Source organism: Xenopus laevis, chromosome 9_10S, assembly GCF_017654675.1.
Source record: "Xenopus laevis strain J_2021 chromosome 9_10S, Xenopus_laevis_v10.1, whole genome shotgun sequence".
In the NCBI taxonomy this organism is placed as follows: Eukaryota; Metazoa; Chordata; class Amphibia; order Anura; family Pipidae; genus Xenopus; species Xenopus laevis.
In genome coordinates, this window is record NC_054388.1 from 98,803,934 (window position 1) to 98,948,112 (window position 144,179).

At 41.9% G+C, this 144,179-nt stretch overlaps 3 protein-coding genes across 4 annotated transcripts; 2 read left to right on the plus strand and 1 right to left on the minus strand.

Annotated features, from left to right (window-relative positions):
- Positions 1 to 2,237: 2,237 nt before the first annotated feature.
- Positions 2,238 to 22,645, plus strand: hs3st2.S (heparan sulfate-glucosamine 3-sulfotransferase 2 S homeolog). Its single transcript, XM_018239199.2, has 2 exons — positions 2,238 to 3,066; positions 21,386 to 22,645. The coding sequence occupies exons 1-2, from the start codon at positions 2,474 to 2,476 to the stop codon at positions 22,002 to 22,004; spliced, it is 1,212 nt and encodes a 403-aa protein (XP_018094688.1). The 5' UTR covers positions 2,238 to 2,473; the 3' UTR covers positions 22,005 to 22,645.
- Positions 22,646 to 52,501: 29,856 nt separating this feature from the next.
- On the minus strand, positions 52,502 to 93,452 carry usp31.S (ubiquitin specific peptidase 31 S homeolog). 2 transcript variants are annotated; one of them, XM_018239200.2, is made up of 16 exons: positions 92,752 to 93,452; positions 78,835 to 78,960; positions 75,882 to 75,970; positions 74,318 to 74,410; positions 72,502 to 72,637; positions 72,211 to 72,340; positions 71,109 to 71,271; positions 70,758 to 70,869; positions 70,559 to 70,653; positions 68,752 to 68,829; positions 67,675 to 67,804; positions 63,879 to 63,998; positions 62,328 to 62,553; positions 61,004 to 61,162; positions 58,732 to 58,884; positions 52,502 to 55,422 (listed from the first exon to the last, which is right to left on the minus strand). In XM_018239200.2, the coding sequence occupies exons 1-16, from the start codon at positions 93,271 to 93,273 to the stop codon at positions 54,032 to 54,034; spliced, it is 3,723 nt and encodes a 1,240-aa protein (XP_018094689.1). In that variant the 5' UTR covers positions 93,274 to 93,452; the 3' UTR covers positions 52,502 to 54,031. The 2 variants fall into 2 exon arrangements, with proteins under 2 accessions (XP_018094689.1, XP_041435194.1); XM_041579260.1 differs by lacking the exon at positions 63,879 to 63,998.
- Positions 93,453 to 102,437: 8,985 nt separating this feature from the next.
- On the plus strand, positions 102,438 to 117,572 carry scnn1g.S (sodium channel, non voltage gated 1 gamma subunit S homeolog; the record flags this gene model as incomplete). Its single annotated transcript, NM_001085662.1, is given in 13 exon segments — positions 102,438 to 102,491; positions 105,357 to 105,683; positions 107,501 to 107,804; positions 108,799 to 108,992; positions 109,129 to 109,232; positions 109,322 to 109,485; positions 110,285 to 110,383; positions 110,639 to 110,756; positions 111,745 to 111,823; positions 112,180 to 112,237; positions 112,341 to 112,402; positions 114,689 to 114,764; positions 115,747 to 117,572. Coding segments are annotated over 12 exon segments (1,992 nt in total).
- Positions 117,573 to 144,179: the final 26,607 nt, after the last annotated feature.

Consider the following 144,179-nt stretch of genomic DNA (forward strand, 5'->3'; position numbering starts at 1 on the left):
TGATCTTTTCAATTGCAGGACTCTGAAGAGTAGTGATGGGCCAATCTGTGGCGAAAAATTTGTGAAACGCATTGAAGCCAATGGGCATCAAAATAATTTTGATGCGTGACAATTTTGACACAAACAACAATTTTTATACACGCGACTCTTTTGTCCAAATGCATTAAAGTCAATGGGCGTCCGAATAATTTTGACGCAAGACAATTTTTAAGCGTGCGACAATCTTGACGTGCAACAATTTTTTTTCTTTCGTTGCAGTGAATTTTCCACAGTGAATTTTCACCTCCGTTTATCGAAAACATTCGCGGGCGGCGAAATGCGGACATTCGCCGTGAATCCATACGTGGCGAATAAATTCGTCCATCAATACTGAAGAGGAATCCTGCAATGGGTTAGTACTGATGGAATACCCACAAAGCAGTTGGCCAACCATGTGACCACCTTCTTGGGGAGGGGAGTTGATTGGGTTATGGGGTCCAATGTTCTCTTCTCCACCACCTTCACATCATTTTTTTTTTGGTTTGCTGGTGTTGGTGGCAGAATCTTATACTTTTCAGGTTTAAGTCTGACATAAGTCTTCCTTACTAAGCCCACAGGAACCAAATCTTGTTGCCATACACCTGGGATAAGGGGTAGAGAGGTAGGAAAAACTAATGATCATTAGGAGACGCAGTCATAGGTAGGATATAAGGGAGGTTCCCATGGGATTAATGTAGCTACACCATTAGTATGAAAACTGTGCACCAGTCAGTACTCAACTGATACCTCTAGACTCCTGGGTCCCCCTGTAGTAGCTGCTGCCCATATTGTTACACCCTGATGAATTACCCTACACACCTGGGAAGGGGAAGGGATACCTGTGCATAAAATATATTGTCAAAGCTTAGTTTGACTTTCTTGCTAGTATGACACTAGCACATTGTATGTGGTTTCTCAGCTGCTGAAGAACTTCTTTTATCTCTGAGACAGTTCAGCAGAGACACAGAGACACAGAGAATTAGTACTGGGTTCTGGGAGTGTAGACTCTGTGTAGATTCGCTCCCACATTCCAAAAATAAACAGGAAGATTAAATGGCTCTTGATAAAAATGAATCTGTTAACTGTTAACTTACTATACACTCTATATTATAGTTGCCAGAAAGAGATACAGTAAATCCCCTGGGTGTAATGATCTTCTTTACTTTCCCTCTGGATAGGGCTCCAGCAGCTTTGTGTGGTCCCTTGCACCCTCGGAGACTTGACAGAGGCAGGTGGCCTGGACTGGTAATATGTGAGTTCTGGCAAATGCCAGAGGGGCTGCTGTAACCTGAGAGGCAGTTGCAAGTGCCTGGCTCAAGGGCTGACATGATAATGCCAATGTGCTGCTCCATTTGCTGCACTCCATACACCAGTTCTTTGTAGACCTCAGATTAAAACAGAATGAGTAGACAGAGCAAGGAAGTGAAGCCTCCAGCCATCCAGCTGTTATGGTAAAGCAGTAGCCCAGGAGAAATTTTGGACAGGCGTAAGGAAAATTGCTTGAGTCAAAACCGTCATGTGTCAACATTATTTTACGCCCATTTACGACTTTAACGCTGGCGTCAAAATTGACGCGAGTGTCAGAATTGACACGGGTGTCAAAATTTGCCTTTCGCGATTTTTCGCCATTTCGCAAATTTTGCAGGAAATTCGTGATTTTTTTGGGGAAGCGACACAGGACTATTTTTTGGATAGGGCTCCATCAGCTTTGTCTGGACCTTGCACCCTTGGAGACTTGACAGATGCACTGCAGGCCCAGACTGGCAATCTGTGAGCTCTGGCAAATTCCAGAGGGGCTACTATAAGGTCCCATAAAAAGTCAGTATTTAGTTGGTTGGTGGGGGCTGTTTGGGCCTCTGTGTACCTGAAATGCCAAGGACTATTCTGACTCCCAGTCCAGACCTAAGCGGCAGTTGCAAGTGCCTGACTCAAGGGCTGACATGATAATGCCAATGTGCTGCTCCATTTGCTGCACTCCATACACCAGTTCTTTGTAGACCTCAGGTTAAAACAGAATGAGTGAAGCCTAGAGCCATCCAGCTGTTGTGGTAAAACAGTAGCGCAGGGGGGCTGCAAAACTCCCAGATCCCGGTGTGGGGTCGCCTAGGACTGAAAGATAATGATAAGGTTCCTGGAGGAGCCCTGGGAGACTGCTGCATTTGCCACATAGCAGTGTGTGTATGAGCAGAGCAGGGGTTGGGCAGTACAGCAGAGGGCAGGGGGTCGGGGAAGGTGATGCCACAGACCCCGACCCTTATAGTTTGTCAGTGCAGCGGCCGCATGTCGGCACTGGGAGGTGGTGGATAAGGTAAGAGGGTGGAGGGAAGCACAAAGCCCTCCTTCTCCAGCTGATCTCAGACTAGGGGGTGTGCCAGGCAACTGTCAGCTAGTGAGTGCCGCTCCAGCCGGGACAGTCGCACATGCAGGAGCCCGAGGAGGGCACGATGTGGCCCCAATGTATAAGAGCAGCATGGCACCCAGACTGAGCCCCCGCAGGGCACGGAGATACCTCTTCATCTGCACCTTGTGCCTGTCCTGCTCCCTGCTCTGCTACAACCTCATCCTCCGCAGTCATTCCAGTATGAACAGCCCAGGGGAGCAGTCCAGTATGAACAGCCCAGCGGAGCAGTCTATTATGCACAGCCCAGGGGAGCAACAGCTCAGCTGCCCTCTGCCCCCGTTAGTAGGGAGCAAGAAACTGCTGCAGAACATCCCCCCGTGCCCCCTCTCTGCCAGCAAAGCCCCTCCAAGCAGCAGCCCCGTTACCTACACAACATCGGACCTACAGGGCAGGAACCACACGGAACCGACCCCAGGAACAAGGGCCCCAGCAAAACCCACAGAGCAACTCACGTCTCCCCCCTGGAACTGCACTGCTACCCCCAGATACGGACACAAGAGGCTCCCCCAGGCTATTATTGTTGGGGTTAAAAAGGGGGGAACCAGGGCTGTGCTGGAATTCATCAGGGTGCACCCCCAAGTGCGAGCCATGGGAACTGAACCCCATTTTTTCGACAGAAACTACGAGAGGGGTCTGGACTGGTACAGGTAAGTGCTCAGTGCTCCTCTTTCAAGGGCAACTCACCTCTCATCCATTGTGAGACCCAATGACCCCAGTTTGTAATGAGTAGATGAGCGACAAAATTCACCAGGCGCGAATTTCCACATTTCGACACCGGCGAATAAATTCGGTAAACTGACGCAAAAATTCCCCCGCGTCAAAAAAAATGTAGACGCATGTCGGAAAATTTGCTTGCGTCAACATTATTCGGGCGCCCATTGACTTTAACGCGGACGTCAAAATTGACGCAGGCATCAAAATTTTAGTTTCGAATTTTCCATGGGGGACAAATTCGCCCATCACTAGTAATGAGTTGTTAGAGAGCTTCTCTTAGTGTTTTTTATGGGGTTCACTTAAAAGCTTCACAGTTATAAACGGTGAGTTCTGATGTCATCAGTTATAAACGGTGAGTTCTGATGTCATCGGTTATAAACGGTGAGTTCTGATGTCATTTCTGTCACATGACTCACTGAAACTTGTGTATTATAATAAATAAAGTGCCCCCAGTTGCAAAATATGAGGATATTAGAAGTTACCTCCGAGTTCCATGAGCTGTATAAAATCCCTTTTTTTATATGGTCATGAAACTCCTCGGTAACTTATAATATCCTTATATTTAACAAGAGGGGGTACTTTATTCACTATGTATATATATATGTTTGGCATTTTATAGAAGGTAAGACTAAAACTGAAAAAGGGTTATTCAGTCAACTGTAAATACAGGGACAAAGGGGACAGAAATGTCAACTGAACAAACCTTATTTTTATTTTTTCAGCATTTATAAAGTCACATAGTTGCACCATATATAAATATCTTTAACATTTAGGGGCATCTTCGCCCTTCACCATCGCAGGTTACTAATATAATGTAGCAGCACCCTACCTCCTACTTCTCTGTCTCATCCTACAAGGATTCCTACATCATCTGCAAAAATATCGGGGTGCTCGTTGGAAAGGGAAAGTCAAGCATCGGTTGCCACTAATGGGTTAACTATTACGGGCTGTGGCTGTGGGAGAGTTCCACTTATAAACCCTGCCATTGGCACTTTTTCCTCTGCTCCACTTCAAGCAGCTGGAGGCAGGAGTCGGGGAGTTGCTAATCTGACACATCTTTAAATGAAAAACGAGGAATGAAATCCCATTTGGGAACGCTAATGGCTGAGCCTAATGGGACCCGGTTCCTTAGAAGCTTTGCAACGGTGGCAGAATCGGTGCCAAGGCTGCGACTTTGACAGATGTGCTCCCAGCATTAGGAATGCACCCAAGAGTTGTATAAGCCAGAATTCCACTACAATCCTGTATTTCTGGTCTAGAGAGGAGTGTGTAAGGGGGCAAAGACACACAATTACACTACCAGCAAATGTTAAGGGGTTAAGACAGGGCTCATTGACTAAGGAAAAGGTGCGCCAACCTATCAGCAGTTCTTGGAGTCCAAGCCCACATGATTATCCATATGGCAATTGATAAATATATAAGCACAGAACCTTGGACATACTCGATGCTTTCCATTGGCAGAATTGCTCGACTGAGATTAGCGGCTTTGTCTGCTGAAGGCAGATGCCAGTGTGGCCGCAATACCTACAATTCAGTTTAGTGGTGCTTGTTATCTCTCTTGAATTAACTGATAGCAGCCATTTAAAGGGATACTGCCATGGGGGGGAAAAATTAAAAAATGAATCAGTTAATAGTGCTGCTCCAGCAGAATTCTGCACTGAAATCCATTTCTCAAAAGAGCAAACAGATTTTTTTATATTCAATTTTGAAATCTGACATGGGGCTAAACATATTGTCAATTTCCCAGCTGCCCCCAGTCGTGTGACTTGTGCTCTGATAAACTTCAGTCACTCTTTACTGCTGTACTGCAAGTTGGAGTGATATCATCCCCTCCCTTTCCCCCCCAGCAGCCAAACAAAAGAACAATGGGAAGGTAACCAGATAGCAGCTCCCTAACACAAGATAACAGCTGCCTGGTAGATCTAAGAACAACACTCAATAGTAGTGATGGGCGAATTTATTTGCCAGGCGCAAATTTATGGTATATTTCTGCGTTTCGCCGCGATAATTCGAAGGTGAAAATTCCCCGGTGTCAAAGTATTTTTGACGCCAGCGCCGTCAACAATTTAGACACCGGTGGCAATTAACAGATGCTCATTGACTTTAAAGGCCGTCAAATGTCGCCAGCGTCGAAGTTGGTGCCGGCGTCAAGATTCACGCTTCGTGAAATCTTCGCCCGTTTCGCCGATTTTTTGCCTGTTTTGCGAATTTTCCATCCGCTTTGCAAATTTTCTGCCCGTTTCACAGATTTTCTGCCCGTTTCGCCCATCACTACTCAATAGTAAAATCCAGGTCCCACTGAGACACATTCAGTTACATTGAGTAGGAGAAATAACAGCCTGCCAGAAAGCAGTTCCATCCTAAAGTGCTGGCTCTTTCTGAAAGCACATGACCAGCCCAGATGACCTGAGATGGCTGACTAGACACCAATTTTACAACTAAAATATATATTTTATATATATATATATATATATATATATATATATATATATATATATATATATATATATATATATATACACACACACACGTGGTTTAGGAATTAAATGTTATATTGTAGAGTGAATTATTTGCAGTGTTAAGAGTGTAATTTAGAAATAAAAACGACATCATAAAAGCATGACAGAATCCATGAATGAATAAGCTTCCATCAGTCTGATGCAGGTATAATAATGTTGGTAACTGAACAGTTGCTATGGGTTACTGCACTAATGCACCTTGGTAGCAAATGCGCTCCTTTTATCTCTCACAGACAGCATAAATAGGTACAATCTCAACTGTTCCTGCTGGGATCCATTAAGAAGAGAGCTCATGAGCCAAGGTTTTATAGCTGTTGTTAAACTACAGCTCCCAACAGAAAAAGCTTGAGATCTAACAAATGTATGGATTCAGGTTTCTCCAGGCTTAGAACATGGACTGGACTATCTCTCACCGTACTGATATGGTAGCTCATGGTTCTCAATTATCTGAAATGAATTGTTAAAAGGGTATTTTAGTTTTAGGCTGAAGTACAAGAATGGGACGTGTTATCCAGAATAGTCCGGACCTGGGGTTTTCCAAATAAGGGATCTTTCTATAATCTGGATCTCCATACCATAAAGGGAAAGTAAAGTCTAAAGGCTAGAAATGCTGTATTTTGTACACTAAACATAAACATGAACTTACTGCACCACAAGCCGAATCAAACAAATGATTTATGCTTTCAAAGTTGGCCTCAGGGGGTCACCAGCTAAAGATGACAGCTTTTTCTAACGAAATCCCTTAGGAATGATGTTTTTCAGCGTAATTAAAATGGACATTTTAGGAATAAAATACAGAATAAGGTCTTTAGAGACCATCCCTCAATACTTTGGCTTGGAGACACATCTTAGCTAATGGAATCGCAGGAAAGAAATCCTAGTGTTGCTTCTACAATTTGCACAAACTACCCTATAGGCTGAAGCTCATCCACTGGGATTTGAAGCACAGTCCTGGTTATCAGATCCCAACAACAGACCGGTTTCATCTAAATTGGGTCTCAATAATAGCTGATGGTAGAGCCAAGGAAAATGGATCTACACGAAAAGCATTTTTAGTGAGACATCCCTCATTTCATTTACATGCAAGGAAGAAGGAATCCTGGGAAAGATACACAGTTTTTTTCCTTAAGTTTCTATGTTCATGAAATAGCCTGAAGTTCACCTGCTGTGGTTTAGAGGGTGAGACTTAGCCTATAGCGTATTCAATGAAAACTGAAGTGTTACAAGTGTAACTGCGTTTCATATTCCTTCTGATTAGGGATGTCGCGGACTGTTCTGCGGCGAACTTGTTCGCGCGAACATCGGCTGTTCGCGTCCGCCGCAAGTTCGCGAACGTCGCGTGACGTTCGCCAATAGGCGTTCGCATCAAAATCGTTCGACCATTCGACCATTCGATCGCTAAAATCGAACGAAAATCGTTCGATCGAACGATTAAAATCCTTCGATCGTTCGAATCGAACGATTTTCGGATGTTCGAAGTTCGCGAACTGTTCTCATTTTTTGCCGGTGTTCGCGAACGGCGTTCGCGAACACATTATCGGCGGTTCGCTACATCCCTACTTCTGATTTGCATAGTATTGAAGAGAGGGTCTGCTCATTGGAATGCTAGACTTATATAAAATATTTCTTCTGATTTGTGGACATCTTTGCCAACAGTCAAGTTGGGCATTAAGATTCAGCACTCAATACCCTCAATGTCACCTCTGATGCTGTCATACTTCTCTTTGCACCAGAAGAACCATAATTCCCATTCATAAATAGGAGTTTTGACTATTAAAGTTACCAGGAGCAGGTTTTTGCCAACTCTGGTAACTTTCTGAGCGTTGCCCCCGAGACTAGTTCCTCATGGCAGCATTGACTCTGGATTTAAGTTGACAATTTGGCCCATTCAGACCAAGTTAGCAGCTTATCTGCCCATGTATGGGGCCCTCAATCAGGCATGCCCAACTGATATCTAATCCTAAATTGGGCAGGTTTAAACATTTCAATAGAGCAAGGACCACATTAGTCCTTGCCCTGATGGCCTGCATACCCATTGTTATGACATGATCTTTTGACCCTAGGGCCAAATAATCTCATCAGGCTGATGTTACCCATTTCATATCAGGGAAATATCGTAGAAAGATCCATTCATTTGGCAAACTCTTTCCATGTATGGCCATCTTGCAACAGGGATCAGAAGGATCTTCTGAAAATCTCCAGATGTAGAGACTTTCCTTTTATCTCTCTGTTCTGCTCCTTTCTGATTGCCCTCTGTTTGCTTGGGCCAATAAGATAAGTCACCAGTGTGTTTATACAAAAATATATTTCTTGTTGAATTTTCTCTTCCAGGGCCTAATAAATTGACTTGCATTTGTTTGTCTGCCACAAGACACAAGGGATTTATTTCATCAATTCCAATGAGGCATTCTACATGGGTCATTTGTTACATGACAGTATTTCTTCAGGTATAGCTCTTCTGGACTTCCAGTGAAATGAAAGTGTTGTAGATATCATATTAAATATCTCAATAAGGTGTTGACGTAAAGGAACATTATAGACATTATACAGTACATTTCTCGCAGGCTTGGATTTGCAAGAAGGACCCTGAGACCACAACAAAGAACTCAATTAATTTGAAGGCATTAAGTCCTACATTTTTTAAAAACCCAATTTCTCTGTAATCTGAATCTCAAAAATGCACAGAGTGGATCATTACCACCCTAAAGACATGGCTGAAATCTCTTGGAACTTGACCAATGAATGCAGCCTGAAACTGTGATTTCATCTGACCAAATAGGCTCATTTCACCAAGTATGGGTTCAATGATGGGTTCAAACTCATATGGCTGAGGCAGTGGTTCCCAAACTGTGAGGCTGAAACATGGAAGAAGGGGGCTCAGATTGAAGGCCAGTAAGGGTGAGATCTGAGAGAAAAGTCCATTGGTTTTCCTTATTATACCTTAAAAGGTCAACTAGCTTGAGGGTTACCTGATGTTCTAGATATTCTTGGAACTATGGCTGAATAACTTATATGTCAATGATTTCCTATTTCTCTCACTGTGTGATGAGCTAAGGTGGACCAATACCAAAAGTTGAACCTACAAGGTTTTCTTTGACCTAGGGCAGGATCAAAGCTAAAGGTGGCCATACACGGGCAGATTTATGGGGTGTTCCGACGGGCCTCCCCGATCGATATCTGCCCAAAAATCAGTTTGATTTTCCTTTGTGATTTGGACTGCAATTGGTTATTTGATGTGGTCCTCATCAGGTTGATGCCCATTGCCATCGCTGTTATCCGATCGTTTGGCCCTAGGGTTGAATGATCAGATTAGCCTATCACCCTGCCTTTGTGGGCATATCAGGGAAAGATCCACTCATTTGGCTACCTCACCAAACGAATAGATCTTATAGTGTTTTCCCACCTTAAATCTGACCCTGATCTCATGCACATAATTAGACAAAGGGGGGCTGCTGAGAATAGAAATCCCAGTCCCCCAAGAGCACTCAGCAATTTATTCAGCTGCACAGACATCACCTCCTTTTTACATTTTATACACAACTATATTTAAAATGCCAAGACCAGAGTGGATAAGAGTCATAATATGAAGGCTTAAGAAATAGATCCACTTGGATGGTAATTAATAGACCGTCCTCTTAAAAGAGATCAATAATCGTGATCAGACCCATAATGAGAAAATCTATGGAGAGTTGTGATGAGATTCTGGCGGTGTCTTGTGCTTCTCGCACGCTCACGTTTGCTCTTTGATTTATTTAATCTCTGTAGTGGCTAGGTGCAATGAATACCTCCAAGCTCTTTGTGACATGTCAGCTGGGAGCTTTGTCAGGCTGACTTAATAGAGCTTCAAATGCATCAGCCAGAGCATGGACGTCTGAAAGCCATGCACAGCAACTTAATGTGGCCCAATACATCTCCAAATGAGTCAGAGAGAGCAGTGCTTCTGGAAAGAAATGCTAGGCATTTTAATTCGAGATCTGAATGAGTTTGCCGGGGCAGCAATGCCAAAATGCCACTCATATCATGTGCAATTTAAGATATGGATAGTGAAGCTCTATAGATGGACCATCTCAAAAGCTATATATTAGGGATGGACAGAATTCATAACTTTTGTATTCAGCATCCTCCACAAAAGATTTATTTGAAAACCAAATGACTGGGATTCAGACGAATCCAAAACCAAACCCTGGATTCTGTACCCTCCCTATGCTAAATGCACGTAGTAGGGGTATTGCAATGTAATGCTTGGCGGCTCAATGTGACCTAGGCACCAAAGCTCCAAATGTTTCAGTCATTGTAGATATATCAACCAACAATTCCTAGCAGTTAAGCAAAGAGCATAGGTAAAGCTATAAATGTACCAGCCGGCATAGGGAACAGACACCTAACACGGCACGTTGTTATTTGATAGAAACACACTGTACCTTAATGGGAACTAGATATTAATAGCATTGAAATTATTAGGCAGTTTTGTGGTTTCCATAGAGGTGTCTTTAAGGAATCCAAATAAGGGCAGCTGCCCAGCACCCCACATATAGTGACCCTGCAGATCAATGGCTGTAACCATTATTATCTGCACTTTACAGTGATTATTCATCATTCACATCAGTCCCTCCCCAGTGGAGCTTACAGTCTATGGTCACATTCACACAAAGTAGGCTCAATATTATCAGGAGTCAAAACTTGTTGTATAAATATGGAGTATGGGAGGAAACCGAAGTACACAGAGGAAACCCAACCAGCATTCCTTGCAGATAGTGTCCTGACTGGAACCCAGCACCCAAGCTTTGCAGTAGGAAAAACCAGATAAAAGATCAGGTTAAGATGGCACCAATCTTATCATCATTATATGTGCTGTCCAATCTATGGCCTTTTGTTAATGAGTCAGGGGATGCAACCTACCAGACAGCAGAAGTCATTACATACAAACTAGTGATGTGCAGGTCGGGTTTTCCCCGACCCTAACCTGCCCTCCCTCCACACGCGCCCACCCGCCTGTGACTTCGGGGTTTGTTTTATAAACCCATGCTGCCCCACCCCAACGATGATGTCACAAAAAAGGGGCGGGCGATAAGGCAGCATCTATAAAAAAAAGGAAGCCGGAAGTCGGAACCTGGCAGACCGGCAGTGCAAGGTGGCGGGCGGGGGAGAGCAGGCAGAAGAGCTCAACCCAGACCCACACGCCACCCGCAACCGGAGGTGCGAGGTTGGTGCAAACCCGCCGGACCCACAAACCTGGTCCTGGTATCTCAGAGAAATGTGTTGAGGTTGAACATACACCAAAAATGTTAAAGGGAAAATAAAATTTCCATAGCTGTTCTGCTCCATCTAAGTGTTGCTTAGTGTTGCTAAGTGTTGCCACTTCTCAGCATCTAATCGAGGGGTAAAGAATGATAAGCAATTACAACCATAGAGATGTATCCTCAAGCCTATATTGCACAATGTTCTAAGTCCTCCAATGTGTCACTTCGGCATCCTATATCCAGAACCCAAGCTAAGCTCCCTGGTCTCGGCTCTCACTTCTGCCTTTAACCGCCGCCCTCGGCTAATCAGATGCTGCTAGGTCTTAATAGAGAGAGGAGCAAAGCTAACGGTTCTGGACGAGCAAAGGGGCACAATCGTCTCACCAGGATACTGGAAGGAAGAACACCACCAGGAACAGGCAGGCCAGGCCAGCACAAGCAGAGAATCGTCAGACAGGCCAGAATCAGGATTGGAGAATGTAGAATAGTCAGTGGACAGGCAAAGGATCAGGATCGGAGAGGTCAGAATAGTTACAGACAGGCAGGATCAAGATTGGAGAGATCAGAAAAGTCACAGACAGGCAGGATCAAGATTGAAGAGGTCAGAGTAGTTAATCAGGCAGACAAGGGTCAATACACTAAAGCTCAATAGGATTCACAAGGAATATAACACCCAGGAACAAGCTAATTGAACCTAACAACGGGCAATCATTTCCACACTGAATTCCCCTTTTATACTTTTTGAATGTCGCGCCATAGCGCGTGACGTCATCACAGAGCCACCGACCCATCTGATGCTAGAAAATCATCCAGTGCTCTGCCTACTTCAGCTTGGTTTTATTGGATTGGAGTTTCTTTAATGGAGTTACCGTTGTTTCTCTCAAAGGCTTATTCAGTCAATGCTTATAATTTTGTAACTTGTAGTATTAAATATTAGAACCACAGCCAAGCGCTGTAGAATTCCAGAGCCCACCATAACAATCTTAATTCAGTTCTGCCATAATATCTGCCAGAACCCACCTTAGCTCTTGACCTCATACTATCCATAATTAATTCAATAGCTGTGACTTTTTTTTTTTTTTTAACATATGTGTATTTAACATTAGGGGGGGGGGATATCAACAAAGCAATCCCAGGCTGCACTGACAAGCTTTCAACCATGGGAAAAACTAGCCACAGGGCAGTAAAAACTGCAACTAGAGAGCTGATCCATTATTAAACCAAAAACTCTAATGGGGAGTCATAAATATCTAAAAAGCAACAGTTGTCATGCCACCATCCCATGCCCAAAAGCTGAAGCAGAGTTAAGCTCCCCATAGACACAACGATTCTTCTTGCCGAACGACTGATTTTAGGGAAGTCCGACCAATCTTTCGAAAACATTGTGCGGTTAGTGGGATTCGAACGATCGTACATCTTATGATTTTTCGGCGGACATCTGTCAGGAAATTGATCGCCAGGTCAAAAAATCTTTGTCGGTCCCAGTGCAATGTATCTATGTTTGCAGGGCCAAGCAGGCAGCTCCCCTTTGTTTTCCTGGCAAATTGGTCTTTTTAGTTGATGGTCAATTCGTACGATCGTTCCGAGAAAATCGTGGTCTCACGATGAGGACCGGATCTTTTAAAAATCTCAACATCTATGGCCAGCTTAAGCAAAATGATTGAGCCTTTAAGGTATACAGAACATATGGATGAATATTACTAGACTATTTTGAATTCTTTTAATAATGTACTGGGGTAATTATAGATAGAGCCAACTGTATCTTGACATTTGGTTCAGATGGTTGACTATGTCCTTCATTTACATAGATCATTATAAGAACCTCTTCCATTGAAGTGATGGCTGTGATGTGTTGTATCTGTCAAAACACAGTCTGTTTCAATTGGCTATATCGCTTTAAAATTATACCCTATGTATAGCTAGCATTTATCTGCCATGAAGAGACCATCCATAGAAGTAGAAGCTACCATATGACTTGCCTCAGCAGAGACCATCTCCAGCGACGTCAGAGGGAAAAGCACAATCTATCTAGGGATGTCTCTCTCATCAACTCTCATGAATTTGTTGACGTTCAAATATAAGGAGAATAAACATTGTTTCAAAGAGTCAGATTCATAGAACAGACTGATTTTAGATTAGATTTACAAATAATTTTAAAAACATAGTACAAAGACAAGTATTACCTCTTCAGCAGTTACATCATTGCCTACTAAATGGTTTTCCAGCTATGCACATTTAACCCCCAAGCTCTGCGTGGTAATCTCTAAAGCTGCAAAGATCTTGTTTCTACAAGAGATAGAAAAGGCAGAGTAAGGCTATACTGTCACTTGGGTGAGGAGCTTGCACTCTTTTAATCTGATACAAGGGGTGAAAGGGAACCCTAGGAACACTACTCACTACAGTTTTTTGCTTGAATTCAATTAATAATAACATGTATCCAATTAGCTGAGGTTGAAGAAAGTCTTCAGGTTCAACCTTTTCCTCAAATACTCCATCTTCAGCTCCTAGCTGGTCCACAGGGATGCAAAAACAAAGACCAAAAAAAAAAATCCTGCCTTCAGAATGGGAAATTCCCAAGTTAGTATGGTATTATATGTCTTGTTTCCGGCAACCTCATATTTTCTAAAAGGTTTTTTTTAAAATTATTGATGTTGTCAGCATGAAAGCTTCAAAAACAGACTTTTACAGCTTCTCCCTATAAGAAATCATCTGCACGCCTGAATATAAATCCTCATTTCTTCTGATCTTAGGTGCGCTGTTGCCCTCGTGCCCTTTGGAGAGATCTTCTGTTCAGATAGAAAAAGAATGTCTTATATGTTATATAAAAAAAAATCCATCAATCTCCTTCTCTGTAATAGATTGCCTTTGTAAATCTATCTAGCGAGTCAAGCTAGGGAGACCTGGCTTGGTAAATATCAAAGACATGCACAGTTTCTCGCTTAAAAACATTTATTGGTGCATATATACCACAAAAATTGACATATCAATGTTCAAATCAAACACACCACAAAGCAGTGTCTCCCCCCCAGTCTGCCTACCTGTTGTTAGCCACACCCTCCTGACGCGTTTCGCGCTATTGGGCGCTTCATCAGAGGAGGTGTGGCTAGTGCTGGTCATATCCCTTAAGTACCCGCTGGATTACTTAATGCAGGTTCTAGGGTTGGATACATGCACAATGATTACCAGCAGAATTAATTTCTACAGGTTCGGGGGTGACATATGTGTTACATACAAATCCAAAAAGTCTATTCAATTTGCCACTGTGTACCCATTAACCCCAGTTTTTTACTTATATTATATTTCATTTCGATCCACATTGTAACATTATCTTTATCCAAATCACTTGCCAGTTCACTAATATCGGAGACATGACCATATAATTACAGTGACTAAGTGAATAAAGTGCAATTGTGCAAAAATTAATTAATAATAAATCACTAATACAGTAAAAACATTTTTATATATAAAAATTCATTCACTTTAATCCCATACTGATGTAAGAAACGGTTTTAATTCAAAATGACTATTCATTCCCTCAGGTATAATTGTCCCTAACTTAAAAATCCAGTTAGATTCTAATCTTAGTAATTTTGTAGTTAAATTGCCCCCACTATTTTCATATATTTTATCAATACCAAACATACTTATTTTCTGGGGTATGCCATCATGGGCCATTATAAAATGTTTCAGAATGGGATTGTCAACATCTTTATTATCAATACCTCTTAGATGTTCTCCCAGTCTGACCCGTAACTGTCTGATTGTACGACCAATGTATAAAGCACCACATTCACACTGCACTGCATATACTACATATCTAGTACCACAAGTGATCATTTTGCCTATTTTTAACTCCTGGCTTTTATTTTTAACACTGAATTCTATTACTTTTTTACTTTTATTATTTTTACAGACCACACATTTTTTACATGGAAAAAAAACCTTTCAAATCAAGCCATGTCCTTTTCTCTACTTTTTTATTATTTAGTCGGTTGGGAGCTACTTGATTTGCTATGGACTTGGCTTTCCTACTGATTACCATTGGGGTTAAATTTAATGCTAGAGACCTGGCTTGGTAAATGTTTATGAACTAGCATGGTAGGTTCCTGAGAACATTGTGCAGCTGGCATTCTTCCTTGCTTGAAGATGGCCTCCAGGCATTTCCCATAGTGGTTGGTGAGGATGGGACACCTGTGATGTCATACCTAGTGTAGCTACAACATATTTAATTTGGTAATCCTGGATCTCATGGCAGATAGCAGAACATTTAACTTGCCATTGGCTGACATCTGCAGACTGGTATGTTCCTGAGCAACTTGATGGATATTGTCTGATCCTTCAGTTGTTGGCATGGCTTGCACCAGCTTCTGGCAATGCAATTAATTTATAATGTTCAGTGACACCCGCAGGATTCAGGTCTGTGCCCCGTCGAAGATGACCTTAGCATGCATATAAAAAACACCACTGGGTTCCCAGCAGCTAGTGTGTCTTCCCTTTTTTGTTATGCCCGAGATGTTCACCATCTTAAACAATCTGTCTGTTTTGATAAGTTGAGCTGGCATGCTGTTTTGAACGCGTCAGCCAGTAACCTTTGCTACACCTGTACTTTCTCTAGTGCCGTGTCTGGGAGCAAAGAGATCCATCTAGCAGCCTAGAACAAGCTGTTAGCTTACAGAAATCTCTGAGCTCATTCTGACAGCCCTCATATTGTGCTGAAGCTGTGCCTGGCAGCCTAAATAGATTTGCAATCCAAGGATCAAAGAACCTTGTTGAGTGCCATTCATATATGCAGAAAAAAAAGGTGTAGGGTGTGCATAGTAATATGATCAAATGTTATTCAGCGGCTTCAGACTGAAGGAGAATGCATAAAAGTAAAGGAAAACTAATACCATATTTATACATTTTACGTTGAATTTAGTTTCCTGTTGGTAAAGCACAGCTGCCAAATCCTAGGATTTATAGATTTTCAACGAATCTGTGTTTGCCTTATGTGCCACATCTGAGCCACGGCCTCCTCTTCTGATTGATTGGCAGCTGCTCAGCCTTATGGGCTAGTTCTACATTGAATGTTTGCAAATTAGTGTTGCACAACACAGAGAAGATGAAGTGTCATTAAACAACAACTTAGGAGCTACTGAGTTCCTGTTGGAGTTTGGTGCTATCGAAAAAATAATTATTGTGCACTTAACAGAACCTGTCCATGCTATCGCAATTCATGCAATCCATGCAATTGGTGTAATTTCATGTGAAAGAAATGTATTTTGTCTTGATACAGCTTTTTCACATGCCAATGATATATATTTTTGCATATGCAATATAATGTGAGAGGGTAGGCATTTACCCCCCCCCCCAAATGTAATAAAACATGAAACCAACCAAAAAGATTTTTGCTTTTGACCAGTAAATGCTACCTGCTCATTGGTTGCTATGGGTCACTGCACCTGGGCATACTTTGTCTCTTTTATCACATTACCCCATTAGTCATTACCTTAATAAGAATTAATTCTAGACAAGGTCTAAGCCATCAGTGGGGGACAGGGGGGAGAGCTGCTGACTTCGGGAAGTCATGGACGTTTAAGGGGCCCTGGCCACCAATTTTCTTATAATGTGGGGGGGGAACCTGGCCACCAATATTTTTTAATGGGGGGGGCTGACCACCAATATCTTTTTATTTTTTATTAACATGTGGGAACCCTAGCCACCAACATTTTTTTAGTTTTTTTACTGTGTGGTAGGGGGCGGACCTGTAGGTGGGGCTTGCGGTGGACGCAGCCCAGGGGGCCCAGGAAATTTTGTCGTATGGGGCCCTGTGATTTCTGATGGCGGTCCTGCCTGTGAAGGTTGGGCATGGCCTGGAAGGTCCATCAGTGTCAGGTGGGTTACCTGCTCTTTAAAAGAAAGTCTAGACTACAGATAATTTAAAGTGGCCATAGAAGAATTTTTGTACAATATTCAGTGTGTGTATGGTGGGAGACGAGGTGACCGATATCAGCAGAAGACATGGATATCATTTGGCTCATCGATCAGGCTGGCTGGAAAATTTTGATCAGGCACCTTTGAAGACACCTGAATGTCGCCCATTATTAGTGCTGAATGGTCAGATACAGGTAGAATTCTATTGATTCTACCTGTATATCTGACGATTAAGCTCTACACATCTGTATTGAAACTAACAATTGTAATTGTAATGTCTATGGCCACCTTTAGACTCTACTTGCTGTAGGGGGTGCTGGGAGCTTGAGCCAAAGCCTTAGTAAACAAGAAGTGAGCAGATCACATTAGTGAATATGTGCAAATGGACACCACGAGTGAGTGAGATTAATCCTTGTAGTAACTTATTTGAGTCAGGCTTTGGCTAGCTAGTAGAGGAACCAGAAGCTCCAACATTGAGAGCAGAAGGGTGTACACTGGGCAACTCCTGCAAGGATATGGACTAAAGAGTCTCAAGGACAGACAGACCACTAGCGGAACCACCTTGAATTATGAAGCTGGACACCGGTTGAGTGCTGCTTCTGGCTGTAACTTCTACCTTGATGAAAGTTTAATTTGAGATAAAGTTCCAGCAATAAGAAGCGCTGGTATACTTCCCAGACTGTAGCATTTTGATGATGTTTTTGTGATGATCACATGCTACCTGCTAATGGCCATCCCAGATACTCACTGTATATATTCATACAAAAAGAATTTAAAAACATTAATGGAGGACTAAATGAGGATTAAAGGAGGACCAAGAGTTAGTAAAAAAGCTGGAGAACATACTCCAATAGGGATATAGAAATAGAATAATGAATTCAACTCTTATTATTTCCAGTAGGCAGAGAATCATTTCCAAAAATACATTTTTCTATACCTTTAAACACTGAAAATGTAGTTTGATTAAGGGGAACCATCCTAAATGTTCCAACCACGTAAGCAGTCGCTCGGCTTTCTGGCAGTTACTCGCTCAGTGCGGCTGCACAATACACAGATAAATCTTCCCCCGACAGACTTTTGATTAGGAAATAATTGTAGCAGCTGTAGCTTATTAGGAGATTTTTAATGAATGCAACTTTCTGTATCTAGTTTGGAATTTCACCTTAGACCAATTACTTCAAAACAAATTAACTGAAGCTAAATTCCTGCATAAATGAGACAGGGTCGGAATGTATGCGCTGTGAAAGGCACCTACGTATAACGGCCACTGGAGCTTTTAATGGCTATTACTTAGAGGCGAGTTCCAACTTAAATAGCTGCTTCATCCTTTAAAGGGAAAATATATCCTGCTAATAAGTAAGGTTTACTCTACATTTTATATATTTAAAGATAGAGATGCACAGAACCCTCCTATTTTGTATTTGGCCAAATCCTTGTATTGAACTTAATGGATTCTTCTAAATACCAAACCAAATATGAACCCTCATTGATGGCAGAAATTGCCGGCATGTGGGTGGCAATAGACGTGCGCAATTTTTTCTTCCTTTATATGGGGTTATGTGGGATTTGGTTTGGCCAGACTTAAATCTGGGATTCATTTCATCTCTTATTATTAAACCAGCACAGTGTATGTTAGGTTTATGCCAATATTGCTCTGAATTTGAGAAATCTTGTCTTACTGGTTTAGCCAAGGCCAATGGTCCCTTCCCAGGTCCAATGTGATCCCTGACTGAAGGGATTTTCTGCCCAGTCCAATCAATACATCACCTAGCCCAATCAAATATAATTCAATCATTTTGAGCCCATTCGATTGGCCTTTATTTCCGATGGGAGGATAAGCAATCTTCAGAATTTTTTACAGGTATGGACAGACATGAGCTGAAAGCATATTTGCTCTTCTAGATACTAGTAACATGTTAGCATGAAGGTCAAATAGAGTGAGATAGGGGTGAGCACTTATTTGCTGCTTGTATGTATTCCAGGATCTATGGCTGATGCTGCAGTGTATTAATGAATCAGTAACATTGTTATATACCAAAAAGGTCCATCACCATAGGTTCAGCCTCGAAGGGGATGGAAATGGTTGAACAGCCAACCAAGTGGTTGGTCTACAGCAGTGATCCCCAACCAGTAGCTCGCAAGCAACATGTTGCTCACCAACCCCTTGGATGTTGCTCCTAGTGGTCTCAAAGCAGGTGCTTATTTTTGAATTCCAGGCTTGGGAGCAAGTTTCAATTACATACAAACTGGGTATACTACCAAACAGAACCTCCTTTAGTTTTCCAGACCACATATGGACTGCCAAATAGCCAATCACAGCACTTATTTGACACCCCCAGGGACTTTTTTCATGCTTGTGCTGCTCTCCAACCCTATTTACATTGGAATGTGGCTCACCAAAGGTTGGGGATCATTGGTCTACACTACAGTATGAAATCCAGGGTGCTATAATCTTAAAAAAAAACAAAATATAAACCAGCCAATAGGAGAAAGCCTCTATAGGTTTGATTTGGTCAAGGGAAGTCTAAAACAAGCACTATTTAATAGAGGCATCAAGCTACAGTGCTCATATAGCATTGGCACCCATTTTTTAACACATCATGATTACTAAACAACCTTGATGTAGGCAGAGAAAAACTCAGTATAAAAAAAAGCACAGTATAAATTATCCTTCTCACCTGCTTTATAATTTTTTTGGCGTGCAAAAATTGGCATGTTGAACCTTTGTTGAATCCCAATGCTATGCCCTTCCTATTAAATAACGTGCATTGGCACAGGAGAAGTGCGCCTTAAATGCAGCATTTAATAGACGTGAATCAGCTTAACATATTTATTATTTTAATTATTGTTTTGTTTTGTGTAACGCAATAACTCTGCCTGTCACTTACCAGTGGTTGACACTATTGAGTTGCTTCCAGGGAGGACGTCTGCTGAGGTCAACAACCCTAGCAACTAGGGAACACGTCAGCACATCAACATGAGCTGGGAACTGACAGCAGCCAGGGACGTGTTGTTATGGAAAAAAACCTTTAGACAAGTTGCAAAAAATACGTCTTTTCTACGGATGCCTGCTAAATACAGGTGTGGGATCCCTTACCCACAATCCCATTATCCAGAAAGCTCTGAATTAGAGGAAGGCCATCTCCCATCGACTCCATTATAAGCAAAAAAATTCTGATTTTTAAAAACTATTTCCTCTTTCTCTGTAATAATACAACATTGCCTTCACCTTGTATTTCGTTGTTAGTAAGCTGCATAAATCCATATTGGTGGCAAACAATCTTATTGGTTTTATTTAATGTTTAAATGTTTTTCCAGTAGCCTAAAGTTATGAAGATCTAAATTAATGATAGCGCCATATTCCAGAAAAGCCCAGGTCCAAAGCATTTCAGATTATAGATCCCATACCTGTACTGTGATTTGTAGGAAGGTGAAAATCCAATTAAGCTCATTATCATATTAATACCAATGGCTGGTGTACTCAGTTACAACCTGTTGCAGCAATACTGCTAAGTCCTTTCATGTTCCTTAGGAAATATGCCTCTAAACACCAATTTTCTTCTTATCAAAATGGGCAGGTATCATTATCATTATTATGGAGTCTGAACTGCTCATGGAAGGAATAGCTTCCAATAAATATCACAAGATTACATAGATACGTTTCTAAGGCCACGTTTAACCAACTATCAGCATACATGTAGCAAGGAAACCAAACAAAACAATGCAATTGTCCTACTTGTTGTTTTCTCTTTACTTTTTAAAGTACATGCAATCGGGGGCGAGTGCAATAGGAAGGGTAGTGATTGAAGATTGAGGCAGAGACTAGAGAGTGGCAGGGGTGAGTGATGGACCTGGTGGTGGTGGTGGCGGTGGAGGGGGAAGGTGTGAGTCATTCCTATTGGCCTGGCTGAGAACCAAAGAGCTTCTTAGATGTAGAGGAATTTGGCTGTGTTTGTTTATCGTTAATATGTAATCCTATCTTAAATTGGTCATCTGTTTGACTAACACCTTCGACTGCATCCCTGGTCCAATGCAATCCTTGACTGTTGAGATTTTGCTTCTGGTTCAGTCGATATATGAACAAGCACAAATCAGATAGTCTTAATGGTGGACATAGATTTCAGCATTCATTGGTCAATGGACTGGTGTGTTGATACACATAGTAACATAGTAACATAGTAAGTTAGGTTGAAAAAAGACACATGTCCATCAAGTACAACCTTTTAACTTTATTTTAAACTGCTTAACTGGTGGTTGATCCAAAAGAAGGCAAAAAAAAACAAACATTTGAAGCCTCCTCGATTTGCATCAGAGGGGGAATAAATCCTTCCTGACTCCAAAAATGGCAATCAGACTAGTCCCTGGATCAACTTGTACTATGAGCTATCTCCCATAACCCTGTATTCCCTCGCTAGAGGCCAAGTTGAAAACCAGTGTCTGCCCAGGTATAACCATATTAGCTCAACCCATGCATTCGAGCATTGGTCCCACACCACTCAAGCCTTTTCCTAAGTGTGTTAGTGGCATTAAATATTTTCTGCATTCTTCATTAATATGTTATTTATTGACTTCTCACCTAGAAACCTGATGCCTCGATCTCTGGACCAACAAATAACGGTGGAAAAAACTCCCAGCTACTTTGTGACTCGGGATGCCCCTAGAAGAATCGCACACATGTCACCACGTGTCAAGTTGATTGTGGTTGTCCGGAATCCAGTTACCCGTGCCATTTCAGACTACACCCAAACTTTGTCCAAAAAACCTGACATTCCCAGCTTCAATGAACTGGCCTTCCGCAACAGGACCAGCGGGGAGGTAGACACTGCCTGGAATGCCATTCGGATTGGGCTTTATGCTTTGCACTTACAGCCCTGGCTCAGCCATTTCCCCATATCCCAGATGCACTTTGTCAGTGGAGAGCGCCTCATCATTGACCCTGCTGGTGAAATGGCAAGAGTCCAGGACTTCCTCGGCCTCAAACGTCTGGTCACTGATAAACACTTTTACTTCAACAAAACCAAGGGGTTTCCCTGTCTCAAAAAGCCTGGAGGTGGTGGAGCACCTCGTTGTCTGGGCAAATCTAAAGGTCGAACTCATGTGCAGATTAACCCAGAGGATATAGAACAACTGCAAGACTTTTACAGACCCCATAATATAAAGTTCTATGAGACTGTTGGGCAGGACTTTCACTGGGAATAGGGAAACGAGTGCACTGTATGTGATGTGTATACACATGGTTCCGAAGCACTGGGATTAATGGCACGGAATAGGGGAGATCTAGAAAATGTTGAGTGATCAAGAGGATCAATAAGCTAAATACAAAAAGGCATTTCTTCTGATGACTGAGTTCTCAGAAGGAATGCCATGTAGCCAGGATAAAGAATGGACCAGTAAGCAGGAAGAGAGAAAAAGGAATAGGGAATTAGACTGTATCCAATCACTCCTGATGTTTGGACTGAATGGAGATGATAAAATAGGGCTGAAACACTGAAAATATATGAGGGGCTCAAAGGTTTATAATTCTACCGATATCAAGAAATCAGCAATTAGCCATGATTACTCTGGTGGTATCTCCACCAGTTCCTAAAATACCTCTCCAGAGACAGTTGTGGCAACCTTAGCTTGGCAACAGATGTAGAGCAACTGATTGCCAATATCTGGTCTTGACACCAGGCCAATCAAGCTAATTGGTTACTACATGTTATTAAACCAATGCAGTGTTGCACTAGATGGGCCCTACAATGTGCTCATAAATCATTTTTAATGTATTCTACATTTAAATTATAAAAGACTGTATGCAGTACACAAAGTGGTACTTTTATTTATTATTTACAAGGAAAAACGGGTAGAGATCCAAGGCCTACATTTTAAATGGGGCATTAACCTTCGATAGCGGTGTTTCTCTACCCCAGTGTTGCTGAGTTAAAGATTCCAGCATTCTCCATCATATTACCAAGGCTTAAAGTAACAATTACCAAAGTGTCTAGCTGGTCTCTGGCCTTGATCAGTGCTTGGGGTGCCTCAGCCTTAAGGACAGTTAGGGTGAGATATGAGGTGAATGCCTACCATCTATTTTCAATACTCATGAAAGCTTAGCTTGAAGGTCAAATAGGGTGGGATTTGGGGGTGCTCACTTATTGCTGCTCTATGTACTATGGCCAAATGGCTGATTCAGCAATGTTTTCAAATTTTGTAACCTTGTAATGAGTTTAAGGAGAATTCAACCATAAAGTAAAAAAACCCTATCCCCCTAACCTACATAGACCCTAGTCCCCCCAGCCTAGCTGCTACCCCAGGCAAATGCCCTTAAGTCTTTACTTAGTCCTCGGTGCAGATTCTGTCCAGCGGAGTTCATGGCAGCCACTTTCCGTCTCTTCTGTAATCTATGTAATCTATTCGGCAATTTCCGACTTTCCGCGCATGTGCAGTTGTTGCGTAATTGACTGCGCATGCGCTGATATGGCACATACTTCCAAAAGATGACTGAAGAGAAGTAGATGGATGCCGTGAACTCTGCTGGACAGAATCTGCACCGAGGAGTAAGTAAAGCGTTAGGGGCTTTTGGGGGCATTTGCCCAGGGTAGCAGCTAGGCTGGGGGAGGAGGGAGGGGGGTCTATGTAGGATAGGCTGGTAGGGTTTTTTTTTACTTTACGGTTGAATTTCCCTTTGAGGGAGCAATTACCAACCAAGGAGGACTTGAACAAACAAGTCTAACAAGCTATAGACATGCAGCCATAGAGGTAGATCCTTAAAGCTGCCATGGTCAATAGCCCAACAAATGCAAGCGTATTCTTTAATGAGAGTCTTGGCTGCTCTTTTGCCAGTTCTCTCTCTCTCTTTTTTTTCATACAATCATTCCCATAGACATTAAACAATGTTTTTCTAGGACTGAACACCTAAATATCACTATATTTGCCTCTCTGTCGGGTGAAAACAGTGCTAAGCTAAGCTAAAGCTAAGTTTGTTTGTTAAGTGCGACATGTTAGATAGCAAAGTGATGACTGACAGTGCTAGAAAAGATGAAGATGGTTCTACCTGAAATTAGGTCTGAGATGCCTACTTTGGAGACTCTAAATCAAGTTTTAGGTAACGTTTACATCCCCCTTTAATATATTGATTGGAGCAAGGAAGTATTAATGGGAATAATTTCCCACCAGTTGATATACACAGGTATTTTTCCAGCTCCTTGTCTTTGAAGGCAACTGCCCAGACAGAATGAGCTGAAGGGAATGATGCTGTGAGCCCACCATGGGAGCCCAGCCTGCACTTTCTGATTGCACTTTCATTACGAGACAGCTGACACATACTGTATTGCGGAGCTGTAGAGTCAGTAATAAACAGCCCATCAGGGGGCACGTTAATGCCCATCATGCAGCAACAGGCTAGCAGCAAGAATACAGCAATTTCCTTCCAGAACAATGGCAAAGGATTAGCAGAATAATATTTTCCCAACATGGGAGGATCCATAACAAAACATTTCTTAGCCAGGAAGGCGTTCTTAAAAGCGGAGAGGATGTGACCCCGGGGGAAAGACATCACTCACAGGTGTCATTCAGCTGCATTTGGAAGGCAAAATCTTCTCTCCAAATGTTTCATTACGGTAAATAGACGATAAAGCATCAAGGCATAGCTTACTTTGTGCACAAAAGATCCATCCTCCTGGGTGTTTGCGTTATGCATATGTTACACACATAGTTTGCAATAGAACGGCACCCCTAGTGGCCTTAAACATGTGATGCAGTTCTACTGAAGAATATGGGGAAGGAATCAGCCACTCAATAAACTATGCCCTTGAAGTCTATTTATGGGAAATACATAGGAAGATAAAGCCCCTCATAGAGATATATGCTATATTTCACCCTAGGGCAGAGACACACACTCAGATTCGGGGAGATTAGTCGCCCAGCAACAAATCTCCTCTTCCTTTGGGGCGACTTATCTCCCCTAATGACAATCAATGAGCTTCATTTTCCGAAGTTGACCCAAGAGGAAACTTTGGGCGACTTTGGAAACGAAGTGCTCCGATTTCGATTTACATTCTAGCCGGCGGGAGGCAGTTCCGGGAGATTAGTCGCCCCAAAGAAGAGGAGACTGGGCGACTAATCTACCCGAATCTGAGCGTGTGCCTCTGCCCTTAAAGGGAGCCGATAGATAGATTATAAGATTATATTTCCTCTGTGGGAGCAGCAGACTGGAATGATAACAATTCTATTTGTGTAATAAAATTCCATACCAGAATATTAACGTGATCTTGTGAGTTGTGTTTCCGCAATCGATAAAAAATGCTGCCGGAAGCCTTGCTGGAGGCGATAGAAATATAATTTCAGCTTGATTGACGATAAAGACCACTGCAAATATATAGCTAATTGTACCAGGGAGGAGTGAAATGTTTGGCAATCGGGCAATGAATAGGCATGTCAAAATCAGCCATTGATATATTGATTCGAATTGAGTTGGACCTTGATTTTCATTGATTCAGGAAAATTAATTTTTAAAATGTTTGATTCCCAGATTCATGCTGTGTCGGACTGGCCCACAGGGAGACCAGGAAAGCTCCAAGTGGGCTCAAGTGTCAGTCCTCTTGCTTCTAACCTTCTGGTCTATTTCATGGTCATTCCCTATTTCTTTATGGGAACAAAGAGGCTTAAAGGGCATGTAAAGGCACAAAAATATCTTCAATATAAAAATATGTACTGTTTTTATAAGAAACCTGACTGTATGCAGTGAAATTCTCCCTTAATTTTTTGCTGTGGATAGGAATTGTCAGACGGTCCCTAACTGCTCTGCAGGGAAACAATCATACTTATGAACAGCAGGGGGAGCCCCCGCCTTACTTCCCAGCCATGCAGAACTCAAGCAGCTTTGTTTGTTTCCCTGTAGAGCAGTCGGCGACTGTGTAGAGATTTGTATTGGATTTTATTTTAGCCTTTACATCCCCTTTACTGTTTCCAACTCCAGCTGCAGGGACAAAGATCATAGAGAGATAGAGATTTAAACAGATAAACTGGGATTCTCATTGAAGGATATATTTGCTACAGCCACTGGTTCTGCAGAGTTGGAGAAAGTTTGTATTTAACAATACAAAAACTATAAAATCCACATTAGATTACATGACAACACAGGACCCAGTGCAGTCTGTATATTCTGATTATTAATCAGTCTTGCTGTATTGGCTTCTGGCAGATATTATTTGACTGGTGCCGTTTTGATCATTTATGACGATCCCTAAGCAGCCCAGACCACACTGAGCATGTGCACAGTCTTGGTCTTGCAAAGATGTATAACAAAGTTACAAGATGGTGACCCCCTGTGGCCAACTTTGAAAGCATAAATCATTTGTTTGATTAGGCTTGTGGTGCAGTAAGTTCATGTTTATGTTTAGTATACAAAATACTGCATTTCTAGCCTTATTCTATTTTAGACTTTACTTTCCCTTTAATAATAATAGAATAGAGTAAAGTATGTACAGAAAAGAGAATGGGAGAATAAAGAGATTGAGTGGGTAGAGGAGTAATAATAGTTTGGAAAGTGGGCCCAAGGTCTAAGGTGCTCTGGTGTGCCTATGGCATCTCAGTCCGACACTGGATTCATCTCAGCAGATTCACCCATCTCTTTTTTGGGGACTGTTTAAAAAGAATCTGACAGATTTGACCTTGTTGCTTTCCTTATGGCAACATTTCAGCTGTCACTGCTCTAGAGGAGTTGGAATAATGAAAGAAAACTATAAATTATAATACAGGTATAGGATCCCTTATCCGGAAACCTGATATCCAGAAAGCTCCGAATTATGGAATGGCTGTCTCCCATAGACTCCATTTTATCCAAATAATCCAAATTTTAAAAAATTATTTCCTTTTTCTCTGTAATAATAAAACAGTAGCTTGTACTTGATCCCAACTAAGATATAATTAATCCTTATTGGAAGCAAAACCAGCCTATTGGGTTTATTTAATGTTTAAATTAATTTCTAGTAGACTTAAGACCCAAATTACGGAAAGATCTGTTATCCGGAAAACCCCAGGTCTCGAGCATTCTGGATAGCAGGTCCCATACCTGTATATTATTGCTCATGCCTCCAGTGGCGCTTACAGTCTACACTTTGGTCAATTGTGGTGTGGTAAGAAATGATACCAAAAGTATCGGGACACCTGCCTGTTCATTCCCAAACAATGAGAATTATTGTAGACTTGTAGACAGCTTCTGCTCTTCTAGGAAGGAATTCCATTAGATATTGGTGAGATTTGCTTCCATTAATCACAAGAGCATTTGTAAAGTAGGGCGTTGATGTTGTGGATCAGGCCTGAATCACAGTTGGAAGTCCAGTTTAACCCATAGGTGTTCCGTTGGGTTGAGGCCAGAGGTCTGTGCAGGCCTGTCAGGTTCTTCCATTCCCATCTCAGCAAACTCAATATAAATGGACCTGGCTTTGTGCTTGAGGGTATAACAGTACGGGTAAAAAAAGAGTCTTCCCATAAGTTTTGACACAAAGTAGTCACTACAGAATTGTCAAGAATGTCACTAAACTTCTATATTCCTCCAGCAGAGCTCTCCTTCTCTACCTCCCACGCTACTATGATGTACCCTGCAGAGATGCTGGAGAGAGGTACCCTGGAGAGATGTCCTGGGCTGGGCCATACTAGAAGAACATAAATTTAATCCCTGAATAAAAGAAATTTGCTAGTATTAGGACATGAAGACACCACCAGAGGGTTAAAACCTATTTATGTTCTATCTACTCAACCTTCCATGTAAGTTAGGGTGAAACAAAATTGGCATTAGCCTATTGGCTATACCCCCATGCCCTAATACTAACAAAAACAGCCCACTTTGTTTTCAATAAGAATTTTATTTTTTTTAAAAAATAATATGTATTGCTTTTTTTTGACAAAACATGAAACAATAAACAATAATGAAAAGAAAACTAAAAAAATAATAAAATCAAATTGATGGGTATTCATAAAGTATCATCTTTACCCATTAATTGCAAATTTTGTGTTAGTATAGTTCATGTTATGGTTAACACCCCAAGGTGTGTACACGATGAACAGTGTTGTAAGTTATCAGAATTATTAGGAACATTCCTTAGGGTAGAGACATACGGGGCGACTAATCTCCCCAAACCGCCTTACCCCGCCTTCCCGCTGGCTAGAATATAAATCGCGGGCTGGATGATACTCGAAACGCTTCGTTTTCTGAAGTCACCCTAAGTTACCATGTGAGGCAACTTCGGAATACAAAGCGAACTGATTCTGCAATTTCCATTCTAGCCGGTGGGAGGCAGTTCGGGGAGATTAGTCGCCCGAAGAAGAGGAGATTTGTCGCCGGGCGACTAATCTCCCCGAATTTGAGCATGTATCTCTGCCCTTAGAGTCTGGTGAATCCAGCCAGGGGTTCAAGAAGAATTTTAACAGTTGTGCTAAAGAGAACCAACAGTAGAACCTACTGAATCCTGAATATATCCGAGTTCTCTCTCCTTCACCATGAATACAAATCCCTTTCATTTCTGGGCATTTAGTATTGGTCTCCATCCTCTCCTAGAGCCTTCTGTGAATGGAGGGGATTTAGGGAAATGTCTGCTGGAGTTTTCTCAGTTCAAGGGATTAGTATTACGGTTATGCTAAGCCTGAAATCCACTTGAAACACTTCCAGATTATTTACAGCAATGCCTGTGTTTGTGCAATATTTCTGCAGGCCAAGCAGAGACAAGCCTGAATGGGGCTATTTGTTTACCCAAGGAGACAGTGGGAGATAAGATAATAAAAGCAGACAAAAGTATTCAGAACTTTTCAAAATAAATATGTATATGTGTATGGAGCCTTTTATCCATTTCGGGACCTGGGAATAACAGATCTTTCTGGAATTTGGAACTTCATACCATGCCACGAAAAGAGCAGAAGTTAAAGTCCTGAGGCCGTGAAAAGACTCGAAATCACGAAAGAAGCCTAAGGTAAGTTCCACTGAACACCAATGCGTTTTGGTTTTTTTAATTTAAACCCCTGGCTACCAATGTAATATTTTAATATTATATAGGCCCCTGGTCACCAATGTTTTTTTTTAAATATTTTATGGGTCCTCTGGAACGAATGTTTTTTTTTTATAATTTAAACCCCTGGCTACCAATTTAATATGTATTTAATATGTTTTTTTTAACTTATAATGGGGTCCTGAACACAAATGGCTTTTAACTTGTGTGTGTGGGGGGGGTTGCCGTTTTTAGAGCTGTCATTGTGGCCTTTTTACTGTGGGGTGGTGCGGGATCTGGGGTGAGGCATGGGGGCTAGGCGGGGACCAGGGGCCCAGAAAATGTTGTTGTACGGGACCCCATGATTTTTGATTGCGGCCCTGGGTACAACTGTAGAAAACTCAGTCTTTGCAGGGGCCCTGAAAACCAGTTAAGAACTATATAGTATGGCACAGACGTCCCCAGTGGTAAAAATCAGTTTGTGACTATGATCTATGGACCCTGCTCCCAAGAGCTTACAATGTCTACCAATGATGTAGGGTCTTAGCATGACTATGAATTCCTGACCTATATTCTCTTCCCACTAACCTTCGGGTTTATCCTTCCATCCCTACTGCCTAGTTCTTCTAGTTTTACATAAGCAATTTAGAAAAATCGCGCACCCTTAGAGAGATCAGCCCGGTGCACAATATTAGAGGGTCAGCAAGCTCACAATTGGTCTGAGAAAAAGGGAGCACCCTGCTCGTTTATTGCGCAGAAAAGGGTGCTCTCTGCAACGCTAATGCCTCGTGTGCCGATATCCTTTTTCTCAGACTTGTTCTTCTAGTTGCCAGAGGTAGGTCAGATCTCCATAAGCATCAGGGCCCCATAATTGCTTTGTTGGCATCTCCTGGCTGAATTAGCCTCTTCACTGGGCGTCAGATGTTCCAGCGCCTAACAAAAGCATTGTTCTGTAATGTGCCGGGATCAATTTTAGCTACAATACTGAAAATGGAAAACCAACAATGCTCCTTAATAGGTTATACTTTCTTTTTACAAATGAATATTATACCTGTCAGAACTTTTTGTTGTCTTTTTATTTTATTTTATTTTTAAAAGCCTCTCCATTTTGAGCTGAGTGAATAAAATAAGACTGTGTCTCTCCTGAATGTTACGGCAGATATGAAGCAGGTAGAGACTGAATCAGGTCATCTTGCTGATCCAACCTCCTTTTGTTTGTCTGCAGCGGCTTGTGTGCATTGTCCTCAGACGCCTCGCTGAAAGCTTTTGTGGTCAGATGCTGGGCCTGTTCTCTGTGTGGAACCAGACGGCGGCAACTTCACATCAAATGCCAGATTGTGTTATTTAAAGCTACACTGTCATCACCTAACAAGCCCATTTGTGTAATCTCAGTTCATTTGTACAAGCTTTTATAGTAATGAGCTACTTTCTATAGCAACCGTGTGGCTGCTCCTCCAATCCACTGAATGAGATGGAGTCCAGGCTGAAATGAGAAATGGAGTGATTACATATTTCTGAATTGGTTAAACCCATTGATCTGAAGTGTTACTTTACCTACTATGGTCATTATCTTAATCTACCAGCATTTTCTTCCCAACTCACTATCTTTGCCTGCTGTTACCATCCTGCCCTGCAATCATCACCTTGCACTATCTTTGCCATCTTGCCCTACTGTTGACATCTTGCCCTCTTGCTGCCATCCTACCAGGGCATTCCTGACTCCACTGTCGCAGGGTTAGTTCACACGAGGAGATTCGGGGAGATTTTGTCGCCTGGCGACTAATCGCCTCTTCTTTCGGAGCAACAATCTCCCCGAACTGCCTCCGCGTGTCTTCCGATCTGCTATTATGAAAAGTCGCCTGCGCTAAAGCACACGTGGCACTGCGTTTTCCGAAGTCACCCGAAGTGAAACAAAATCTCCCAGAATCTCCTTGTGTGAACTAAGCCTTAAGCAGCTTTAGCTCTGCCTCCTCCCTGCGATCACCTTTTTTTTTTTTGTCTTCATCTTGCCCTGCTCTTATCATCTTGCATTAATGTCACCATCCTTCCCTAAGACCATCATCTTGCTCTACCTACTGTTGTCATCTTGCCCTACAGCTATCATTTTGCCTTACTGTTTGCCATCTTGCTCTTTTATTTGCAAAATTTTAGCTGTTGTGCCCTACTGTCACCTTGTCTCATTGTTTATGTTTTGCCCTACTGTTGGTATCTTGCCCTACTGTCTCCATTTGACACTACTGTTGCCATCTTACCCAGCTACCACTATCCTTGCCCCACTGTTTACTGTCTCCATCTTTTTCTACTGACTCCAATGCACTACTGTAACTATTTTACCCTACTGTTGCCATCTTGCCCTGCTGGAATCATTCCATCCCTCATTCTTACTTACATCTGCTATTCTATGGGTATCCAGGTACATTGGGATTCAGGGTAGTTATTCCTATTTGGATCCCCCAAAAGGTATTTCAGTATGTTCTCTGGAAGTATGACACTAAGTCACTGTCAATGTCACATTGTCTCATTCCATCTCTGCTCATCCTGTGTCTTGGCCAGCAGAGATTTTGAGTAACTGCATTTGATATATAATAATGCTAATCTGTCTGCCTTCTGAAGGGGTCCTGCTACACTATTACTGAGCAGACAAAGACCAACTTATTTTGCTGAGGAGCAACATGGAGCTGTCATTGATAATTTGTTTGCAAACAGTGAGGTTGTGGAAGGCACTGCCGGGTGATGTTGTGATGCTGATTCAGTTAATGACTATAAGAATGGCTTGGATGATTTCTTGGACAGACATAATATCAAAGCTCTATAGTTAGTATAGATATGGGTATATAGAATTTATATGAGAGTATGGAGGGGTGTGTGTATGGATGCTGGGTTTTCATTTGGAGGGGTTGAACTTGATGGACTTTGTCTTTTATCAACCCGATTTAACTATGTAACTATGTAACATGATTGCTCCAGATTTTTCTACTGCCTACCGCTGGTTCTGGCCCTGCCTTTTACTGACCCATCTTATAAACCACATTTTCCATGCAGAATGTCCCATGTCTCCTAAGCATATTCATTATGTTCCTTTTACATTCCATTGGGCGCCTGGCATCATGTGTCACACCATGTGTGTCACGGCCCAAGGGACATGCAAAACAACTGCACAAAACCCGCTTGCATGTCTGACCCAAATTCCATAAAGACAGGGTCTAGCATCATTGTATCCCCATATGAGAACATTAGTTGCCTCTTCATATGCACTACAGAAATACACACAGGACTACATGTGGGGAAAATAAATATCTCATGGGCAGTAAAATCTCTTGGGTTCAGAATTGTCATCCAATAAAAATCCTCTCTGTCTCTGAGATTTATAAGCATGTCTACTGGGGCAGCCATTGTTCATGGAAAGGCAATAAATATAATCTAATAAATACAGCAGGGCTGTGAAGAAATGCAGTCAGCAATAGCAACAGCGCCATCTATGTAAGACAACTAGAATTGCGGCTGCAACAGTCAACAGAACAGAGGTGTCACCATTAAACATATAAGTTGGGTTTCGAAGGATTCTGAGAGATGGAGGACTAGTTGTGCTGGATGAATGGATCTGTTCCTCTGATGATGCTTATCCCTGCTCAGAAAATGTTCTTCACACCTGGCAAACAGCGAAGGGAACAAATAATAATTGTCAGGAAAGATAATCTACGTTCTTTGCTGCCTATACGTTCATATGTCAGGCTTAATTAAATATGGCATGAGGGGAATCAAGAATCGAGCAGCATCTGATTACAACTCGAGATTTATCTCTCCTCCCACCCAGCCCAGAAAAGACCCTTGTTTAACCAAGGAGAATGAGATTGAATTATGATTTTATATGAAAATCCCATTAATACCCATGGATGATATGGGTAAATCTTTCATTCATCCAGCTACTAAATAAATGGAGACTGCAAATTTGAATGGTATCGTTCTTTTCCCAGAATTCCAGGAAAATTGCACCGGATTCCAGAATAAATAGCATGCTGTGTCCGTCAAAAGCAGGAAAAGTGCATCCTCCTGCATTCCTTTAACAGTGCTCAATAAAGAGTACAAATATAGGGCTCCCCTGTGCTCCAGCATGCTGTACTTTGCACCTGATGTATCAAGGCAGGTGCAACAAGTCCCATGTACAGAATGCTGCAATACAGAATATTTAATCATATAAGTGCCAGGACAAGGTACACAGCATATGCATATTTTGTGCCCATTTCCGTGCCTACCACTGAAAATGATTAATTCTTCCAATATTTGGCATGTCTTGTCCCTGACCCCCATCGCACAGTCCCCAACTAACTTTCTCCAATTGATCTCACATGGTTGTCTGTTATGGTTTTGCTTCCCCAGGCAAACAATTATTTTTTGCCTGGTAAAATGCACCGGAACTTGAAAAGGTAGTAAAGAGTTAAAGGAGAACTCAACTGCCCCACTAATAAAAACCACTACCCAGTACCCTACATAGTCTCCCCTCCCTACTCCCCCCCCACCATAGGTGATAATACCTATAAGTGCTCCTAATCCCTTACTCGCCTATAAGCGTAAGAGTAAGCGCAATAGAGATCATGGGCGCTATCTTCAGGCTCTTCGATAATCTTCGGGTCCTCTTCCTTCCCTTTGGAAATTTGTCACTTTTGGTGCAAGCGCAGTTGCTACGATCCTGAAGACTGCTCCAACTGCGCATGCACCAATACGCCACTCACTTCCCGAAGAAATTCGAAGAGCCAGAAGATGGCGCCCAAGTGCTCCGCTGCGTTTACTCTGAACCTATAGGCAGTGGCATAACTACTCGCCGGCGAGCCCTGGCAAAGTTTGGGCACTCGGGCCCCCCTGACGGGCCCTCCCCCACATGAATTGTTCGCCTGAGTTATTCTGGCATGCGAACTGTAAAATTACCTCTTGCCCAGCCCCCCGCGATAGCCATTATCGTGACTCCAGTGGGACCCAAGGGGGTGCGGGCCCGGCTGCATCCCTCACCCCCAGGAGTTACGCCACTGCCTATAGGCGAGTAAGGGATTAGGGGCACTTATAGGTGTTATCACCTATGTGTAGGGTTGCAACCTCTTCCTCCGGTGGAAACTGGGTGGGGGAATGGCCTTGACATTAAGGAGGTGGAGCCGTGACATTGAGGGGCGGGTCTATAACACAGTGATGGACGAATGGGCGATCGCCGTGTTAATCATGGGGAATCCTGCCCTGTTTTAGTATTTGGAAAACTGGGAAGGAAGTTTTGACTCGGGAAGCCCTTCAAAATAAAGAGCTGTTCGGGTCAAAACCGGACTATGCGGGGGGTAGGGGGGGCTATGTAGGGTACTGGGTAGGTGTCTCTATTAGTGGGGGGGTTGAGTTCTCCTTTAACATAGCTCCCAACATTCTAGAAATGGAAAGCGGGACAAAAAAAATTGACCACGCCTCTTTTTGCGGTCACACCCCCTAATTACCATGCCCATTTTACAATATTTGCCAGGTTATAAAAGTTTGAACACATTTCTGTAGTTTTTGTGTTTTATTACAGTTTTACTATTGAAGGAGAATTGCCCTTTAAGCTAACGCTCTTTAAGTCTAACTTCTCACAAGGGACAAAACTATTACAAATGTATCTTAAGTATATATTCTGGACTCTCTGCTAAGAGCCAATTAAGTTAGAAATATTGTAACTTTTTTGGCTGTTCAGTGCAGAGAAATAGGGACTCTCCAATACAAACGCAGGACTGCGGGTTGAGCTGTCAAAAGAGGGACTGTCCCGCTCAAAATGGGATAGTTGGGAGGTATGCTTAATGCTTAGTGCTCCAGGTAGGGTTGCCACCTGGCAGGTATTTTACTGGCCTGGCTGGTAAAAATGATGATTGATCCCAATGTTATTAATAGGGAAAAAACATAAATATATAGATAGGCCAGTCTTTTTTTCAAGAAAAGGTGGCAACCCTAGCTCCAGGGAACATGTCAGGGCCGACCGGAAACTTTCACCTTGTTCTGACAGGCCAGACCCACCCTGAGAGCAGGGACTACATTTCCCTTGTGCTGTCAGGGGATGCTGGGAGTTAACGTAACTGAAAAACCACAGGCTGTTTATGTCTGATACACATATTCAAATTATTGCTTCCAAAACTCATCACATGGTATTTGCATTAGCTGCTTATTTCTGTAGTGAAACGCAGACCCCTAGTGGTCCTCAGGGATAACTGCACTTCTTCTCTTGAGACTTTTTTTCTGAGCCTTTATATTAGTGAAAGGCCATTCTTTTTTACCCACAAGTCAGTGTATTTCCTCAGAATTCCCTGTCTCCAGATCAGCATAGGATTGGAGTTCCGGGAGGCTCACCGAGGTTGCTGCCTACGGTGTCTGGGTGTCCTGCAGGCCCAGTCCGACCCTGATTTTAATGTATTTTTTACTTGCTAACATACTCGCTAACATTCTGGCTAACACACTGGCTAACACTCTGGCTGACACTCTGGCTGACACTCTGGCTGACATTCTGGCTAACATTCTGGCTAACATTCTGGCTAACATACTGGCTAACATTCTGGCTAACATACTGGCTAACATTCTGGCTAACAAAGGTCAAAATGGTAGCATTTGTTTGTAGAGGGGAAAGAGAAGAAACTCCATTGCACCCACCAGATTAATCATCTCGCTGTAGTGATATTGGGGGGCTTTCTAACATTATTATGCATTTATAGCATGGCATCAGTCTCTGCTCCAGTGGAGCTTACAGTCTATTACATATGTACACACTGTGGTCAGTTTTATTAGGAGCCAATGAACCTGCCAGTATATTGTTGATGTGTGGGAGGGAACCAGAATACACAGAGAGAACCCACTCAAAAATACAAACTCTTCCAAACCTACGACCCCACTGCTGCAACTGTGCAGCCTCCACCTGCTACTGAACTAATGACGAGTCCTATAAAGGAATTTGCTCCCAGTCTCAACCAAGGTGAGCTCAGAGCTTGTACATACATACAGTACCTGCCCCACTTTCCACCCTCTGAGGGGGTTACAAAAGAAACTGTAGAAACAAAAATCTGTGCTCAGGAATGGTGTGGGCCCACCCAGCTTTGTGTGCAACCTGTCTATCCCCCACCCTAGTACAGCAATAAGTGATGCATTCATGTAGCACAGACACAGGGGGGTCTTTCATCCCACACCTTGTCCTATTGCCACTGCAGTGAGAAGCAGGTCCCAAAGGACTGATATTCCAAAATCAGCAGCAGGGTTTGTAGTTGTGCAACAGCATGGCTGAGCATAAAGGGAGATGAAGAGGGAGAATATGGCAAAGGAAGATGAGAGTTGGAGCTAAGGAATATGGCAAAGGATAATGTTAGATGGTGTTGGGAAATGTGGGAAAGGATCGTCAGAATGTGGCAAAGATTATGGGAGATGACGATGGGATATATAGCCAAGGATAATGGAATTAGAGAATATGGCAAGGATTATGAGAACTAGAGTTGGAGAGTATAGGCAAGTATAAAAGAATTAGAGAATATGGCAAGGATAATGAATTAGAGAATATGGCAAGGATTATGGAAATAGAGAATATGGTAAGGGTAATGGAATTAGAGAAAATGGGCAATGATAATGGGAATTGGAGTTCGAGAATAAAGAAAAGGATAATGGAATTAGAGAATATGGCAAGGATAATGGAATTAAATAATATCAGCAAGGATAATGAGAACTAGAGTTGGAGAAAATAGGCAAGTATAATAGAATTAGAGAATATGGCAAGGACAATGTAATTAGAGAATATGGCAAGGGTAATGGAATTAGAGAAAATGGGCAATGATGATGGGAGTTAGAGAATAAAGACAAGGATAATGGAATTAGAGAATATGGTAAGGGTAATGGAATTAGAGAAAATGAGCAATGATGATGGGAATTGGAGTTAGAGAATAAAGACAAGGATAATGGAATTAGGGATGCACCGAATCCAGGAATTGGTTCGGGATTCGGCCAGGATTCGGCCTTTTTCAGCAGGATTCGGCCGAATCCTTCTACCCGGCCGAACCGAATTTGCATATGCAAATTAGGAGCGGGAAGGGAAATTGCGTGACTTTTTGTCAGAGAACAAGGAAGTAAAAAAAGTTTTTCCCTTCCCACCCCTAATTTGAATATGCAAATTAGGGTTCGGATTCGGATCGGTATTCGGCCAAATCTTTCACGAAGGATTCGGGGGTTCGGCCGAATCCAAAAAAGTGGATTCGGTGCATCCCTAAATGGAATTACAGTGCTACGCAATATGTTGGCGCTATATAAATACATGATAATAAAATTAGAGAATATGGTAAGAGTAATGGAATTAGAGAATATGTGCAAGGATAATGAGAACTAGAGTTGGAGAATATAGGCAAGTATAATGAAATTAGAGAATATAGGCAAGAATAATGGAAGTTGAAGTTGGAAAATGTAAGCAAAGATTCAGGGATTTGTGGTTGGAGAATATGCCTATACAAATATGATGAGAGTTGTAGTTTGAATAGGCTGCTGAGGAGAAGATTATGAAGAAGAGAAGTTCAATAGCAGGTGGAGATGCCCGGGTCAGGCAATCGCTTTCTGACTAGTAGGAATTCCACTGGGGCTCTTAATGATGTTGTATTAATACTTTTTATTGAGTACGGAGTGTAAAGAGCTTTCTGCTGACATTTTATTCAAGGTATGATATATAAATTGATTGTGCATATGTCGTTTCCTTGTATTTGCAATACCATAATGAGCGCTTTCTCTACGTGTTTGCCTTCATTCATACACTATATATCATATATATATATATATATAAAGCAAAGAGGTAGCGTAAGCCACTCAGTGTGCAAAGCTAAGATTTATCATGGCTCTCACATAACCAAGCTATAGTATTTATATGTATTATATGTATTAGTTCTCTCAGTTCTGCACATGGGTGTGATCTGTCTCTTGTTAAAGCATTGCTAAATATCTGATATAACTCAATAACAGAGACATGTGAGTAGTAAGCATACAGCTTCAGATTGAGACACATTCCTGCTCGCTGGCTATTTCCATTACACTGCAGTAGGGGACGGGGATTGAGGCCATTTGATTGGTTTATGGCTTTTAAAGGGAAACTAAAGCTCCTCCATATTTCATGTTAGGGCTGATGAATAGTGATGGGCAAATAAATTCGCCAGGTGCGTTTCACCACAGGCAAATAAATTTGTGAAACTCCTGCCAAAATTCGCCGGTGTCAAAAAAATTTGTATGTGCATCGGAAAAGTCACTTGTGTCAAAACCGTTGCACTTCATGCTATTCGGATGCCGGCATCAAATTTGACGCGAGTGTCAGAATTTATGCGGGCGTCAAGATTCAAGTATCTACAATTTTCCGGCATTTTGCAAATTTTGTGGGAAATTCGCAAATTATTCTATAGTAATATAGTTTATATAAACAAGCTGCTGTGTAGCCATGGGGGCAGCCATTCAAGCACAGGATACACAGTAGATAACAGATAAGTACTACTATAGTTTATATAAACAAGCTGCTGTGTAGCCATGGGGGCAGCCATTCAAGCACAGGATACACAGTAGATAACAGATAAGTACTACTATAGTTTATATAAACAAGCTGCTGTGTACCCATGGGGGCAGCCATTCAAGCACAGGATACACAGTAGATAACAGATAAGTACTACTATAGTTTATATAAACAAGCTGCTGTGTAGCCATGGGGCAGCCATTCAAGCACAGGATACACAGAAGATAACAGATAAGTTCTGAAGAATCCCATTGTATACTACAGAGCTTATCTGTTATCTGCTGTGTATCCTGTGCCTTTTCTCCTTTCTCAGCTTTGAATGGCTGCCCCCATGGCTACACAGCAGCTTGTTTATATAAACTATAGTAGTACTGATCTGTTATCTACTGTGTATCCTGTGCTTGAATGGCTGCCCCCATGGCTACACAGCAGCTTGTTTATATAAACTATAGTAGTAATCTGTTATCTACTGTGTATCCTGTGCTTGAATGGCTGCCCCCATGGCTACACAGCAGCTTGTTTATATAAACTATAGTAGTACTTATCTGTTATCTACTGTGTATCCTGTGCTTGAATGACTGCCCCCATGGCTACACAGCAGCTTGTTTATATAAACTATGTTAGATTTTCTGAAGCAAACAAAAAGGTTTCCTCTTAAAGGATAAGCAAACCTTTAAAATAAGGGAATGTAAAATTGATGAGGGGGCTATTCTAAGCATTTTTGTAATTTACCTTCATTATTTATTTTGTTTTCTTAAAGGGATACTGTCATGGGAAAATTTTTTTTATTCAAAATGCATCAGTTAATAGTGCTACTCCAGCAGAATTATGCACTGAAATCCATTTCTCAAAAGAGCCCCATGACTTGGGGCAGCTGGGAAATTGACAAAATGTCTAGCCCCATGTCAGATTTCAAAATTGAATCTAAAAAAATCTGTTTGCTCTTTTGAGAAATGGATTTCAGTGCAGAATTCTGCTGGAGCAGCACTATTAACTGATTTATTTTGAAAAATGTTTTTTCCCATGACAGTATCCCTTTAAGGGACACATGTACTGTTAATATGAATGAATTTTGTCCCATCAGCCTGACCACCAAGTAGTCAAGGAAGTTGTCAGGAGAAAGAAAGAGGCTGCTCTGATGTTCTTCTGCTTAGGAAAAAAATTTAGAAACCTTTCTCACATCTTTCCTAAGCAGAAGAACATCTGAGCAAATTAACAGTACATGTATCCTTTAATATCTTGGAATAAAAACAAAATAAATGAATGTACATTACAACATTTCTTAGAATAGCCCCCTCATCAGTTTTACATTCACTTATTTTAAAGGTTTACTTATCCTTTAAGAAAACTGACTTTTCCTCGTATTCTTCTGAAAATTATCTTGAAACAAAAACTAATGTAAGAATTGTTAAAGTGCTCAGAAGATGATTTGTACTTTCATTTATTTTTAAGGTTTGCATTTACTTTACCTCTGATCGGATGGAAGACATATTAGAACAATGGGCTTAAAATCCTTAAAGAAATAAGCCCATATTTTAAGGATAGGGCACCTCCAGAGGCAGTGTTGGACTGGGGTTCTGTGGCCCACAACATAAAGGAACCCGTTTCTAACATACACCCCCCTCTTTCTCCCTCGCTGCACCTTTTACCTTGTCAAGAGGGAGAGTGGTAAGTCCATAGTTCCATGAGAACAGGCCTGGGTTGGTTGGTGGGTCCATGAAGACCGGGACCCCCCGGGTTTTTTTCCAGTGTCCCACTGGCCCAGTCCAACACTGTCCACATTCTTGATTGGGGAGACTATCAACTGAAGGCTTTGCATTTGAGGACTTATAGAGGAACATATAGTGATTAATTTCCTTTTGGAAGAGCTAAGTCTGCCTAAATCTTCATTATGTTCCACCTACGACCAGACCTTCGGCAAACTTTGTTTTTTTTATTGCCTCTTTCATCTCTCTAAGCCCCCCGGGGAAGACTGGCGTGGGCACTTGCGTCAGGCTCAGGTTCCCACTCACAGTATAATTCAAACCTATTAAATATTTCACAGCCAGCACAACATATTTTCTGATTTTCCATCCGAGCTTCCTTTCAAGGTCCAGACTCTTTGAACGTTAGGTTCTCCCCCCCCCCCCCATCCTCGTCTCTTCTGGCCTTTAAATCAAATATTTTTTTACAAGCTCTAAACGAGATTATTAAATGCGCTCCCCAGGTTCTGCTGGAAATCAATCCTTATTGATCACTTGCTTGGGTTTCCAGATGCTTTGGAAGAGCAGCGGCTTCGTGAATCAGCCAATCCTTAGCAATGCAGTCTGTCCTATGAGAGGCAGGGAATACTCCAACATGGCCGGGGTAGTCGACTGACAAGCAAGTGGCAAATCCGAAGCACCCTGTAAATCGTGCCCTCTGATGTATTGTACACAGATTGGCAGCCAGTGGACATGTAGAATGCTACAAGGTAAAAACCTTAACGTTAACAGGGCAGGATTTACATAGCGGGTGCCCCTAGGCCCATTGCCTTTTGTCATCCCCCGTCCCCTCCACTTCATTTGTGCACATGCACAAATTTTCATCATCAGGTCAGGAGCACTGGGGATTGGCAAATGGGAAATTAAAAAAACTATCCAATCAGCCCCAGAGCTTCCGATCCAATGTGGTTGTGGTTGAGCTTCATGCCGCCCCCTAAAACCCTGCAGCTCTAGGCCCGGGCCTTGGTGGCCTTTCCACAAATCCAGTCCTGTTCTTTGAATTATAGAAAAATTTAATTCTTAACTTTTCAATAATTCTTAATAACAAATGATTTTTTCCTCCAGCCAAAACTTCAGTTCCCACAATGCCTTGTATACTTCTGGTATTCTCCTTCTTCTTACGCCTATTTATCTAGAGTTTCCACCGCCTGGTTTTTAGATCCACACCCAACTCACTCCCTCTGGAGGGCACCTAATGTATAAATCACTAGTAGGGGCAGGAAATGGGCAATGATGTCATCAGTGGGGTGGGGATGTGCAGGAAGTATGACCCACAACCTGACTGTGATCTACTTCTAGATATTGTTTGTCATTGGGTCCCGTGGATTTTTGCCCAACCCGCATAATCGATAACTGGAAATATAAGAGACAGAAACTGCTTTTAATTGCAACTGCATTCACACATTGAATGTATATTGGTAAGTTGTTTTGAATGCATTTTCTTTAATTAGGGAAAAACTGTTTTGGGGTGGACTTACCCTTTAACTTGTGACAGCGCCGCTATGTTGAATGAATAACCCCATTCTCTTATAGGATTTGTCCAGAAATGTCAACCTCTTGGGAGATTTTTCCATGCAACCCAAAAACTGGGCCCAACCCTACAAGGGTCCAAACTGATTGGCTGTGGGTCCCCCTTGTGAAATATTGAACCATGCTAAATACTGCTTACTAGTTCCCCTGAAATGATGGAGCCATTCCAATGTACTAATGCCTTCCCTGATAGATAGTGATGGGCAAACAAATTCAGCAGGCACAAATTCACAGCGAATTTCCGCGTTTCGCCGCCAGGCGAATAAATTCATGAAACTGCAGCGAAAATTCGCCGGCATCTAAAAAGTTTGGACGCATCAACATTATTCGGATGCCCATTGACTTTAACGACAGTGTCAAAAGTGACTCAATCGTCAGACTTGACGCGGGCATCAAAATTCGAGTTTCGTGAATTTTTTGTCGTTCCGCAAATTTCACAGGGAATCTGAGAATTTTTCACTGAAGCGAAATGGGACAAATTCGCCCATCATTACTGAATTTAGGGATGGGCGAATTTGACCCGTTTAGTTTCGGCAAAAATTCGCCGCCGGCGAAATGTCGCCGATGTCAATTAGAGTCTATGGGCGTAAAAAAATGTTTTTTGACGTGCAGCGGAAAAACTTTTCCCGCACGCCGCTATACAAGTATTCCGTGTCATTTCCGCAATGAAACAAGCCGATAAAAATTCGCCCATCTATAGAAGTTCTGCCTAATGCCGGGTGCTCTCCTTCCCCCTTAGTCGATACTGCCCTGTCTGCACTTCCCTACAGCAACCAACCCATTCATGGGACAGTTAGCTGGATTAGCTGCAGTGTCGGACTGGCCCACCGGGATACCAGGAAAACTCCCGGTGGGCAGGCCTGGTCTGGAAGTCACAATAGGCCCTGCTATTCCAAGTGCACAGAGGCCCAAACAGCCCCTACCAGCCCACTATATGGTAACTTTCTATGGAACCATACAGCAGCCCCTCTGGCATTTGCCAGAACCCACAGATTGCCAGTCCGGGCCTGCCGGTGGGCCCAGGTGTCAGTGGGCCCTCTTGCCTCTAACAATTTGGTCTATTTCATGGTCATTCCCTATTTATTTATGGGAAAAAAGAGGATTAATAATGGAAGAAAAGAGTATAGTATGTAGAGATAAAAGACCAGGAGAATAAAGAGGTTGAGTGAGGAGAGGAGGAATAATAGTTTGGAAAGTGAGCCCACGGTCTAAGGTTTTCTGGTGAGCCCCTGGCATAACAGTCCGATACTGATTAGCTGCCTAGTTAAACAAACCAGACCTACACACACACAGTTAGAACCTAAGCATTTCTAGCAGGGATATATTCCACAAAGCCATATATATTATGGGATTTAAGGATCAAATAAGTGGCACTTAGGCAAAATCCCAGCAGCCGCCACTTTGTGATTAAAGCTGTAGCTGCCCTATTCTTTTCATCCATTTATATATTTCTACGTCTTACTGGAATTCTGCATAATCCAAAGGAAAAGTCACTCAGTTTACTGCACGGGTTAACAGGGTTCCCATTCCCACGATACATACACTCTGCCTTCAGACAGGTTGAGACCAATGTTGTGGCCCTTGCCCAACATTCCAGTGCCAAATCCACACTCCCATAGGATTCAGCAAGCCATTCCAAACCACCGCCTCTGCCAGTATCAGCCTCAGGAAGGTTCCCATTGGCGCATGGAGAATTACAAATACTGGGGAGGACTGATGTTAGGGTTGGGCAAGAAAGAGAATTTTTACAGGCTTAAAAAAATGTAAACAAAGGACAAATTATATAGTATAAGAATTGCCAAATAGTTTCAATGCATATGTTAGAGATATTCAGCAGCAACACCCATTATCCTGGCAAGGGATAAAAGGGCTCCTTTTTGCTCTTGTGTTCGGGCATCATAGAAGAAGGTAATCAATGCTAGAATTCACACATTTTTTTTTTTCCGGTCATTTTAACAGTAATTTAGGAATTGTTTCTTTTTTTGAAACATGAAAGGTCTTGTTGTTGTGTTTGTTCTGCCTCTGCTTATCCTTCTTATTACTATCTCTTGACACTAAAGGGACAATCCAAGCTGCTTTATGCAAAAACAAAGCGGCGGGCGAATAAATTCTCCAGACACAAATTTCCACGTTTCGCCACAAGCGAATTAATTTGCTGCCTCAATTCGCTGGTGATAAATCTGCCGCGTCAAAAAAAAATTGTCACGCGTGAAAATTATTCAGACGTCTATTGACTTCAATGCGTTTCGTGAATTTTTCGAAAAGATTTGCCCATCACTATTCACTAGAGCACTGATCCCCAACCAGTGGCCCAGCGAGCAACATGTTACTCACCAACCCCATAGATCTCAGTGATCTCAAAGCAGGTGTTTTATTTTTTTAATTCCTGGCTTGCGGCAAGTTTTGGTTGTATAAAAAACAGCTGAACTGACAAATAGAGACTCTTATAGAATGACAGTCCACATAGGGGTGCCAAATATCCAATCACAGCCCTTATCGGGCATCCCCAGGAACTTTTTCATGCTTCTGTTGCTCCCCAACTCTTTTTTAAATGTGAATGTGCCTCACCTGTAAAAAAAAAAAAAAAGATCGGGGGGACCCCTGCACTAGAGTATGGGTTAAGATGGCGGCACACACCAGTCCAGGTTTAGTGCAGGTGAAGGCACAAGTAGAAGATGAAAGGGCTGAAATCCTAATAAACACCATTAGCAGTTGCCTCTCTCTCGGTGTCATACATTTGCATCTGTTCACATTCCATGTCGGAGCACATTAGCCTCAAACACATTCATTCCACTTCTCCAGGGTCTGATAGTCAGATCCATTCTGGGCAGAGAGGCTGCCGCTCCTTTCCCCTCCCAGTTTCGCATACATTAGGATAATGAAATTACCGCTAAGGATTTTATTAAGTGATGATAATGGGCTGACTAATTTATGAGAGCCATGTATCAAAGGCAGGCCTGACTGTTACAAGATTTACCCCCGCTCGCAACAAGGGACGGTTTTTATGCATAAAAGTCTCATTTGCCAGAGAGCAGACATTCTCTAAGACATAAAACAGCATGCGGATGGCACGCTTGATACCGATGTTTTTTAAATACCTTTTTCCTAGTTGTACACAGACCTGGGCATGAGCGTGAATGGTAACATACACATCATTTATGCACAGTCATGGCCTCCATTTCCAGGCTGTTCAAAGCGACATTGCACAGGAGCTGTCAGAATTAAAGAGACGCTGCCATCCGAGTTAAAGGGGAAGTAAAGTGTAAAATAGAATAAGGCTAGAAATACTGTATTTTGTATACTAAACATAAACATGAACTTACTGCACCACAAGCCTAATGAAACAAATGATTTATGCTTTCAAAGTTGGCCACAGGGGGTCACCATCTTGTACCTTTGTTAAACATCTTTCCAAGACCAAGACTGTGCACATGCTCAGTGTGGCCTGGGCTGCTTAGGGATCGTAAAAAAATCTATGCTCCCTGTATGTGCTTTACTCTGCCTGCCCTATGTACCCTGTGTGTCATACTCTGCCTGCCTTATGCTCCCTGGGTGCCCATGCTTGACAAAGAGTGGAGTGCCACTCGAAACGTTGCACTATGTTGCTATGCTGCTATGCAATGCTTTGCAAATAATAAAGGCGGTCTTAATGAAAAATTGGAGTGCTGTCGATGGATATACTTTCTTATGCTCCCTGGGTGTGCCATGATCTTCCTTCCCTATGCTCCCTGTGTCATACTCTGCCTTCCCTATGCTCCCTGTGTGCCATACTTTGCCTTCTCTATGCTCCCTGTGTGCTTTATTCTGCCTGCCCTATGCTCCCTGTGTGTCATACTCTGGCTGCCCTATGCTCCCTGTGTGTGCCATACTCTGCCTTCCCTATGCTTCCTGTGTGTGTCATACTTTGCCTGCTCTATGCTCCCTGTTTGTGCTTTATTCTGCCTGCCCTATGCTCCCTGTGTGTGCCATACTCTGCCTTACCTATTCTCCTTGGGTGTGCCATACTCTGCCGCCTTCCTTGTGCTCCCTGTGTGTGCCCTGCTCTGTCTGTGGAACATAAGATTGCTATTTGTTCTGGGGGTTTGTTAGTATTTGAAAATAATTGTTTGGGGCTACTAATGTGTTTAATCTTGTGCTGGGGTTGCTGTGTTATCCACAGGGGAGGAGGTATATGTATTTAAGGGTATGTCTTAATATGACAACTTTTTTCATATATGAGTGATATCCCTGCAGTGAGCAGCAACCATTTGGTTTATTTGGTGTGTTATTAATGTGGACATGGTGCAATATGGAGTCCCTACAGCATGTAGACCAGAAAATTCCGGCCCTCTGTACCACAGAAGTTGGACAGCACTGCTCTAGTTTATAACTTTCCCCCAAGTGCCAGGGACTATTTGTTTATCTATTTCCCTGATACTGTCTGCTGGAGCATGGCCTGGGCAGTGATACCATTTTAGAGATGGTGTCATACAGAGAGCAACATGTGTTCTTTTATGATGAACAAATGTTATTTAAAGGATAAATAAACCTTTTAAATAAGTTAATGTAAATTTGAGCACTTTTGTAATTTACATTCATTATTTATTTGTTTTTCATTCCGAGATAGTAAAGGATATATGTACTGTTAATATGAATTCATTTTGTTACAACAGTGCCACCTGCTGGTCCGTTTCTGACCATTAAGTAGTCAAGGAAGTTGTCAGGAGAAAGAAAAAGGCTGCTCGGATGCTCTTCTGCTTAGGAAAAAAAACTAGAAACCTCTCAAATCTTTCCTAAGCAGAAGAACATCAGATCAGTGTTTAGAATAGCACTCATCAATTTTACATTCACTTATTTTAAAGGTTTACTTATGCTTTAAGTGCACCAAGTGTAAATTAATAAGGAAGCCAGCCTAGCACACACTGTATCACTGCCTGGCTTTGGCTTTTCTCGCTCCCAGGCAGTTATTTCTTGCGTCCCAGTTTTCCCTTTCCCGGTTAAAGCTTTGTCACCAACCATTTGCGCTCACAGTGGTTGATCAGATTGGTGTTCACGGGCCGGTAATTCCTTCCTCAGATTATCCCTCTGATCAGATCGGCGCAGGCCGGGGATTTGTTATTTTCTCATTTTCCTTTAACATGTTATGTTTACACGGCCGCGGATCCCCAAGGCATCAGAGGTTGCTGCGCACGGACACCAAGAGAATCCTCTGCACTCATGGACATGCTCACCAGCAGAATACAAATATCTGTGTATATAAAGGCAATTAATTCAAGTCACAGACATGTTCACCTTATGTCAATGTCTAGCAGTCCTTCGCTCTTCTCATCTGCAGCTCCCGGTAATTGAGGCGGCAGAGGAGCTGCAGGGAGTTGTACAACAGACGCTCTAATCCTTGAGGCATAAAGGGAAAATATTGCATTTACTGGAAGAGAACAACCCCATAACACGTACAATTAAACTACTTATCTTTGCCCACCCCCCCCCCCCCCTGCACTTTAATCTGATCACTGGGGTCAGATCAGCTTCATTGTATAGCAAGTCCCCGCATCCACTGGCTTACATGGGAGCTGAAGTCATGCCGACATGTGGGGGTCACCGATATTTCCACAAACTGGGGCAAATTCCACTTGAATTTTTTGCCCTTTGATCAGGTTTCTTTAAGAAGCCCCTGTATGACCATCGCCCATCTGATCCCTATACAATCTGCAGAAATTATAGAGCACCCAATGTTATGCATTATATAAACCCAATATCTGAACAATGTCTGGAACAAGTCTGATTTTCAGAGAGAAATGCACAACATTTGCTCCTTCCTTCCTTAAATAAGGGCCATAATGGACACCTGTTTTTTCACAGAATGAATGACGTCATTAATTGAACTCCACACTGCTATTATTTGGAACAAGCTATTATTATTTTGAACATTGCCGTTATTTGAAACAAGCCTCAATTAATGATTTAATGACAGAATCAGCAGCATGCATGTCATGACTGTTGGGGTTTATTACACCTATTAATAAATTATTTGCCGTGTAGAAATATAATTTCTATATATAAACAGTGATTGATCAGGTTAGCGATGCCAGATTGCTATTAATCTAAACACAACTGTAAATGCCGAACGCATGAAGGATTAACTGGAAACAAATGGCCGTATGTAGGGACCCTAAGAGTGTCAAGTATATTCAGGCTTTTGTCTGCAAGCGTGAGGGTTTAGGGAATTATGCCATACCTTGCTGTGCCCATCCAAATTTGGGGCCAGCACCCTGAAGATAAGAGGTAAAGCCTGGTCACACTGCTCTTGGCTGCAGCCTGGTTTCCCGCTCTCCCAAAGATCAAGCTGCGTCAGCCCTCACCTCTCAGTATTGTATCTGGTCGGTAAGGTTTCTAGAGTAAACAGAGACATCAGGGAGACTACACCTTAGCCAGGGGATCAGCTTAACAAACAAATTAGTCTTCCGACTACTTCATGTCCATACATATGTGCAGTGGCATTTATGCCCACTCCTGTGGGGTGAGAGCCATAAGGCTAGATTCTAGAGTCTACCTAGTAAAGGAAGGTCTCTTAACTCTTGCCTTGCAGTGATACAAACTCCTGGTACACACTAAGTGCAATTAAACTTGCCCTTGTGAACGTAGCCTGAAGGCATGTTTCTAGCAGAGAGCTTTCCCTATTTCCATTCAAACACAGCAATTTGTCACGGAGCAACTAGGTTAGAGAATCGCGCCTGGAGAACAGCATTGTAGAAGATGAAAGGCTGCACTAAGCCATAGAGCATTCTGAGTTCCTTATAGGTTTCTTTCCTCGGTAGAAGATTTTTCTCTATAAAAAACACAGGGATGTGGTTGAGCTACTTGCGCTCCAGCCAATAAAGCAAATGGTCGGTTGTTTTAGCACATGGACGTCTCTCGAACTGGCACAGACACAGTTTCGTTTTTAACACTTTTATTTTTGCTTTATAATATCTTTTAACTACAGGTTATCAAACTTGTCTCCCACAGAGAAGCATTATTGAACGTAAAAAATATAAATTCTGCATATTAAAAGTGCATACACCTGGAAAAATAAAACATGAAAATAAATAATAAAAGGCAATGACACCATCATGCACCAAGCCAGACACATTGAAGAACCAGTGTTCCCAAAGAGAAGGAGGAGCTCAGCATCAAATGGTTCAACATATCTACACTCGCTACATTCCCCCACCCCCAAAACCCACGAGTAGTAACATGGTACAGGAATTAGATCCAATGAAAAGGCCAAGGACATCATAGAACACTGCCAATGTTGAGTAGTGTCAAGGCAAAAAGCTTAGGGCACCGTAGGGCAGAGATGGGGTGTTATGGGGGCAAAGACCAGTGTAAAAGAAAAAGCAAGGCAGGTGCTCTAACTGATGGGGCTTCTGGAACATGGTAAACAGCATTATCTTAAAATCATCACGGGGAAATGAAGACTATGATGTTGTTTAGATCAGACTCATGGATACAGCAATGCCACACAGTCTCTCAAGGCAAAGGGTACATGCCAAAAAAATGGACTTTGCTCTAAAGCTTGTATCAAATGCAATCAACCCAGAATATGGCACATAAGCATTTCACGCCATTTAGCAGCAAAAGTTTGCCAGGCTAGGACAGCCATCGCAACATGCAGGTAGTGTCAAAAATGTTATTTATAAACAATCCCACAAGTATCTAAGTTTGTAGAAGGAGCTTGGCACAAGCCAACAAGCAGTCAGTCTGGGAGTAGGAGGAACAGCAGATGGAATCTAATGCTGGAGTCTACATTTTACATATGGAGAGAGGAACAGGTGTTCGTTAAGAGTGAGGTAACCCCAAGGGGAGCAGCTATAATAATTGGAGATGGCAACTGGGCCCTGTGGTGGCACCAATAAGATCTTTCACCATAAAAGGAAAAAAGAGGGTACTGTTAAAATCCAATTCAACAGTTTTGAAGGCTATAGATCAGGGATGCCCAACCCGTTGATTGTCAACCTACATTGAGTCTCTGTTTGGCTGTGAACCTGGTTTTTATACAACCAAAACTTGTCTGCAAGCCTGGAATTCAAAAATAAGCACCTGCTTTTGGGCCACTGGGAGCAACATCCAAGGGGTTGGAGAGCAACATGTTACTCATGAGCTACTGGTTGGGGATCACTGCTATAGATGAATAGGGAGGGTAGGAAAAATTAGTCTTTATTTGGGACACAAATGCAACATGGAAAGCCCTGCAAGCAAACTGCACCGGGCATCGTAAGCCTTACACTACACCCACAGAAACTTCCAACTTTTGGAAAAAATGATTAAGATAATGTTGAAAAAAAAGAAGTAAACAAAGTGACAGTGGAACTGCAGTCATGCAACACAATACGTACGGTCAAATTAATGAGAAAGTACTCCCCAGCTTTCAGTAGCCACATACCGTAAATTCTGGAAGAACTAATGCCAAAGCATTTCTTGCCCTAAAGAGTATGTGTTGTTGGATATGTACAAGTTGTGTGTGAGGCAACGTGTTCCCACCTACAAGTTAGGTGGATCTATACCTGCCCATAGACTAGAGGACCACTCCAGCAGTTGTATGAGGGTGCAGGCTTTTTATTAGTGATGCACCGAATCCAGGATTTGGATTGGGATTCAGCCAAACCAAATCCAGCAGCATTTCTGTTGCAGGGTTCGTATTAATCTTTAGGGTCCCGTTTAGTCGAAACCTTGATTTTAAAAGCTCTGAACAACTGAAGCAAATTATTTTTGCTTGCTTTATTTCATATCTGAAATTGTGGATTTTGCATTCAGGCAAAATCTTCATTGGAGGATTCTGCAGAATCATAAAAAAAATGAATGAATAAAATGATGGATTTCGGCACATCCCTAGTCTTTTTGAATGTTTTATGGTAGCGAACGGAACAAACTATCATCTGAAAAAAGTGGAGTATGTTAGCAAGTGATATGTCAGGTTGTAATGGATTGTAACACTTTCTTAACATGAATAATGAAATTTTTTTTACTGAATTTGCAGTAATTCCACTCATTATTTCTCTTAGTATTAAAAAATAAGGGAGCATTGCATTCCACAGACAGACGTGGCAGATCACAAGTTGTAGTGTTAGACTTGGAGAAAGCAGCACTAATTAATTCTATACATTAGTTTTTCCTCACCGTATTGAGTCGCAGTCCACAACAGATGTGATGCTTTGTTGTGCAGCCCGAGCACAACCCTGAGGTATTTGGAAACATTGAGATCATCACCTGAGAAAATCCATTGAACTGATCTGCTTTAGAACCCAGCCGCAGGTTTCTACAGGTCAGAGAGAGGCAGACTGAATGATTGATCCACGGCATTAAAACGTCCGCTTATTCCGTAGCGGGACAAAGCTCCGAGATCAGAGGAACATTTTTCTCAGATCTAGCCTATACACTGCAGAGAAAGAGCGGACAAACGGGGCGATGCAGAAAGGCTTCCGAAAAACAAGACATGGCAGTAATTCCATCCTGAACTATGGTATTTATTTGGGGCATCAGGGATGCCTAATTCTGATGAGCCTTGATAAAAGGAACTTAAAGTACAAGAAGTATATAAGCCATATTGAGAAAATTGAAGCAAGTGAGCGCGTAGAAAGTTCTCCATCGCTGAGTGGATGGCTGGTGCGCACAGCACCATTAAGGCTATCTTGGCCGAATACTTAAAGCGCTCCATTACGGGGCATTCGCAGAAATGAATAGAGAAACTGCAATATGGCTTCCCTTTATTTGGTAACTCGGCATCATATGGGATGCGGGCAGTTCTAATGCTCGTAAATTCTTGAGTGGAGATCATTGGGGGTTCCTTGATGGAAAAGGAACTTAAAGCTCCAATAAGGTGTTTACTGGTTGTGAATTACCAAGGTCATCCATTCTATACGATATTGTTTCTGCCGTCGAATTTGGAGTCATGTATGATGCTAGGAAGGAGGGATGCTGCCTTCCAGAGAGAGAAGCCTGACATTCGCGTGTTACTTTGTACATCAGAATTGTATATATAGTGACACGGACGCCTGATTGCTTTATACGAGTTAGTGAGTGTGGAAGCCAGATAACCAACGCATAGACTGAAGCAGTGAAGAAACAGCACATCTGGTTCATCAAACTGGGAAACGAGGCAACATTGAAAGGATATCAGGTGCCGATTTCTCCGGCTGAGGATTCACAGCACTATTCTTTGCATTAGAGGACCATAATGTTTCAGGACTGCTTTCTCATCTACATTTAAAGTGCAACAAAGTGCCCACATATAGGTACAAACAAATCAGAGGCTCGAAACCTCTAGTCAGAGCTAGTGTTTGGGAAGGATTGCCGAAAAAGCTTCTCTATCCATGTTATAAAGGATCATCAAAACACAATAAAAAAAAAAAAACTTGTTAAGATAAAAGCCCAAATTAGCTGGAATTTTCCCCACCTCTTTATACACACATATATATATATATATATATATATATATATATATATACAGAAATCAAGAACACACAATCTACTGTACAAAGTTAGCTAGGCATAAGAGCACCAAAGTGATTCCTATTGGTTGCTTGCATAGTTACAAGTGCGTGCGCATTACATTAACAAGTTGCCATGCAAAACTATTGCTCAGCTAGCAGGGGCAAGGGGGTTGTCGCCTAAGGGAGAGTCCAGTTGTGCTGCAAGCAAATAAGAGAGGAGCCAACTCATTTATCAGCATATCCCCAATAGCGATTGAACTTTCTTAGAACAAAAAAGTACTGTGCCGTGTAACCCCTGGCTCTCAAGCAAACTCAGGTGCCTTTGCCATGAGATCTGCAACAAAGCAGAAAAAAAATGTGTGCACATCACATGATGAATGAATAAACAATGGTTCAATCATATTTAAAAAAAAAAATATACATAAATATATTCGTAGTGTATATAAACAGATTTCAGAACGTTCCCTTCAAAAAGACAAAAAAAAACATTGATTAAAAAAAAAAAAAAACGATCCCGTGAGACACAACCAATACCTTTTTGTGTTAAATTTGGCCACTTCTTCGTAGGCAGTCGTCATGCCTAAATAATGCTTCTTTCTTGTCGTTAGGCGCGCATGCTGAAACTAGCACGCATGCTGCGAGCGGAGTGGTTTTGTTAAAGGTCTGGCAGAGAATGAAAAATGTCTTGGAATGTTAACTTCTTAATTAAATATGAACTCTTTTGAGGACAAAAAGTCACGTCATTGGAAATACTAAAGGCTAAAGAATGCGAGAGAGCGGCAACCACGTAATTCTATCGACAGCTCAGTGTATCTTACCAGTCTGCAATTATGCAAGAGTCGTTAAGTCTTATAGGACAGATATTATTTAAAACGTCTTCAAAGCCAATAAAGATATTATGATCTCAATGTTAATGATACATGGAATGGTAGAATATAATGCCTATTGTTTCTATACAATTGCGGTGGAAAAGGATGGATAGTAGAATGTCAAGGCCGGGAAGCAGGCAATTAACAATATAAATAGATTGCCATGTTGAAAGGTTAAGCGCTGGATTGCTTTAAAGTGTGTGCTTAACTACAGGACCTTGTAACCCTTATCCGCATGTGATGCGCTGCACTTAGTGTGTGTTCCAGAGAGATTTGTATCAACTGTTATATGGCTGGCTATTCATTTGATTATTGAGCATTAATCAAGTCTCATAAAGAGAGACAATTCTATGGACAGATTCTGGTTCAATAACAGACTGCCTCCCGCACCAGAAACCTTAACTGAAGAAGCTAAAGGTGCCATCCCGCATCTAATGATCAAATAAGTTAAATCAGGGACATAGGCAGGATGGTTATTAACTCATAGAACAAGGACCAGCACCTCTTACACGACAGGTAGTGGATTACAATGAGAAATTCGCTTGGCACAAACATAGGCCTATCCCCACTGATATTTCAGATGAAATGTTATGAGATTTTCTGGGATGGGAAGTGCCACAAAGATATTGGATATGGTTGGAAACGTGACGTCTCAATAGTAATTTGCCTCCAAGGCGGTGTTAAGAAGCAGCTCCTTTCTTTCTACCTAGAACTTGACTTGTGAACTTGTGACTCCTCCATTGGAGCCAGGGGATGCAACCCTCACCCTGCCATTCTTTTCTAACAGACACACGGGTGGGCTTTGGTAAGGACGGTAATAAAGATAAAAGCAGCAATTTAAGTAGGCGAGAGAAATGAAAGTTCCCCTTTCTCACACAGGCATGACCGCATTAGAAGTACTTGCTGGACAATATACTGATCTGCTGGTGTGGCTTGCTTGGCCCTCTCCAGCCAGCAGATTTGCTGTTTAATGCATCAACAGGTAACGTTCATGCTGCTATTACAGGTGAGAAAATAACAAGGAGAATAACCCAACCCCAAAAAGGTACAAAAAGGCTGAGAACTGAAAGTGTGTCCATTCCAATCAACAGTTGTTCGCAGGGACAGCTCTTTTGCATTCCTTTTGCTTCCAGGAGCTCACACAGCTGCCCCTGCACCCATGGTCACTGAGCTTTGGGTGATGGCTTTGCCGTTGAAGGGAACCTCTTTAGATACTTCTCAGCAGTCTTTTTCCCAGAGGGAGATGGCTGAACTGGTTTTTCATTGGGGGAAGACTTGGTTTTGTGTGCAGGTAAGGCAGAATGTTTTTTTGGACTTGGAGCCACCTCAGTGGCCTTTGAGGGCGGAGCACTCTCAGGCTTCTCCTGACCTGAGCTTTTTGTTCCTGTGGCCTTCTTTGATAAAAGGCTTGTTTTTCCCAAATCTGCTGAACGCCTGCTGTCCCTCTGCCTCAAAGCAGACTTAAAGAAGCTCAGTCCTTTTTCCTCAGATTTGCTGTCCCTCTTTAGACTGGATCGGGTTGCACTCTGAGGGGTGCGGAGGCTGGCCATAGAAGAACTCCGAATAGTGCGACTTTCTGCAGCACTCTCGGTGGCCTTGGGAGGTGCAGGCTGAGAAGTGCTACTGGCTTTTGATGCACCGGCTTTGTCTGAGCCCAGACTTACTTTGGACCCTTCTCGGCTAAGAGTCTTTTCTGGTAGCCGATGTTTACTTGTAGATGACGACATTGAAGAGGTTCTGCTAGATGGGGTCGGTTTTTTAGGGGCTGGGGAGCTACTATTTGTGGAATTTATAGATTTTTGCCTTTGCTGAGAAGGCGATAGAGGGGAGTCCTGTGCTCTACCAGTCTCCTTCCGGGGCTGTGTTGTTGCACGACGTACAGGTGTTTTTACTTCACTCTTTTTGGTCTTAGGCACATGCTTTCCATTAGTAACACACGTGCCCGTGGTTGGTTGCGCCTTCTCTGTTTCCAGTGGTAATTTTTCTTGCTCTGTTATCTTATTGGCTACAGTCTTTTTACCTAGCATTTCATCACTCTGGGGGCTCTCCCTAACTGGGGAGGAGCAGACAGAATCACTCTGATCCACAAAGGCAATATGGTTATTATTGTCTAGAGGATCCAGCAGTGGGTTCTGACTCACAAGCTCTGCTGCACTCTTGCCAAAAGAATCAGAAGGAGCTGATTTTTTGGGCACCGTCTCTGCAGGTGATCCGCTTTCTGCTACTGCAAGTGGTGCACGGCCAGGTACTCGATGCTCTCGCCTTCCACCCTCAAAGTGATCATGGAAACTACCTGACAGATTTCGAAGGCTTCCAAAACAAGAGGTTGACACGCTGTCATCTGCCTCCCCGATCTTGCTGAGGGACGATCCAAGGACGGGAGAGTCAGAGGGATGACGGCAGGAAGTGGCTGCCCTTAGATGAAGTTTTGCAGACAGGGACCAAGATGGCCGGAATCCATTCTCATTTGCAACAAGGGGGCTGGTAACAGAGGAACGACAAGACATGCTCTGCCTCTGCACACTGCGAACAAACGGACGAGAGGAAAAGCCACCTGGTGGGGAAAAGAAGAAACATCAGGTTCTGTATAAAACCAACAACATTGTATCAAAAATGACTTACCGTATATACTCGCGTATAAGCCGAGTTTTTCAGCACCCAAAATGTGCTGAAAAACTCAACCTCGGCTTATACACGGGTCATACCGTAGATATGCCCAGCAGTGCGACCCCCTGTGACCCGGCCCCAGCAGGACTGTCTGTGACGCCGCCCGGAGCAGGTCCAGGAGCTCCGGGCGGCGCGTCCTTCCCTGCCGGCGTTCGCTCCCAAATGGCGGCGGCCCATGGCCGCCACGTGGGTAGCGGCGCCGGCCGCTACCCACGTGGCGGCCATGGGCGCCGCCATTTTGGGAGCGAACGCCGGCAGGGAAGGACGCGCCGCCCGGAGCTCCTGGACCTGCTCCGGGCGGCGTCACAGACAGTCCTGCTGGGGCCGGGTCACAGGGGGTCGCACTGCTGGGCATATCTACGGTATCTACGCCGGCAGGGAAGGACGCGCCGCCCGGAGAGTGGACACAGTGAACCGTCCTGCAGCTCTTTCACAGGGCCCCTGGCGGCCATTGTTAAAAGGTCCTAAAGCTTGATTCCAAGTTTGCCAGCAGCAGAGTGCTATCTGTGGAGCTGTACATGTACATATAAATTGCCTTGTCACTCCCCTTTCATTCTGTCATCATTACGCCAGGTACATAGGGCGGAGAACAATGCTGCCTGGCAAGTTCTTGCTGTTGTCAGATAGAAACATGCCAAGCTTGTGACTTATGGTGGGAGTCACAGGGAACTCCAACATTCAAATGTACTGGGTGCCAGTATGTGAGGTTCAATGGCTATTTATAACCTGGCCCACACTGATCCTTCTCAGGGTAAGCATATTTTTGCAGTGTCATGTTCCTGCTGATGGAATTATGGGGAGGCTCTTTTAAATAGTTTTAGATAGATTTCTATGCCATAAAACATGATTACACATTTACACATTCACATTTTGAAATCTGACATGGGGCCCCTAGGCTTATACACGAGTCAATACATTTTTCCAGTTTTCTTAGGTAAATTAGGTACCTCGGCTTATACACGGGTCGGCTTATACACGAGTATATACGGTAACTGTGGGTAAGAATTAAGTAACTGCAGTAACCAATCACATTGCATTCATAAGTGCAGTTTATCAATCAGAGGTAATTGTTGACTGGTTTCTATGGATTAGTTATGGAGCTGCATGAATTCAGCTTTAGGCTTGCCTGTTACAAATCTATCACGAAAAGCGTCAGACCTCAGACGCTTGTTTGTATATCAGATGTAAAAATAAAATATATAACTTTTTAACCTGAATCCTGGATTTGGCAGTCTTCTATGGCGGTCCGGAGTGCGCTGCTGTAATGATTGGTTACTGAAAATACCGTGCTCATTTGGCGATGGACTTGGGGTGGCTGCACACGGGTCTGGGCACCGATTCGGTAAGCGATGAAAATCATTTAATGTGCATTATTTAAGGCTTTTACTAGAGAGGAAACTGCTCCAGATTTTAAGCAAAGGTTTCAGGGCAGTGTGCACCCGAACCAACAGACATAACTGGTAAGCAGTTAAAGGGATATGAACTTATCATCCCGGTGCCAGTAATTATTGGGTTCTTTAAACACAACCCCTCTAGGACAATCGAAATACTGTTGAGTGTGATTGGTACAAATCTATAACTTAAAGGGATTCTGTCATTTTTATAATGTAGTTTTTATTTCTAAATGACACTTTACACTGCAAATAATTCACTCTACCATATAACATTTATTTCCTAATAAGTGTATTTTTTTAGTTGTAATATTGTAATATTGCTGTGTCGGCAGCCATCTCAGGTCATTTTGCCTGGTCATGTGCTTTCAGAAAGAGACAGTGCTGCATTATGGAACTGCTTTCTGGCAGGCCAATGTTTCTCCTACTGAATGTAACTGAAGGAGTTTCAGTGGGACATGGATTCTGCTGATGGGCTGCTGGGGGGGGAAGGAAGGGGAGAAGGAAGGGGGTGATATCATTCCAACTTGCAGTGCAGCAGTAAGGGTTAGTTCACGCGAGGAGATTCAGGGAGATTTTGTCGACTGGCGACTAATCGCCTCGTCTTCTGAGCGACAATCTACATGAACTGCCTCAGCGCGTTTTCCCACAGGCTATAATGAAAAGTCGCCTGCGCTAAAGCACACGCGGCGATGCGTTTTCAATAGTCGCCCCAAAGTTGCCTGAGGCCACAAAATCTCCTTGTGTGACTGAAGTTTAGCATAGCACAAGTCACATGACTGGGGGATCCTGGGAAACTGACAATTTGTCTAGCCCCAGTTTGCTCTTTTGAAAAACAGATTTAAGTGCAGAAGTCTGCTGGAGCAGCACTATTAACTGATGCCTTTTCCTGTGACAGTATCCATTGAAATAAGTTGCGCACCCCAAAATGTTTTTAATTAACCAGGTCTGCAGAAATATTAAGACTCTTAAGCTCTGGTTGTGATTGTTATTCTACAAAAAAAAAAAAAAAAAAAAAAAAAGTAATGTACTGCCTCCAATCATAAAAAAACGCCCTTTATTTAGCTAGAACATACTACATATCCACGTATCAGGAAGTATGCTCACTCAAAAGGTTTTCCTTTTACTTCGCAAGAAATGTAATGTGTTCGTGAAGGATTCGGGGGTTCGGCCAAATACAAAATAGTGGATTTAGTGCATCCCTAGTTGCTGCATTGGGTGTGTGCGACTGTGTATGGTGATGGGAGGGTTTTGTTGATGTATATGTGAGAATACTTCTGTAGTATGATGGCTTAGCTATGTTAATTAAGTGGGTTATTTGACACAGCCAATACTTTCAGAAGAGGCATCATCATTTGTCTGCTGGGGGCTTAAATTTTTTTCTGACCCGAGTATCACTAGACTTGGTTAGTTTTGCATTAAAAAGTAGGGGTGCACCGAATCCAGGATTCGGTTCGGGGTTGTGCCTTTTTCAGCGGAATTCGGTTTGGCTGAATCCTTGTGTCTGGCCGAACGAAATCCGAATCCTAAGTTGCAGGGAGGGAAATCATGACTTTACGTCACAAAACGAGGAAGTGAAAAAAAAATAAAAAAAAAACTTTCCACTTTTTTCCTTTCCTGGCCCTAATTTGCATATGCACATTAGGGTTCAAATTCAGTTCAGTATCCGGCTTAATTTTTCATGAAGGATTCGGGGATTCATCGCTGCGAAATATGCTGGCGTTATATAAATAAATGTTAACAATGTTAATAAAATCCCAAATAGTGGCTTTGGCGCATCCCTAGTAAAATGGTAATCTGCTCACCATCATCCTCACTTCGCTCCCCTGTCAGTTCCACGGATTCGGTCAGTGATGCAAGAGACGTGCGCCTAGATGAGGCCGCAGAAGCTATACTGGGCTGTCTGCTTCCAGGGAGACGGGAAACCCAGTGATCACAAAGGGACGAGCTGGTAGAACCTGGAAAACAATGATACTTAATACCTGCAAAAACAATAAATGGAAGGCACACCAATCATTTTAAAGGAAAACTAAACCCTAAAAATTAATATGGCCAAAAATGCCATATTCTATATACGCACCAGCCTAAAGTTTCAGCTCGTCAATAACAGCAATGATCCAGGACTTCAAACTTGTCACAGGGGGTCACCATCTTGGAAAGTGTCTGTGACACTCACATGCTCAGTGGGCTCTGAGCAGCTGTTGAGAAGCTAAGCTTAGGGGTCATCACTAATTATCCAGCAGAAAATGAGGTTTGTCTGTAATATAAGCTGATGCTACAGGGCTGATTATTAAATTCTGATGCTAATTGCACTGGTTTCTGTGCTGCCATGTAGTAATTATCTGTATTAATTACTAATCAGCCTTATATTGTGACATTTCTATTCTATGTGTACTGTATATTGTGAGTGGGTCCCTAAGCTCCCTAAGTGACAGCAGCACAGAGCATGTGCAGTGAATCAGCAGAAAAGAAGATGAGGAGCTACTGGGGCATCTTTGGAGACACAGATCTTTACTGCTTAAGGGTTGTGGATTCCTTGGGCTGGTACAGAAGCCCAAAACATAATGTACAACATTTCTAGTCTACTTTAGTTAGGCTTTAGTTCTCCTTTAAATATATCTTGCAAAAAGTGGGTGTAAAGGAAATCTGTTTTTCCAAAATGATACAATGTAAACAGTATTAGCAATAAACAAAATGTATTTGATTCCAAACACGCCATAGTAGAAAAAAAATCATTAAGAAGGCATTTGGTATGTTTACAAAGCAGCTTTAAGTAACTACTGGTAATACCAGAAGCATACAACAGTGGAAACAATTTATTTACATTTCACCTTGCTAAAGGGTGTGTTCCAAATCTTTGGGGTTCCGCATTCCCAAACATGCCTGCTTTTGCTAGATCTGATTTTTGGGCTTTAGAGGAGAATTCAACCCGTTGTTTAAAAAAAAAAACCCCTCCATCTTCTTCTCCGGTAATCTTAGTGTTTTTTTTCGGCGCATGCGCAGTTGGAGTATTTTTCCCATCCTGAACAACTGCCATTGCGCGAAAAGTCACGAAAGTTTCTGAAAAAATTTAGTGACTTTCGGCACATGCGAAGTGGGTTTGGGACTGGAAAATTTGCTCCAACTGCGCATATGCTGAAACTTCCAAAAAAGACAGAAGATGGCGCCCGTGAACTCCCATGGCCAGAATCTGCACGGAGGGGTAAGTAAAAAATTAGCGGCATTTGCCGGGAGGGGAGTCTAGGTAGGGTTTTGTTTTTTTTTTTTAATTACGGGTTAAATTCACCTTTAAAGCTATACTGACACGTTCCTATAAAAACCATAGGAATGTGTCATTATAAAACAAATGCTACACCCGTAAATGTTCCCCGAAAAAAAAACCCTGCAAAGCCGCCCCGCGAACATGTGTGCTGCTGACCCGCTGACACTAACATATCTTCCTTCCATAGGCTGAAGTTCTGTTTTTATTTGTAATCGGCCTATGGAAGGATCGCGCCGCCCCAAGCCCAGCGTCACTGAAACGGCTCAGAAGGTCTTTTAGCAGTGTCGGAGGGCCGGGTCAACGCAGGTTTTCGGGGGCGGCTTTGCGGGGGAACGATTACGGGTGCAGCATTTACTTGATACTGGCACGTTCCTATGATTTTTATAAAAACGTGTATCGCTTTAAGTGTATCCTTTTAGTTAGTATATTGTAACTCGTTCCTCTAGTGTATGCTTTGGATATTGGTTACATAAAGCGGCTTCTTTTTTTTATTTCTATTATGGTGTGCATGGAATCCAATACATTTTCAAATACTACAGAAAGCCCGCCCTAAAGGTTGATTAAAAGGGAAGATCTGAGCATAATGCTTATTTGCTGCCTTACCTATTGTGGAAAATAGAATAGGACGATGGAGCAGAAAATATATGAAATATATGAAACAAAGAGGTCCATAAATAAAACATTTAATTTGAGTTATATTTTATAGCAATATCCATTTGGCCTACAAATGGATTATGCGACCACTGTAGATATTAAAAAAAATAGCGGGTGTAGCCCACTCAGCACTGGCATATCAGATATCTGGGGTATGTTACCTGCAACAGAGCTATTTGCCGACCATGATGGGACGGCTGCCCGGCGCTGATAGAACAAGATGTAAGCAGTAGGAGCACACACATCATCTTCTGCCAAGGGCTGAACGTCGCTATCATCAAAGCAATACCACAAGCCATCTACAGAGTTCTTACAGTAAGCTGGAATAAATGCACACACGTTAACACATACAGAGGGGTCCAGTAAGGACCTATGAATCCTCCCTCACGTCCCTCAACACCCATTCCTGACCAACCCTCACTTGCATCTAGTGTGGGAGGGGGAGTAAAGACTGTAGGTATGTTGGGTGGGTCTATGGATCACAATATACACCACAGGGGGTGTATACAGGGGCTGCAAGAACATTTATATGTACCCCCAAAAATGTAGTTATCGACAATTAAATCCCAGCTAAAACTACCTCCTTCAACATTTTATTGGAGAGCATGGTACAAATAAAAGCCGCCTTGATGCCATCCTGCCTATATAGTGCACACGTTTAGTTTTAGCAGCCACAGAGACCGATTAAAGCAGGGGTCCCCAACCTTTTTTTGGCCCAGGGACCAAAAGAAGAGCCAATTTTTTTTGCAGGGGTCGGTGTTCAATTTGGCGTTCCAGCGTCCATTTCGGCGCGCTGCGTTAATTGTTCGGTGGGCCGCTTCAGGACTGTCTGCAGCCCAGCAGTTGGGGACCCCTGGATTAAAGGAATACTTCAAAACACATCAGTTAATAGTGCTGCTCCAGCAAAATTCTGCACTGAAATCCATTTTTTAAAAGAGCAAACAGATTTTTATTTTATATTAAATTCTGAAATCTGACATGGGGCTAGACATATTGTCAGTTTCCCAGCTGCCCCCAGTCATGCGAATTGTGCTCTGATAAACTTCAGTAACTCTTTACTGCTGTACTGCAAGTAGGAGTGATGTCACCCACCTGCCTCCCCCCCCCCCAGTAGCCCAACAACAGAACAATGGGAAGGTAACCAGATAGCAGCTGCCTAACACAAGATAACAGCTGCCTGGTAGATCTAAGAATAACACTCAATAGTAAAATCCAGGTCCCACTGTGACCCATTCAGTTACATTGAGTAGCAAAAACAACAGCCTGCCAGAAAGCAGTTCCATCCTAAAGTGCTGGCTCTTTCTGAAAGCACATGACCAGGCAAAAATGACCTGAGATGCACCTACACATCAATATTACAACTAAATAAAAAATACACTTGTTGGTTCAGGAATGAAATTTTATATTGTAGAGTGAATTATTTTCAGTGTAATTTAGAAATAAAAACGACACCATAAAAATCATGACAGAATCCCAATTATTTACCTGTATAGTGGCCCCCTTGCATTGTCCCATGGTGATTGCACACTGCGTACAGATCATAGATGAAATCTTCTGGGTCCCGGCCCAAACTATAAGGCCGCCTCCATGGAGACCAATGAGTAGGTAGGCTCCAGGAGCTCTGACTGCGCTTTACCACATGGGGGGTCATATCCAATCCAGTGAGTGGGAAACAGACCATGTTCTGCAGTTTTAACCTCCGATCACCATCCTACAGGAAAATGAAAGCACTGCAAAGCCTGTTCCAAAATGAGTTACCAGAGGGTGCTCTCTATTGGCCTGACACGACATTTCCTACAGTTACCGTTTACTAAGAGTTACAGTGGAGCTTGTTTAATTTAAGTGGTTAAAGGAGAAGTAAAGGTTATAACATTGTGGTACCAAATCATATTTAGTAAGCATTTCAGAACGCAACTTTAGATAGACAGGAGTCCTATTTTTATATTTTATGACCCAATCCATCTCCCCATTGAACAAGGTTAAAGCAATCGGCATACAAAGTATGCAGGTAATATGCTGGCAACTGGTTCTGCATCCCTTTAGCCACATGCATTATTTAAGGCAAACAAACAGCAGAACTATGGGCCACAAGTTTCATTACCACGCCTTATGTTTGCTTGCCTTACAGGTTGTATGTTTTACTTAAAGGAGAAGGAAAGCTACCAAGGCAGTTTAATTATAGGTCAATAGATTAGTCACAGCAGTGCAAATTAGAATAGCATTTTTAATTCTTTAGAATTCTTTTCCATATCCGAGTAAACAGCTGTAGACACGGTCTCTGTTTGTTTAGGATAGCAGCTTCCAGATTCGCTTGCTGTGACATTATTTTGTGCCGGAGTTTCTCCCTGCTCACTCATAGCTCTGGGCTCAGATTACAGCAGGGAGGAGCAAACTGAGCATGCTCAAGCCCAAGCCCTGGAGGTTTAAGCTGAAAACAGGAAGTCTGATACAGAAGTCCATGAGTACACAATAGAAGGAAAGAAATGCTGTGTTTCTTTTGACAGAGGACTCAGAGCAGCATTACTTTGAGGGTTTACTGGTGTATTTATATAGACCTTTCTGATAAAGCTTACTTAATTTTAACCTTTCCTTCTCCTTTAAGCCTGCTAAACTGCTTTATTAAAACTAGGAATGCACCTAATCCACTATTTGGGATTTGGCCGAATCCCCGGGGAAAGATTCGGCCAAATACCGAACCGAACCCTAATTGCACATGCCAATTAGGCGCAGGAAAAGAAAAAGTGGAAACAATTCTTCTTTTGTGATGACGTCATGTGATTTCCTACCTTCCCCATAATTTACATATGAAAATTAGGATTCGGCCAGGCACAAGGATTCTGCCAATCCAAATCCTGCTGAAAAAGGCCGAATCCTGAATCGAATCCTGGATTTGGTGCATCCCTAATTAAAACCCTTTAACCCCTGCAATGACCTCAAGTTGCTCCTAATGTAATTGGCGCTATTATCCCCTAGCGGCTATTGGCAGTGAAAGTTCGTATGAGGTGCAATGGCTCTATGCATGATGCAACATCTTACCTGTCGGAATCTCTTCAAATGCAGGATAAGCACATCGGGCAGGGTCCACAGGCTGAGTTTAATGCTGCCCTGTTGAAGCTGTTTACAGTGAGGGCAGCGCCAGGCATTACCAGGAGCCAGCTGCAAACAGGCAGCACAAGCAATAAGGCATACACACATAGACACGCAATGCATAGCAGATACAGCGGACGTATCAGTGAAGAGTTTATGGGTGAGCAGGCGGCCTAAAAAACCATCTAGTGTGACTAAACGGCATCTGACAGTTTCTGACAGTTTTCCTTACTTGCACTAAAGCTGCAGCATGCATATGCACACATACACGCTGATATTGCACCACCTAAAATCAGTCCATGTGAAACAACAAGGATTCATTCATCTAAATGCCCCAAAAATGCACTTGGCACAGAACAGAGGGACAAGGCCAGAAACGAGCAATTCAAAGCATGCTTACATGAGAGTCCCACCCTTTTTTTCTTTTGCATTATGCAAATATATTTGAATTACGATTCCTATAGAGTCTGTATGAGATACAGTTCATAGGGCATGTAGTGTTAATGCTTGCTACAAAAATCTCCTGTGGACTACCCTATAAACACCCCAAAGATTTAAAGGGGTTGTTCACCATTAAATTAACTTTTAGTATGGTATAGAGAATGATATTCTGAGACAATTCGCAATTGGTTTTAATTTTTTATGATTTGTGTTTTTTGAGTTATTATAGCTTTTTTTTCAGCAGCTCTCTAGTATGCAATTTGAGCAATCTAGTTACAAAGGTCCAAATTACCCTAGCAACCATGCATTGATTTGAATAAGAGACATGAATAAGAATAGGAAAGGGGCGAGTAATAGAGATATATTTGTAGCTTTACAGTGCATTTGTTGTTTAGATGGGGGTCAATGACCCCCCCCCCTTTTGAAAGCTGGAAAGAATCAGAAGGGCAAATAATTTAAAAACTATAAATAATGAAGACCAATTTAAAAGTAGCTTAGAATTGGCCATTCTAGAACATACTAAAAAGTAACTGAAAGGTGAACCACCCCTTTAAGCCCAAGCAAGCATTTCAGAGAGCAGTTCCTGCTGATGTTGCTATTGGCTGCATGTAAAATGCAGATGATTGGTTATAGCTAAATATTGGATAGTCAGAGAGCAGGGCAAGATATAAAGTTCCCTACTGTCATGTTTTAATAAAGGGCCCTGATTTTAATACTGACTTGTAATAGGTTAGACAGGAGCTGTAATCTGACTGTCAGACAAAATGAAGAGGATGGCTTAACTACTAATTCTTCTTAAGAGCTTTCCTGGTTCCGTGCAACATGCTCCATGGTAATGCAGATAAATTTAAGTGAAAAATAATCTCAGAACGTCTAGGAGATCATCCATGAAATGGACAGCAGGGCATCTTGAAGATTCCATGCATGGCCTTTTGTATGTTTATTCTCAATTAGGGTTCAAGCACACGGGCAGATTCGGGGAGATTTAGTCAGCTGGCGACTAGTCGCCTCTTCTGCCGGACGACAATCTCCCCGAACTGCCTTCCGCCTGCTATAATGACAAAATGCCAGCACCAATGCACTCCGAAGCCGCCCAAAGTTTCCTCGTGAGGCAATTTCGGAAATCGAAGTGCCGCGAGTGCATTGGCGCTGGCGTTTTGTCATTATAGCAGGCGGCAGGCAGGGGGAAGGCAGTTTGGGAGATTGTCGCCCCACAGAAGAGGTGATTAGTCGCCAGGCGACTGAATCTCCCCGAATCTGCCCATGTAGTTGAACCCTTAAGTGCCAAAAAAGTAGCGGCACTTAAATCAGCCGTTACATAAAATCTAGCAACTTATTTGAACAGCAGTAAAAAGGAAAATTTCATTTCAACAAGATACGACTAGAACAGAATAATCTGAAGGCACCTTAATGCAATGTACAATTGAGCAATATTCATACACAAGGTGGTTTTGTGGAACCCAGGTAATCTTCTTACACTGCAACTTGATGAATTGAGTGGCGTGTTAACGGCACAGTAAACTGTTTCGGTTGCTTTAAGCGCCATGTTTTTAAGTGGTGCCATGTATCTAAGCAGCTCAAAAACAAGCACTCAAACCATGTGCCATAGGAGGGATTAATGATTTATGGGTGCGTAAGTAGGAAAGAGAATTCAGCTAGTGTGCAAGGCAGTCAGATCAGACAGATTAAAGCAAGTGAGACAGGTGTAGGTTTAAAGTGGCTGCGGATAGTGCCAACCTGTGTGTGCCAGTGTGGGAATAGCTTTTTAAAGGACAAGGAAATTTAAACTAAAGAAGTAGCTAGAAATGTTAGGCTTCTGTATCAGCCCAAGGCAACCACGGCCCTTTAGCAATAAAAAACGGTCTCCAAAGATGCCCCAGTAGCTCCCCATCTTCTTTTCTGCTGATTCACTGCACATTCTCTGTGCTGCTGTCACTTACTGAGCTTAGGGACCCACTCACAAAATACAGTAGAAATGAAGAATAGAAATAGAAATGTCACAATATAAGGCTGATTAGTAATTAATACAGATAATTACAACATGGCAGCACAGAAACCAGTGCAATTAGCATCAGCATTTAATAATCAGCACTGTAGCCTAAGCTTATATTACAGGCCAACCTAATTTTCTGCTTGATAATTAGTGACGAGCCCTAAGCTTAGCTTCTCAACAGCTGCTCAGAGCCTACTGAGCATGTGAGTGTCACAGACACTCACATGTGTGTTGGAGCCGCGGAAGGAGCGTACGGTACCTTTTTTCTGCTTTCCTAGGTGCAGCACCTCATTGATCTTCTGAGCAGCCATGACAGGTGGGAGGTCACAGGGAAAACAAGTGGCAATTGTCCAGCTAATAGTTCTGACTCTTTTAAATCGTTTTAGATAGATTTCTATGCCATAAAACATGATTACACATTTATACATTCACATTTTGAAATCTGACATGGGGCCCCTAGGCTTATACACGAGTCAATACATTTTTCCAGTTTTCTTAGGTAAATTAGGTACCTCGGCTTATACACGAGTATATACAGTATATAAAATATGGCATTTTTAGCCATGTTTAACCTATTCATTTTTAGGGTTTAGTTCACCTTTAAGGTGAAAAACTATGAAGCTGCTGGGATGACACTAACGAAATTACAGTGGCTTATCCTGTCAATTAAAATGCAATGTGCCTTCCTATGAGGCAATGTAATCTAAGAGGGGGCATTGTAATAAAAGGTGCAAAGTTTACACCTGGTCTGGCAACCTATAATACTTCAGAAGGTAACATTTGCCAGTGCCTGATACAGGCAGCACACGGGTTACGTACGAGATAGGGTCTGTAGGTTTGTCCTTAAGTTGAATTTGTTGAAACATATACATTTACTTATTGAATGCAACTTATACAGATGTGTCTCAGCATAGTATTTAATGTTTACCTTTCTGTGCATATGTATTTTTACCATTCTGTGCTCCATAGTAGACAACATACACCAGAGGGGATTGGGGCAGGTGGTTTATTAAAGCTAAATGTTAATGAAGGCCAAGCAAAGTATATTAGTGTAATAGCCTCTGTATGTAAGTATGAGTCGTATTTGAGTTGGGTGCAAGTAACTCGAGGACTCCCTGTATAGTGAAATTTACTGTATAACACTGCAACTGGTCATGTGCTATATAGCTAGAAACAAGAATGTGCAAATGGGTAATGGTAGATAAATATAGATCTATATGACCTTAATATTGTCCATAAGCAGGCCAAGACGAGCATGTTTTTTTTATTGACCTTTATAGAGAAAATGATAGGACGAGGCACGTGACATACCTGCTCCTCTTTGGTGTAGAGATGAATGCACTGGGCAAGAGTGCAGCACTGAGGCTGGTGATGTATCTCGCGCTGCAGTCGCACACTCTCCGCATCTGGCACATATTCCTCCTCCGCGTTGCCAAAAAGACTGCAGGGAGAAGGAACCAACCACATCATATTATTGAGAAGTTATATGGTTAGTTTAATGCACTAGTTCAGATATCACTCACTCCATTCATGAGGCTGGCCTGATGGCGGCCAAAGGGCTAGTTTGTTACCTCAACTGCACACACAATGCTGCATTTTTATAGTGTTATAAGTTGTAGTGCCGTTTAAATGCCATAGACAGAGTTGCAGATTGATTCACTAGGTGACAGTCAGTTGCATGTGTAGGCACAACATGCAGAGACCGGTTCACAGCAGGTTTTAATTCTGGGGATCCCTTGTGCCATGTTCAGTACTTTACATGCATTTTTTCAAAGCAGGGTAGTTGATTGGAGCAAGTTGCAAAGAGCATGTGGGTACAGTTTTAAGATGCCTAGAGATGCAAAGATTAGATTATACGAAGTCCCGTCCCACGGAGATCGTCGTTTGGTCAATCAAGCAGATTAAAAGATTTCTATCGGCTGCCGATTTCTCTGCATGTATTGCCGATTGGACGATTTTCAGAGGGAGACTGTCACCAGCTTTGTCGCAAACAACTTTCATACGATTGCTGTCTGGGCAGAACATCATCTGATCTGTTATTTTATTACTTTATTTGATCTGAATGGTAAGTGGCAGGTCGGGAGACGGGGAAGTCCAATCGTTGGAATCCTCGGATCTTTGCATCTATGGCCAGCATAAGTCTCATTTAAATGTGAAATTCTGCACTTTCCATGTATTTGTAAATTAGGCCTTTTATAACAAAGCTTTACGACAGGTCATTCACATTTGCCAAGCTACCCCCTAATTTATGGACAGATATTGCATGGCAAAGTATTGGCTCCTGACCAAAATGGCCCAAAGAACCAAGATCAACTAATTTAAAGACCTCACCAATCCAGAATTCTGCTATTTGCCTCTCTATTGTGGAATTTCAGTAGCTATACTTACTATTCTTTAGTTTCTCGGTCCCATTCCACCACCAACTTCACATGAGCTGCTCCACCAGGACCACAGGATTTTAAAGCCCTGAGTTTAGAACACAATAATGCGTGTAAATAAAAATTTATGTTTATAAAATATAAAATTAAAATTTAATGTTGATGAGTGTTATCAAGATACTGTCGTACGAAATGTGTGCGTGTATGGTGGGAAAAAAGCCGACCGATATCAGCAGAAGACTTGGACTCGGCTCGTCTATTGGGCTGGACGGGAAATTTTGATCTGGTGCCTTTAAGGCAACCCAAACATCGGCCACTGTTAGTGCTGAATCGTCAGATACAGGTAGAATTGTATTGTTTCTACCTGTATATCCGACAATTCAGCTCTACACGAGTGTATTGAAACTAACAGTCTTTCTTGGAAAGATCTTTTCCAAAAAAGATCGTAATTGTTACGTCTATGGCCAACTTAAGAATGATTTTTACGAATAACCATAGATATATTCAACCCAGAAAAAAGGCCATACAGAATGAGAACTGCCATGTAAAATATGAGTTGCTGGTAATGTATCCTGCCCATACACACAGCAAGATGAGTGGAAATACAGGTATGGGACCCATTATCCAGAATGTTTGGGACATGGGGTTTTCAGGATAATATATCTTTCCGTAATTCGGATCTTCATACCTTAAAGGGCATGTAAAGGCAAAAATATAAAATCCCATTTTTACTTTCTTTAATGAAAAAGAAATCTATCTCCAATATACTTTAATTAAAAGATTTCTACAGTTTTTATCATAAACCTGACTGTATGCAGTGCAATTCCCCCTTCTTTTACTGCTGTTGATAGGAATTGTCAGATGGTCCCTAACTGCTGTGCAGGTAAACGATCATACTTTCAAATGGCAGGGGGAGCCCCCCCCACCTTACTTCCAGGAACTTGAGCAGCATTGTTGGATTCCCTGTAGAGATTTGTATCCAGAGACGCAGTGCAGTCTCTATATTATGATTATTCATCAGTCTTGCTGTATTGGCTTCTATGGCAGATATTATTTGACTTGTGCTGTTTTGATAATTTATGACGATCCCTAAGCTTAACCTCCCAACTGAAGCAGAGACCACACTGAGCATGTGCGAGTCTTGATATTGCAGAAATGTCTAACAAAGTTACAAGATGACAGCCCCCTGCGCCAACTTTGAAAGCATAAATCATTTGTCTTATTAGACTGCTGGTGCAGTAAGTTCATGTTTATATTTAGTATACATAATACAGCATTTCTAACATTATTCTATTTTAGACTTTAGTTGCCCTTTAAGTCTACTAATAAAACATGTAAACATTAAATAAACCCAACAGGCTGTTTTTGCCTCCAATAAAGATTATATATTGGTTTAGATCAAGCACAATGTACGGTTTTATTTTTACAGAGAAAAAGGAAATCCTTTTTAAAAATTTTGATTATTTGGATAAAATGGAGTTTATGGGAGATGGCCATTCTGTAATTCGGAGCGTTTTGGATAATGGATCTCATACCTGTACTATCCTTTGCCACTTGTGAATTTTTTTAATTCTGAAAACTACAGTTAACTTGATATTTCAAGCTTGGATAATTTGGATAATTAAGCCAGAGTTTGTACAGATAAAATATTCCATCAAAAGAAAGTTTTTGCATCAGGCAATGTAGAAAGTACCCAGACAAACGTTCTGTGTATATGCATCTGGCAAGTAATAGGAATAATAAAAAGGTGAATTTCAATGCAGATTAAGGGTGCGGGCTGTTTGTTTGCTGCAGAGTAGGGGTGTGGATGTATTTACCTTTCCACCGTGGGGTGACACAGAGGTTTTTCTTCCTGAGGTAAGAGGTATGTAATCCCTACAGCGGTAACCACACGGAGGCTGAACGGACAAACCTGCAAGAGAGCACAAGCAGACACATGTTCTCTAGAAATGATGCAAGACTGACCTCTGAGTTGTAATTGCTGCTTTATAATGTACACTCCCAGGTCCCACACACCTGAACACAAGCTGCAGGGCGCAGGTAATACTGCATCTTTTCCAGGATCTCCTTTTGAAGTACGTCCCATGTGATGTTCCTCTCAAGGTTCAAAACAAACGGCTGCCCAAATCTATAGAGAGAAATGACAAGGTTACATGCAAGTTGAGGCAGGCAAAAAAAAAAATCCATTAGGGTAGTGACACACAGTCATCTCCCACACAGGTGACAGAAGGTCTGAAAATGCGACAATTGGGTAGGCTGCAATAGGAAGGTATTCTCATGCAATTAATCGCCGGCACAGGAGGCGACTGAACACAGAACAAACCATAGTGTGTGTTTTTACTGCAAAATAGAAGCTTCTGATCTTACCTCTTGCCATGCTGCCCGCTGTAAGCTCTGTTACACACAAGCAGCACTATTCGATCACTGGTTGAGCAGCGATTTGCTGGATTCCGCACTGAGCCAGAAGAGTAAAGCCTGTGTTGATCCGTCCCGTGTCTTACGTAGTTTTGGTTGTTATTTACACAGATTGCTGAAGGGAAGACGCACAGGAATTTGATTTAGTAGCCTTGGATACGATATTATGAACATGTTGTACATTATGTATTTTTTTTAGTTGTAATATTGGTATGTAGGCACCATCTCAGTCATTTTGCCTGGTCATGTGCTTTCAGAAAGAGCCAGCACTTTAGGATGGAACTGCTTTCTGGCAGGCTGTTTCTCCTACTCAATGAAACTAACAGTGTCTCAGTGGGACCTGGATTTTATGATTAAATGCAGCTCTTAGGGAAGGGACACATGTAGAGATTCGGGGAGATTTAGTCGCCTGGCTACAAATCGCCTCTTCTTCACTTCAACTTGCAGTACAGCAGTAAAGAGTGACTGAAGTTTATCAGAGCACAAATCACATGACTGGGGCAGCTGGGAAACTGACAATATGTCTAGCCCTACGTCAGAATTCAAAATTAAATGTAAAAAAAACTCGGTTTGCTCTTTTGAGAAACAGATTTCAGTGCAGAATTCTACTGGAGCAGCACTATTAAATGACGCGTTTTGAAAAAGAAAAAAAAAATTCCCATGACAGTATCTCTTTGAAGTAAATGCTTTATAAAGATCAATAAATTTATTTATAGATCAATGGATTTATTAGGACAGAAGCAGCTTGATGTGTTTTGTGCCAATAGGGCTGTGACATTAGCAGGATACAAGAGCCTCTTACACATGGCAGTTTACAAACTCGATTGCGTGCTTTTTTTTTTTTCTTAAATACACTTCAGTGCAGGGGAATTTAGTAGGTAACAGACAATATGCTGGTCATACTCATGTAAGTGCACATCTTTGTCCAGCAAGTCATGGAGTGGGTACAGCCTCCACAGTCAATTAATTTCTTCCCAAATATCCAACTGCCATTGGCCCTGCAATGTGAGAATGAGGAATATTGAGCAGCGAGGGAGCATAATGGAAAAAATACCTCTCTGGCTTAAAATTCCTTCTGGGGTCTCAAAGGCAAATAAGCAGTCACTTTCTTGGATGGTATCTAAATCGTCTGTGTCAAAGAACGAGCGGTGGAACCCATCGAAATACATTTCGGTGATTACTATCTAGTGAGAAAGCAAGGAAAAGAGAGGCCAACATTAAATTACAGGCACAATGAATGATTCAACACTAAAATCTGTTCCGTCGTCATTGCTAAACTACCTTTCCCAAGACATTTCCCAATAGGCGGGTCTCTAATTGCCACCCTGTGTGAATTTCCACTGACCTGATCGAATGGAATCTTGGTTTCCTGTGATACGGCTTCCCTTAACCGTCCCACATTGCCGGATAAAGGGATGGCAACACCGATACGCATGCAGTGGGAGCACTTCCCCTGGTAAGCCACTGTCACATATAAAGGCCTGAATAACAGACAGGGAAGGACAGAGTTAGAACACGGCAGCATAGAAACAGTTCGATCTTTTCACTTTAACAACTAAGCTCCCTTTGAACCATTTTTTAGGCCATCAAAGCTTTACCTAATAAAAAAAAAAGCAAATAAGAAAGAGCAGTCCAATAATTATAGAACATTTGTCATAGAAAGTCTCCTATGTATATGGATATGTTTAACAGTCACCAAAATTTTAAAGGAACAGTAACACCAAAAGTGTACCACAGTAATTAACATTAGTGATGTGTGGGCAGACCTGGCACGCTACATCGCGGGTGGCGGATGGGTGCGGGTTGAGCTCTTCACCACTCAAATGCCGCCTTCCGGGTTAGTCTTTTATAGAAGCTGCGCCTGCTCGCCCGCCCCTTTAGTGATGTTATCGGCGGGGCGGCACGTGTTTATAAAAAGAACCCGGAAGTGCGGATGTGGGCCGGGGGAAATCCTGACCCGCACATCACTTATTAACATATAATAAACGGTTTGCATCCACTGGTAAAAGCGGTGTGTGTGCTTCAGAAAGACTACTATTGTTTATATAAACAAGCTGCTGTGAAGCCATTTAAGCTAGAAAGAAAAGGAGAAAAGGCACAGGTTATATAGCACATAACAAATAAGCCATGCAGAATACAATGGTGTCTTATCTGTGATCTGCTATGTATGCTGTGCCTTTTCTAATTTTTTCCAGCTTAAATGGCTGCCCCATAGTAGAGTTTCTGAAGCAAACGTGCCAGTTTTACCAGTGCAGAGAAACAGTACATGATATTATAATTACATTTATACACCTTCAGATTTTGGTTTTAGTGTTCCATTAAAGCAATAGTTAGTCACTAGTAGATAAGGCAAAAAAAAAAAAAAATGCAATGTAAATTATTTAAGGTACCGTAAATTATTTAAGGTACCGACTGCACGGAGTGAACATGTACTTCCAGATGTGGACCTCCAAGGTTAATTGTTGGGCCCCAACCTGACACTGACAGACAGCCTTGTATAGCAAAACCAGGCCACTGCATTGAAAATATTGGAACGAACTAACCACATAAAAGCACAGAACTAATTAAAGTGGACCTGTCGTCCAGACATAAAAACTGTATAAGAAAAGTCCTTTTCAAATCAAACATGAAATCCAAACTCTACTTTTTATTTAAGCATTCATAGCCATTTTAAACTCATTTAAAAATGTCAGCTGTCAATCAAATATTGTCTGCCCCTCCTCTATGTCTTAGGGATAGAGGCGGGGCAGACAATTACTTTCACTTTCCATTCAGCACTTCCTAGATGTCACTGCTCTCCACACATTCCCCCGTTCTCTTCACCATTTAATTGTGTAGCCAGGGCATGAGGATGGACATCAGGTCCCCCATTCTGGTGCACAAACAAGATTCTGAGATGATACAAGGCTTGTCTTAATAACAGTGTCCACAAAATGGCTGCTGCCTGCTTGCTATAATTATGTAATTATTATAAGTCCCAGACCAAAGGAAACAAGATTAAAATAATTTAAACAGTGCAATTTAAGTTCATTGTGCTTGACTAACATGATAAAAAAGGATTTGTAATTTTTTTTAGGCAACGGGTCCACTTTAAAAGCAGAACTGCTTCCGACATGGCCGGTAGAACCCAAATATCACAAAGCATTGCATAGAAGTCTTACCGTGTGTGGGGCAAGGGGATGGGCAGAGAAATGCAGAGGAAAGGGTCAAAGGTGTTACTCTGTTTCTGACAATGAGGGCACGTCAAGGAAGACCTACAGAAGACAATAGCCAACAACAGAATTAGAGGCAGGATAAACACAGAATTGAGAGAAAATAAGAAAACAAGTTGTTAGAAACACTAACAAGGAACACAATAAAAACCTTCCCTTCTTTTGTATTGAAAAAGTAAAGGAAAATGTGTTATTGTTTTGCACTGGTCTGATCTAGCTTCTACAAAGAGGTTACTGACCCACCTTACAGTTTCAATCAAGCATTAGGCTCCACAGGACGGCTACCAGGCCACAATCTTCCTCTTTCCCTACCAAAGGCAACCCCCAACCCCAGAATGAACCTCCTATGAAGTAGACAGTATGGTGGGATCATTTAACATCCTTGGCAGCACTGGTATAGAAATGTGGCCAAACATTACCTCTGAGTTCATTCACAGCTTTCACAGATAGACATAATAAAATGGTGCTACCCCACATGTATTCCCTTTTTAAAGGGGACCTGTCACCCCAAGAAATAATTCATGATTATTTTATCATGTTAGTTGAGCAAAATAAAACTTACTTACACTACATTTATTATTTAAATTTTGTTTTCTTCAGTCTTGGAATTATGAAAGCTGTTATTAAGAAAAGTTGTGAATCACCCCAAAATCTTGTGTATGCGCCCGAATGGGGGACCTAATGCCCATACACATTGCCCTACACAATTATAGAGTGTGAATGTGGGGAAAGCAGTGATATCTAGGAAGTGCTGAATGAAAAGTAAAAGTAATTGACTGCCCCACCTCTATGCCTTAGGCATAGAGGCGGGGCAGATAATATTTGATTGACAGCTCAGATATTTAAACACCTTTATAACAAGTATGGATGCTTGAATGAAAAAAAGCTATTTGGGTTCCATGTTTAATTTGCTAACAACTTGTTATAGAGCTTTTTAGGTGTATGACTATGAAGATTTTCATTCATCCTGGTCATGGTATATGTAGTATAGGTCAATCTAAAAACAACTGGACTTGCTGAGTAATCAATGAAGACGTTTCACTACTCATCCGAGCAGCTTCTTCAGTTCAACTGACTGGTGTGTAGGTGACAGGTCCACTTTAAAGAGCCCAAGTCATAAGAACAATTTTAGACTATAGAATACTGCAATTTAGCATGCTGTAATCTTTGATGATGGGATTTATAGTCCACCAATATTACCAAGGTAAAAAAAAAACGTTGGTAATTGAAAAGCGGACATTGCATAGATTAGGGATTTCCATTCTGTACATGCTACAGAGCAACCTACTGTAACACTTAATCTTCCCTCAGTTGATACACAGATACCAGGAGTAACGGTTTAGCAACATTTAAAATGCAGACGTTGTATTTTTATCCTAATGAGCATTAGCGAAATTTGCAGTCAGCAGCACAAGTGTGAGAATACATGGTGATATAAAATGCCAAGAAATGTCAATAAAAATGTGGTAGCCCTGTGGGGGAAAAAAAGCCAAAAATGTTATGGGAGGGTTACCTGTACTGAGCTTGGAAAAGCTCTTGAACAAAGGTCCCACTGGATAGGAATGGAGGGCCTTCTCCGGTCAGATCCTCTTCCAGAGGGGGCTACATGAACACACAAGATTCTCCTGTCAGTACATTGTTATCACTTACAGGAAACCAAATCCTACAATGGGCAAAACAGTATGTATTACTGAATCTCTCCATTCAATCACTGTCATATCATTTAGCAGATTGTAGAAGGATTTGCCTGCATACGTGAAAGGGAACCACCATATTTTGGTTTTCGCCAGCATTTTTTCCAAGACAGATAATGCCTCCTCTGGGGCTCCCATTCCTAACAGAGAGGTGGAAAGGTTTATCTGAACCTCCCAAAGAGAAAATTGGAAATGCTAAACCAGGGGTGTCCAACCCGCGGCCCGAGGGCTGCATGCGGCCCATGATGGATGTGAGTGCGACCCAGCTTGAACTTCCGCCAATCCAGGAAACGTCACGTTGCAATGTCACGCACAGAGATCGCATGTAGGTGGTCGCTAATTGTGTGCATGTGTGGTTTAAATTTTACATGGGGTGTGCGGTGTGTGGCTTCAAAGAGCAGGAAAAGCGGTTAACAAGTGAGCGTTTGTGGTTACTTACAAAGGCAGGTAAGCATTCTTCAGCGGCATCACCCGCTATGCTAGGGATATATTCAAAGCCTACATTTGTGAGCAACTTTTTTCAAGAATGAACACAGTAAGGGGCAGATTTATCAAGGGTCGACGTGAAAATTCAAAGTAAAAAAATTCGAATTTCGAGCTATTTTTGTGCACTTCGAACAGGCCAAAATTCCCTTTAAAACTTCGAGTTCGACCATTCACCATCTTAAATGTGCCGAATTGCTTTTTTAGCCTAGAACCTATTTGGAGTTATTTGGTGGACTTTAAAAAAAAATAATCAAAGTTTTTTGGGGCAAATTAATCGAATTTGATCGAATGCGCTAAAACTTAGATTCGAACGATTCGAATACAGCCTATTCACCCGAAGTTAAAACTTCAATTTTTTTTTTTTTTTTAAATTAATTTCGATTGGTTCAAAAAAAACTTCCATTACTTTGAAATTCTACCCTTGATAAAGCTGCCCCTAAGCGTAAAATTTGAAAACAGCGCAGGGGGATATGGGAGCAAGCCTGTAGTCCTCCGTAGAGCGGGAAGGCTGTTGGGCGGATAAGAATCAGTCAGCTGGAGGGGCTCTTGAATGGATCAGTGGCCCCTAATGTGGCATGATCTGACCGGAGTCCTTGATCACCTGCTCCAGCCACAACTTTTGTGTGTCTTCTCCTTCTGAGGACACTAACGAAACTGGAAGTAACAGGAGGAGGCAGGGGATGAAGCCCAGAGCAGGAGGAGGAGTCACAGTTAACAGTTTAGTGTCCATTCTCCAGCTGCAGGATCTTCATCCCCTATGGTGCCTGTGTCCCCCAATTAGGCAAGAGAAAAAAAAAATATAATGGCCATAAACGGGCAGAAATTCCAAGCAATGTAGTGTGGATTAGCACACCCACCTTCTAGGTCAGCAAAGATATGCCTGGTGCACGTGGGTGGAGGCTCGGCAACCCCCCAAAGCAGTAGTGTAGAAAGAACCTCACGGCACACAGGTCTGCATGAAGTTTTCAGTGATTTATTGAAGCGGAGTGCACAGCAACGTTTCAGGGTCACCCCCTTTGTCAAGCATGCTTGACAAAGGGGGTGACCCCGAAACGTTGCTGTGCACTCCGCTTCAATAAATCACTGAAAACTTCATGAAGACCTGTGTGCCGTGAGGTTCTTTCTACACATAAACGGGCAGACCCATTCAGTACCCAGACTGATCAGCCCATGGGTTCGAGTGACTATAGACGTGCACACACTCTTTTCTGTTATTCGGTTTGGTCCGCCAAAAATACCTACACAATCAAAGCAGCAGGAAGTGAAGAGGAGCTTCTGCCGACCAACAAAAAAAATGGAAAGGCTAAATATAGCCAAGAGACAGCCTCCTTTATATGATATAGAAGAGACTCTGAAGCTATCTGGTTTAAGATTTGATATAGCTAATGGTAGCAAGGAAATACACTTTCACATGCCATCCTCCCTTCCTGACAGCTTCTTTAACAGGAAGGAATGGTGTTCCTAAAAATAATATTTGTTTTATCAATTGCCGAGCCACCCGAAGGCACGGAATATTCCAGGTTACCCAACTGTTATGTGCCAAATGCCTAAAGAGCACAATGGCACAAGCAGCTGATCAGAGCCATTAGGTTAGTGATTATTTAGAATTAAAAATGACAAACAGCACTATGGAGAAAACATACATTTGCATATTTAAGACTGACGATGCTCTTTCATATACAAGGCAGTATATTTCAGCATTAATGTTCCTTTAAAGGGGAAGGAAACCTAGTCGGCGCAAACCCCCCACCCCCCTCCCGTTTGTTGCCCACCCTCCCTCCTCCCCACTGGCCTACCCATCCCGCTGGGCAAATGCCCCTAACTTGTTACTTACCCTTCTGCGCAGGTCCAGTCCAGGGAGTTCACCGACGACATCTTCTTCCACGCGATCTTCTTCCCGCTTTGAACGGCGCATGCGCAGTAGGATCATTTCGCCGGTACGATCTACTGTGCACGCGCGCGACTTTTGGCGCATGCGCAGTAGATCCGTACCGGCGAAATGATCCTACTGCGCATGCGCCAAAATGCCGTTCACAGCAGGAAGAAGATCGCGTGGAAGAAGATGTCGTCTGTGAACTCCCTGGACTGGACCTGCGCCGAAGGGTAAAGTAACAAGTTAGGGGCATTTGCCCAGCGGGACGGGTAGGCCAGGGGGGAGAAGGGAGGGTGGGCAACAAACGGGAAGGGAGGTGGGGGGTTTGCGCCGACTAGGTTTCCTTCCCCTTTAAGAGTTGCACAACAAATAATTTTCTGCTACACGGCCCTAAACAGGCTTGTGTTACACACCCGAGGTTTGTGTTTGACCACTACGTTCAGGTCCTCGTGCACGCGGTCTAGCAGCCAAAGAAGAAACTCTTGTGCGTCATGCTGGGAGGTTCCCTGATACTGAAGAGCGTTCCTGGACACAATTGCCTGTAAGAGAGAGACACATTCGGTTTACAAGCACAAATATAAACAGATGTTACTGTAATAGAACTTTTCTTACAATGGTTTCTTCCAGTGACCCTCTGGGATGTTTTATTGTCCTGTCCATCAGCTCCAAGGCACAAACACACTGTGAAACGCATGCAATGGTAAGAAACAATTGGGATACTTTTAGCACTATGTTTCTAAATATGGCGGCTCACTAAACTACAGTCCAGGAATCAGAAAAACTTTTATATACTTCATTAGGTACCTCGACATACGGGAGAAGTCCACTGTTCTCTTATTTTGAAGGCATACCTGTATTAACTGCTAAATCAGACTAAAAAAAAAAAAAAAATCATCAAGCTCCACGTAAAATTAGAATTGCAGTTGCACCTTCACTTCACCTTCAATTCGGCCCGCACATCACTACTTCACTGCTCTTCAAAGGCTTTCAGGGGTGGAGGTTGTGCCAAGAAAAAGCCCAAAGGATATTAGTACAGGTATGGGACCTGTTATCCAGAATGTATTTTTGGCGCATGCGCCAATACTCGTGAAGTGGCGTATTTGGCGCATGCGCAGTTGGAGCAATCTTCCAGTTCGCAACAACTGCGCAGTCGCCGAAAGAAACGGAAATTGCCGAAGGGGAGAAAAAAAAACACAAAGATTTCCAAGGAGAAGATAGCGCCCACGAATTCAGGGGTAAGACTGTGCAGGGAGGGGGCCAATGGGGATTTATCACAATGGGTGGGTTTAGTTCTCCTTATAGGGCAGACACACTGTCAGATTTGGGGAGATTAGTCGCCCCGAAGAAGAGTAGATTTGTCGCTGGGCAACTCATTTTCCCAAATCTGTGTCTCTGCCCTTAGTCTACCAGAAAATGATGTAAACGGTAAATAACCCAATAGGCTGGTTTTGCGTCCAATAAGGATTAATGGTCTCATTTTGGATCAAATACAAGGCACTGTTTTATTATTACAGAGAAAAAAGGAAATCATTTTAAAAAAAAATTTGGATTATTTGGATAAAATGGAGTCTATGGGAGATTGCTGTTTTGTAATTGGGAGCTTTCTAGATAAGGAGTTTCTGGATAACGGATCCCATCCCATAGAGGCTCAGACACAGGCCGCAGGGATTATAGTTACTACAGGCCAATCCTCTGTCTCACACATCTGCGTTGTGGAAGTTCTATTAGAGAATTTACAGCATGGCAAGTTCAGAAGAGAAATACTTATAAGGCATTAGGGTTGCAGGAGCTATCAGTCCCATTGTGGGCCTATTCATTCATTTATAAAATGGCTACTGCCACGAAATATACTTACATTGCTTCTAACGCTGGACCAACTCACAGAGCAGTTAGTGTTACTGTTACAGTATCAAGGAAGGTTTGCAAGTTCCTTTGTTACCTTGTATTATTAGAGTCCTGCGCGGGTTCATTTTTTGGAACACGTACCCGCATTCTTACCAGCTTTGACCCGGACCGCGACCCGCTGAACATCAAGAATCAGGAAGTGCTGTCATTGCAAACCGAAAGTGACGTCAGCGGAAGTAGACATGATCAGGAAAAAAAGGAGTAAAAATGGCTATTGAGGAGCGTGGCCTGACCAGCGACCGGCAGAAACCGCTGACCCGTGTCTATACCTGCACCCGGAACTTCAACCGCAACCTGCAGGTTTTTGCGGGTAACCCATGGGTACCTGACCCGCTGCAGGACTCCACCTTGTATACTATTCACCATAATGCCATTGATTTTCTGCAGCAATTATTTTTGGGTGCACAGGATTAAGCAGCATGTGTGGCTTGGCTAATATCACTTACACTTTCCCAGAATACCTTTCCCATATAAACTCCATATTACTGGGTGTACTGTACATACGACCACTTGGTTTCTTTCCCAAGCACAGCTCCTGATCCCTCCTCCAGTATAGTCATTGGTGGTTTGAAGGATTAAATTTAACTACACAAAACCTAGCCAAATCCTTAAATGTTAAAGAAAATACTAACCAAAAAAGCCATAACTAAAGTAAATGTAACATTTTGATTTACTTTTTCACCACTGGTTACTTCTGAAAGGGGTTGTTCACGTTTGAGCTAAATTTTAGTATGGTGTAGCGATTGACAGTCGGAGAAAATTTGCAATTGGTTTTCGTTTTCATTTCTTATTATTTGCGTTATTTTTACTTTTTTATTTTACTTTTTTTTTTCAGCAGCTCTCCGGTTTTCAATTTCAGCAATCTGGTTGCTGGGGTCCAAATTACCCTAGTAACCATGGATACATTTGAATAAGAGACTGGAATGAGAATAGGAGAGGACCGGAATAGAAAAATTATTACTAAAAAGTAACAATAACTATACATTTGTAGATTTACAGAGCATTTTTTTTTTAGATGGGGTCAGTGACCCCTCATTTTAGTCAGAAGGCAAATAATTGAAAAACTCTAAAAATAAAACAACGAAGACCAGTTGAAAAGTTATTTAGAACTGCCTATTCTACAACATACTAAAAGTTTACTTCCCCTTTAACGCTTTCAATGTCCAAATCCTGCTTGCTAGAGTACACAGACTCCCCAGCAAACTTTGGTAATCATTTAAAGCACTCACTGCTTCAGTCATGAGACTGTGTATTTTAGAGGCACCTGTTTTTTATTGTCTTATACAGGTATGGGACCTGTTATCCAGAATGCTTGGGACCTGGTGCTTTCCAGATAATGGATCTTCATACCATAAGTCTACTAGAAAATCATATAAACATTAAATAAACCCAATAGGCTGGTTTTACTGGTGGTGTAGTTTGGATCAAGTACAAGGTACTGTTAAATTATTAGAGAAAAAGCAAATCATTTTTAGGAATTTTGATTATTTGAATAAAATCGAGTCTACAGGAGACAGGCTTTCCGTAATTCGGATCTTTCTGGATAATGGGTTTGTGGATAACAGATCACATACCTGTACTTGAATATGCAACCAATGATTGTCCACCTTACAGCATATACCCGAGCTGTTGACAGCAGTACCACAATAGGCAGCTACATCAGCTGGACCGTGCTAATTGACCCCTACATATCCTTAGCCCAAGACAGGTGCATCGAGAGAGTCTTCACAAAACATCAGGCCTTCTCGTACTTCGTTCTAAAAATCTAAACCTCTGGGTAAGAAATAGAACAGAAGCAGAAGGAACAGTGCTCACTTAAAAAGGATGGAATAGGTGATAAACTAGAAATATTAATCCCTCTTATCTATCCATACAGTCTGTGACAAACTGCTTTAGGCACTCTATCGTCAATATGCCCTGCATGCACCTCTGCTGCCCCAAAAAAACTATTTCATCATTTGCTTTCCAACTCTTGAATACTATATAAACACGGATGCACCGAATCCATTATTTGGGATTTGGCCGAAATCCCCAAATCCCTTGTGAAAGATACGCCCGAATACCGAACAGAATCCTAATTTGCATATGCAAATTAGTGTTGGGAAAGGAAAAAGTTAGAAAATAGTTTTTCACTTCCTTGTTTTGTGACGAAAAGTCACGTGATTTCCCTTCCCGCCTCCAATTACATAAGGAAATTAGGATTCAGATTCCGTTCGGCCAGGAACAAGGATTCGGCTAAATCCTGGCTGAAACCCGAAATGAATCCTGGATTCGGTGCATCCCTAACTATAAATAATAAAATTGAGATGTATTGCCTAATATATTCTTAACACATTAAAAATGCATGGGATAATCCTTTAGAATACTGAGCCGGGGGTGCAACTGCCCGCAAAAACCTGCGGTACCCTGCGGGTTGCAGGTAGAAGTTTCGGGAGCGGGTATAGACGTGAGTCGGCGGTTCTCCGGGTCTTCTCAATAGCGAGTTTTACTACATTTTTTCTGATCATCCCAACTTCCAATGATGTCACTTCCCGTTTTACTCCTTTTTTTCTGATCACGCCAACTTCCTATGACGTCACTACCGATTTACAATGACAGCATTCCTGTTTTACTCCTTTTTTTCTGATCACGCCAACTTCCAATGATGTCACTTCCGGTTTACAATGACAGCATTCCTGTTTCTTGATGGTCAGCAGGTAGGGTTGCCACCTTTTCTAGAAAAAAATACCGGCCTTAGCTCTGCCCAAAGCCCCACCCCCAATCCCGCCCAAAGTCACACCCCCTGTGTCTAGCTATTAAAGCCCCAGTCACGCTGACGCCGCACACAAATCTTCTCATCATCACGCGTAGAGTCCAAGCGGGTAAGTACGCGGGTTGCTAGTCCGGGTTGGGTTCGGGTTTAACAAATTGGTTCTGCACAGTACTCTACTGGGAGGCACAGGCAATGATTATTTATGGCCGAGTTACAGACTGTCTGGAGACTTTTTCCAGCTGAATCATTTTAAATATATACATGTGGATACAGTATGTTGGATAATCAACACTGACAGCATTGTTATTGACCATGGATCAACGAGAGTGTTCTTCTTTAAGAGGTTACTGTCTAGCCATACCCATTTACAGCAATCACGGCAGACTTCCCGGAGAAGCTATTCTTGGCCATCTTCAACAAATTGCCATTCTTTTACTCCCAATCAGACAGCTCTTTTAAGTACTCTTCAGGCTTTCCAGCACGGTGTTATAGATCTTTAATGTTGTGGCAGCAATCAATGAAAAAAAAATGAAGCTTCAATAAGTATGTCAGCTGTGTGAAGAGGGGAGGCCAGGGCATGGCGGAATAGTCTGAGAGGACCAATACCATTAGAAAATAATAATTATATTACTAGCGGGAACTTTGCCAGACTTGTGGCACTTTTAAGTTCTAAATAAATGTACCGGTTTCTGAAAACAGGTATTATGTATATACAGGTATAGGATCCGTTATCCAGAAAGCTCAGAATTACAGATTACAGTCTCCCATAGACTTCATTGTAATTAAATAATTCTGATTTTTAAAAATGTTTTCCTTTTTCCCAACCAAGATATAATTAATCCTTATTGGATGCAAAACAATCCTATTGGGGTTTTTTTTAATATTTAATTGACGTTTTAGTAGTCTAAAGGTACGGAGATAGAAATTACAGAAAGATCACTTATTCGGAAAACCACAGGACCCGCGCTTTCTGGATAATAGGTCCCATATCTGATGCATATTAAATAGGGATGCACCGAATCCGTTCGGGATTCAGCCTTTTTCAGCAGGATTCGGAACCGAATCAGAATCCCAATTTGCATATGAAATTAGGGGCGAGAAGGGAAATTGCGTCACTGTCACAAAACAAGGAAGTAAAAAATGTTTTCCCCCTTCCCATCCCTAATTTGCATATGCAAATTAGGATCTGTTTCAGTATTCGGCTGAATCTTTCATGAAGGATTCGGGGGTTCGGACGAATCCAAAATAGTGGATTCGGTGCATCCCTGATATCAAACCTAGGTTTGTACATTAATTTATTGATTTAACAAATGGTTTGGTGTTTATAGGTCTCAATGCTTTTTTCACCTTTGTATCAAATATAAAACTGCAGGCCTGTTGAATATTTACAGGGGTCCATCATACCCACATAGGAGTGATATAAAATGTATGTAGTTTTATCATTTGCACTGGGGTAGAGCGGCTGTTATGAAACTAATGGTTCACATAATGAACAAAACTAAGCCTGGTATCTGTACCCAAGCTATAGCAGATACACAAAGGACCATCAACAAGGAAGGGAATTTCCCTTGAGTTACTCCCTGGGGGTTTTTATGGACAGTTTTATATTGGCATGAAGCTCTTTGTGGATTGAAGCTAATGGCATTGCTTTATTACCTATATGATGCTGCCAGCAGTGTGCAAGGGAAACATACTGCTCAAACACTGCAACAATACTAGCGTACCAGCATTCAGCACAGGAGAACACTTCTAGGAATACAACGTGGGACACACAGGTGTTACAAAGCATGAGTAATCGGAAAATGTTTTCCACCAATGTGTCCGTATTACTTTCCAGGGAAGAAACAAACACAAATATTTGCTTTGCCATAACAAGAATTAACATTTAGGGTAGGGACACACTGGACGATTTGTCGCCAACGTTTTTAAAAAGCAAATCGCGGCGACAAATCGCTCGTTTTGTCTCTGAACAAAAACAAATGAAGAAGCCAGCTCCTGTGCCCACAGCGCGTTTGTGAATCGCCTGTAGCTCCAAAACGAACAGACCCTTTTCCGAGCGATTTATCAGAAATAGCATGTACTTAGAAAAGCACTGAAATCTCCTAGACACGCACACACATACAGATAAGTAGCAGCAATTGTATTCAAATTACAATGCGAACGCAATGACGCAAGAACGCAAGCACGTAAAGACGCCAGGTTACAGCGGGAAGCACAAACCGTTTCTGGTTTGGGTGGAGCAGGTACCGCACTGAGTAATGGGATACAAATCGCTCTGTGCCAATAGTCACTGTGAATCGTCTGTTCAAAAAAGACGATAGTCTTTTTGCCGCGATTTGCTTTTTAAAAACGTTGGCGACAAATCGTCCAGTGTGTCCCTACCCTTACCCTTAGGGCAGAGACATCCTGTCAGTTTCGGGGAGATAAACGCCTGGCAACAAATCTCCTCTTCTTTGGGGCGACTAATCTTCCAAACTGCCTTCCCGCCGGTTAGAATGTAAATCTCCGGCGGGAAGGCAGTTCGGGGAGATTAGTCGCCCCAAAGAAGAGGAGATTTGTCTCCGGGTAACTAATCTCCCTGAATCTGCCTGTGTGTCTGACCTTAAAGGAGAAGGAAAGGATAAAACTAAGTAAGCTTTATCAGAAAGGTCCATATAAATTCACCAATAAACCCTCAAAGTAATCTTGCTCTGATTTCCTTCTCTTGTGCACACATAGGCTTTTGTATCAGACTTCCTGTTTTAGCTTACACCTCCAGGGCTTGGGCTTGAGCATGCTCAGTTTGCTATTCTTCCCCTCCCTGCTGTAATCTGAGCCCAGAGCTATGAGTGAGCAGGGAGAGACTCAGGCAGGAAGTGATGTCAGAGCAAGCCGATGTCGCAGCTGCTATCCTAAACAAACAGAGAGCTTCTAGAGCGGTTTACTCGGATATGGTAAAGAAATCTGCAGAATAAATATATAGCGTTATAGTTTGCACTATTGTGGCTAATTTATTGGCAATAAACTGCCTCTGTAGCTTTCCTTCTCCTTTAAGGCACTAGAAATAAAAGAATTCTAGCCCTATTGTCTGCCTTTACTTAACTGCCAGCTACAGACACCACAAGGCCCGGGTGGTATAATTGCTACATTGGGAATGGGCCAAGGAGAATCCCCACAGGGTGGAGGCACTTTTTAGCACTATGAGGAACACAGTGCTATGATCAACGCTACTTTGGTAATGCCTCTTCTCAATCCCAAACAATTTCCATTCACACCCAAAGTTTCTCACCACCCATTAAGGTTAATGCCTTTCTATGATGCCACAGCTGGGGGTTTCTCCACGGGCTGAAAAATGCAGAGATGCACTATACCCGACGATAGAAGCTGCATTAATTACATTGTCCCAAGTGGAAAAAAAGTTCCAAAACCGTACTCCTATCATGTAGAGTCCTGAGGAGCTTACAGTCTGTACTTGCTTGCTGCTTGAGGCACAGTTAAATAAAAGTTGTCAAAGGAATGAAACCTTTGGCCAAATGGGACTGGTAAGCAATACAAAAAGGATACACATCACTACGTAAAGCCTGCTAAACATGGCTACCCCTTATCACTACAAAATGCACCTAGAGAGACTCTAAAGGTGGCCATACATGGATAGATCCGCTCGTTTGGCGATGTCGCCAAACGAGCGGATCTCCCTCCGATATGCCCACCTTGAGGTGGGCAATATCGGGCAGATCCGATCGTGGGCCCTAGGGCCCAACGATCGGATCCTAGCATTCGGCAAACGGGCGGTCGGATCGCGGGACCGCATCAACGAACAGATGCGGCCGCGATCCGACGGGATTTTCTGTCCCATCCGATCGAGATCTGGCGACTTTCGGCCAGATCTCGATCGGGGAAGCCCGTCGGGGGCCCCCATACACGGGCCAATAAGCTGCCGACACAGTCTGTCGGCAGCTTTTATCGGCCCTTGTATGGCCACCTTTAGATCCTTTTACAGCTCAATAGGAGTCAACAAATCTATCTGAAGAATATGGATTACAACTGAAGGACATGTAGATCTAATTGTAATGTAGTCCAAAGTGATGGCTCTTGCAAGAATTAAGCTGGCCATAGACGCAAAGATCTGATCGTACGAATCCTCGTTTCTTTAAGATTTTTGTGACCGCGTGTGGAGAGTATCAACATGTTTCATCCCACGGAGATCGGTCGATCGGACAGGTTAAAAGATTTGTCGGCTGCCGATAATATCTCTGCATGTATTGCCGATCGGACGATTTTCATTGGGAGACTGTCACTAGCTTTGTCGGACATAACTTTTGTACGATAGTCAGGGGCAGAACATCGGCTGATCTGTTCTTTTACTACTTTATTTAAACTGAAGGTTAGTGGCAGGTCGGGAGATTGCTTCTATGGCCAGCTTTACACAACAAAATGATTGTTATAAAGGAAAAACTGGTTTATTTATCCATCATTTTTGTCCCCAACAGGAACCTTTCTCAAGGAAAAGAATTGTAATATTTGGAATATGCAATAGGGATGTTGATCCCAAAAGATTCCCATATATTAGGTGAACTTGCATTCCCACCAGGAGAGAGTTTATAGAAACAATTGAAATCTAACAAAATCAGTGCCAATTTAATAATTCCATACAGAAAAAGCAGGCATGGCAGCTGAACATGGTACTGGGGAGTGAACATACAGAGGTTTCTGCATTGGAGCTGCAAGTTGATCCAAGGACTAGTCCGATTGTCCTTTTGGAGTCAGGAAGGACTTTTTTCCCCCCTCTGCGGCAAATTGGAGAGTCTTCAAATGGGGTTTTTGCCTTCCTCTGGATCAAAGCAGTTAGGCAGATTAAAATAGAGTTAAAGGGATACTGTCATGGGAAAAAAAAAATTTCAAAATGAATCAGTTAATAGTGCTGCTCCAGCAGAATTTTGCGCTGAAATCCATTTCTCAAAAGAGCAAACAGATTTTTTTTTATATTCAATTTTGAAATCTGACATGGGGCTAGACATATTGCCAATTTCCCAGCTGCCCCAGGTCATGTGACTTGTGCTCTGATAAACTTCAATCACGCTTTACTGCAAGTTGGAGTGATATCACCCCCTCCCTTTTCCCCCCAGCAGCCAAAGAACAATGGGAAGGTAACCAGATAGCAGCTCCCTAACACAAGGTAACAGCTGCCTGGTAGATCTAAGAACAACACTCAATAGTAAAAACCCATGTCTCACTGAGACACATTGTTACATTGAGAAGGAAAAACAGCAGCCTGTCAGAAAGCATTTCTCTCCTAAAGTGCAGGCACAAGTCACATGACCAGGGGCAGCTGGGAAATTGACAAAATGCCTAGCCCCATGTCAGATTAAAAAATTGAATATAAAAAAAAATCTGTATGCTCTTTTGAGAAATGGAATTCAGTGCAGAATTCTGCTGGAGTAGTAATATTAACTGATGCGTTTTGAAAAAAAAAAAACATGTTTTCCCATGACAGTATCCCTTTAAAAGGTTGAACGTGTGTCTTATCAACCTAACTTACTATGGAATAGCCTACAGTTTTCAGCACGTAAGAGATCAGTGTGTAAGGCGAGAAAATGTGTTTCACTCCCAAGGAATCAAAAAATAAGAAAACTGAAATGAATAAGGAAGGTGTGGCACAAGCAATGTTTGGCAAGAGGAGACTTGTACGGGGAGTAAGGAACAAATGCTGATATATGAAGTAGTTTCTACCCTTTTAAACAAGTGAGAATAGAATCTGCTGAGGTGGAATCCAATTTCATTTCAGAGAAAGTCAATGTTTTCTTGGACATAAATGTCATACATTAGCATGGAAAGAGATGGAGCTGCCAGGCAGAGAAACAAATGATTGCAATGTTAAGCTGGCCATAGATGTAAAAATTTTTAAAAAAGTTATTTTCTTTATCGCGAGACCCAAAATTATCTTGAAACGATTGTTTAAATGCACGATTTGTCATCAACTAAAGACCATTTCAAGCTATGTTGTCTAGTTGAAGCCAGAAAAACGGACAGATGGACGAAAAATCATAAGATGTTCGATTGTTCGATTCCCACTAACCTCACGATAATTTGACGGATTGGTTGGATTGCTTACTGTAGAAAGAACAGGGAAAACTGAAATGGAACTCCTCCCCAACACGGTTTGTTGTACAGAGAAAGACAATATTCCAAGTGTCTTTGGAGTATAGATTAAAACCATCCAAAATGCTTTGTTAAAGGAGTGGTTCACCTTTATGTTAGCTTTTAGTATATTATTGAATTCCCAAATTATAAGCAACTTTTCAATTTGTTTTCATTATTTATTTTTAGTAGTTTTATAATTATTTGCCTTTTTCTTCCAACTCTTTCCAGCTTTCAAACGGGCGTCGCAAATGCTCTGTAAGGCTACAAATGTATTGTTATGGCTACTTTTACTTGCCATCTTTCTAGCAAGGTCCTCTCCATATTCATGCATGGTTGCTAGGGTAATTTGGACCCTAGTTACCAGATCGCTTAAGATGCAAATTGAAGAGCTGCTGAATAAAAAGCTAAATAGCTCAAATACTTTAAATAATAAAAAAAAGTCAACCAATTGCAAATTGTCTCAGGATATCACTCTCTACATCATACTAAAAGTTAACTCAAAGGTGAACAACCCCTTTAAAGTTATTTCTACGGGTAAGGTCACACTGGGCGATTCAGGGAGATTTAGTCAGTATTAGGACTGCTCTTTTAGTTGCTTTCAGAAGTGCCCCATATATATATTTAATTATTAATTCAGGCATCATGTTTTTCTAGTTTTGCCTCTTTACGCAAGCATTGATTCGAGCTGTTCCGCTCTATGAAAGGTATCCGGCAGCTGTTATACGGAGTCATGGTTTGAACAAAAGGCTTGACGATAACAAACCTCTGCATGTAATGGGACACCAGGTTTTTATTTTTTTGGTCTGTGGCTATGAAAGGGTTGTTCTACCTTTATTTAGCACTCAAAAAAAAAGAAAAAGGGAAACACCCTATGTCTATTTGCTAATCTAAAAAGAAACAGAGGGTGTTTTTGGCACAGCGAGGAAAGGAAAGGGCATGGGACAGTGATCCCCCAATCAGATCCCTGCGCTAAGTTCACCAACCCTGCAGCGCGATGCAATGGAAATGATAACAGGGGCAGGATTTAAGAGGACTATAAAGGGCAGGAAAGGCAGAAACTAGATAAGCACAAATGGAGATGTGTCCTAGGCAATTGTCCCAAAAGCTCATTGCTGCTTACTATACTGGCCATGGGGAACTACCAATTCCCAACCTCAGCTGCACCTCTTCACTCAGAGCCAGTATTTCATCTCCTGTGCTCCATGGCTCCTCTCTTTATCCAAAATATTGGCTTGCCACTGGCCTCCGATCTCCTCATCCACAGCCTGACATCTCCCATCACCACCACCACACCCATAACAACATCTCATTCATAAAACATGGGTGCTGTGTGCACTTTTCACATGAAATCTCATCAATGAACGAGCAAAAACAAAGGCTGGGTAGGCCCATTCCCGCTTAATGCCATGCCCCAATCCAAGTGGCCCTATGACATCTGCCTTTATGCCAACTCTCATACCAAGGGCATTAAATATGGTGTTAATGCAGCAAGCAAGGCAGACAAAAAGAGAAAGAGCTCCCTTGAAAGCTACACCCTCTAATCCAAGGATGAGAACAGTTGGATCCCAAGGGATAAAATTCATCCCTTGTTAATGCAAAGGAGAGTAATGGATCCCCTCTTTCCTTATTTAATCAATTTCCAGCACCAACTGCCACTCAATAGCCTCCGCCAGTAGATTTCCTTTGGGTCTGCAGGGTACAAATCAGTGCAATTTAGCAATATGTAAGTGATTCCAAACTGCCACATATGTGGCTGAATTGGATGTTCTTAGCCAACACCCAGTGGATATACATATCTCCTTCACAATCTGAAAAAGAACATCCCACATGCATCAGCAGAGAAAACTCCCAATTCCTCCCTTCATCACCAAACTACAAAGCAAGGGGCTTCAGCAAGCATCTCTCCAGCTGTTTACATATTCCAGGCTGGAGGGGGGGGGGGCAGTTTCATGTCTACTAGGGACTATCCTAGTAGATAGGAAACATATCTATTTTTAAAAATACAGGGTGCAAGCTGCTTCCTTATGGATCCCCTTTTAAATCAAAGCACTGCCCTCCAGTAGCATACATTCATGCCTTGCGCTGGCAAGTCCCACTTCTTCCAATCAGATAACTTCACGCAGCAGCCATTTACAAACAGCATGCTGGGGGGTGTAGTTCAACCATAGGGACAGGCCGATAATCCTGAATATAAAGCAAACATCAAGTTTGGTCTCTGCGTTGTGAAAACAAGGAGGATGGAGGAGGTGGGCATGAAACCTATACCATCCTGTGAGGGCAGTGGGTTCATTAAAGGAGAATTCAACCCTAAATTTTAAAAAAAAAAACGCTACCCTACATAGACCCTCCTCCCCCCAGCCTAAGTGTTACCCAGGCCAAATGGCCCCAACGTTTTACTTACCCATTGGTGCAGATTCAGGCATCTGAGTTCACGGGCGCCATCTTCGTCTCTTTGGAATAAGGCCGGAGTGGCGGTGCATGCGCAATTCTCTGACTGGCAACAACTGCGCATGCGCCGAAACTCACGAAAACTGCTGAAGCGGCAGTCTCATTCCAAAGCGCCTGAAGATGGCTGCCCTGAACTCCACTCTACAGAAACTGCACCGAGGGGTAATTGAAAAGTATGGGGCATTTGCCCGGTGGGGGGCAGCGAGGCTGGGCAGGAGGAGGGTCTATGTAGGGTAGGGTTTTTTTATTTTAGGGTTGAATTCTCCTTTAGGGTCAGGGCACACACGCAGATTCTGGGAGATTAGTTGCCCGACGACAAATCTCTTCTTCTTGGGGGCGTCTAACCACCCAAAACTGCCTTCCCGACGGCTAAAGGGTAAAGCGCCGGCGGGCTGGCACTCGTATTGATACGTCCAGGCGACTTCGGGAAAATGAATCAACCAGAGTGCCATTTTACGCGTTTCATCCGCCAATTGCAGGCTTTGTCAAAGGCTTTGACAAAGCCCGCACCTGGCGGATGAAACATGCGTCGGGTGCACTTTTAGCTCACAGTTAGGCAGGACGGCTGATAGGGACTTTGAAGGGCAATTACCATTTACGTATCGGGAGGGACTCATTGAGGGTGAACGGGTTGGAGGCTCTTGTGGATCCGAGGGCGAGAACCTGTAGCTATTCGATGTTTTGATGTGCCTGAGGCGCACTTTACTCCACCGTACGTTGTTTCTCACCGTTACCAATTAGACAAGGGCCTCTCACTATAGGGGAGGGATCTCGAAGTGGGTGAAGGGGTCGGCATTGTGAGGGGTATCGCCTGGGTGACTTTGTTGGCGATTACACAACATCACGGTGGCATTTTGAATATTCTACATAATAATTTTGACTAGTTATCACTTTTATTGCCTGGTCAATCAGCCTCCTGCAGCCAACTAGTATTTTAATGTTGTATTACAAGTGATGTTTTAATTAAAGCAGCTCGGAGGTGATGGATGGGAGGCTGCAGCTCTTTCATTTCTACTTTTGAGACATAGAAGAAAGATCCAGCCTGTACCATTTTGCTGCGGGGGGGGGGGGGATGGAGAGAGACAATAGAGAGTCCCAATCTCACCTTGAACTGGCGGCTGTGCTGCGGGGTGTACTCCAGGGTCCAGAGGGAGCGCAGAAGCTTGGCCAGTTGTTCCGTCACCTCCCCGCGATCCTGAGCTCCGCCGGGGCTGTTGGGAGGGGAGTCGGCCGCCTCCTTGTATTGCTCCAGGCCCAGGAACTCAGCGAACAGGTCGGTGTTGCTGAGACATTGCAGCACGGCGTTCATGAAGCAGGTGTTCCCGTGGTTCCTGAGGCCCGACAGTCCGGGGAGCAGAGGGCTGGGGGGTCGGCTCCGCTCGTTCTGCTGTTGCTGCTGTAGGAGGGGCGCGGAGGGCGGTTCCACGCGGGCAGGGGAGCCGGCTTTGTCCCGGGAGGGCTCGGTATGATCATGCTCGCTGTTCAGGTGAGATAAAGCGCTGAGGGTCCGTAAGAAGCGGCTCACTAAGCCACCGCGCCGCCAGAACAGCTTCTTCCCCAGGGAAGCCTTTTTCTTCTCCTTCCCGCCGGCCGCCGGGGCAGCGGGGGAGCCCGACACTTGCGACATGGGTTCATCCCCTTCCCGCTGCCACCGCGACCGGGAGACAGAGGGAGAGAGGAGGAGGCAGGGTTATCCTTGAATTGCGCTACGGGCGGCACACACAGTGCATCGGGGCTTAGCTGTCACGTGACAGTGGGAGCGCCAGCCTCAAGCGTGCTCCGGCGTGCGTATCTGCCATTTTGATTGAGGGCAGACTGGCGCGTTTTACCATAGCGACAGATTGGTCCCGCCCACAAGATTGCTGCTGTCCTGTCAGTGAGACAGCTGGGCCGAATGGGATTGTTTGTACACACTAGTCACGTGATAGCTTCTATGCAATGGACCTGTCAGATACTGGAGTGACACAAACTCCCCACAACTATTGCATACCGCCCAACATTTTGGAAGTAAAAAGAGGGACAAAAATGTTTTTTTCCCGCACATAGCGCAGCAATTTTTATGACCACACCCCTTTCTGTGGCCACACCCCTACTTACCATGTTTGTTTTACAAAATTTGGCAGGTTATGAAAGTTTGAAAATATTTCTCCTTATCTAAATTGTGTTTTTGTGTCTCAAAATTGTTACAAAGTATCTTATTTGCACCTGTTAGCTATTCTGGGCTCTCTGCTAAAAGCCAATTAAGTGAGAAACTTTGTTTCTTTTTCTGGCTGTTCAGTGCACAGAAAAGAGGGACTTTCCAGTACAAATGAGGGACTGCGGGTTGAGCTGTCAAAAGAGGGAGTGTCCCTCCGAAAAAGGGACAGTTGGGAGGTATGCTATTGAACAATGGAAAGAGGGACAATAAGGCCACCCAGGGGAATTGTAAACACGCCCGTTTGTGGCCACGCCCCTATAATTACCGTGTCCATTTTACACAATTTATCAGGTTATGACAGTTTGAACACGTTTCTGCGATTTTTAGGACCATGGTTTATGTGGTATAAAACGTTTGATAATGAAGGTGAAATTGCCCTTTAAGCTGTGAGTCTCAGTTCTCCCAAGAGACCTGCTTATCTTAAATAGTTACAATTGTATCTTTGCTTTATTTAAATAGTTACAATGGTATCTTTGCTTATCTTAAATAGTTACAATTGTATCTAAGGGCAGTGGCACACGAGATTTGTCACCCACCATTTTTTTGGACGCGGCTGCGGGCATCAAATCTCCCGACAATGCCTCTCCATTTCCGGCAATTGAAAGCGCTGACAGTATGTCCAATGTATCGATTATATGAGAGGTCAATTTGAGGATCGCATCAATGAATCAATGTGGCCCTCCATCTGACTGGATTTTTTATACTGCCGGATCAACATCTGGTCAACTTTTGGCCAGATATCGATCAGAGAAGCCCTATATACTGCCCAATAATCTACCAGTTTAATATGTTAATCGGCCAGTGTATGGGGACCGGCGTCTGCTGCAACCATTTTGGTATTAAAGAGGCACCAAACTGCCTATATTAGTTCCCCTGCTCCACTCAGTTCATTGTCCTATTGTTGCTGTTTTTATTTACTGTTAATTCTGCACTCCCTCTAATATCAGCTCCGTCCCAGGCAATGGTTCCTCCAAACCAGGAGTGATTCTGGGATTCCTTGTCCCTAATTCCTTTTTGGTACCGACTTCAGCAGCAGGATTTGTATCCCCAATAGACCAGGTGTTTACCTGGTGGCAGTCAAACATACAAGATCTAGCAGGATTTCAAGGACCCAAAAGGCCAGACACTTAAATGGCGGAAGTCAAACATACAAGGTGTTTACCTGGCGGCAGTCAAACAAGGGGTAGTAGGATATCAAGGCCTCAATAGGTCTGGGTGCTTTGCTGCTGGTAGTCAGTGGACACTAATTCACTGGGATGCCCACAGGAGTCCCCAAACTGGATATCAAAAGAAGCCCCTGGGCCTCACTGATTATAGTCGTATCAGTACCTTGGGTTATCTGGTGGACTTCTGACAGTTTAAAGCATGGGTGGACATTTCCACCAGTATCAGCTGGAGCTCTAGATTTCTCATCTGCACATAATCTTTCCTCCTTGCCTTCCTGAGCTGTCTCCACCCTACAATGGCAGCCACTGCTTGGAGTCTCCATATGATGTTGTAGTACCTACACTCCTCCTTCCTTCTACTCCTCCTTAGGTATGGTTCTTCCTTTCTAGTAACCCTTTCAGCCTTAGTATCCTCCAGGAGCTGGTCCCACAATATTTGGATTGTTCCTCACCCAGTGACACTTCTTGATGTCACATCTTGGGCACCGACTACTGAAAACAGGTGTTGATAAAACTCCAGTTGATTGTAATAAGTACTTAGGTCTCTAGATGGCAGCATGGTGCAGGGAATCCCTATGTCAGGCAGTAGCAGTAAGTTGTCCCCAGTATCATCAGGGGTAGGAGATTGCCCTGTGCAGGAAATATAAACTTGATTGACAGTAGTTTAGGGTTGTCTGATGACCAGGAGAATTTACCATACCAAGGGCTAAGGCCAGCTAGCCATAAAACAACTTACTTTGATGGTCATGGGGCCTGAGCAGGATTTTAAAAAATATGTTATTAATAAAAGTGTGAGGTGTGCTCCAGTGCACAGATGTCACATACAATATTCATTAGCATCAGCTGATGTTGCAATGTGAGTCTCAGCATAGGGTTTGCTATGTAAGTATACCATGGATCAGCCTGTGCCCCTTTCATCAGCCAAAGCCAGAGCTCAGGGATCCACTAATTACATTAACAATCCCTTGCGCATGGCTGTGATTGCAAATTTTTAATGAGATGGGAAGTCATCAGCATCCCACTCCCAATGTTTTCTATATTCAGGTGTGAAGTCCAGTAAGAATTTGCTGTTCTTCAGTCCCTATCAGCTGGTGGTGCCAGATCTACACTTACAGGAATTAAAGGAATGGTAACATAAAACAATTACATTTTTTAAAGTAACAAAATATAATGCAATTGCCCTGCACTGGTAAAACTGCTGTGTTTGCTTCAGAAACACTACAAATGTTTATATAAATGAGCTGCTGTGTAGCAATGGGGGCAGCCATTCAAAGGAGAAAGGTAGGACAGGGCAACAGTACATGATATTTTCATTACTTTAAAACACTTTCAGTTTTTGGTGTTACTGTTCCTTTAATTCAGTTAAAGGTGCTTTTAAAGATATACTGACACCAGAAATTAAATTGAATTAAAAAGCTAAAACTTGGTACTCCAGTATTTTTAAGTAGGGACGGTTGTTTGTCCAACCACTTTGCCAGGCTGGTGGGATTCAGGAGTCAGGAGGGGGTGCTCATTAAAGATGGGCACTAGTACAAATACTGGCAGTACTATGTATTATACAGAGCAGCTCTAGGAACTTAATGGCAACATAAAGGGGCAAATTCACTAAGATTCGTAGTTGCACCAGGCGTTACTTCGCCGCACTTCGCCAGGCGTAGTTTCACCAGCGCTCCGCAAATTCACTAAAATCCGAAGTCAGGGGTAGCCTAAGGTTGCGAAGTTGCGCTAGCGTTGATTCGCTAAGCGAATCGAAGTTACGCTAGCGATGGTTAATTAGCATATGGCGCCAAATTCAAATTTCAATGGAGGAATACGTGCAATCACTACAAATGCCTGGAAAACCTTCAAAACATCAAATAAATTTTTTTTTTTGCCCTACACATGTGCCCACTGTATAGTTAAGTTGCCATGAGTTAGGAAATGTAGGGGGGAAGGAGGGGAGCCCCAAAAAATTTTTCGATCTTTTTCAGTCTATCACCCATAATATAGAAAAAACGCCAGCATTTTTTGGGACTTAGAAAAAATTTTAACTTTTTTTGAAGCAATCCCTATCTACTCTATTGCGCTTCGCCTGATCTGAGGTGGCGAAGGAAGTCTAGCGTAAAAGGTAGCGTTCAGAACAATGCGCGCTTTAGTGAATTTGCATAGTTACGTCCGTTGCGCAAAGTCGCCAGGCGTAAGGGTGCGAAGTAACACTAGCGAATGTACGCCAGTGTTTGTTAGTGAATTTGCGAAGTAACGAAAATTACCAATGCTAGCGAATTGACGCTAGCGTTAGGCGCTTCGGCGCATAGAGAATTTGCCCCATAGAGCCTAAGTGACTGCTTCAGACTATAGCCAACTCCTAAAAGGCTACAAAGCTGAATTCTAAACATCATTGCAAGTAAATAAATATGATAAGAACTCATTAGAGACAGAGTAACATGAAGCAAGCACCCCACTGTGGCCATGCCATGTAATATTAAGTGCAGCAGCACTTATGTGCTTGAAACAGGATTGCTAAAATCGAATATCAAATATTTGCTCAGACCATTGGAAGTGCAGAGAAACCCATTATATCATTATATAATCAAATTCATAATAATCTGCTTAGTTGATAGTAAGCAATTGAGAAAGTCTGCCAGGCTTGAATGGATGGAAAATCACAATGCAGAATTGAGTCACGCATAGTATTACACTTTAGTGCCTGTTATTTCTTGGTTTTAAAGGGATACTGTCATGGAAAAACATGTTTTTTTTAAATATTCTTGCTCCAGCAGATTTTTTTAAATTTAGTTTTGAAATCTGACATGGGGCTAGACATGTTGTCAGTTTCCCAGCTGCCCCCAGTCACGTGACTTGTGCTCTGATAAACTTCAGTCACTCTTTACTGCTGCACTGCAAGTTGGAGTGATATCACCCCTCCCCAGCAGACTGTCAGCAGAACAGTGGGAGGGTAACCAGATGACTCCCTGGAAGATATAAGAACAGCACTCAGTAGTAAAAATCCATGTCCCACTGCGACACCTTTCATTACATTGAGTCGGAGAAACAACAGCCTGCCTGAAAGCAGTTCCATCCTGAAGTGCTGGCTCTTTCTGAAAGCACATGACCAGGCAAAATGACCAGAGATGGCGACTACACACCAATATTACAACTAAAAAAAATACACTTGTTCGGTTAGGAATGAAATGTTACACAGTAGAGTGAATTATTTGCAGTGTAAACTGTGTAATTTAGAAATAAAAATGACACCATAAAATCATGACAGAATACCTTTAAAGTCATGCTTGAATCAGTGTACAGGTATGGGATCCGTTATCCTGTGACCCATTATCCAGAAAGATCCGAATTATGGAAAGGCCAAATCTATAGACTCAAATACAGTAATCCAAATTTTTAAAAATAACTTCCTTTTTCTCTGTAATAATAAAACATTACCTTGTACTAGATCCATATTAAGAGATAAGTCATCCTTATTGGAAGCAAAACCAGCCTATTGGGTTTATTTAATAATTATATGATTTTCTAGTAAACTTTAGGTATGAAGATCCAAATTATGGAAAGATCTGCTATCTGGTAAGCCACAGGTCCCGAGCATTCTCGATATCAGATCCGATACCTGTAGTAGAATTCACTTCAGGAGTCAGAACCAGTAGTGCAAATACTACAAAGACAGACAGGGCAAATTCACTTCTCTGAAGGCCCTGGGCAGTGCTTGGGTTGCGCTGTAACAGAGGGGAGAGCAGAAGAGAAGAGGGAGGGGAGCAAACACAGACATGGGGTACATACTGGGTTGAACTGGGGGGCACCGGGGATGCAGTTTCAGGGCCCCCCTCCGGACCCCCACGCACAGCGCATGTGCTCTTGAGCGGAAGCGCATGCATGGAGAAAAAAGAAAAGTAGTACGTGCAGGAAGAAGAAAAGCAGTGCAGGGTGCGAATCTGGGCAACTGGGTTTTTTCCCTGGTGTCGCCGGCCCAATCCGACCCTGGGTACCTACAAGTACCTGCCCAGCACCCCCCATATCTTTGTGCCCTAGGCAGGTGCCTCTTTTGCCTTCCCCTAGTTCTGGCCCTGATGACCACAGTTCTGGGCATGAAAAATGACTGTTCTGTCTGCATCATTATTCTTTGAGCTACAACCATTCTTCTGGTGTGACAATAGCAATGATGCCCCCAAACCTTGCCTCTAGCCTCCAAGCTGGCTATGCATAGTCACTCATGTGAGCCCAGCAGAAGAGCTTACAAATCTGCAGTTATGTAAACAATGGTTTTCCCAAAGGATCTCTAACCACTGTGGTCCAAATGCTCTGTAACTGTATTATTAATTAGAAAGAAAGGATGCCCGGCAAGTTGTAGCAACAGTATAGGTTGACGTCTGCGGATGCAATCTAGACAGATCTAAAGAGAGTCAGTAATTATATATATTAGCCTGTGTCAGTGCCAATAACCATAAAATATAACATACCACTAGGTTGTAGCCTATTGTGGTGTAGAACATTGCTTCCTTACAGATAGCGCTAGTGGACATTCCATAGGTCATACAGAACCATATACCAGCGCTGTCCAACTTCTGTGGTACCGAGGTACCAAAATTTTTACTGGCCTATGTGGTGGAGGGCTGATAATGGGAGTCAGTATTGGCCACTCCCCCTTTTAAACCACACCCACTGTAAACCACACCCATGTTACCACAAGAACTTTTAAGATCATATCCACATTAACGGTGGTAGCACACCAAAAAACCAAATGGTTGGTGCTCACTGCAGGGAAATCCCTCATCACTAATATGTGAAAAATTGAAGTCATGTTAAAACATAACCTTAAATCCATATGCCTCATCCTCCCCTGTGGATAATTCAACAACCCCCCAACACATGATTAAACACTTTAGGGGCCCTTAACAACAATTTCCAAATGCTAACAAACCCCAAGAACAAACCCCTAACAGGCTTACATTCCACAGGTAGCATAGGGCAAGCAGAGAATGGCACACACAAGCAGCACTGGGCAAGCAGAGAATGGCACACACAAGCAGCACTGGGCAAGACAGCATTTTGGATAAAGTGTGAACAGGAGAACAATGTGGGCAGTTTCAGTCTGGGTCTCAGGTGTGAACAGTACAGGCTTTAGGATATAAACAATAGAGGTGTCAGAAGTGTGAACAATACAGGGGGATCACAGGTGTGAACAATAGAGGGGATTAGTCTGGATTTGAGGTTTAAACAATGCAGGGGCCAGTTAATCTCTGTAGTGATACCTTTTAAATTTTACATATGGTAAGCAGACACAGCATGTGGGGAGCCACAGAACGGGGAGTCGCCAGTTGGACAGCCCTGCCATATACTTACACTCAGTGTCGGACTGGGACACCAGGGACCCACCCAAAAACCTGAGACCAGGGGTGGGGTCCACCCAAAAAACTTTAGACCAGGGGCCCACTCTCAGTACTATTATTCTTTCTCTTCTCACCCAACCTCTGTTCTCCTAGTCTCTTTTCTTTATATATTATAATGCCTGGAACGGCAATCTGTGGGTTCTGGCAAATGCCAGGGGAGCTGCTGTAAAATGCCATAGACAGTATTTATTGGGCTGGTGGGGGGCCATTTGGGCTTCTGTGTACTTGAAATGACAGGGCCTATTTTGACTCCCAGTCCAGACCTGTTACTAAAATCTTATATTCCATCTATTTAGCCTTTGTTCTCATAGAAATAGGGAATGACCATGAAATGGGCCAAATGTTTAGCAGCATGAGGGACACCTAGGCCCACCAGGAATTTTCCTGGTATCCCAGTGGGCCAGTCCGACACTGCTTATGCTACTGAGAAGGAAAGGGTTCATCACTAGGAGAGCAGAACTTTATTCATGACGAGTGGGTGGAGGGAGGCACATAGGCATCCCCTACGTATCCCATAACTTGTGCATCATTTAGACATGCAAATAATGGAACTCAAAGAATCTCAGGCCTGCAACGGAGCCCTGTACGTGCTACTTGCCCTATGGCAGGCATTAAGGAAAGGGCTGTTTTGCTGCAAAGGGCACTCGGACCCTGGACGCAACTTTTCAAATAAGCACTAAGGGGCACAGTTTTGCACTTTCATACTGTATATGCTTATTGTAAAAGTACAGTTAATGTAATTCTTCATTTTATGTTCTATCACTTTTGAAACCAGTGTATGAAATGATACCAGATTATGCAAGGAGTTGGCCAACAGCCATATACAAGAAACCTCAAGCTAAGCAACGTTTCGAGCTTATCCAGCTTATCCAGTTTATCTTGATAAAAGGCTGGATAAGCTTGAAACATCGCTTAGCTTGAGGCACGAATAAAATTACACTTTTTTCACCATAATCGGAGTGCTGCTGAAACATCTTCTTGTATATGAATCAGACCTGGGCAGACAGACTCACGGACGGCACCCGCCGCTGTAAAAATCGGTGAGAGTGTTTGTGTAGCACTACTTTGTCTTTGTGGCCAACAGCCATACTGTATGTACCTACTGTTCTGAGTCAAATCTAATTAATTTCTCTAAGACCTAATTTCACTAAGTGCCAATATTCCTCCAAGACATAGAACCATCTTTCTCAGCTTCACATCACTATATAATATTGGGATATATATTTATTAATAATTTGCCTAATGGCACCAAATTATCGACTGAAATATGGTGCAGTTTTAAGCCCTATGAAGTGGCTGCAAGGCCCCAATGTTTATTAAACCACCTAGGCCCCCTGTGAGGTTAGCCCTGAAAACCAGGCTTTGTTTTGTTTTTTTTAAAAAAAAGCCTGGCTAAATACATCCTGCCCCAGTCTGCCCTGTAATATCCAAATAATCAGATGTCTTTTTCTGTCTGGCCCAACCACTGGGATCCATGGGACTCATGCCTTTCCTCCCTTATACTTTCAGTTCCTCTTGAAATGAACTTTTATCTTGTAGCTGATACAATACAAGGTCAACAGGGATACATTTAGACACTTTGCAGTTGAGCTTTATTTTGTATTCTTTATGGTTTCAGAAGAGGCAAATAACTCAAAAACTATAAAAAGGAAAAAATGAAGGCCAATTGAAAGGTTGTTTAGAATTAGCTATTCTAGAACATACTAATTAGTGTTAGTTGAACGGCTCCTTTAAAATATTCAAAGAATTCTAAAATGCAATCTGCATTTTCAATTCTGGACACAGAGTGGCGCTCAAGCCCTAGACAGACAATATTTCTTCTGTCCGGTAGTTAGCGTTCTCTAAAATATTTGTTTCTTTTTTTTTTTGGAGCAATAATGAGCAGAGATGGAAATCTGCAGAGCAGGTAGGCAGTGCTAAATACAATATCAGTCAAGAAAGGACTTCAGTGATGAAGAGAGTCACAGCCTGCAGGTGGAAAATTTCCAGGACTTACCTACAGCATTAAAAAAAACAAGGGGACAAATCTTAGATCCTAACTTGAGATTGTGATACCCTCTGAAAGCTTGTGCACAGCTAACTCTAGTGTGCTAGGACTATACAGGTGAGACCTCATATACTTTTCACATGTGTGTCTATATATTTTTATTTAAGTTTCAGTGCAGCCAAACTTTACAAATTTACAGTTTATGATTTACAGAAACTATATATATATATATCAAACAAGGGGAAGTTGTATTTCTTTCTCTCTCTCTCTCTCTCTCTCTAAAATATCATGTAAAGCAAGGCACTCACAGGTCTTAAAATTTGGTGAAAAAGAGATAAAGTTTAGTTATTTGGAATAACAAATAAACTTTATCTCTTTTTCACCAAATTTTAAGACCTGTGAGTGCTTTGCTTTACATCATATTCTGTATGACTTTTCTGCAGTGTGCACCCAGGCTTTTTCTCCAGTAAGTGAGTACAGCTATTTTTCATATATATATATATCTATAACAAACAAGGGAAAGTTGTGCTCACCACTTTTTTTTAAAACCATTAGGCGGGGGTGCAATGAGGGTGTGACCACAAAATACATATAGTCAAATACAAGAGTCCCCTGCACACAACCCATTATCAATATATTTAAGACAGCGACATTTTGTGCATACTGCTACTAAAAAATGCCTTACCCTTTAAACAAAACAGGGATTGTTTGTCCATATATTGCAATATATTTAAGCTGGCCAACTACGTCAAAGTCATCCCATATCTGGCCAGTCCTATGCTCAATTTTATCTGATTCATTAAGAATTCAATTGCTTCATTATACATTTTACAAAGGGACTTGGTTTTACCTGCAACTTAACTTGCTGCTTTCAAAGTAAACCTCCATACTTGGCTGCCCTTTTATTAGACACCAGTGGGATCACCTGACTATAGTTGGGAAGGGTGGGAGCTACAACATGGAGCTGGTCACTGCTCCTGTATAAACTATAACAAACAAGGGTAAGGCATTTTTTAGTAGCAGTATGCACAAAATGTCGCTGTCTTAAATATATTGATAATGGGTTGAGTGCAGAGGACTCTTGTATTTGACTATATGTATTTTGTGGTCACACACTCATTGCACCCCCGCCTAATGGTTTTAAAAAATAGTGGTGAGCACAACTTTCCCTTGTTTGTTATAGTTTGTACAGGAGCAGTGACCAGCTCCATGTTGTAGCTCCCACCCTTCCCAACTATAGTCAGGTGATCCCACTGGTGTCTAATAAAAGGGCAGCCAAGTTTGGGAGTTTTACTTTGAAAGCAGCAAGTTAAGTTGCAGGTAAAACCAAGTCCCTTTGTAAAATGTATAATGAAGCAATAGAATTCTTAATGAATCAGATAAAATTGAGCATAGGACTGGCCAGATATGGGATGACTTTGACGTAGTTGGCCAGCTTAAATATATTGCAATATATGGACAAACAATCCCTGTGTTGTTTAAAGGGTAAGGCATTTTTTAGTAGCAGTATGCACAAAATGTCGCTGTCTTAAATATATTGATAATGGGTTGAGTGCAGAGGACTCTTGTATTTGACTATATATATCTATATCTATATATATATATCTATATATATATATATATATATATATATATATATATATATATATATATATATATATATAGCTCTATTTTCATGACTCTTTATGACTTTAATACAATAGAATATGGAGTCAGAATGTACTTATTGGCCTTTACTTTAATCCATTTTTAATCCATCTAATTCTCTCCCTCATCTGTTTCTTTCTTTCTATGGGTTGGTTTCATTCTTCTGAATGGAAAATTATGCCAAGCAAGATGGATTATTGAGTTAGTGCCAATGCTCATGTAGTTAGGGACTACAAAATACCTGACTTTGGCGGTCACTGTTTTGGGAACCCACTTTTCTGCGTTCTGTCCCTTTCAAATGTCACAGGCAGCAGATGCCAATGAGGATGGCATGCCAGTCCTGGTCTCCCCAAAACACCCAGTGCAGGCTGATAGCAGTGTAGGCGGAGGGAACAGTGCCAGATCTAATTTACTTGTCATGGCATCTTTCTCTGGTTAGAGAGACAGAGCTCAGTCCATGCCAGAGCCAGCTGAAATTGAATGTGTGCTCTCTGTTCCTGGGGCCAGGGCTTTGTAATTGATCTCTGTGCGCTGAGCCAAGAGGGAGAGATTGGGATTCAGCAGGGACAATGCAGTCAGATCTCTGGGACAGGTGAGAAACCTCAAATCCTATATCAACCCTTATTTCTGCATATCTCTATGTCACATACTAATTAGCGGATGATATATGCTCCCTAAATATTTACCTCACAATTTGCTTTAATTGTGGGATATTCATATTCACCTATATCTCTTTCCTATCTATGATGTGAACCTTATATATAGATATCAGGGTTATTGATATATTCATTTTATTGACTGATGGTTTCTTGATTTATTTATTAACAGGGATTCGCACCTTGTGAATTCCCTTTCTGTGCTAGAGAGGTAAATTATGAACATCCTGTTTTAATAGTTACCGCCATACCTTAAGCTCCGTTTAAAGTGAATGAATCAAGAACAGCCTGATGACAGTATTTATTATCATAATGTAATAATTCCAGGGCAAATATTTACGATGACACTTGACTAGGCAGTCCACTTTCACCTTCAAACACTGCACAACATAGTATATAGCTCCCTAAAGTTGAACCCAGTCCTAGAACTATGTTTGATAGGTACAGTTGCATTAATCTTTTGCGCACAGATTTGTTACATTCAACAGTAAGTCACAGTTTTGTGCCCTTTATTGGATTTTGCTGCGTTCCGACAAATAGATTTTATCTAGATTTCATTGGGGAATGCTCTTAAGATCCCCACTGATTGGAATCCTATGAGTCATCTGAGACCACCTTGGGGCTTAATGTGCCCTCCATAGTGCCCTGGAGATAATAATAAAATGCTGTTCTGCTGTAGGTCCATCATGTCTAATAGTGGGAAGAAACTGACGCAGAAGCTAAAGAAGAACCTGCCAGTGACTGGCCCACAAGCGCCGACTCTGTACGAGTTGATGCAATGGTATTGCCTGAATACGAACACCCATGGGTGCCGGAGGATCGTGGTATCCAAGGGACGGCTGCGTAGGTGGATATGGATTGTGCTGACCCTGATTGCTGTGGCGCTAATCTTCTGGCAGTGCGCTCTGCTACTAATGACCTACTACAGCATTAGTGCTTCCATCACCGTCACCTTCCAGAAACTGGTGTACCCCGCAGTCACCATCTGTAACCTGAACCCCTACAGGTAAGCTCCTCGCTAGTGTGTGCCTCCGTCTAAAGCGCTCACCAGTAATTCTCTCTAGACATGCAGATATTTCAGCCAACCTTTACAGTAAAATGCATCTATCTACCTAAATAAAGATCTATCATCTGTCTACCTAAAAAAATATAGCTTGGCTGAAAGGTAGGCTCTACAAATAAGCAAATATAACCACCAGGAAGTTTATTATCTTCCTGAAAGTAATTACTTATAAAATACAAAAAAGGGCCAGTGTACATTGTTTGATCAGCCCCCTTTAAACTGTGTTTGAAGTAGATCAGTGGCATTTCCATTATATTAAGCTTTGGAATGATCCAGCAAATCCCATTGTAACTTTTGCACTGAGCATCTCTCAGCATCTGTGTGAACCCTTCTTTTACTCACTACAAATCTTAAGGGGACGAGCACTGTGTAAAAAGGGTCATCCGTGCCCCCCTACATGAATATTACCTGCATGGCTAGCATACAGTAGGTCAGTGTACACCAGCAATGATGTCTTCCAACAAAAAACAATTCTGCAGAGAAGCCATTTCTTTGCATAATGGTAATGAAAAAGTATTGATAGAGGCACAGCACAATTTTACATTTAGATCTACCATTTTATCTGCGTCAAAAGTTGGTAAGATTCTGTCTATTTGTTTAGGACAGTTTGGCCGGTGTTGACCTTGTCTGTCCATTTAGAAAGATACATAAGCACCTCGGGGAGAAGATACACCCTGTAATCCCTTAGGACAGGGGTCCCCAAGCCACATTCAATGGTACGAGCCACATTCAATTGTAAAATGAGTTGGGGAGCAGTAAAAGCATGAAAAAAGTCCCTGGGGGTACCAAATAAGGGCTGTGATAGGCTATTTTGTAGCTCCTGTAGTGGACTGGCAGCCTACAAGAGTCTCTGTTTGGAAGTAGATCTTGTTTTTTGCTTTTTTTCTTTATTTGCAGTAAATGAAATAAAAGTTGTATACAACCAAAAATTGCTTCCAAGCCAAGGATTAAAAAATAAGCACCTGCTTTGAGGTCACTGGGAGCAACAGCCATGGGGTTGGAGAGCAACATGTTGCTTGTGAGCCTCTAGTTGGGGATCACTGCCTTAGGAGTTGCGTTTTATCTGTCCAAGTAGAAAATGTCATCTGTTAATGGCTTTTCTTTGAGCATAGATGGGACATTGGTAGATCCTGGACTGAGCAGAGCCATCTGACCTATTCCCTTTTATTTCTGATCCATTCATTCTGAGCTGAATACAATAAACTATCCCACACATTATCAGTACACCTTTAACTTTGCTTAACAGTTTCATAAACTGAAGACAAAGCCCAAGTAAACAGGAAAATATCTGCCATAAGCAAAAAGCCACCGAGCCAGAAGCTCTTCTTTTATTAGGACAATAAAACTGCCCCCATCCAAGTGATATAAGAGGAGCAACTCCTGCTTCTGATTTTCCACCTTGTCTTTCATTTACTGCAAATAAAGAAAATAAAGCAACTTCTTTGCCCAGCCCTATAAAGTCAACATTTAAGGAAATTCCTTAGCAGCCAAAGGAAAGTACTGGAACAGGCAATGTCATTTGTTCACCTTTACTCAAGTGGGAATAGGTCTAAAATTGGTAATTTGTTGCATACCCAAAATCTGCCCTGAGAAAGTGAGCCTCTTCCATATAAAATGGACCAGTCTGGGGTACTTTATCAAAGTCTTCGCTTCAGCACAGTACAGTAAAGTCACCACATGCACCATAGTTTGAATGTGCCACCCCCAAAAAAATGTTCTTTGGTTCAAATTCAGAATGTTTTTGCTTATGTGCCCAACAGTTACAGTAAAATAAAAGATCGATTGGCCACACTTGAAAAGACAACTAACCAGACCCTTAAAAAAATTTATGGATTCACTGAGCCGTTGATTCGCAGCAAGCGCGATTTGGACATCAATGATGAGAACTCTACAGAGGACATATTCCTGAAACAAATTCCCCTCTTTCGACTGGAAAGTATCAAAGGTAACCAGCTGGTTGTAAGTGACCTTAAAACCAAAAAGAGGACTCAGATGAGTGGCAAGGTCATACAGAGAGATGCTGGATCAGTGCAAGATTCTGGCAACATGGTGGGATTCAAACTGGTAAGTGTCCTTCCTTTATTGTAAAGAATAAGTATAGAGATTAAAGGAATTAGCTTTATATTGGTTACTGCTGGTGAGACCTCACAAAATAATCTATGAAATAAAAGGTAGTAATTATCAAGGAAAATGCAGAAGATCTTGGCTGTTGGACAAGTCTCCTTAAAGGGATACTGTCATGGGAAAAAAACATTTTTTCAAAATGAATCAGTTAATAGTGCTACTCCAGCAGAATTCTGCACTGAAATCCATTTCTCAAAAGAGCAAACAGATTTTTTTATATTCATGTGACTTGTGTCTGCACTTTAGGAGAGAAATGCTTTCTGGCAGGCTGCTGTTTTTTCTTCTCAATGTAACTGAATGTGTCTCAGTGAGACATGGGTTTTTACTATTGAGAGCTGTTCTTAGATCTACCAGGCAGCTGTTTTCTTGTGTTAGGGAGCTGTTATCTGGTTACCTTCCCATTGTTTTTTTGTTTGGCTGCTGGGGGAAAAGGGAGGAGGTGATATCACTCCAACTTGCAGTACAGCAGTAAAGAGTGATTGAAGTTTATCAGAGCACAAGTCACATGACTTGGGGCAGCTGGGAAATTGACAAAATGTCTAGCCCCATGTCAGATTTCAACACTGAATATAAAAAAAAATCTGTTTGCTCTTTTGAGAAATGGATTTCAGTGCAGAATTCTGCTGGAGCAGCACTGTTAACTGATTCATTTTGAATTTTTTTTTCCCATGACAGTATCCCTTTAACTTGATATAGTAACTAGAAGATGCTGGAGGTCCCCTGTCCCCTAAATCTTAAGAACAATTGTCTGCTTTTCACACAAATATCAATATTTATTCACTATATAATACACAAGAGCCATGAATATCCTGTAAATTATATCCTTATAAATGGTGACTAGTGATGTCATTTTTGTCTGCCTCTGTCCCAATATGACCTTATGTGCGACATATACTGTATGCCAACATTCTTAGCCCCTGTATTATTTTACCAGTGTGATGCCAACAACAGCTCCGATTGCACCATATTCACCTTCAGCTCTGGAGTCAATGCCATCCAAGAGTGGTATCGTCTGCACTATAATAACATCTTGGCTAAGATTTCCATGGAAGACAAAATCGCCATGGGCTATAAAGCTGATGAGTTGATAGTTACGTGCTTATTCGATGGACTGTCCTGTGATGCTCGGTTAGTAGTCCCAGACTGTTCTGCTACCTTTTCCACTCTGTAGAAATATATTTTCATTAAGTTTCATTATTAACTAGTAATATAAAACAAGTGGAGAACTCGTGCATTTTTGAAAATCTTTTCATTTTGACCACAGGAACTTCACTCTTTTCCACCACCCCTTGTATGGAAACTGCTATACCTTTAACAGTGCAGAGAGGGGAAATTTACTTGTTTCTTCAATGGGAGGAGCAGAATATGGTGAGAAGCCAGTGATAATTATCCACCCTCAACTGAACTATGCATTATGGTCTCATATTATTTACAGCCCATCTCTCTGTACTTTGCAGGGCTCAAGGTTGTCCTCTACATTGACGAAGATGAATACAACCCTTACTTGTCCACAGCAGCAGGGGCCAAGATACTGGTTCATGACCAAGATGAATATCCATTTATTGAAGATTTGGGCACAGAACTTGAAACTGGTACAGAAACATCAATAGGGATGCAACTGGTGAGAACCAGCCACTTTCTAAGGCTCTGTTTGCTTTAATACTCATCCTGTAAAAGGACTATGAGCATGGGAAACCAACAGACTTGCCAAAATCAACTTAACCAATATCCCACAACTCAAAAATCACTCTGTAACCATCATATTAAAAAAAAAACATGCAGACTCCATGCTTTTCTGCCTTACGCCTCTCATACCTCACAGTACTTATAAGTACTGTGTGGCATTAAACTCGTAAGGAAGAAACTCATGGGGTTTGTATGTTTTAAGTCAAAATAGAGCTGACATAATTCTCCTTGAAGGGTCCTTTTGCTTCAAGTAGGCTGCTAACACTGGAGGACTTGCTTATACTGTACATTGTAGCTTTAACAGACAAGTCTTTCCATGTTGCTTATTTGCAGTCTTGTTGATTGGTTCATATAGCTATCACAAGAGACTTTGCTGTTGTAAGATCGGCCCAGTTTTGCCCTAAGGCAGTGATCCCCAACCAGTAGCTCTCCAACCCCTTGGATTTTGATCTCAGTGACCTCAAAGCAGGGGCTTATTTTTGAATTCCAGGCTTGGACGCAAGTTTTAATTGCATAAAAACTATGTATAGTGCCAAGTAGAGCCTCATGTAGGCTGCCAGTCCATATAGGGGCTTCCAAATAGCCAATCACAGCCCTTATTTGGCACCCCAAGGGACTTTTTCATGCTTGTGTTGCTCCCCAACTCTTTTTACAGTTGAATGTGGATCACGGGTAAAAAAGGTTGGGGACCCCTGCCCTAAGGTATGCTAATTAGAGTGTTGTTATAATTCCAGACTGAATCTACAAAGCTGAGTGACCCATACAGTGACTGCACCATCGATGGGAGTGATATCTCAGTTGAAAACCTGTATAATAAAAAATATACCCTCCAGGTATGTCTTATCTGCCATCTTCTTGTTTTAATCAAGGGTTATTTTGTCACAGCTGCTCTTACGACCAATTGTGTTATTAAAAATACAACTGTTTCGGATCCTCTTTTCCTTTCAAGAGTTAAGTACAGGGAGCCCAAGCGTTGTTTGTTACAATGTAGAAAAAAAACACAATTAGAGCACAAGACAGATACAAAGATGGACAAACAGATTCCAAATAAATTGATGATTGTTTATGTGCCCTGTTTCCTGATGCAGATCTGCCTGAACTCCTGCTTTCAGAGAGAGATGGTTCGTTCATGTGGCTGTGCTCATTATGATCAACCCTTGCCCAATGGTGCAAAGTATTGCAACTATGAAGAGTATCCCAACTGGAGTAAGTGGCATGCAAGAGATAATACCAACCCAGTCTTTTTAAAGTCGCAGGCCTAAGGCAAAACAGGATCACATTATTTATATGAAGTAGGCAGTGGTGAATTAATGAAATGGGAGGCCTGTAGGCTGCACTTTCCACAGGCTCCCCATCTAGGCTACTTCCACTTCCAAATGTTTAGAAAAATACTGTATACCTTTCTTTTGGTATTTCTAATGCTGGCATGTACAACAGAAGACTTGTTGGTGGCACTTTGTATTCTGAAAAAATTGATCAGCAAAAAGCAATATTTCTGTTACATTGCACAGTGTTGACTCAAATGTACCATCTAAAGGTGGCCATACATGGGCCGATAAAAGCTGCCGACAGACCGAAAGTCAGCCGATCTCGATCGGATGGGACTAAAAATCCCGTCGGATCGCGGCCGCATCTGTTCGTTGATGCGGTCCCACGATCGACTGCCCATAAAGCCACCATTAGGATCCGATCGTTGGGCCCTAGCGCCCACGATTGGATCAGCCCGATATTGCCCACCTCAAGGTGGGTATATCGGGGAGAGCTACGCTCGTTTGGCGACATCGTCAAACGAGCGGATCTCTCCGTGTATGGCCACCTTAAGCCTCCTCAACATTTACTTATTTCATTTGCTATCTTTAGTTTCTTTTATGGGGAGGTGTATTGTGTGACAGAGCCAGAAACCCTATGCATATGACATATGAAATATAGCAGCCCCTATAGGGCTTCTAGTTACTAATACACATTCAAACCTGTACCATACACTCTAAGGTAGTGCACTGCAGATGTTCTTCAGCCCAGAAAACATGGAAAATGGAAGAAATTGTAAGTGGAGCTTTAAATTAGCGTGTTATGCTGACAGTTGGAAGTAGCCCTGAGATCCCATGCCATCAAAGTAGTTCATATAAGCAAATCCATTTTTCTTTGCTAGCTTTCATTTTATAAAGGTCTCCCCTTTTGTTTCTGTATTTTACAGTTTACTGCTACGTCAAACTATATAAACAATTTGTGCAGGAGGAGCTCGGATGCCAGAGCACATGCCGTGAGTCCTGCAGGTGAGAGAGTTCACTGTTTACCTTTGGGTGGCCTCGTTTTAAAACTACGAGGAACTCCCCACATTAATTGTTTTAGATAAAATTTGCAAGAGATCCATTTCCAACTTAAGACATTAGCACCATCATCAGAAATTCCATGACCTAAATAGGAGGGTCTCTCTCTCAAAATATATATCTCTAAACGCTGCCAACTTTCACATATTCCTTCTTCAATGCACCATTGTTTATTTTGCTGTATGGGGACTATAGAGCATTAAATGATACTTATAAATAAATAGATCTAGTCCAACAGATTGTATTACATAAAAATGATAAGAAATAGTGTGTTCTTACAAAAAAAATGTTTGGTATTTCAGTTTCAAGGAATGGACACTAACACGGAGTCTGGCTAAGTGGCCCTCTTTAAACTCAGAGGTACGTTCTGCATGGGTTCTTCAGCGATTTTATGTTCTATGGTCTTGAGTTCTTGTAAACTGTGAAGCACACATTATTCTATGTCTTTACTTTACTTCCATAGGAATGGATGCTGCGAGTTCTGTCTTGGGAACTGGGAGAGAAACTAAACAAAAATCTTACCAAGTAAGTCTCAAATTGAATTGCTAAGACAGACTTTTACCCTCAGTAAAACTTTTGGTGGCTTTTAAGAGGGGAAATATATATATATATATATATATCTCTATCTCTATCTCTATCTATATATGCACGATCGTCTCACAAGGAAACTGGAAGGAAGAACACCACCAGCAACAGGCAGGCCGGGCCAGCACAAGCAGAGAATCGTCAGACAGGCCCGAATCAGGATTGGAGAATGTAGAATAGTCAGTGGACAGACAAAGGATCAGGATTGGAGAGGTCAGAATAGTCACAGACAGGTAGGATCAGGATTGGAGAGGTCAGAAGAGTCAAACAGGCAGGCAAAACACAGTAGTTCAATCAGGATTCAAGTTATAAAGCACCCAGGAACAAGGCAAATTGAACCTAACAACGGGCAGCGTGCTGAAATCGAAATTTCCCTTTTATACTATTTGAATTTCACACCTATGTGCGTGATGTCATCATGCCGACGCATAACCCGGGAAGAGTGCCAGCGCGCATGCCGTAGAGGAACTGGACAGCAGGACGCAGGAGGGGCCACTGGACCCTCAAGCTTACCAAGAGACCAAGGATGGGGCTGTCTCTTAAAGTGGTCAGCCCTGACATCAGATCTGGCCAGACTATTAACCAACACAGGAGGAGGACAGGATTGCTGGAGAACCTGTATAGCTGGTTTTAACATAGAAACTTGAAACAGGTTAGATAACATAAACATCTCAGGTAACTCAAGACGGACCGAGGTTAGGTTCACAATTTCCACAATACGGTATGGACCAATAAATCTGGGTCCCCGCTTAGGAAATGGAATTTTAAGCTTGATATTCCCTGTGGATAGCCAAACCAAGTCCCCAACCTGAAATTTGGATACTTCCCAATGGTTCTTATCAGCTGCTCTTTTCTGAGTGGACATAACTGCCGACAGGGAACAATGTACCCCAGAACGAGACTTAGAACAATGCTCAACAGAAGGGAGTTTCTCTAGGGAAGCAACTGCCACCATTAAAGTGTAAGCTAGACATGAGTTTTTGCACTTGGAACCCCACTGAATAACCTCCCCAGTTACCCAATCAATGTGGGGGTTGTGTACCTGTAGCCATGGTAACCCCAGAATTAACTGGGACGAGGAACCATCGAGAACGTGAAAAGCTAATATTTCACAATGCATATTGTTCACACACATGGATAATGCCTTGGATTTTTGGGTTACCAAACCTGACCCCAGTGGGCTTTTATCAATAGCAGAAATCCTCATAGGAGGAGTGAGGGGAATATGGGGAATATTACACCTTTCTGCGAAGGCAGCATCTAAAAAATTTCCCCCAGCCCCAGAATTCACCAAGGCTGAAACTTTAACTGAACCAGGCCAGGACAAAACTACAGGTACTAAGTTTTTTGAAGCGAATTGGGGAGAGGAAATCTCATTACCCAATTGGAGCTTCCCTTCACCACTTAGGTTTTGTGGACTTCCAGGCCTTTTGGGACAATTTTTAAGGAAATGCCCCTCATCCCCACAATATATGCATAGACCCAGGGATCGCCTACGACACTTGACTTTAACAAGGGCCCCAGTCCCTGAACTAGCCACACAGCCCCACAGCATGATGGAACCTCCACCAAATGTGACAGTAGGTAGCAAGTGTTTTTTTTGGAATGCGGAGTTCTTCTTCCGCCATGCAAATTGCTTTTTGTTGACCAAATAACTAAATTTTTGTCTCATCAGTCCAAAGCACTTTGTTCCAAAATGACTGTGGCCTGTCTAAATGAGCTTTTGCATACAACGAGACACTGTGGTGTGAGTGCAGAAAGGGCTTCTTTCTCATCACCCTGCCATACAGATGTTCTTTGTGCAAATTGCGCTGAATTGATGAACGATGTACAGATACACCGTTTTTTCAGGTCTTTGGAGGTGATCTTTGGGTTGTCTGTAACCATTCTCACAATATGCCGCGCCTTTAATTTTCTTGGTCTGCCAGACCTGGGTTTTACAGCAACTGTGCCTGTGGCCTTCCATTTCCTGTTTACTTCCTTAAAGTTGAAACTGACAGTTTAAACCTCTGAGATGAGGTGAAAAGACATACCACTGTTTTCTTTTTTGTTGAAAGGCGAGTAAATTATTATTGAGGCTGAGAGGGGTTCCCAAATTTTTTTATATGACTGTATGAAAGGATAACTGCTGCCTTTCCTACTCATTGCATATATATTGTAAAACAGTTTTATCTGAACACAGAATTTCTCAAATTTTTCAGATTTGTTTTTCTTATTTCTTTATAGGAATGACCTTGGAAATCTTAATATATTCTACCAGGACCTGAATAGCAGATCCATATCTGAAAGTCCTACATACAATGTAAGAGCCAGTGTTTTCATCGGTAGCTTCAGTCGTAAAGGTCTTATACGTTATATGTAAGATGTGGTAGCATGTTTAGCCTCTTGCCTCTGGAATGCCTGAGGACAAATATAACATTTTGTAGGCATAATGAGGTAATAATAAGGTTGTATCTCAAGTTGATCTTCAGAAGTCTAAAGTAAAAATGCTGTTTTTTTTACATATACAGTTTTTTCAACTTCTATCAAAAGTACTGAAACAGTTTAATTTTATGGGGTTTTGGCTAAAAGCGTTTGCCAGATTTGAAGTGGTAAAAACAGTCGGTAATCTCACCAAAAAGTTTATCTCAATATTGACTTGAAAAATAGGCAACCATTTTCATACCAGGCGCAAGTTCTAATCATGGCTGTGTAATTGAAGCTTTTTACTGGATAAAACTGTTACATATATTAGAAAGTAATAGGAAAGTTAATGCTATTTGCTACAGTGAGTACATGGAAAAGGTTGAGAGTTTTTTTCTAGGTCTAAAGTTTGTCAAACATTATAATCCGCTTGTTTGGAGAGGTTGCCAAACGAGTGGATCTAATACTGATGTGACCACCTTGAGGTGGACAATATAAAGCTAATCCAATCATTTGGCCCTTGGGCCAAAATTTGGACTATAATTGGCGCTATACTGGTCGCATATATGGTGCAGATGCAGTCCTCAATCCCACAGGAAAAGCAAACCTGCCTGATCAGATATCGGTCAGATAGGCCCATCTGAGGACCCTATACACAGGCAGATAAGCTACCGAATAGATCTGAAGGGGCCAAATTGGCATATTAAATCTGTCCCTGTATGGCCACCTTAAATCAGTGCCAAAAAACATGTATCAGAAGGTGCACTACCATGACCACTATCATTTCCTGGTACTTTCTTCTGCCCTTGAACAATGGCAGCCTTTTCCATGCTGTCCATATTTGTGCATACATTGGCTTATCTTCTCATATTTCCTTACAGATTGTAACTCTACTCTCAAATTTTGGAGGTCAGCTTGGCCTGTGGATGAGCTGTTCCATGGTCTGTGTGCTTGAGATTGTTGAAGTTTTCTTCATTGACTCATTTTGGGTTATCCTAAGACAAAAATGGCACAAGTTGTGCAATTGGTGGAAAAATCGCAAAGAGAATGAAATAGAAGAAATCCCTGATATTACTGTACCAGCCATGGCTGGGCATAACAATCCACTGTGTGTTGACCACCCTATCTGTCTTGGAGAAGATGATCCTCCTACATTTCATTCTGCTCTCCAGCTTCCCCAAGCCCAAGACTGTCGGGTACCAAGAACTCCACCACCAAAGTACAACACTTTACGGATACAATCTGCTTTTCATTTGGAGACAATTGACTCTGATGAGGATGTAGAAAGGTTTTAAGTATTCACTTTCACTTCCATGAAAAGAAGTTCAATCTCTACATTAGGAACTCCTACTGCCTAGACACTTTATAATAATGAGTGTGGCACTTCCCACACTCAGCAAGACTTCATCAAACTTTGCAGAGATGGTCTTGCTGACGTGGTATCTTTTGTTGCTTGAATATATCTAATATCTAAGGCCTTGCTTAGATATCTAAGGCCTTGCTTAAGGTCCGTATCCGTATGTGCCACAACCAGACTGAATTGAGAAGTCGCTGGTTGTAGAAAATATGGTCTGATGTAAACAGGGATGCCATCGGGGGGGACAGAGGGGAGTTGTAGGGGGCCCCGTGGGCAAGGGGGGCCCGGCCACAGAACACTTACTTGATTAGCCGGGCCCCCCCCGAGCTGCCGACTTCGGGAAGGCAGGGCGGGAGCACAAGGGGAGGTATTTTCTGTCAATTACTTTCCCTTATTGGTCACAGAGTTTAAGTCCCGGTTGAGCTGCTCAGGGATTGGATAGCTGAGGTTTAAACTTCCCCTCCAGCTCATCCAATCACCATGCAGCTTTACCGGGATTTGAAATTCTGTGACCAATAAGGGAAGAAAATGCTGTCACTGGAAGAAGATGCAGTCATCTGTGCTCCCCTCCTCCCTTCTGTAGTTGGCGGCTCACTTACAGCAGGTAATGAAGTAAGTGCAACATGGCAGGGCCCCCTAAAGGTAACCCTTTGTGATCCCTGTTGTGTCGGGGGGCCCTGGGCACCAATTGTTTTTTAAACTTCTGGGGGGGGCAAGTTTTTTTACATGGACTTTAAGGGGGCCTTGGCCACCAATGTTCTTATAACATGGGGGGGGCCCTGGCCACCAATTTTTTTACCATGTGGGCTCCTAGCCACCAATATTTTTTAATGGGGGGCCCTGACCACAAATGTTTTTTTTAATGGGGCGGGCCCTGACCACAAATGGTTTTTTATAGAGGGCCCTGACCGAAAATGTTTTTTTATTGGGGGCCCTGGCCACAAATGATTTGTATGGGGGCCCCTGACCACAAATGTGGTTTTTTTTATGGGCGCCCTGACCACAATTTTTTTTTTTTAATAAACATGTGAGAACCCTAGCCACCAATGTTTTTTTTTTGTTTACTGTGTGGTGGGGGTGGACCTGTGGGGTGGGCAGACCTGTAGGTGGGGCTTGCAGAAGGGGGAACACAGGTGGCCCAGGAAATTTTGTCTTATGGGGCCCTGTGATTTCTGATGGTGGCCCTGGATGTAAATATGTCTCTGTAGTCTTTCTTCTGTTCACAAATATTTACCTTACCTTACTTTCCCCATTGCGGTTGATTGAAGGATTTTTCAAAAGCTGTTCTTTACTAAAGGATTCAGATGCCCATTACTTACTAGGTGACTCTTTCTCATTGTTGTGTGTTAAAAGACAGTTGTGCTGCTCACATAACAGACTTCTGCTGCTCAATAAGATGCAAAAACTTGGGACTTGGATTTCCTGCAAACTAGAGAAAAGCAAAGTATCCTGGTTTTATATATGGGATGATACACACAAAGATAGCAATAGATTTTAGAAGATAAGAAGATTTATATGTTACAGAGAGCTGTCTGTACTTGATTTCATCATATTTAAGAGGTTATTGTGAAGATTTCGATTTTTGTAACAAAATGTTTTTAGATTTTTCCCTTTGTACTAATCTGTATCATGATCTTCAGTCGGTCGAAAATTCAATTTGAAATTAAACTGCAGGTAGGATCTGGACAGGGACGAACTCAGGTATTCAGGTATGGAGAAAACAGTTAATCAGAAAGCTCAGGATTACGGGAAGACCATCTCCCATAGCCTCTATTTCATCAAATAATTCAAAATGTTAAACCTATGTAGGGGCCCATTTACTTAGCTCGAGTGAACGAATAGAGGAAAAAAACTTTGAATTTCAAATGTTTTTTTTTTGGCAACTTCGACCATCGAATGGGCTACTTCGACCTTCGACTTCGAATCAAACTAAAAATCGTTCAACTATTCGACCATTCGATAGTCGAAGTACTGTCTCTTTAAGAAAAAACTTCGACCCCTTAGTTCGCCACCTAAAAGCTACTGAGGTCAATGTTAGCCTATGGGGAAGGTCCCCATAGGCTTCCTAAGCATTTTTTGGTCGAACAAAAATCATTCGATCAATGGATTATTGTACTTCGAATGGAACGTTTCGAAGGATTTAATCGTTTGATCGAACGAATAGCGCTAAATCCTTTGACTTTTTTTCGATATTCGAAGTCGAAGGATTTAACTTCAACAGACGAATATCGAGGGTTAATTAAACCTCGATATTCGACCCTAAGTAGATCTGCCCCGTAGCGTTTCTCTATAATAATAAAACAGTACCTTCTACTTTATCCCAACTAAGATATAATTAATCCTTATTGGAGGTAAACAATCCTATTGGGTCTTTTTTATGTTTAAATGATTTTTTAGCAATTCACTGACACACACGAGTAATGCTAGCAGGGCAAGTTGCATGAGGCAACATTTCGGAGAGAACAGCCCTTTGTCAAGCATACAGATCAGTGCACACATAATTTAAAGGATTATCAATTTATATAATAAGTGGGAGTAAACACAAGTGCATGTCAAAGGTTAATTGGAGTTACACATAGTGCGAAAGGCCAATAGGAATCCACATTTAGTCCATAAAATCCGCATAATAATGTCCATGTGGAAAAGTTCAATGCAGTATCTGGTTCCAAATGCCAAAGAAAATTCAGTGAAATATAAGTGTCCAAAATTGTCCAACAAAGTAACAACCTAAAAGTTAAAGGGGTGATTCAGCTTTGAGATAATTTTTAGTATGATGTAGAGCAGGGATCCCCAACCTTTAGAACCTGTGAGCAACATTCAGAATTAAAAGGAGTTGGGGAGCAAGACAAGGATGAAAAATGTTCCTGGAGTGCCAAATAAGTGCTGTGATTGGCCATTTAGTAGCCCCTATGTGGATTGGCAGCCTACATTGAAGCTCTGTTTGGCAGTACACCTGGTTTTTATGCAGCCAAAACTTGCCTCCAAGCCTGGAATTCAAAAATAAGCTCCTGCTTTGAGGCCACTGGAAGCAACATCCAAGGGGTTGGAGAGCAACATGTTGCTCACGAGCTACTGGTTGGGGATCACTGATGTAGAGGGTGATATTCTGAGACAACTTGCAATTGGTTTTCATTCTCTATTATTTGGGGTTTTTGAGTTATTTAGCTTTTTATTCAGCAGCTGTCCAGTTTGCTAGGGTCCAAATTACCCTTGCAACCATGCATTGATTTGAATAAGAATATGAATAGGAGAGGCCAGAATAGAAAGATGTGTAATAAAAAGTAGCAACATTACATTTGTAGCCTTACAGAGCATTTGTTTTTTTAGATGGGGTCAGAAGTAAAAGGCAAATAATTAAATAATAATCAAAACCAATCGAAAAGTTGCTTAGATATGACATACTGAACGTTACCTTAAAGGTGAACCACCCATTTATGGCTGTATGGCTTTCATGGTTTATTTTCCCTACCAATCTGTCTGGTGTTTGAGTCAAAACTACAGGTACATTTGGGGTTTAAAGAAAAAGCTGGCTACAGATATCCTTAATGAGGCTAAGTTAGTCAATTCTTTGGACCTAAGAATAGCTGAATACAAAGGAAGCAGTGCCAGATTCCAGCTGTAAAGGTCAGCAATATATGGTCCTGTGTTAAAAGGGGAATACTGTAGATATATGGGAGGATACGGTAACTCAACCTTTTGTAAAGTACTGTGAAATGCAGTGAAGTGCAACATGCAACATATCAGCGATTCATGTTCAGTTTCTGACTTCTTCATTGTAATGACTCAACTTTATCATCACGACTTTTAAAAATATGGCCTTATGAAATATGAAATAATTCAAATGCATGTGCATAAAGACATTTAATATATGGGCCATGCAAGAATTAGAGTCCAGAGAATTAGGACTAGATTTGTGGAAAGGCCACAAAGGTCTGAGTCTGCTGGGGTAGATTTTGGGGAGATGAGAAGAGTTTGACCCACCGATTAAAATAAATAAAACTGTAATTAGTTGAGTGTTGTATAAAGTGCTGGTGGATACAGTGGCTTAGGGTGGCCTAGATGTGAATATGTACATTCAGGAAAAAGTATTGAAGTTCACAAATTAAATGTTTTTGCAGGTAAGGTGGAATTGGATACACTGAAGGCAATTTGATCACTGTATATATATATATATATATATATATGTATATATATATATATATATATATATATATATATATATATATATATATATATATATATATATATATATATATATATATATAGTCAGTTTGTTGAACCGGCACTCACCAACGAGCAATCAAGTCCCTGGTGCTTCTTCCAGAAATAGCATAAAGATATAGTTAAGAGCACTCACGGGTATTGTGAAAAAGGCTTTTATTGGAGTATTACAATCTACCCCACATCAACGCGTTTCGGTTCTCTCTGAACCGTCGTCAGGATGCACACAGAAGTCATCACGTGATACATAAATACAAACATCAACCAATCAGTGAACAGTGTTAATTAATTAATCATGCTGGTGAGTGTGTTCTGCATTAACGTGTCAGCATCAATTACAATATTCAATATCAAAAGTCAAAATACGTGTATAAAATGTAATGTATATGGAAAAAGATTGACCACATTAAAAAACATTAAAAAACATTAAAAATGGTGAATCATCAAATTTTTTAGAAACATGTAAAAACTGTGCAAATAACAAATTGCCAAACCAGGATTGTCAAGGATATCCATATATTAAAACTGAAAACATGGAAAAATTGGTAAAAGTTCTTCAAAAAATATTTTAAAAATATTTTTAAAAAAGATAAGTTAATTAACCAGATGCAGCGGAGTTAGATGGTACGTTCTTACTAAGTTGGTAGCAACATCTCCCAAGCCTTACCAAGGGGTAATCATTGAACCATGGATATATACATGGATATGAATAGGCTAGCACTTTGGCAGAATCCTATAAGGCTTGGGAGATGTTGGTCAATCTTTTTCCATATACATTACATTTTATACACGTATTTTGACTTTTGATATTGAATATTGTAATTGATGCTGACACGTTAATGCAGAACACACTCACCAGCATGATTAATTAATTAACACTGTTCACTGATTGGTTGATGTTTGTATTTATGTATCACGTGATGACTTCTGTGTGCATCCTGACGACGGTTCAGAGAGAACCGAAACGCGTTGATGTGGGGTAGATTGTAATACTCCAATAAAAGCCTTTTTCACAATACCCGTGAGTGCTCTTAACTATATCTTTATATATATATATATATATATATATATATATATATATATATATATATATATATATATATATATATATATATATATATATATATATACTGTATGTGTATAAGCGCTCTCACTCTAATCCAGTCTTAGCCAACTTTGGGTGCTGGGTCAAAATCAGACATACAGAATTTTTCGAGGACCCACACTCCATATTATATTATATTATATATTTTATAAATATCTTCCAACTGCCACACCCTTTGTAAACAAACTTTTTATTACAAGGATATCCTATTGATATCCTAATGAGGACCGAAACGTTGGCCACACATACAATGTAATAAAAAGTTAAAGTCTTTTTACAAATGGTGTGCCAGTTGGAAGATATTTTTTGTATACATTTTATAACTGAGCACCCCTACCCTTAAAGATACATTGAGCCTTGGAGTATGGATACTTACCTGGTTGTTATAATATATATATATATATATATATATATATATATATATATATATATATATATATATATATATATATATATATATAAATTTGCCGAATTGGAAGTTTGTTTGCAAATTGTCTCTAGCGTTACTTTCTTCTTAGAGAAACATCTTAACATACTTACGTCAATTTAAATACGTTGGGTTCATACAGGTCATATATATGTCTTTATTAGTGATGGGGAAATTGCTAAAAGTGCCCACTTATCATTAAGGAAGCAAAACAAAGACAAAAGTGATCCTCTATTGTCCTAGACATGAGCTCACCATAAAACAAATGTGGCATGAGTTTCAAATGGTTAAAAAAAGTGTAAATAGCATATATTTAAATTTCAACTTTTACAACATAATCCCACATTAATATATGAAAAAAACACCAGCAATTTTTCTTATTTTAATGACCTTTTTGAATACAGGATATGATGTCTCTGACATAGTAATGTTGAGGATTAGAGATGTCGCGAACTGTTCGCCGGCGAACTTGTTCGCGCGAACATCGGGTGTTCGCGCTCGCCGGAAGTTCGCGAACGTCGCGCGACGTTCGCCATTTTGGGTTCGCCATTGTTGGCGCTTTTTTTTGCCCTCTCACCCCAGACCAGCAGGTACATGGCAGCCAATCAGGAAGCTCTCCCCTGGACCACTCCCCTTCCCTATAAAAACCGAAGCCCTGCAGCGTTTTTTCACTCTGCCTGTGTGTGCTGAAGAGATAGTGTAGGGAGAGAGCTGCTGCCTGTTAGTGATTTCAGGGACAGTTGAAAGTTTGCTGGCTAGTAATCGTTTTGATACTGCTCTGTTATTGGAGGGACAGAAGTCTGCAGGGGTTTGAGGGACATTTAAGCTTAGGTAGCTTTGCTGGCTAGTACCTTCTACTGCAGTGCTCTGTATGTAGCTGCAGTGGGCAGCTGTCCTGCTTCTGATCTCATCTGCTGACTGCTGCAATAACAGTAGTCCTTGTAAGGACTGCTTTTATTTATTTTTTTGTTGTTTTACTACTACTACTACTACTACTACTATAAGAGCCCAGTGCTATTAGTCTAGCAGTGTTGGGGAGTGGGACTGGTGTGCTAATCTGCTGCTCCTAGTAGTTCAGCAGCACCAACTTTAATTTTTTTTTTTAATATTCATTTTTTTTTATTTTACTTTTTTTTATTTTACTACCGCTGTAGTAGTGTATAAGTTGACCTTTTAGGCATTATTTGCCCTGTAGGCATTATTTGCACACTGTTTTCTTCAACCCGCCATCTAGCTGTGTGACCTTGTTCACATTCTGTCTAAATATCCATAATATTACCGTCTCCAGAAAAAACACCGGAGTGACTTTTTTCAAGCAGCCATAATATATTTTACGTAATCCGTATCCACCGCTGTAGTAGTGTATACGTTGACCTTGTAGGCATTATTTGCACACTGTTTTCTTCAACCCGCCATCTAGCTGTGTGACCTTGTTCACATTTTGTCTAAATATTGATAATATTATCGTCTCTAGAAAAACCACTTGAGTTACTTTTTTTCAAGCAGCCATAATATATTTTACGTAATCCGTATCCACCGCTGTAGTAGTGTATACGTTGACCTTGTAGGCATTATTTGCACAGTGTTTTCTTCAACCCGCCATCTAGCTGTGTGACCTTGTTCACATTCTGTCTAAATATCCATAATATTACCGTCTCCAGAAAAAACACCGGAGTGACTTTTTTCAAGCAGCCATAATATATTTTACGTAATCCGTATCCACCGCTGTAGTAGTGTATACGTTGACCTTGTAGGCATTATTTGCACACTGTTTTCTTCAACCCGCCATCTAGCTGTGTGAGCTTGTTCACATTTTGTCTAAATATTGATAATATTATCGTCTCTAGAAAAACCACTTGAGTTACTTTTTTTCAAGCAGCATTCATATATTTTACGTAATCCGTATCCACCGCTGTAGTAGTGTATACGTTGACCTTGTAGGCATTATTTGCACAGTGTTTTCTTCAACCCGCCATCTAGCTGTGTGACCTTGTTCACATTCTGTCTAAATATCCATAATATTACCGTCTCCAGAAAAAACACCGGAGTGACTTTTTTCAAGCAGCCATAATATATTTTACGTAATCCGTATCCACCGCTGTAGTAGTGTATACGTTGACCTTGTAGGCATTATTTGCACACTGTTTTCTTCAACCCGCCATCTAGCTGTGTGAGCTTGTTCACATTTTGTCTAAATATTGATAATATTATCGTCTCTAGAAAAACCACTTGAGTTACTTTTTTTCATGCAGCATTCATATATTTTACGTAATCCGTATCCACCGCTGTAGTAGTGTATACGTTGACCTTGTAGGCATTATTTGCACAGTGTTTTCTTCAACCCGCCATCTAGCTGTGTGACCTTGTTCACATTCTGTCTAAATATCCATAATATTATCGTCTCTAGAAAAACCACTTGAGTTACTTTTTTTCAAGCAGCATTCATATATTTTACGTAATCCGTATCCACCGCTGTAGTAGTGTATACGTTGACCTTGTAGGCATTATTTGCACAGTGTTTTCTTCAACCCGCCATCTAGCTGTGTGACCTTGTTCACATTCTGTCTAAATATCCATAATATTATCGTCTCTAGAAAAACCACTTGAGTTACTTTTTTTCAAGCAGCATTCATATATTTTACGTAATCCGTATCCACCGCTGTAGTAGTGTATACGTTGACCTTGTAGGCATTATTTGCACACTGTTTTCTTCAACCCGCCATCTAGCTGTGTGTATTATCGTTTCCAGAAAAACCAACTGAGTTTTTGTTGTTGTTGTTGTTTTTTTAAAAATAATGCCAGGCAAAGGCAGGCCGCCACGCAGAGGCCGTGCTAGGGGCCGTGCTGCTATGCAATCCTGTGGCCCTAGCAAATTGCCCAGTTTTAAAAAGCCAATGACCCTGAACTCCCAAAATGCTGAAGAGGTAGTTGACTGGCTTACACAGCACACCCCATCCTCTACCGTTTCTAACTTTACCACAACATCCTCCTCATCCTCCACTGCTATGGCCACCCCACGTAACACTTCCTCCACCACCGGTGCCCCTTCTTCACTGGGGTCAGAGGAGTTATTTTCCCATGAGTTTCTTGAACTGAGTAATGCGCAACCATTATTGCCAGAAGAAGATGAAGGAGATGAGGACCTTACACCAGATTTAATTCTGGCAGAGAACACGATAGAGATGGACATAATGAGTGATGAGGAGGAGGTCCCCGCTGCTGCTTCCTTCTGTGATGTGTCAGAAGAAATTGATGCATCTGAGGAGAATGATGATGAGGAGATTGATGTTTTGTGGGTGCCTAGTAGAAGAGAGCAAGAGGAGGGTAGTTCAGATGGAGAGACGGAGAGTCAGAGAGGCAGTAGGAGAATAAGACTTAGAAGAAGCAGGGAGGACAGCCCGCAGGGATCAGTAGGGCAACAACATGTATCGGCACCTGTGTTCAGCCGGCCAACGCACCCGCCATTGCCGCCAATGCCGCCAACTTCTACTGTTACTGCCAGATCGCACACTTCCAAAAAGTCAGCAGTGTGGGATTTTTTTAATGTGTGTGCCTCTGACAAAAGCATTGTAATTTGCAATGAGTGCAGTCAGAAACTGAGCCTTGGTAAGCCCAACAGCCACATAGGTACAACTTCTATGCGAAGGCACATGAGCGGCAAGCACAAAGCACTTTGGGAGCAACACCTCAAAGGCAACAGGCAAACTAAAAGCCACACTCCTTCTGGTCCAGCATCTTACTGCTCTACCTCTGCTCTCCTTGACCCGTCTGAACCACCCTCCACTCCGCCTTCCACCTTGACCACCTGTTCCCATTCCCAGTCATCTGCCACCAGCCAAGTTTCTGTGAAGGCCATGTTTGAGCGTAAGAAGCCAATGTCTGACTGTCACCCCCTTGCCCGGCGTCTGACAGCTGGCTTGTCTGCACTCTTAGCCCGCCAGCTTTTACCATACCAGCTGGTGGACTCTGAGGCCTTCCGCAAATTTGTAGCAATTGGGACACCGCAGTGGAAGGTACCCAGCCGCAATTTTTTTGCTAAAAAGGGAATACCACACCTGTACCAACATGTGCAGAGCCAAGTTACCGCATCTCTGTCACTTAGTGTTGGGCCAAAGGTCCATATGACTACTGACGCATGGTCCTCCAAGCATGGTCAGGGCAGGTATGTCACCTACACTGCCCACTGGGTGAACTTGGTAATGGCTGGGAAGCAGGGAATGGGTAGCTCAACAACAACAGTGGAGTTGGTGTCACCGCCACGGATTGCACGCGGTTCTGCCACCACCTCTACTCCTCCATCGCTCTCTACCTCGTCTTCTTCTTCTTCTTACTCTGCTGCTGGGTCCTCCTTCTCCTCCTCCACACCTGTGCACCCCCAGCTCCCCCTAGGCTATTCGACGTGCCAGGTACGCCGTTGTCACGCTGTCTTGGGGATGACGTGCCTGGAAAGCAAAAACCATACCGGATCTGTACTCCTGTCATCTCTGCAGTCACAGGCCGATCGGTGGCTGACCCCACACCAACTGCAGATCGGAAAAGTGGTGTGTGACAATGGAAGCAATCTGTTGGCAGCGTTGAGACTAGGCAATTTAACACATGTGCCCTGCATGGCACATGTGTTAAATTTAATAGTCCAACGTTTTGTCTCCAAGTACCCAGGATTCCAGGACGTTCTCACCCAGTCCAGAAAGGTGTCGGCCCATTTCAGACGTTCCTACACAGCCATGGCACGCCTTGCTGACATTCAGCAGCGCTACAACATGCCAGTCAGGCGTTTGATTTCTGACAGCCAGACTCACTGGAATTCAACGCTCCTTATGTTGGAACGTCTGCTGCAACAACAAAGGGCCGTCAACGAGTACCTTTTTGAACTGGGTGGTAGGACTGGATCTGCACAGCTGGGGATTTTTTTCCCCCGTTACTGGGTGCTTATGCGCGATGCCTGCAGGCTCATGCGACCTTTTGAAGAGGTGACAAATATGGTCAGTCGCACCGAAGGCACCATCAGCGACCTAATACCCTTCGCTTTATTCCTGGAGCGTGCCGTGCGACGAGTGACAGATGAGGCTGTAGACCAGCGTGACGAGGAGCTGGAAGCGCACGATTTCTGGTCGGAATCACCAGAACGAACCCAGGCACCTGCTGCAACGCAGGGAGAGGTGCCAGAAGTGGAGTCAGAGGAGGAAGGTGGCTTTGTGGAGGAGGAGGAGGAGGACCAACAGGAGCAGGCTTCCCAGGGGGCTAGTGGTGACCTTTTGGGGACCCCTGGTCTTGTACGTGGCTGGGGGGAGGAGACCGTGGATGATGCAGTCCTTGATAATGAGGAAGCGGAGATGGATAGCTCTGCATCCAACCTTGTGAGAATGGGGTCTTTCATGCTGTCATGCCTGTTGAAGGACCCCCGTATCAAGAGGCTTAAGGAGAAGGACCTGTACTGGGTCGCAACGCTACTAGACCCTCGTACAAGCATAAAGTGTCAGAAATGTTACCAACATACCACAAGTCCGAAAAGATGCGGCATTTACAAACCAGCCTGCAAAACATGTTGTACAATGCTTTTAAGGGTGATGTCACTTCAGGAACTCATCAACATTCCAGGGGCAGAGGTGCCAGTAATCCTGCCACGAGCACACCTGCAAGGACAAAGCCCTTTGGCCAGTCTGTAACGTCAGACATGCAAATGTTTTTCTGTCCAAGGCAGCGCCACAACCCTTCTGGATCCACCCTCAAAGAACGCCTCGACCGGCAGGTAGCGGACTACCTGGCATTAACTGCAGATATCGACACTCTGAGGAGCGATGAACCCCTGGACTACTGGGTGCGCAGGCTTGATCTGTGGCCAGAGCTGTCACAATTTGCCATGAACCTCTTGTCTTGCCCAGCCTCAAGTGTGCTCTCAGAAAGGACCTTCAGTGCAGCAGGAGGGATTGTAACTGAGAAGAGAACTCGCCTAGGTCACAAAAGTGTCGATTACCTGACCTTTATTAAAATGAATGAGGGGTGGATCTCGGAGGGTTACTGCACGCCGGAAGACTTGTTCTGACTTCTATGCAGCTGTCCTTCTCTTCAAGCCTCATGACTCCACACACAGCTGTCCTTTAGCGTCCTCCTCCTCCCTCCGCCACCGTTACAAACTAGGGTGCAAACCCTACTGGTTTAATTTTTTCTGGCCTCTGTGCTTCAGTGGCTGCAACCAAAAAAACTGGGCAAACAATGTCTACAAGGTCAACGTATGGCAAAAAATGACTATTTTCAGCATTTATATGGCATATTTTTTCTGGCAACTGTGCTTCAGTGGCTGCGTCCAAAAAAATGCATATTTTCTGCATTTATATGGCATAATTTTTCTGGCCTCTGTGCTTCAGTGGCTGCAACCAAAAAAATGCATATTTTCAGCATTTATATGGCATAATTTTTCTGGCCTCTGTGCTTCAGTGGCTGCAACCAAAAAAATTTATATTTTCAGCATTTATATGGCATAATTTTTCTGGCAACTGTGCTTCAGTGGCTGCGACCAAAAAAATGCATATTTTCAGCATTTATATGGCATAATTTTTCTGGCCTCTGTGCTTCAGTGGCTGCAACCTAAAAAATTTATATTTTCAGCATTTATATGGCATAATTTTTCTGGCAACTGTGCTTCAGTGGCTGCGACCAAAAAAAATGCATATTTTCTGCATTTATATGGCATAATTTTTCTGGCCTCTGTGCTTCAGTGGCTGCAACCAAAAAAATTTATATTTTCAGCATTTATATGGCATAATTTTTCTGGCCTCTGTGCTTCAGTGGCTGCAACCAAAAAAATGCATATTTTCAGCATTTATATGGCATAATTTTTCTGGCCTCTGTGCTTCAGTGGCTGCAACCAAAAAAATTTATATTTTCAGCATTTATATGGCATAATTTTTCTGGCAACTGTGCTTCAGTGGCTGCGACCAAAAAAATGCATATTTTCAGCATTTATATGGCATAATTTTTCTGGCCTCTGTGCTTCAGTGGCTGCAACCAAAAAAATTTATATTTTCAGCATTTATATGGCATAATTTTTCTGGCAACTGTGCTTCAGTGGCTGCGACCAAAAAAATGCATATTTTCTGCATTTATATGGCATAATTTTTCTGGCCTCTGTGCTTCAGTGGCTGCAACCAAAAAAATTTATATTTTCAGCATTTATATGGCATAATTTTTCTGGCCTCTGTGCTTCAGTGGCTGCAACCAAAAAAATGCATATTTTCAGCATTTATATGGCATATTTTTCTGGCAACTGTGCTTCAGTGGCTGCGACCAAAAAAATGACTATTTTCAGCATTTATATGGCATATTTTTTCTGGCCTCTGTGCTTCAGTGGCTGCGGCCAAAAAAACTGGGCAAACAATGCCTACAAGGTCAACGACGTTGACCTTGTAGGCATTGTTTGCCCAGTTTTTTTGGCCGCAGCCACTGAAGCACAGAGGCCAGAAAAAATATGCCATATAAATGCTGAAAATAGTCATTTTTTGCCATACGTTGACTCAACGTATATGGCAAAAAATGACTATTTTCAGCATTTATATGGCATATTTTTTCTGGCAACTGTGCTTCAGTGGCTGCGACCAAAAAAACTGGGCAAACAATGCCTACAAGGTCAACGTATGGCAAAAAATGACTATTTTCAGCATTTATATGGCATATTTTTTCTGGCAACTGTGCTTCAGTGGCTGCAACCAAAAAAACTGGGCAAACAATGTCTACAAGGTCAACGTATGGCGAAAAATGACTATTTTCAGCATTTATATGGCATATTTTTTATGGCAACTGTGCTTCAGTGGCTGCGTCCAAAAAAACTGGGCAAACAATGCCTACAAGGTCAACGTATGGCAGTTGTTTAAAGAGAACAGTAGATTACTAGCCAGCAAAGCTACCTAAGCTAAAATGTCCCTCAAATCCCTGCAGACTTCTGTCCCTCCAATACAGAGCAGTATCAAGCAGATTACTAGCCAGCAAACTTACTATCATCTGTCCCTGAAATCACTAACAGCTCTCCCCCTACACTATCTCTTCCAAGCACACACAGGCAGATTTTTCAGATACATTTTTGCCCTTGATCCCCCTCTGGCATGCCACTGTCCAGGTCGTTGCACCCTTTAAACAACTTTAAAATCATTTTTCTGGCCAGAAATGTCTTTTCTAGATGTTAAAGTTCGCCTTCCCATTGAAGTCTATGGGGTTCGCGAACCGTTCGCGAACCGCTCGCGTTTTTGCGCAAGTTCGCGAATATGTTCGCGAACTTTTTTTCCGACGTTCGCTACATCCCTATTGAGGATGTCGCTTTATCTTAACAATTCACCAGGTAAAACCAAAAAGTAGACTTTGGCCAAAAGGGTAACGTATTCGAAAGTTTATGCTTAGATACATTTACGGATTAACAATTGTTCGCCTGAGAAAAGTCGCCTGGTGAAATGGTGCAAAAGTTCTCCTTTTTTGCTAGCGAATGATCTTTTTGGAATTCGCTGCAAATTATCCTTTTGGTGAATTTTCACAAAGAAAAACACAATTCACCTTTTAGCTAATGTGCTCCCTGGTCTGGCACACTTTCTCACTTTCTTAGGTTGCTTATTAACCCCTATTTATTTCACATCTTACTTTAATTTGAACAAGCAGAACTTGAAAGACCTCATCACGCGCCATGAGCTCTGCACTGGAGACAGTTTTCAGTGTGTGTGTTTTTCTGTGATCAACAGCTAAAACTATGACGGTTGTTTTTGGGTAGGTTTGCAAAAGCTCCATTTTCATCATGAGATTGTAGCACCACCATGAACTCAATAGAAGGGTTTCACTCTCAAAACATATAGTTAAATGCTACTACATTTCAGTCCTTTCTTCTTCAATGCGCCTTTGTTTTTCCATTGCTGTAAGGGAAATGCAGTGTTTAATGATACTTTTCAGTAAATAGTCCCAGTAACAGTATAGAATAGCTGTGTCATGTTCTGCCACTGAGGACAGATAGGAAGAAGGGAGTCTGTATACTGGATAACCCGAGCTATAACCATAAATAAGAGAACGGAGTTTGGAAGCTATAAAAAAAGTAAAGATATAATGAAACAAGGTGCAAAACAAGCCTATGAGTATGTGTGATGACACACAAAATGCGTTAGGTGAATTGTTGGGGTAATAAAGCCTTTTAAAAATCACTGCCATCTGCTGATCTGTGAGTGCGCACAACATTGCAAAACAGTAACCAATGAATACATAGAATAACCTGGGATACCGACAGGCAAAACAAAGTCCAGTCCAAACTTTGGGACAGGCAGCTAACAGCGAAGGTCCGATAAACAAACTGAGGTTGAGACAGGCAGAGATCCAGAGAGGGAAAGTCCAGAGAGCAATCCAAGGTCAGTCACATAAAGTAGGCAGGGGTAAATGAAAATGTCCAGAGAGTAGGCTGAGGTTAGTACCGGTAGATCCACATGAAGGAGGCAGGGAACCAGGACAAGGGTACAGGAACAGGGAGAGGACTCAGAGACTAGGAACAAGGCAAGGAACAAGGAATCGCAGGAGAGATCTGGCTGGGGAGGTTAATGATCAAGCAACCGGGAGTTGCTTGTTAAGGCCACACACGGGCCGATAAAAGCTGTCTGCAGCTTATTGGCCCATGTGTGGGGCCATCTGACCGATATCTGGCTGATATGGTTGGTCGGATCTGGCTGACTTTTGGCCCAATCGATATCTAGCCAAAAGTCAGATAAACGCAAGTCCATCATAATAACAGACCCACACTGACTCTAAGGGACACCAGTGGCTCAGGAGAATGGTGCTGGTATGGTTCAACAAATAGAGAAGGGTTTGATTCCCGGCATTTCCTGACAAGCCGTGTGTGTGGTGAAAGATATCACTACAGGTATAAGATCCGTTATCCAAAACCTGTTTTATAAGGCTCTGAATTATGGAAAGCCCATCTCCCATAGGGGCAAATTTACTAAATGGAGAAGTGGCTAACGCTAGCGAAAATTCGCCAGCGTGATGTTACTTCGCCGATTTACTAACGGTTGCTGGCGTAAATTCGCTAGTGAAGCGGACCTACTCTAGCGTACTTCGCACCCTTACACCAGGCGAAGTTGCGTTGTGTTGAAGGGACGTAACTACGTTAATTCACTAACTTGCGGATTTTACTGACCGCTACCTCTTGCGCCAGACTTGCCTTCACCACCTCAGACCAGGCGAAGTGCAATAGAGTAGATAGGGCTTGTTTTTTTCGAAGTCCCAAAAAACGCTGGCGTCTTTTACTTTTTTAAGGGTGATAGGCTGAAAAAGATTGTAAATTTTTTTGGGGTACCGTCCTTCCCCCCTACATTTCCTAACATATGGCACCTAAACTATACAGTGGACTCATGTGTAGGGCAATATAACAACTCTATTTTATTTTATGAAGCTTTCCCAGGCTTGTGTAGTGTAATGTATTTGCTGCAACATATACTTCCATTGTACTTTAACTTCCCGCCATATGCAAATTAGGCATCACTAGCGTAGCAACTTATTGCTTGACGAATTAACGGTAGGCGGCTGTTTCCCCATTCCCCCTCGGGTATGTCCTCCCATTCTGCCTACTAAAAAGCGGCAGCTTGGGTACATAGGAATACCTGCTACGGTGCACTGGTCTAATGGTTATCTGAAGGTTTTTAGTATTTTTGACATGGGTTCTATAGACTCTGCTACCACAATATCTATCTATCTATCTATCTATCTATCTATCTATCTATGTCTATATCTATCTATATATATAAATAGATATAGATATATATATATATATCTATATATATCTATATATATATATATATATATTTATTTATTTACCTCACTATATATTGGTGTATAGGGTATGTATACATGTTTAAAAAAAAAAAAAAAAAACCTTTCTGGCTTGTGCAAGTCCACTAATTGCCAATCTACTCAGCTGGAGGCAATAATTACTCATCTACCTGAAGAGCCTGTTCCACACTAACCTCAGTGCTGTTATCCTCAAAGATGTCTGGTATGAAATCCATTTATCCTCCATGCTGATAACTGTGAGTGTATACCTTGTTGTAGGTGATGAAAGCCTCAGTACGTATGTACAGTAAGTGAATAAATTGGTATATCTGTGGGGCAGTTCAGGCTGCAGATCTGTATTCCAGATTAGATTGGCCTAAGGAATTGTATCCAGATCTGGTTTGATCAGTATCAGGCTGATTTCCATTAACCACTAATTAACCACTTACCTGCAAGGCTGGCCACACCCTGCAAGGGGGGCGATCTTGTTACAGGCTCTGGCCCTGATGCTTTTTCACTTTCACCCAGAAGTTAAGCACTGGAATTGAGGAAACAATTATATCCCAGGTATGGTTTCAAGCATATTCATTGTTGGGACAGAATATGGGGATTGTTCTCCTTTGATTTACAGGAAAGATGAGAAATATTCAGGTTTTTCAGGTGCTTCTGGTACTGTCAGTCACAGTCTGGGCTGCCTTCTGGATTGTTACACACATACTGAATCCATAAATGTAGTTTAATGCTGGTGATACCTTAAAAGTTATACCTACTAGTTATTCCATACTAGTTACACCAGACTGGTTATTAGGAAATGCTCTGTAATATCATAGTTGGTATAGCATCACCAGACTTTGCAATTAGGGGCATTCAGTGAAAGTATACTGTGTATAGCACTACATGTCCTTATAATCCAGCCAATCAGTGACTGTGTAATGTTGCAGGCTCACTCAGTAACTTCATATGGGTTTATTTGATGTTTACATGATTTTCTAATAGACTTAATGTAGGAAAATCCAAATAATGGAAAGATCCATTATCCAGAAAACCCCAGGTCTGGATAACAGATCTCATATCTGTATATGTCTGATTTTGTTATTATTATTATTATCCCTTATTGACTTAGCATGGCAAAACCTTTACAGTCAGGCCCATTCAGTTATTGTTCAATGTTTATAGAACTACTTAATATCATACTGTGTGTAATATCATAGGATCTTACAATCGGGTCACCCAGTAAAAATATAATGTGTATAGCACAACATATCCTTACAATCAGGCCCAACCAGTGATTGTATAATGTGTACACAATAATATCAAACTGTATATAACATGGCAAACCCATTGCAATTAGGGCCACTCAGTGAAACAATACTGTTATAACACCACACTATGCCCTTACAATCAGGGCTATACAGTAATTGTATAAGGTATACAGAACTACGTGCCCTATGCATTTAGGTCAACTCGGTAATATTATATTGTTTACAACAGTGCCATCCCTTTGCAATAGGGTCACTCGGTGATTATAAACTGTGTACAGCCTTACATGCTCTCCCAATCAAGGACACTTAGTAGTTACATACTGGGAGAGCTCTTCAGGCTCCTTTTACATTCAGGGCCACTCAGCAATATCATACTGGGTATAGCAATACATGCCCTTGTTATTATCCAGACTACTCAATGACTGCATACTGTGTATAGCGTTACAAGCATTGGGGCCACTCAGTAACTGTGTTTTGTGCCTTGCACTATAGGCCTTCACATTGAGTGTCACTCAGTGATTCTATACGGTGTTAATAATTATAGGCCCATTTTTGAAATTTTGTAATTGCATCCTGTGTAGATCTCTACCCGCCCTGTACATTAAGGGCCATAGTGTGGTAAAATGGGTGTAACACAGGAGCGGTTTGGTCTTTGCCTAAAGTCAGTGAGCAATCTTATTATGATATCACTGCAGCAGGCCATGGATTATTGTTAAATACTGGAATCAATTTAGTAAATGGACTGTCAGGGTTATGAATTATTTAAACATTTTATGTTTGTGCGGGCCAATGCGTAGGGTTATTACCTGCTCTTACATGATAGCCCTTTTATATACAATACTGTATATTGCAGTATTAGCCTTCCAACCATCTTATGCCCTTAGTGATTATGTGCATTACTTTTATATTAAGGGTTATAGACCAATTAATTGAACACGTTGTGTGCTTCGGGCCAAGTCATCTGTCTGTAAGGCCATTCATTATGTTATTTCATGGCAATGGTTATTAATCAGCAGTTTAGATAAACTGTAGGCAATAAGGCTTTACGGATTGTTAAAAGGAATAATGGTTCTCTATGTTCTAGAGCCTTTTACTCTAGGCCACATTAAGACAGCTGCTCATTATGGCAATACTTGTTTATAATATGGTAATATTATAAATATGTAATATGTGAATATGGAACCTTACAGGATTTTCCACAGTTTAGTATAATAGTAGAAGCAAGGGAGCAGCTGCTACTTCATCATATCTATTCCGTTAATCTAATTCAGATAAAGTTTATGCAGTTTATAAGGCAAGGGGTGTTGCTACTAGGGATGTAGCGAACTGCCGATTTGGTGTTCGCGAACGCCGGCAAAAAATGCGAACGTTCGCGGACAGTTCGCGAACTTCGAACACCCGCTAAAATCGTTCGATTCGAACGATCGAAGGATTTTAATCATTCGATCGAAGGATTTTCATTCGAATCGAACGATCGAAGCCATTAGATCGAATGCTTTTCATTCGATCGAATGCTTACAATCGTTCGAACGAATGGAAATCGTTCGATTTTTAGCGGTCGAAGGAATTCGAATGGTCGAATGGTCGAACGACTTGTATTCGAATCGAACGCGAACTCAAAATGCAAACGTTCGCGAACATTCGGCGGACGCGAACGGTCGAAGTTCGCGCGAACTAGTTCGCAGCAGAACAGTTCACTACATCCCTAGTTGCTACATTTAACCATTATTTCGGGCATGCATATCAGTAGTTTCTCAATACCAGCATTACTGCATCTAACCATGAAGCCTTGGGGCTATTTGGAATATTATGCAGTCGCATTCTGAATTTCAGAAGGGAATATTCTGCAGTTGATTGTTGGGTAGAAGTAACATGACATTGCAGGCTACAGCTGGGTTGTTCTACAGCTAATCTTAAGTAATACTGATGCTAAAAGATGAATTTTTAAATATGAATGTACATTAAAAATTACCTATAGGTGATGTTGATCAAATTTTGCTAAAAGGTTGTTTGTAAGTAATTGTTAGTTGAAGTTCCTAAACCTGACTTTTGTCAACCTGACTGTCCCATCTCAGCCTGTCCATTAGACTTTCTAATGCTAACGGACTCCTATTGCACAAATATGGCAGCCCCCTCATACAGGAACATGGGGCATCAGACGGGTAATGTAAAAGTATTGTGCAAATACTTATGGCAAAATTATAGGTAGCAAACAAAGCCAGCAAAATGGTAAACTCTGGTCTCACTAGGAACACGGGTGACTGTTACCTTCGACCGTAATGCATATAATAGTTGGCCTCTTCCTTGTATAATACCTCCACACCGGGTACAGATTCAAACTGGAAAAAACCTTATAGTATAGGCAAGGAATAGCCTGTAAGGTAGGGTTATCTGCTCAAGTGATTTTTTATTCTTTGCACAACGTGTTTCGAGCCTCCTGGCTTTGTCTTTTACAAAGAGCCAGGAGGCTCGAAACATGTTGTGCAAAGAATAAAAATCACTTGAGCAGATAACCCTGTCTCACAGGCTATTCCTTGCCTATACTATAAGGTTTTTTTTCTAGTTTGAAACTCTGGTCTCAGTATCTGTTGCTACTCAACTGCATAGGACATTAGCTACTGTTTCAGGAGTTCCATAAGTTAAATAGACCTATTACACATTCTATGTAGTTGCCCAACATTACATTATTCCATCATTCTATTGGTGGGGTACATTCCTTAGTGCTATACCTGAAGAATGTGCCTCTTACATGAGAGCAGGCAGCTGTTAGGGTCATGCTGTGTTTATCAGTTGTATCATACTGGTATTTTCAGTAGTCTAAGCACCACATTTATAGGAGATAGTTCTATTCAGTATGGGCATTCTGTGAATGCAGTGACTACTACCAGTACTAGGAATTTATTGTGATGTAGATTGTATAGGATTGTACCAAAAGATATAACAAGTTAAGCAGTCGTCTTTTGCAGGGAACATGAGTCCTTGGTCTAGTGGATAAGTGATCTGCCTCCGTGCAGACAACCCTGCTACCAAGAACTTCTTGTGATCAGGGACAATTCACAAGTGTCTCCCATGTCCCAGCAATGCAGCGTCAGTGTTAGTGAAGAAGAAGGCTTGCTACAGCGGTTCTAGAACTCTTAAGTGGGCATTCGAAGGTTGGCCTAGTCAGAATAATTAACATAAATGACTATACTGCATTGCATCAGTGGTTCACTCCTTGGTGACTAAGCCATGTTGTATTCCCTCTCCTAAGAATAAACAGGGGAGTTTTTTTTTATTTTGCAGTTCGTCTTCTGTCTGCTATAATCTAACACTGTCAGATTGCGTTGGAAAAATTGTACATGCAATTAAATATTGTCTTCTTGTTTCAGGTATAGCGAGTCCAGGTAGCTTGTTGAAGGGAGAGTTTTCTGATAGGGCTCATTCCCTACATTGTTTACTCAATACATTGTGGAATTCTTGGGTATTTTATTTGCTATGAATCTTGCATAGGGTACTTCCATGTTGGCAGGGGCGCTCCACCAATGAGGCGAGTTGAGACACTCGCCTCAGGCGGCAGCGCCCCCCTGGTTGCCAGGGGCGGCAAAAATGCCGCTCCTGGTAACTAAGAGCCGAATTTCCGGTTTTCAAACCGGAAATTCGGCTCTTCTAGCGCAGAGAGCGCTATTGCGCTCTCTGCACGAAGCGTCGCGGACCGCCCCTGCCCTCTCCGGCGCTATAAAGGTTAGTGCCGTGGGGAGGGAAGGGGGCGGCGAAAGAAGGCCGCCTCAGGCGGCATTATAGCAAGAATCGCCCCTGCATGTTGGATATGAGGAGCACAATGCAATTAGTCTTGGTTTCTTAATTTGGAGATCTTACTCTATGCGTAGTGTGGTTAAGGCCTGGGTTCCACAGGTCCCATTCAGCCAATGTCTCACTTGGGCTTACTCTGTGTAAGATTGTCAGGTTATGGGGGTCAGATGTTCCTCACTATAGAATAAATTTCAGATTTCCTTACGGAATTCAATAGTTATATGCTTTACAAAAATTTCAGTTTTTCTTAACCTAGTTTGAACATTCACAGTCACCCTGTGGTGTTGATTTTAAGAACACTTGCCAGCATACATCTCCTTTTGAGGGTTTTTTTTTTTGTTTATACAATTCTTATATATTATCAGGGAGGCAATGAGTACTGGTTGCCATCTGGTTTTAAATTTTCTTATATGCAGATCTTGTGCCTTAACCTCCATTTTTATTTTTGCAGGATCCTCATCTGCAATCTTCATCTGTTTTATAAGCCTTCAGAGATCCATTCTAATATTTATTATAATACCCCCCCAATAAGTTAAGCTTGGGCACATCCCACGCGTAGCTGACATGGAAGATGGCCAGGAAAGGAAAATCACAGTAAGTATGATTTAATTTTCACTTTTCATTTTTACTCTGTGATCTGCACACCTCGCAGCTTCCAATTTTGTCAGAAACCGCATGCGGCAGGGTTAGTAGAATCAGGTATGGGATCTATTACCGGAAAACCAGCTCTCCAAAAGAGTCATTGGGAAACTTACCATATAGGCCAAGGGGCAAATTCACTAAACGACGAAGTGCCTAACGCCAGCGTGAATGCGCTAGCGTAGCGCATTTTTGTAAACTCGCCGATTCACTAACGGACGCTAGCGTAAATTCGCTAGTGTTACTTCGCACCCTTAAGCTTGGCGAATTTGCGCAACGGACGTAACTATGCAAATTCACTGACGCGCAAATTATTCTGAACGCTACCTGTTACGCCAGACTTCCTTCGCCACCTCAGACCAGGCAAAGTGCAATAGAGTAGATAGGGATTGCTTCAAAAAAAGTTAAAAAGTTGGCTGAAAAAGATCGAAAATTTTTTTGGGGCTCCCCTCCTTCCCCCCTACATTTCCTAACTCATGGCACCTTAACTATACAGTGGGCACATGTGTAGGGCAAAATAAAAAAAAAATATTTGCTGTTTTGAAGGTTTCCCAGGCTTGTGTAGTTCTGCTACATATACCTCCATTGTAACTTCAATTTGGCGCCGTATGCAAATTAAGCATCGCTAGCGTAACTTTGCTTTGCGAATTAACGCTAGCGCAACTTAGCTAGCTTACGCTTCCCCTGAGCGCAATTTCGGATTTTAGTGAATTTGCGTAGCGCTGGCGAAAATACGCCTGGTGAAGCGCGGCGAAGCAGATGCTGGAGCAACAACTAATCTTAGTGATTTTGCCCCCAAGTCTTTCCAGATAATAGAACTCAAACCTGTAATACTTTTTACCCCCAAATTCCTCCATACTTTCTTTCCAATAATTTAAGAAGCTAATATAATAAGTATTACTTTCTATTTTACTATCATTCAAACACATCTGAACACTTGCTAAAGTATTTATCAGAATATGCCATCTGTGCGATAAACTGCAAGTGAAGAAATGATTTCTGAAGAGATCTCTCCCCAGCTTGCTGTCACATGACTTTTTATAATTCAGAGTAAACATCATTATCCTATTATTATCATCTCCATCATTTAATTGAGACATTTCATTTAATTAAGACATTTCATATAAGGGTCATGCAAGAATTAGGGGGTTATTTATCAAAGTCCGAATTTATCTCAATATTTTCTGCTACAAACTCCGATCAAATCTGCTCGGGTTTTTTGCTCTAATTTATTATTACATTTTCCTGAAAGTTTGCTTTGCAGGAAAAGAATCCAATTTTCATGAAAAAACTAGCCAGCCGACATGGGGGCAAATTTACTTATGTCCGAATTTTCACTTCGGAAATCTTCACCATACGTCACACAGCTACATCAGATGCTATTATGCTGCGTATTTATCAAAATGCGAATATTCGTATTTTTGCTAGCGAAAATTTGTCAGTGGGAAAGTTACTTTGCGAATTGTCTCTAACATCTTAACATACACTTTCATCAATTTAAATATGTACATACAGGTCATCCGTACGTCTTTATCAGTGATAGTGAAATTTCTAAAATTGGCCACTTAAAAATATCAAAGGAAGCAAAATAAAGACAAAAGGGATCCCCTATTATCCTTTTTTATGATTTTTTTTTGAATCCAGGATATGATGTCACTGACACAGTAATGTTGAGGATGTCGCTTCATCTTAATTCACCAGCTATAACCAGGCAAAGTAGACTTTGGCAAAAACGGTAACGTATTGGAAAGGTCACACTTGGGGGCAGATTTATCAAGGGTCGAATTTCGAAGTTTTGGGAGTTTTTTTGAACTCCCGTAACTTCAAACTTCGAATAAAAAAAGTCGAATCGAAATTTATTAAGAAAATAGAAGTTTTAAATATGTTCTAGGAGGTCCCCCATAGGCTAAAACAGCAATTCGGCAGGTTTTAAATACAGTACATTTCGATAGTCGATTTTTGTATTCAAATTCGAAGTACACAAAAATAGCTCGACATTCGATTTTTTTTTTTTTTAACTTCAAATTTTCATTTCGACCCTTGATAAATCTGCCCCTAACTGTAGATAAATTTGCAGATTAACAATCTTCGCAATTCACCCTTTAGTTAATGTGCTCCTCGTTCTCAGGTTGCTGATTTACCCCTTTATTTTACAGTTTACTGCAATTTGAACAAGCAGAACTTGAAAGACCACATCGCGTGCCATGAGTTCTGCACATGAGACAGTTTAAAGTATTTGGGCCAAAGTTTTTCTGTGATCCACAGCTAAACCTATGAGAAACTCCCCAACGGTTGTTGTTTTTGGATAGGATTGCAAAAGCTCCATTTCCAAAGTGACACTGTAGCACCACCATGAACTCAATAGAAGGGAATAGGTAAAGGAAATGTGTGGTTTAATGATACTTTTGAGTAAATAGTTCCAGTATAGAATAACTGTGTGTGGGAAAGATATTACTACATACAAATTACAAAAAAAAATGTTCTTTCTAGTAACCTGTTGTTTTGGTTTCAAGGTTAATAAACCAACAAGGGGGGAAATTTACGAAAGGGCTAAATTTCGCCTCGGAAAGGCACTTTGCGCAACTTCGTCAGGCGTATACGCTTATTTATAAAAATGCAAAGTTACGTCTCGGCAGATGAACGCCGGTGAAGTTTTGCTAGTGAAAATTAATCATGGTGAGCATTTCAAAGCAGACTTTCGCTAGCGTTTAGTGATGGGCGAACTTCTCCCGTTTAGATGCGTGGAAAAATTCACCAAAAAAACATGAAATCGGAAAGTTCACAAAAAAATTCGTGAAATTTGAAAAAATGGTGACATTCGAACGTTTTCACTAAAAATCGGAAATTGACGTCGGCGAATTTTCACCGGTGTATTTTCGCGGGAGATTTTGCAAATTTATTCACTGGCGAAGAAAGGTGGAAATTCGCCGCAAATTTATTCGCCCATCACTACTAGCGTTACTTTCTGCCTAGCAAAACTTCGTTTACACGCTTAGGTCAATTTGAATAAGGCGGGTACATAAACGTCATATAGACGTCTTTGTTAGAGATGGTGAAATTGCTTGAAGTGGCCTCGTATTATTAAAATTGCCCAAGGAAGCAAATTAAAGACAAAAGAGATCCTCTAATGTCCTAGACATGAGCCCACCCTAAAACAAATGTGGCATGACCTTCAAATGGTTAAAAAAATAAAATGTATATATTTAACAGTTACAACTTTTAAACATAATCCCACTTTAAAATATGACAGGATATGATGTCACTGACATGCGATTATTGAGGATGTAGCTTCATCTTATCAGACTCTGGCGAAAAGGATAACGTAGCAGATGAATTTGCAGAGTAACGGTCATTCGCCTGAGCGAAAATTCGCCCTGGCGAAAGGGAATGAAACTTGTTAGCACTGAGCTCTTCCACTAGTGAATTGTCCTCTATGCCTTTTAGTAAATCGGTGTTGTCCCTGTGAATTGTCGTTCTTGCTAGCAACCGCGACTTCGCCCTTTAGTAAATTTGATACTAAGCACTCTCTTTAATATCCGAGCTACAATTTTCTTCTGTTTCATTTTACTTCTTTGTGGGTTCTTTAACTTGTTTCCTTTTGCTTTCTGCATGGGTTCTTCAGCTCCATTTCATTTTTACTCTGTGATCCGTATACAGTGATTGTGTTCGTAAAATCAGGTATGGGATCTATAACTGGAAAACCTGCTATCCAAAAAAGTCATCAGGAAACATACCATACAGGCCAAGGGGCAAATTTACTATCCTCCAAAAAATCGCCAGCGACTGCTTCGCTCACAGAGCAACACTTTGCCAGGCATAGATGCGCCAGGACAACGCTAATTCACTAAAATCCGAAGTTGCAACCAGGGTGCCGAATGCTGGCGAAGTTGTGCCAGAGTTACTGCGCCAGCGAAGCGAAGTTACGCTAGCGTTGGCTAATTTGCATATGGCGGGAAGTTAAAGTACAATGGACGTATATGTTGCAGCAAATACATTACACTACACAAGCCCAGGGAACCTTAATAAAATAAAATAAAGTTGTTATATTGCCCTGCACATGAGCCCAGTGTATAGTTTATGTGCCATATGTAGGGGGGAAGCCGGGTTACCCCAAAAAAATTTACGCACTTTTGCAGCCTATCACCCTGAAAAAAGGAAAAGACGCCAGCGTTTTTGGGGCTTAGAAAAATTTTCAACTATTTTTTTTTTGATGAAGTAAAAAATCCAGCAGCCCACTCTGATGCAAAAATCCGTAGTGTTTTATTAGCCCAAATATGAAAAGAAAAAGGGGCAACGTTTCGGGCCCTACTGGACCCTTTATCAAGCCTAATGTGATTACTTTCACCAAACCGTTATATACAACATCATGGGGGGGTGTGGTCACAATCTCCTCCCCTTCCTCAGTGACATCATGAATTGACTTGCTATATTGTGTATTCACACATTAACCATTCGTGATTATTAGTCTGTATGTTGAGTCCATAACAATGTTCTTAGGACAGTCAAATATTATATAGTTATATAAACATATTCTGATCTTATTACCTGAGACGCTGTCGCGATTTACATTGCACTGGGTCTCATACCTTTGTGCACATTACACAGTCAGCACTCCGTATTCTTTGTAGATCAGTTAGTAACCTTAAAGATTAAAAATTAAAGATTATTTTTTGAGGAACTCCTATCTACTTTATTGCACTTCGCCTGGTCTGAGCTGGCAAAGGCAAGTCTGGCGTAAGAGGTAACGTTCAGTAAAATCCGCATCTTAGTGAATTTGTGTAGTTTCGTCCCTTCGCCAGAGCAAAAATTCGCCAGGTGTTAGGGAGCAAAGTAGCGCTAGAGTCTCTTTCGCTAGAGAAGTTACGCCAACAACCGTTGGTAAATTGGCAAAGTACCACGCGAATTTTCGCCCGCGTTCGTCACTTCACCCTTTAGTAAATTTGCCCCCAAGTCTTTTCAGATAACAGAACGCATACCTGTCACTGTTTTTGCCTCCATAGTTTCTTTCCAATAATTTAAAAAGTTTTATTTTTTTTTATGTTTTATATAATAATTTTAGGGGCAGATTTATCAAGGGTCGAAGTGAATTTGAGGGAATTTTCGAAGTAAAAAAATTCGAAATTCGAAGTAATTTTTTGGATACTTCGACCATCGAATAGGATACTACGACTTCGAATTTACTTCAACTTCGATTCGAAGTAAAAATCGTTCGACTATTCGACCATTCAACTTCAATACTTCGCAACTTAAACCTGCCGTATTGATATTTAGCCTATGGGGGGACCTCCTGTGTGTTTTGCTAAGTTATTTTAAATGGAAGATTTTTTTTTTTTGGAAAATCGTACGATAAAATCGTTCGAATCGTTCAATTCGAAGTACGATAGTACAATCTTACTACGATCGCAATACGATCGTATAAAATCCTCCGACTTCGAATGTCGGAGGATTCTATTCGATGGTCCAATTTCAAAGTTTTATTCTACTTCGAAATTCGAAGTTATTTTCTATTTTACTATCATTCAAACGCATCAGAGCTCTTGCTTTATATTATAATATTACATCTGAGTGATAAACTGCAAGTGAAAAAACTATTTCTGGAGAGATTTCTCCCCAGCTAAATGTCACATGACTTTTTATAATTCAGAGTAAACATCATTATCATATTATTATCATCTCCATCATTTGATTGTCTTATAAATCACTTAGTCGTTATTCATTTTTACATTACT

What these genes read in the sequence shown, in the direction of transcription:
- hs3st2.S (XM_018239199.2), top strand. Translation starts at nt 2,474, where the DNA reads ATGTATAAGAGCAGCATGGCACCCAGACTGAGCCCCCGCAGGGCACGG. An exon ending in AGGGGTCTGGACTGGTACAG is followed by an intron (nt 3,067 to 21,385) that starts GTAAGTGCTCAG and finishes CTTCTCACCTAG; the next exon opens with AAACCTGATGCCTCGATCTC.
- usp31.S (XM_018239200.2), bottom strand. Translation starts at nt 93,273, where the DNA reads ATGTCGCAAGTGTCGGGCTCCCCCGCTGCCCCGGCGGCCGGCGGGAAG. An exon ending in ATCCCCTTGCCCCACACACG is followed by an intron (nt 72,638 to 74,317) that starts GTAAGACTTCTA and finishes TCTGTTATTCAG; the next exon opens with GCCTTTATATGTGACAGTGG. An exon ending in GACCGAGAAACTAAAGAATA is followed by an intron (nt 67,805 to 68,751) that starts GTAAGTATAGCT and finishes TTCTCCCTGCAG; the next exon opens with TCTTTTTGGCAACGCGGAGG.